Here is a 144179-nt window from a genome sequence, read left to right as displayed (position 1 = left end):
AACAATAAAAGATACTTTCAGACTGTGAAAACATGCCTTCCTTTCTCCCTAAGCAAACTCACAGCGATTAGCAGGCAAGGGATAAATTCAATACTTATTTCAAAAAAACAATATTAGCTCTTGGTTTCAGGGGGTAAATTATTTGCCCTTATTTATTCCATTAATTCACACAATGCAGCATCAGACTCATTGGAGAGCAACCTGTCTCTTATTCTATCATTATAGCAAAAATATATACACATCTCCATACATTTATATTTACATCAAACATGTCTTACACATAGTACATAAATGAACTCAAACATAACAAAAATCATGAAAATACTACAAGAAAAAATGTGCCCATCTTTAAAGCTTTAACATATAGTCACTATAACACAATTCGCAATGTGATCTAATAACAAATGGTAACCAAGGGTCTTACACCCAGCTGAACAATACCTAAATGTTTTTTTGGACAGGTATTGTGTAGTGCTAAAACACTTATGCTTATCAATTCATAATTGCTCCAAGCCCTTGATTCCACTGGCAAAATGTCGACGCGTTTCAGCCTTAACACTCAGGGCCTCGTCAGGACTGTCAGGGGGCACTGGCACCACTACAAAAATTAACAAACATATTACAATCATCCTCATTCAATAAATACTTCTACCATCCAACACCAAATGTGTCCAGTATCAGTGCCGAACTAACACCACTCAATCCCAGTGTATCTTAGTTAAAACCATTGTCATGCTCTTAAAAGAAGTCACGAACTACCATTAATAGCTCTATACCTGTAATTTATGTCACTTCCTAATTAGAACACCGTCACCAAAACTTTGCCAAGTGTCAAAAGTAGTCACCCATGCAACCTAAGTCGTGGAGCCTATGTGCTCATTTCCGCTATAAGGCATACCTTTCTTTCCTTTATGATGTCTATCCAACCTTCCGAGTTAATATCCTCTTCCTTTATTAGTTCTACTCCTCAGTAAAGAAGGAAAAGGAAGGATCCAATTGAAAAGACCATAACTACTAAGCATAATAGAACACCGCAGGTGCCATCAAGTGTACTGTTATATCTAAGAATCATATTCTTACCTATTTGGCCAAGCTACTCGGTCTAAGTATATCCATCTATATGCTGGGGTCTGCAAACAACATAAACAATTCTGTTTGAAGCCCTTCAGGTCTTTAAAGTAGTTCAGTCCCCCTGTTAGTGGCACCGCTTAGTACCCCTGGCCCGGTGTTCGTTTACTTACTTATCTTGTTCCACTCTGTATGCGTTCGCAAGCCTCGCGTAGCGCGTCGGCTGCAAAACGCTGTCTTCTATTTTTCAATGAGCCGCGTTAACGGAGGACCGCATGCGCGGGCGTTTTATGTTGTTTTAAGGCCAAACCTAGCCTGCGCTTGTTTTTTATTATTTATGGGAGGCCACGGGCGCCATCTTGGAGGTACCGCGGCACTCTTTTCAATTATGCAGCTCAACTAACCTCCAGATGAGGGACTGCCTTTTATTTGTCAACGGCTGGTACTCACACTCGAAGCAAACTTAACATAAACCATTACCCTATTAAGGAAATCTCAGTCTCAAAGTACAAATCTAGTCCCATTTGCGGCGACCATCTTAACATAGCTCAAATCGTGTTAGTCAAATAGAAACCTTTCTTTCAAACCTTGTTATCCAGAACCTCCGTTCAGCTACTGAATACCTAATCAAGGTGGTGAATAACACAGACATATATATGTAACACTTCCCTATAGTCTTCATATTACATTCAATTATACAATGATCATGAAATTACTTTCAAAGTCCTTCTTCCATTTCACTTTACAAATGCTGCTCCCACATAAATTATCGATGTTATATGTGCTAGTGCAAGTCTTATACATGTTGTTTTCATCTTGTGTTATCATCGACATTGTCAACAAACTCTTAACAAGCTAGAAGGAGGGAAAATACATCACCTAATTAGAGCCCAAGTTTCATCACAGTCATTAAGTCCCGTTTTGGCGGTTTGAAATTTCTCAATCAATCTTGCTTCTAGTTTCAAAAGCCTTGTCAGCGTTGTGGGGCCATCTGTCTTAGGCTGTACTACAGCCAACACTGTCCATTGAATCTCGTCTGCTTTATGTTCAAATTCAAAGAAATGTTCAACCAACGGTTGACACTTCCAATATATATGATTGTGTATATTTATCGGAGCCTGCAGTTCACAAACAACAAGCGATTTGTATAGGGTTGATTGAAAGTCCCCAAGGCTGTCCCTGTCCCCCCCAGAAATGTATTATCTCCTACGCCCCTGCTTATGACCACTGTCACCTTACTGTAATTAGTGTGGCAAGGGTGCCATGGGCTCTCACGTTATAAGTTGGAAAATGTTCCACCCAGATCCCCCACCGATTTTGAGTAGCGAAAACAGCTACATTCCAAGTGCACTCGATCCCTCAAACCAGTGCTTAATTTGTGCTTGTTGTTTCTGGTGCTGAGCAGCGGCACTTATTTTTGAGGGCTGGCGCTTAGTCTTCTGCCTCAAGCAATTGCTGGGAGCCAAAGGCACATTTGGGAAAGACGGAGCAAAAAAAAACGAAAAAGCGTCACAATGAGACAAAGCAGAAAGCTGCAGGAGTGAGCTGAAGGGGCAGGGAGTGGCTTTATGTGGATTGAAGAGGCCCGAGATGGCTTCAGGATTAGCCGCCTCAGTATTCAGTGCTCCTGCACCTTTCTATTTACAAATTAAGCACTGCCTCAAACTCCTGAGATTCCATAGCACTGCACCTACGTACTGATTTCCACCACACAGATAACAAAATACAAAGATCCCTGTTAGAAGACGATGGTATATATGGAATGACTGTAACACAATATATGATTTACAAAATGGGCCACAAAGCAGACTGAGTGCATGTGATTTGCTTCTTTGAGCTGTCGATTTAGAATGTCCTGGAGCTGGAGTTGTTAGCGTCGGCCTTCTCTAATGCAAAGGGTGCTGTACTCTTTATTGTCATTGTGAATTTGAGTAGAACATTTTGGTGACTCTTTTTCACAAATGGATTAAAAATTACATCCGCAAAATGCGTATTAAACTTTGACGAACATATTTTCAAAAGTGTATATTTTATATGCATTTAATCAAGTCGATTAAATTATTTTTAAAATCATTAGACTGAGCCCATGTTATTCAATAAGTGTGGTAAATCAAACTACTGCTTCTAAGTAGCAATTTAAATGTGCCTTCCAATGTGGATAACGGTTAATTATAATATTCATGCAGTGAGTCAATAACGCAGAATAAACGTAGAGTATTGTATTTGTTTACTTGATGGGTTAATATCCGACGGAATTCTTTCAGCAGTATGAAAAAATATGTTTTGAAATCCTAGAAAAAGAAAATATTTAAAAAGACTGCCCAACTGCCGTGACATTGCCACCCGCAATGCCGTGACTCGGATTCGAACCGAGGTTGCTGCGGCCACAACGCAGAGTACTAACCACTATACGATCACGGCGAGCTACTTGGGCTTGGTTGTGATTCGCCTGTGGTTGTTATATACTGGGATGTGTCACGCCCGCTCCTGTCCCCCAGAGGTTCTACACATTAGAACCTCTTCCTTGCGCTGGAGTCACATGAAAGATGTTCTCTTTTTATTCTGGGCGACGCGCAAATCCAGCAGATCCAGGAGTTCGTTCTCCCTCCTCTGTAAAGCCAGTCCAGCCAAACTGGTGCACCTGTCAAGCGTTCCCTGCCTGCAGCGATCACAACAGAACATTGGATGTCTCACCCTGTTTATAGAACGCAGGAGAGGGCGTGGGAAAGGACGCGGTGCAGACGCAGGGCCTAAACACAGTTGCAAAGCTTAAGACCAGAAATGCACATGTGGAAGTTTCCTGCTCTGAGAATTAGCATTTCTGTTACATACTCTGACCGCGTTATGTCACCAAGCGAAGGCAAATGTAGTGTGTATGCGTTCAATGTAAACAAAGAAGAGTGTACAACTAAAAAGCCTTCACGCTTGCCTAGTATGTGGACAACGTGGATACAAGTTTTAGATGACAATGTAGCGCCATGTTAGTGTTTCAGATGAGGGCGCCACGAAGAGAAGTAGGCGCTGAATGTGGCAGGCATGGAGCTCCACGCAGCAGGCACCAGGCGAGAGGGATGACGAAAGGGCTCACATACAGCCGAGAACCGCACTTGGAAGTTCGTGTGTGTCCACTCACGCCAGAACACGCATGTCCCACGCGTCTCAGATACCAGGTGGCTCATTGTAGTACACGTGCATCATTACGTATTTACACAGTCACTTCTTCACGTGGTGAGCATTTGATTGGAAGGTCTTATCTGCATATGACGTTACCCTCGTGGCTAATTGTGGAGCTTTAGCGACCCCCTTATATGTGAGTAGAGTGCACCCTGATCAGTATGTGGCCATCACGTGTCTGCAGGCGGCAGTGCACACATGCCTGTCTGTTTGGAATTATATCAATCATTGGCAGTCTTATCATACCTGTGTATGTCATAATCTTCCATGGCATACCATCCCTGCCATAAAGAGCCCCCCGTGTGGCATCCATTGCGTCACGGATGCCAGGCGCGAGATTGCTTCCGATGTTCCTCTAACCGTCCTGTCTGCAGAAGCGTAAAAGATTAATTTTATTCAACGGGCGCCTCAAACCCAACCTGCTGTGATGGCAGAGCTGAGAGACTGTCTTCTCGGCCTTTTAGGTTGATGGCAATTGCTATCATGTTTCTTCTGTTCCATGACGTGTCTTTAAATTATTGGTTTTCTCTGTAATGGATATTTTTTAACATACACACTGATCAGGGATATAATGATCACGTTTGCTATGTAAAATTATGTAAATAACAAATAACAGGTTTTGGTGAGGCAAAGGAAGTAAGCGTCGAGCACCGTTGTTAATCACACTCTCACCGGAGGACACTGCCTCATTCCTGGCCAGGCTAACATACCACAGGCAGCCCAAACGTGATATGGAACAAAGTTCCACTTCTGCATTAAATGAAAATAACCTTAGAGTTCTGTGGCATTACATAGACACTTGGACTATGACATGCTGACTACATATGTTCATAGAACTCACCAATGGCTTTCATCTTTATAACACAGCTGGTGGGGCCCATATGTATGGAGCAAGAAACCATGCAGGATTAGAGGTCAGCTGTGCTGGAATTAGAAAACAATGTCTCCTGGATCCCATACATTGGGGTCAAGTGGTGGTAGAGGAAAGGGGGTGGAGTCACGAGGGGCAGAGTTTGAAAATCATAGTCTGAAACTCAATTTATATATTCATTTTTAGAAAAATCTGCTGCAAAGAAACTGACAGTAAGTACAAATGTGACAGTAAATCTAGCTTTATTAATTCATCAGAAAGAGGCAGCATTTTAACATTATTCAATTAAGACACCTGTTGCAAAGATCTTTGTGTGCCCAGCAATTCTGAGGAGATTACAATTAGTGCTCCCAATTTTCCGTTTTTACTGACGTTTACTGTTAAATACAGACAGAAAATTATTTTTTTCCTGTCTATGTTTATTTTTAAATACTGAAAAATACGAAAATAGGCTTCTTTGGATGATTTTGATGAAAAAATAAATACCATAAAACCGGGAGCCCTAATTATAATATAATAGCGGCAAGAAAACTAGCTGTTAATGAAGTTCTTGGAGCGTTTTGTCTAATCACAGTTTTGTCTCATAAATAGGACTCCACGGTCTTATGATATTTCTTTTTTTTTTTTAGCATTTCTGTCTGTATTTATCCATATTTCGTTTTGGCCCTCTGATTGGTATTTATCCATATTTGTTTTGAGTTCTGAGATCAAATGAGTTGTAAAATGGTATATATCCATATTTATTTATCTGACAAACATGCGCTAATATTTTGATGCCTGTCGCGTTTCAACAAATTAAGCAGCCAAATATAGCAAACCACTACACTGTCAGGTAAATACCAGAATTATACTACAGTTTTTTGTCAACGTCACTGTATTTAGGGACATCTAAACCTTTTTTTTTACTTCCCATTCTGTCTGTCTGCTCAGCTGTTCTCTTAGAATTCACAAAGGACAGCTTGGAGAGACACTCGCAGGAAGCACATTTTTTAGTATTTTTCCAATTTTAAAAATAAATATGAACAGGAAACATTGTTTTCTGCCTGTATTTATCTGTAAAAATCAGTAAAAACTGAAAACTGTGAGCCTTACTCAAAATGTAGCAAAGAGGGATAATGTGCCTCCTGAAAAGCCCATCGTGTAACACGAAGATCACAGACTGGTATTTTATGTAGATAGGTAAGTGAACTACTGCTTTTTGACGCCAAGGTAATTTTCTTATTTCCAGGTCATAAGTTGCAATTGTTCTAACACAGCACAGGGATCTATTTACCAGAATCAGGGTGCTCCATGCAAACTTTAAGTAACAGTCAGATATGTATTGTGTTTTTTTTTCAGTACTATAAGATTTTAAAGAAGAGTTACTTTGGGAAGTAATGCAGTCTTTTTAATACAGACAACCACATATCACAGTAGTATATTGTATATCCTGACGTTTTGTTTCTCTCAACCATTCACCAGCGGCTGCTGGCACGTAGGAAGAGTGGATTGGGCGGGATAAATGTGGTGTTGGTGTGTGCATGCATGCAAGGTGAGTGGTGTGTGTAAATAAAAAGAAAAAAAATACTTACCTTGCTTGCTGCACTACGTCCAACATCCTCCTCGCTCCGGTCTCCTCAGGCTCCAGAAAATTTCCCTAAGCAATCCTGGTGCTGCTCTCATGCTGGTAAACAGCATGAGAAAAGTGCCAGGATTAGAGGGAGCAGCCTCTCGCAGCACTTTCAAGAGCTCTGGAGGCCTGGGTTTTCTCTAACCCAGCGATCTTAAGGCAGATAAGTTACAGAAGTTTAGAATGCGCGTTTGGCTGTCCGTCGCAAGACAACTGGCCAAAAAGACATGCACACTTTAAACTATGCACAGCTCACTGTTGCCACTAAGCAGCAGTTGCCCGCCCTGTCCTGACACTCGGTTCAGGACAGGAGGATGGAAAATAAAATGGTAATAAATTAATTTTGTTACCATTTTATTTTTCATCCTTCGGGGGCATTTTAGGAAGAGGGGCAACGCTCCTCCATCCTAATGGAAGAGCAGCTCCTGCCATTCACCCTTAACATTTTGGCCCGGTTATGAGTCTGATGGTACAAAAACCGCCAGACTCGCGCTGGAGGTCAGACCACCGCAGCTGTGGCGGTCTGCCCGTCATATTACAAGATTGGCGGTCAGTGCTGCCAAAAGACCTCCATCTTCACCAGGATCTCTGATCCCAACAGGATGACGGTGGTTGTGGTTGTAATCAGCCATGGTGGCACTGAAGTCAGCGCCACTGTGCTGATTAAAACCATGTTCTAATGGTGGTTCAAACGCCATGAAAAGGCTGGTGGAGGACTAGTGCCACAGGGGAGCCCACGCACTGCCCATGACATTGTCCATGTGGAGCCGAGTCGAGTCCAATGCTACTGCACATTTTCCACTGGGCTGACGGGCATACCAAGGTTTCTGTTGGTCAGCCAAGTGGAAAACTCGTAATGGGGATGGTGGGGAGACCACCAGTTCTGCAACGGTCTCCTCACCACAGTTCTGGTGGTCGGGCTTTCCCACCGCCAAACTCATAATCAGGCCCATAATATCTACAAATAGGAGCAACATCTGATTGCTACACCTTATAACCCTCATTGTCTTATATTACTTTTCCTGGACCTTTATTTACACACCTATGATTTGTTGTGCCTCTGTGTGTGACTTGAAGCATTCTGACACCCTACATAGGGATGAGTAGTGCTAAAAAATAATTCAAGTACACTAGGTGCAGTTGAAATTATTATTTGTGTAATTACTCATATGTACATCATGTGTCATCTGAGAGCACACGTACATCTCTTACATTGGGAGCTGAACAAAGTCAAAAGCCTACCTCCAGGTCATAATTTCTCTAAACATACTTGTGAAGTGATAAGTTTATGCCTTTGTTTCCTTGGCATCTATTTGCTAGGCTCCAGTTGGCTCCCAACCAAGATGATAGTTGAACAAAAGAACATCATATGACCTTTTAAATCATGATTTTGTTTCAGGCCAAGTTGGAAGTAAGAATAAGAAAGCCCACTCACTGACTGCAGGTTGCGGCTCAACAGAATGCAGACATGGGGCATAAATAGCTGAATTATGCCCTTGTGTCTGAAAATGACTCCACGACAAATTCAGCATGTTGGAACCCAGTTCTGGTAGGTTCCCCTACATTCCAGTCAGAAACATACCTATGCAAAGTTTGTCAATGAAGAGAAGTTAAAACAATAAAAGATGTCTTCACTTTCACCATTATTCATCAGGAAGATATTTCAATAATGAAGACATGGAGCTCAGTGGTTGGTTAGGCCAGATGGTTCGACTGTGGGGCTTGAGAAGCAAGGCTTGCTGGGTCATAGCGGGGCAGGCATGGCATGGTGGTGGGTTGTGGAAGGTGTGTTTCTGTCACCTCCCCTAATCAACTGCAAATGCACATATTGTGAGTTCTGCAGATTTTTAGGTCGATCCTGCAGGCAACGTGCATGCGTGCAGTCGCTTGTGGTGCTATTCTTTCTTTAAAAAAAAATCTTAAAAGGGGCTTTCATCCCACTGACTACTTACCATTGGTTCATCCCATCGTCACTCTCAGTACCTTGCTTCATTGGCCAGCATGTCGTTTCAGTTTCGTCTTCTTCATCTTATTCGTGCCTTGTCACTTCGATGGAGCTAAATACTAATCGTTTTTATTGGTGTCACTCTGCTGTTCGACCACAGATTGAGGTACTTTTTTTTCCAAAGCAAGCTCTGGTCTTGGAGCACCATGTTCATGAAACTCCTACTAAACAAAACAGTTCCTACGGCACTTGTGCTGCAACAGCAAAGATTGCAACATGTCAGATAAATTCACCAGGAGATAGCGATGACTGAAAGCGCCCTTGTATTGGAAACCACCAGTTATTTTAAACATGATTGGTGTACATTAGCAGTCAGGTCTGTCTCAATATGATCTGATTGGGCTGAGTGTAGATTACCTCACTTATAACTGTTGCATTCTGGGCTTGAGAGATGCACATTGGTTTCTGCTTCAGGATGGCAGCCCCTCTGGCATTGGTAGATCAACTGCTTATGATGCGGGTGGAAATGAAGAGGAGAGAAATGGTATCTGTGCTGCCTCCATGTTGCAGACATGCAGGTAGGCCGCGTGTAGAAAGAGCTACAAATAATGTGACAATGAGGATAGAAGTGAAATAGCCTGTGTGCCTTGAGTGACCGCTCTATTATTATTTATCCCCTCACGCCACACCCGGCCTTCGGAGTGTAATCCGCTAGATTGTATCATAGAGGCCAGGTGGCATTCTACATCCCATCCAATTTTTATTAAATGAATACCAAACTTTATATACCCCATGCATGTATAGTCTCGGAGCAGCTGGCTCGGTGCTGGATTAGGGCAAAGACCATACCTCTGGCTCCAGCCTCCATCCTCTCTTGCACCAGTCAATGAACCGACCAGTGTGGCTGGCCTTGGGTGTGGTGCCTGGGTGCTGATGATCACTGATGGGAACAGGTCTGCCATCCAATAACGTGTCCCAGTGGTTGCAAGGACGGGCTAGGGCACCACCAATATGTGGGCTATATGTCACAGTTTCTTCATCAAACATCTCATCCTGCTCCGCCTGGTTGTCCCTCAGCATCTCAAGCAAGGACAACACTTGTTCAAACCAGGACACATTCCTGGCTACCATGGTGTGTCTTCACTGGCCAGTGATCATAGTTCCTTGGATGTCTATGATCCTTCAGATTTCCTTTTCTAAACTGACTCGGAATATGGTCTTAGGGAGGCTTCCTTGATGATTACTGGGGCAGGCTGTGTGTTAGACCTAACAGCCTTAGGGTAGTCACCCCTAACTTTTTGCCTGCCCCCCCCCTCCACTTTTTAGATATTGTTTTTGCTGGTTTTAAGACTCTGCGCACTTTACCACTGCTAACCCTTTAAAAATGGTAACATTGGATCATACCCAATTGGACTATTTAATTTACTTATACGTGGAGTGCACTATGGGGGTCATTACGACCTCGGCAGTCTTCCTTGAAGACCGCCGAGGCCGCGGGAGACAGAATACCGCCACTGCCGGCGTTATTCCTGCCTCCCTATTATGACATTTCCGCTGGGCCAGCGGAAATGTCACATCAACATTGCTGCCGGCTCGTAATAGAGCCGGTGGCAATGCTGATGTGCAGCGGGTGCAGTAGCACCCGTCGCGCATTTCACTGCCCGAAATTCGGGCAGTGAAATGCGCAACAGGGCTATGCCTGGGGGCCCCTGCACTGCCCATGCCAAGTGCAGGGGCCCCCAGGGGCACCCCAAGTCCCCTTACCGTCAGCCTTTCCATGGCAGTGTTTACCGCCACAGACAGGCTGGTGGTCGGGGACTCATAATCCCCAGGGCAGCGGTGCTTGCACCGCTGCCCTGGGGATTATGACCGCCAGGCGGAGACCTGGTGGTAAAGTGGAGGGGCCGGCAGTATGGCCGTGGCTTTTGCGCCACGGTCATAATAGCTGGCGGGACACCTTACCGCCGGCCGCCAGGGTCAAAATGACCCCGTATATGTGCCCAGGGCCTGTAAATTAAATGCTACAAGTGGGCCTGCAGCACTGATTGTGCCACCCACTTAAGTAGCCCCTTATCCTTGTCTGTCTCAGGCCTGCCATTGCAAGGCCTGTGTGTGAAGTTATACTGCCAATTCGACTTGGCATTTAAAAGTACTTGCCAAGCCTAAAACTCCCCTTTTCCTACATATAAGGCACCCCTAAGGTATGACCTAGGTAACCCATACGTCAGGGTGCTGTGTAGGCAAAAGGCAGGACATATACCTATGTAGTTTACATGTCCTGGTAGTGTAAAACTCCTAAATTTGTTTTAACACTGCTGTGAGGCCTGCTCCCTTCATAGGCTAACATTGGCACTGCCCTCATACATTGTTCGAGTGGTAGCTGCTGGTCTGAAAGGAGTAGGAAGGTCATATTATGTATGGCCAGAATGGTGATGTAAAATCCTGCTGACTCATAAAGTTGGTTTTAATATTACTATTTTAGAAATGCCAATTTTAGAAAGCGAGCATTTGTCTGCACTTAAATCTTTCTGTGCCTTACAATCCATTTCTGGCTGGGTTTAGTTGACAGCTCCTTGTGCATTCACTCAGACACACCCCAAACAGGATACTCAGCCTCACTTGCATACATCTGCATTTTGAATGGGTCTTCCTGGGCTGGGAGGGTGGAGGGCCTGCCTTCACACAAAGGACTGCCACACCCCCTACTGGGACCCTGGCAGACAGTGATTGAACTGAAAGGGGACATGGTGCACTTCTAAGTCTCCCCGACTTCAAAGGCGCATTTGGATATATAAACAAGGCCTCTGCCCCTACCAACTCAGACACTTCGTGGTGAAGAAACTTGAACCAAAACCTACATCCTGCGAAGAAGAACTGCCTGGCTGGCCAAAGGACTCACCTGTCTGCTTTCTGTGAAGGACTGCTGCCTTGCTGCTCTCTGGCTGTGGTGAAGAAGTGCTCTCCATGTGCTTGGATAGAGCTTGCCTCCTGTTCCCTGAAGTCTCAGGACCAAAAAGACTTAGGCCCTCATTACAACCCTGACGGTCGGTGTTAAAGCAGCGGTAATACTGCCAACAGGCCGGCGGAAATAAAAATGGAATCACGACCATGGCAGAAACCGCCAACATAGACAGCCACTTTAACACTCCGACCGCCAAGGCGGTAGAAAGAAACACCGCTGCAGTAGACAGGCGGGAGACAAGGTTCCGTCCACTGTATTACAACAGGCCTATCCGACACCTTTTCCGGGGCGGTACCAACGCTATCAAAAGCACGGCGGAAACAGGACTTGGAAGGGAAACCACTCACCTCTTGACACCCAACGAGGAACCAGGACGCCATGGAGCCCATGCTGCTCTTCCTCCTCTTGTATCAGGAGCAGGAACGACGCAGTCGACGACCACGGTGAGTACTGCACCTACAACACAGGGTAGGGGGGATGGAAAAGAGAGTGACACACACATGCGACACACAACACCCCTACCCCCACCCACAACACCATACACACAAATACATGCAGCAACATTACATATACACCCTCTCACCCCCTGGAAGAATGCAAGGACAAAATTAAAAGATCGTAATGAGTGTAATCAATAACAATCAGATAGGGCAATTTAAAAAATCAGTATGTACAAATATGTACACCAACTCCACAAGCCCGGATATTAATCAAATCATTGTCCCTGTATCAGTGTCCCAAAATGCATGGACGAAGCCCACACAAGATACCTGACTCGAAACAGAGAGAACACTGCAGGGTCACCAGATGGAAAATAAACAGGCACCTCAGGGGGAGGGGGGGCACCTCAGCTGGATGAACGGAAGACGCCACTACTTCACGAGGGGGCTCCCTGCCCACTGCTGTATCCTAGGGAGTGCAAAGCCACAGTCTCTCAAGTTCCTCCAGTGGGCGGTTTACCCACTACTGTATCCTGGGGAGTGCAAAGCCGCAGTCTCTCAAGTCTCTCCAGTGGGTGGTTTGCCCACTGCTGTATCCTAGGGAGTGCAAAGCCACAGTCTCTAAAGTGGATAACAGTCTCCACTGGTTCTGGAGGGGGCTTGGTGCCCAGAGTGCTTCATCCTGCCAAGGACTGGGGTAGTGGATGTGAATCTCCACTGGTTCTGGAGGGGGCTTTGTGCCCAGACTGCTTCATCCTGCCAAGGACTGAGGTAGTGGATGTGAATCTCCACTGGTTCTGGAGGGGGCTTTGTGCCCAGAGTGCTTCATCCTGCCAAGGACTGAGGTAATGGATGTGAATCTGCACTGGTTCTGGAGGGGGCTTGGTGCCCAGAGTGCTTCATCCTGCCAAGGACTGAGGTAGTGGATGTCATTCTCCACTGGTTCTGAAGGGGGCTTGGTGCCCGGAGTGCTTCACATGCAGTGTGGCAGGTCCCATTCCCTCACCTGGGTGTGTGTGCCACGAGATTGCCTGGGAACAGGTAACATGATACGCCATGGAGTCAGAGACACACTTCACCCTGCTGCGACTTCGCCTGCCACCTGCAGGTACAAACAGTGCTGGGAGTCATGCCTCATGGATGCTGGGCAGGGTCCAGGCCATCTCCTGCAGCCTCGGACGGCTGCCCACTGGGGATGATTGCCATGTCAGCTGTGGTGGCACTGTCTGAGCATGTGGCGGGGCTGGTGGCGGTGGTTGCGGCGGTGTCTGTGGTGGAGGTGCTGGCAGTGGTGCATGCATCCGCACCTGTTGAGGGACACAGTAGGACGTCTCCTACAGCCTCGGGTGGCTGCCCACTGGGGATGATCCTGGGGACTGTTGCTAAGGCAGCAGACGTGCAGGTGGAGATGTCTACAGCCATACAGGTTGGTGTTGTGGTTGACAGAAGGGGTGACTCTGGTCTCTCAGCCAGAGCCTCCGTGCCCTGTCCTGCTCTTCTGCTTGTGTCCCTTCCCCACCTTTGATGTCGCTGGTGTCTTGCCATTGTCCCCTTTTGGAGGAGCCCTTGCTTGCTGGTAGGTGCGGCTTCTCCCTCCGGCATGTGGACACGTTCTTCACCTTGGCAGGTGGTGTAATGGCCTGCTCCTTGGCCTCGCTAGGTGGCACACTGGCAGCCCTGATGGGTGGTGCCGGCGATGAGACCGGAGTTGCTGGGACCACTGTGCTTGCGGATTTGGTGGCTGAGGTACTGGGCTGGGACCTGGAGAGCCTGGCCCAAGGGGAAGGACGGGGGGAGGTGTAGGGAAGAGGTCAATGTTAGACAGGAAAAGTTTCTTAGACACACTGGGACGGGAAGATGGAGGTGGTTTGGGAGTGGAGGAAGAGGTAGTGGTTGTAGGAGGTGTACGTTTGCTGAATTTGGGTGAAGGTGCATGGGCCGGAGGCTGTTGTGAGGTGGATGTCTGTTGGTTGGGTGTGTGCCTGCATTTGTGTACTTTGGGAGGAGGGCTCACAGACACACTGGGAGAGAACACAGGGGATGTGTGAATGGTAGTGGGTGTGGTGAGTGCACATGAGCGGTGTGTGGTGATGGGCGTGCTGGTGATGGAGGTAGTGGCTGAGGATGTAGTGCATGCAGGTGTGAGTGGAGACGAGATAGGGAGGGAGGAGGAGGACGTGGAGGAGGGGGACACAGTGGAGGCAGTGGATGTTGCTGTGTCTCCATGGGGATGGTACTTGTGTGAGTGCCTGTGGGATGTGTGGTGTTTGTGTTTGCCATGTCCACTCTTGTGTGTTGATGAGTGTGCACGCTGGTCTGATGGTGTGCTTGGGATAGACTGAGGTACAGGGGATTGGGTCTGGGTGGAGGAAGTTGGAGGGAGGAGTCTGGACACAGGAACAATGGCTGCCATCAGTGCTGAGGCCAGAGCCTGAAATGCTCTCTGTTGGGCCGCCTGGCCAGAAAGAATGCTCTCCAGGTATGCATTTGTTTGCTCCAAATGCCTCTCGACACCTTGGATGGCATTCAAAATGATAGATTGCCCAACAGTGAGGGATCTCAGGAGGTCAATAGCCTCCTCACTGAGGGCAGCAGGGCTGACTAGGGCAGGGCTGAGGTGCCTGGGGCGAAGGAGATGCCCACCCTCCTGGGTGAGCGGGCACGGGAAACTCAATGAGGGGCTGCTGGGAGGGCGGTGCTGGTAGGGGGGTTGGCGGCTGTACTTGTTGATGCGGTGGACACAGAGGTGCCCACCACCGCGAGGGAGCTCCCATTAGAGGAGGAGTCGCTGTCGCTGGTGAATGCTCCTGTCCCCGTCGTGGAGCTCCCCTCGCCCTCTGCCCCACTGGTGCCTTCAGACTCCGATACTTCACCCACCAGGGCCATGTGGGATGCAGTTCCCTCCTGCTCCGGTGCCACTGCTCCTCCGCCAGATGATGCTAATGCATGCAAGGACAGGGTGACAAAACAAAAAGGGGGGGGAGACAGAAGTGACACATGGTCAGTGCATGCAACACCACTACCGTTGGCAGACACAACACACAGGGAGCATTCCTATACACTAAGCCATGCACTAACAGTGCAGGGGAAAAGCACATGCCGAAGGGGGACTCTGTCTAGAACCATTTCATGCACAGCTGGAACCCATGGGAGCCTGATTAGGTATAGAGGGCAAATACCACCTTTGGGGTTGGAGTGGGAATGAGGCTGCAAATCAATGGATCTACCTTTGCGCGTCTGCCCTGGCCTAGGGGAACCCACAGCCCACCACCCCTACCCAGACACCTCATCAAGCGTGCAGTCAGCTGAATGAGAGTGTACTCACCCCCTTGTGGCTGCTGTGCTGCCCTCAAGCACCCATCCAACTCCAGATTTGCCACTGCCAGGATCGGTACATCAGGTGGTCATGGTGCGACGGGCACCCCTTAAACTTTTGGATGCCATCACCAGCTGGGCCTCCGCCATCTTCTTGCTCCAGTAGCGCAGGTCCTCCTATCTTTTACGGCAGTGGGTGCTCCGTCTATGGTAGACCGCCAGGGTCCGCACTCCCTTGGCGATGGCACGCCAAACACCCTTCTTCTGGTGGGTGCTGTCCTACAGGAAAAGTGAAGTTATTATGGATGTTACTCTCCCGTACAGTTCTTCTCACACATTGCCAAAAAACTTCCCACCCTGACCCAGACATACATACACACACAATATCCTCACATGCTGGCCTGTCACTATCCCCCCTCCCTCTTCCATCCTCGACACTCCATACAATCATGTGCCATCCATAATGCTCACAGTGTACTCACCTGTTTGTCTGGAGGACCGCACAGTTGCGTGTACTGGGGGAGGACCCCATCCATTAGTTTCTCCAACTCCTCCGAAGTAAAGGTAGGGGCCCTTTCCCCAGACACATGAGTCATTGTCGCTTCCAGACACAGGTCACAGCAGCCCTTGCAGTGTAGGTCCTCTCCTGTTGAAGGTCAGGTATCAAGTGAGGGAACAGATAGAAAATGGCGGTCATGTCCGCGGCGGTGAGTACAGGTCAGGCAGCGGCCATTTGAGGGGGCCACATGGCAGGCCAAATAACTGCATCACACCTATTTAGGCCAGGAATACGAACAGACAAAGGCACATAGAGAAAATGTAACGTTTTTGCAAAAGAGCCTTGTAATGCCTGAGTGTTGCTGCTCACCGTTCTCCTCCATAGGGCACGTCTGCTGGGGCAGGTGATGAGATGGCGCCATCCTCCAGTCTACAGACCCCTGTGGACCTGTCGACAATGGAAGACAGACACATCATTATCACTTATAGACTTGATCGTGCAACAATCTAGGAACTATGTGCCCAGTTGGAGCCTGACCTGATGTCAGCTATCCGCCATCCCACAGGAATCCCCCCTCTAGTGCAGGTCCTGTCTGTACTCTATTTTCTGGCCAGTGAGTCTTTTCAAACAACAGTAGCCATGGCATCAGGGATGTCTCAGCCAGTGTTCTCTAACATGTTGTCCAGAGTGTTCTCTGCCCTGCTAAAACACACGTGCAGCTACATCGTTTTCCCTCAAGTGGAGGATTTGCCCACAGTGAAAGGTGACTTCTATGCCCTGGGACATATCCCTAACATCATTGTTGCCATTGATGGTACACATGTGGCATTTGTTCCCCCCCGGCAGGAATGAACAGGTGCATAGAAACCGGAAGAGCTACCATTCTATGAATGTGCAGATGGTGTATTTGGCAGACCAGTAGATCTCCCATGTGAATGCCAAGTATCCTGGCTCAGTGCATGATGCTTACATTTTGAGGAATAGCAGCATTCCCTATGTGATGAGGCAACTACAGAGGCACCATGTGTGGCTAATAGGTGAGCCTAAAGTCCCCACACAGTTTCATTTGCTGTCTGGGTATGGGAGATTCCCTAATGTTTGGAGGATGTCTTACAATTGTCCCTTGATATTTGCAGGTGACTCTGGTTACCCCAACCTGTCATGGCTACTGACCCCAGTGAGGAATCCCAGGACAAGGGCAGAGGAACGCTACAATGAGGCACATGGGTGATCTAGGAGGAAAATCAAGCGCATCTTCGGCCTCCTGAAGGCCAGATTCCGGTGCCTCCATCTGACTGGTGGCTCCCTATACTACTCACCGAAGAAGGTGTGCCAGATCATCGTGGCCTGCTGTATGTTGCACAACCTAGCTTTGCAACAACAGGTGCCTTTTCTGCAGGAGGATGGGCCTGATGCTGATCTTGTGGCAGCTGTGGAGCCTGTGGACAGTGAAGGTGAGGAGGCAGAAGAAGATATAGACAACCGAAACAACATCATCATGCAATACTTCCAGTGAGACACAGGTAGGAGGATGGAACTGCTTCCCACATCTCATACTTTTGTAGGACCTAGCATAAGTCTGCCTTTTTCACTCTGTGTATGGACACTGACTTGTCACTTTGGCTTTTCATTCCACAGATCTGGGTCCCAATTTGTGCCCTCTGCTATGTTTACTCCTGTCCTACAGCTGTGTAACATTGGCATGTGAACAAGTACATTGACATTGCTATATTCCAGAGATTTTGCAATCACATATTTGTGAAAGCACAGATTGACTCCAGATTGTTTGGTGATTCAAGGGTGTTTATTTCTGTGCAAAATGGGCTGGGTGATGGTAGAGGAATGTCCATGGCAGAGTCCAGTCTCTTGGTCTCACAGGTGTATTGTCCAATGGGGCATAGGACAGGGGGCAATGGCAGTTTAAGGTGGACAGGGTGACAAAGTGGGACAGAAGGGTGACATTCAGGAGGGTCTTATTTCCTGGCGGGGGTCTTGACAATGTTCTCTGTCTTGTTCCTGGATCTCAGGGACCGTTTGTGGCGTGGTTCTCCTTCTGCAGGGGGTGGGGTGCTGGTGGCCTGTTGGTCCTGTGGCGGTACCTCCTGTCCACTAGCGCCAGCAGAGGTGGAGGGCTGTTCATTGTCCAGGCTAGTGTCAGGGGCCTGTTGGTGTGCCACTGTGTCCCTCCTGGTGTTGACAAGGTGTGCCAGCACCCCTGCAATGGTGACCAGGGTGTTGTTAATGGACTTCAAGTCCTCCCTGATCCCCGAGTAGGGTTCCTACTGCAGCCGCTGGGTCTCCTGAAACTTGGCCAGTACCGTGCTCATGGTCTCCTGGGAATGGTGGTAAGGTCCCATGATGTTGGAGAGTGCCTTGTGGAATGTCGGTTCCCTGGGCCTGTCCTCCCCCTGTCGCATAGCAGTCCTCCCAGATTCCCTGTTATCCTGTGCCTCTGTCCCCTGAACCGTTTGCCCACTGCCACTGACTCCAGGTCCTTTGATTTTCTTTGGTTGGTGGGTTTGCCTGCTGATTGACGTGTCCTGGGGACAGAGGGATGGGCCCGCTGAGTGGGTGCTGTGGTGGTGTTTCCTGAGGGGGGAGGTTCATTGGTGGTTTGGGACTGTGTCAGGGGAACCGACTGTCCCGAGGTCCCTGATGGGCCGGGCTGGTCATCTTGATCCAGGCGTGCAGAGCTGCTGTCATCACTGTGGGCCTCTTCTGTGGGGGGACTGGATATGTCTGGCACCTCCTGTCCGGTGACGTTGGGTGTGGGTCCTGTTGGGGTGTAAATACATAGTTTTAGTATCTGTGTGTGCCATCTTGTTCATTGGGTGAGGTACCCGCTACTCCTGTGCTTGCATCATTGTGTTAGCCCTTTTGTGATAGTTGGTTTGGGGTCTGTGTGGGTATCTGTACTGGACATGCTTTGGTGACGGTGGTCCATGCATAGGTGTTGCATGCAGGGCCTTGGTATTGAGATGTGTGGGTTGTGATAGTGGGACATATGTGAGATGATGGAGTGATGGGAGTGAGGGCAAGGGTGGGGGTATGTGATGGCATGCAGGTGGGGTGTGGGGGATATGGTAATAAAGATATGACTTACCAGAGTCCAGTCCTCCTGCTACTCCTGCGAGGCCCTCAGGATGCAGTATTACCAAGACTTGCTTCTCCCAGGTTGTTAGTTATTAGGGAGGAGGTGAGGGTCCACCGCCGCTCCTCTGTACAGCAATCTGGTATATGGATAAAACTGAACGCACTTTCACCCATAGGTCGTTCCACCTCTTCCTGATGTCATCCCATGTTCTTGGATGCTGTCCCACTGCGTTGACCCTGTCAACGCTTCTCCGCCATAGCTCCATCTTCCTCGCAATGGAGGTGTGTTGCACCTGTGATCCGAAAAGCTGTGGCTCTACCCGGATGATTTCCTCCACCATGACCCTGAGCTCCTCCTCAGAAAACCTGGGGTGTCTTTGAGTTGCCATGATGTGGTGTGGGTGATGTGTGAGGTGCTGTTTGTTGTGATGTGTGGGGGGATGTGTTGGTGTGTGTTGTTTGAGGTGCATGGATGTTGTATAAGTGATGGTGTTGTGTGTCTTTGTGTGTCTGTGGATGCTGGTGTTGTGTTTGCTAATCTCTCTCTCTGGCCGTCTTCAAAATTTCACGTTGTAAGGGTCTGTGGGTAATGTGGGTGGGTGTTTTATAGTGTTGTGGGTGTGTCTGTGTGGTGTGTGTATGTGAATCAGGTGTGTGTATTTGGAATTGTCCAATGTGGTTGTGTTTTGTAAGTGTGTGTGTATTTTGAGCATGGCGATGTACACCGCCAATGGATTACCGCGGTTAAAAGACCGCCGCGTTGATTCGCGGGTCGTGATAGTGTGGGCGTATTCTTGTTGGCGTGACGGTGTGCGTTTTGGTATCGCCAGTTTATCACTGACCTTTGGTGTGGCGGACCTGTGTGGGTGTCTGTATTGTGGCGGATTCCGAGATGTGGGTCGTAATGTCTGTAGCGGAATTCTGCCGTCGCAACGGTATGTTGGCGGGCTTCAGCACGGTGGAAAGCGGGATTTACCGCCAGGGTTGTAATGAGGGCCTTAATCTCTACAAGAAGGACTCCTTGTGCGGTGAAAATTGACACACAGCCTGACATAAATGCCGCACAGCCCGCACTGCGGTGACAATTTCACTGCGCGCCGAACCAGAACGACGCAGCCCGACTTCGTAACAAGAAGATTGGCGCAGCAACAGCGTAGCGACTGGAAATTGTACACACGGCCCACTGGATCGACGCACAGCTGAGCCGGAACAACGCGGCCCGACTTCCATAGAGGAATTGACCAGCGCCTGCCATGCAGTAGAAAATTAGAAGCAACGCCCACCGGATCAACACAGCTCCTGTAACTTCATCCTGCCAGAGCAGGAAATCCACGCATCATCCTCGGGGCATCTGAAAAACCCGCAACCCGAAGAGGATCCATGACCGAGAACCAGAAATCGATGCACAGTCATCCCTGCATGAAAACTAAACGACTCATCGCCGTGTGTGGCCTGAGAAATTGACGCACACCCCTTTGTTTCAACGCTTCTCCTGCTCTGTGGTTCTTCGCAGAGATTTTTCACGCGAACCAGGTACTTTGTGCTTGAAAGAGACTTTGGGGGTTATTATAACTTTGGAGGAGGTGTTAATCCGTCCCAAAAGTGACGGTAAAGTGGCGGATATACCACCAGCCGTATTACGAGTCCATTATATCCTATGGAACTTGTAATACGGCTGGTGGTATATCCGTCACATTTGGGACAGATTAACACCTCCTCCAAAGTTGTAATAACCCCCTTTGTTTGATTTTAAAAGACTTAAGACACTTTATATCACTTTTGAGTGATATCTCAACATTTAATTACTGCATTTTTAATCATTTGACCTGCATTTATCCAGATAAATATTATATATTTTTCTAAACACTTCGTGGTGTATTCTCGTGGTGCTATATGGTGTTATTGTATGATTTATTGCACAAATACTTTACACATTGCCTTCTAAGTTAAGCCTGTCTGCTCAGTGCCAAGCTACCCGAGGGTGGGCACAGGATAATTTGGATTCTGTGTGACTTACTCTGACTAGAATGAGGGCCCTTGCTTGGACAGGGGATAACCTGACTGCCAACGAAAGACCCCATTTCTAAAACTGTGGTTCCCCCTGGTGATCGTGCAGAAGTGGCAACCCCATACCTTTTCGTCTGCCATGGTGTCTATTCCTGGGAACCATACTTCTTCTCACAGTCTTTCCATGGTCTTCACCACCCTTTGGCGGCTTTGGTGAGCCAGGTCAATGACGCTAAGGTATTATGATGTGTCTCCCTTGAAACAGCAGTCCATCCCTACTTTTTCTCAGTTCATCCCTGACCCACCAGAGCTGGATCATTGTCATGTGTGTGATGGGAGTTAGTGACCCAGCAGCATTTAGGAAGTTTGCCACTCCTTCCTCGTTGGCCTTGGACAGGCTTGTGTTGCTCATGGTCGCCTCCTTGAGTTCTTTGATTGATTGAGCTCGAGGCATACTTTATGCACAACCATATGTACAAACTCTTCAGCCCCTTTGTCCTCCTCACTCCTGCTGTTGCCAGGCTGCTCTTGAGGGTGGCGAGACAGGTAGTCAGCCAGGTTGTTCACTCCAGAGCGGTACACTATTTCAAACAAATAGGGCTGCAGTTGCACTGCCCACCACTCAATGCAGGAAGGGGCATGCTGAGATGATCCTTCGAAGAGTGGGACAAGTCGCTTATGATCAATGATGTCCTTGAATTGCTGTCCCCAAAAGTAAAGATGGAAATGGCAGCATGCCCACCAGATCCCAGTGCTTCTCTCTCTATCTGAGCATATCGAGTCTCAGTGCCTGACAACGATCTGCTGGCATATGTGATTGGAACCCATGACTCACTCTTTTCCTTCCCTCATCTCCTTCCTACAAGGCTAGCGTCCGCAAGTTCCATCTTGCATCTCAGTCGATGTAGGCCATGGTGGCTTCTACCACCAGTGCATCCTGTACCTTTCGAAGGGCCATGTCAGTGCGTTCCATCCACTCCCATGTAGCATCCAACCTCGTCAGGGCTCTCAGGTGTTCAGACAAGGTGGCCAGGTTCTGAATAAACCAGTCAGAGTAGGTTGACATCCCAAGGAAGCTCCTTACCTGTGTGGCATTCTGGGGAACCAATGCATTCCTTATTGCTTCCACCTTCCTGGGGTCCACCTGCAGCCCCTCTCTTGAGAAAAGGTGCTCAAAGAATTTGACTGAATTTTCGCAGAACGAACGCTTCTTCTTGTGGAGCGCCAGGCCACAGTTTTCCAACCACTCCTGCGCTGCTCTAAGCTGTACGTGATGTTCCTCCAAGGTGTCTGAGAAGATCAGGATGTCATCACGGATATTTGGAACACCTACAAGGCCAGACAGAGGGGGTCATTCTGACCCCGGCGGTCATGGACCGCCGGGGCCAGGGTTGGCGGGAGCACCGCCAACAGGCTGGCGGTGCCCCGCAGGGCATTCTGACCGCGGCGGTTTGGCCGCGGTCAGATGTGGAAAACCAGCGGTCTCCCGCCGGTTTTCCGCTGCCCAAATGAATCCTCCATGGCGGCGCAGCTCGCTGCGCCGCCATGGAGGATTCTGACACCCCATACCGCCATCCTGTTCCTGGTGGTTCGCCCGCCAGGAACAGGATGGCGGTATGGGGTGTCGTGGGGCCCCTGGGGGCCCCTGCAGTGCCCATGCCAATGGCATGGGCACTGCAGGGGCCCCCGTAAGAGGGCCCCACTTTGTATTTCAGTGTCTGCTTTGCAGACACTGAAATACGCGACGGGTGCCACTGCACCCGTCGCACCTTCCCACTCCGCCGGCTCCATTCAGAGCCGGCGTCCTCGTGGGAAGGTTGTTTTCCACTGGGCTGGCGGGCGGCCTTTTGGCGGTCGCCCGCCAGCCCAGTGGAAAACCCAGAATCACTGCAGCGGTCTGACGACCGCGGTGCGGTGTTCTGGCGGGGGTACTTTGGCGGTAAGAATCACCCCCATAGTGTGCCGTTTAGGTCAGCCACAGTGTCATCCATAGTAGGTGTCATATGCCTTTCACAGTGAATGGCCTTATTGGGAGGTGCATGTCCACACAGCCAAATGGCCCCGGGTTGCTTCGGTTTGGGTGCAAATATTAGGCTAAGGCCCAGGGTGTGGGCCTGGTGACTTTTTCAATCACCCTTTGTTGTTCCAGATTCTGCAGTTCCTCCTCCACCAACAGCCTGAGGTGGAAGGGTACCCTTCAGTGACAGAGCGCATTGGTCCCCCTGGGGTCATCAAAGTGCAGCCACACCTTGCTGTACTTAAGCCATCCCAGTCCTACAAATTGCTGGGGAAACTCCTGCACGATTGCTGCAGCATACGACTCATGCATATGCCTCACAAAAGATATGAGCCCCAGGTCTGTAGCCACATGGCAGCCCACGAGGATGCCGGTGTCACCTTCTGTGACACAGAAGCAGGGCCTTGCTGACCTCCTGTCACTCACCACTACTTCCACTACTCCTACCAGTGGCAGCTGTTCCGTGTCTCAATAGTTGTATGTCCTCATTCTGGTGGGAGCCAGCTCAGGGCGTGAGGATATCCAGTTGAACTGGGTGGTGTCTATAATGTTGACAGCGGCACCTGTGTTGATGAAAGCCTTCATAAATGTGTCTCCGATCTCCCTGGTGCACCTGGATGGTGGGCATTTTCAGCTGCCCTCTTTGCCCACAAAGGAGATTGTGAATACCTCGCTATCATCATCATTGTTGAGTACGGGATGGACTCTGGTTTTGCCACTTAATGGCTGGCTCTCAGACTCCACCTCATCGATTGTCAGCTGACGCAGGCCACTCCCTGCTTGCCTAAGTTCACCATTCTCGCCCCCATCCCCTCAGTCTGGCACATTTTCACAAAGTGGTAGAGTCACCCACAGCAAGAGCATGAATTCCCTCGAGCTGGGCAGACATTCGACGTTCGGTGCTCCAGACCGCAGTTGCCACATTTGACTTCCGGGTTGATGCAGAGTACTGGAAGCACACAGTGAGTGGGAAATCTCTAGATGAAGTCGACTTTCTCTTCCTTTACCTTCACAACGTAAGGCAGACCAAGCGGGGGCACCCTTCTTGGCAGAGCCACCTCCATGTTGGCGGCTCAGCGGTTCGCCAGCTTGTGTGGCCATGGCAAAACCAGAAGGGCACCCAGAGTGATTCCCTGCTGGCATAGAATGAGCCTCTGTCGGACTGCTGACCTCCATCCCTGCCTCAGTCGTGCCTTGATCTCCTCTGGTTGGTCAGTGTTGACGCACGTGCTCATGAGTTTCCTGAGGCGTGCGTAGAAGACACTGACTGACCTATCCTCCATTTGTTTAGCCTGTTACCACCCAAACCACTCATAGTCTGGGTTAATACCAGCAACAGCGGCATCAAAGTCCATTTCAGTACCCGTGTTGGGCATGTTTTTGAATAGTTCATACAGTTTCACCCTTCCAGAGTGAAGCAACAGCAATCTCTTGAACGCCCAATCCGTTTAGCATATGGCATGAAAGTAACGTTGCAGTCTCCCAACCCATGAGCACCATTGTGGAACAGCTGCCGCTGGGTCCACTAGTTCGCTGAATGGTGGTGACATCGTGACTGACGAGTGGGCATGTGGGGCAGGGGAGGAGCCTTTTGCTACTCAGACATTGTACGAACTTCACCTCATGGACAGAAGGCCTCCAGCTTCCTTTTGGAACTGGGCCAATGTTCAATGAGTCACTATGCAGGGGTCGACACCAGTGTCTTATGTGACGGCTCCCTCCTACTGAGTGTCTCCTTGATGGTGACTGATGTGTGCACCACTGTTCGCTGTCCTTCCCGCATGTGGGACATATAGGACGCTGCTCCCCAGACCTCTGAGCAGCCACACTTGGGGTGATGGCCAAAATACTCAAGTGGTGCTCAAAACGTGCCAGCAGACAGCCCTGTTATTTCTCGTCCAGCTGTGCGTGGCCTACAGGAGCTCAGACCCCACTCGATTTCACACCGAGTCAGCAGAGGGGGCCCTCGCAGCAAGCCCAGCAGGAGCGGCAGATCGAGCTAAGGCAGAGGCTCAACCACCAGCCTGAAAACACCGCCTTGGGCATCGTGCTTCTACCAGCACAAGCTACTCTCCTCTTGCTGGAGCTGTTTCCATAGCACCTGTGGGGTTTTGGAGGGGCCCGCGGACAGACAGACTCGCTCTAGTCTCTCCCCCGCCTCATTCGGGAAGGACAGGAAGTGGCGCAAAGGAGCCGGATTGGTAGCAGGTAAGTGGGGGTGGGTTTTAGTTTAAGGTTTATAAGGGGGGTGGGAGGGAGGTAGGTTCAACCGTTTTAGGCAGGAGCGGAGTTTGAGGTGGCCCCTTTTATTGGATAAGCAGGCGAGTGTGTGGGTTTAAATAGTTTAATTTAGGCCCTGAGGCTTCGCGGCCCCGGCGCCAGGTAGAGCAGGCGCTTTGTATTTTTTGTAGCACGAGGCTTTGCAGCCTTTTGCGCTAGTGCGGCGGAGGGAGCTCGGGAGAGTGACTGTGCACGAGGCCCTGCGGGCCCCGCAGCTTTATTGGTACACGCGGCTTTGCCGCTCCAACTGTTCAGCACCATGGCAACCAGCCATGACGCTGAAGCAGTAAAGGCTGCGCTTCGCCTTTTGGACGAAGCCGGCTGTTCCGACTTGCTCAGGCCTTGGGTTCTGGACCAGGCCTAGGTCGGAATGACACGGCTGACCTGGGCTGCGTCGAGCCGGGCAGTGGCTGCCATTGCCGCTTGTCAGTCTTCAGATTCAGATGGGGACAGGGAGGGGGGCCCAACAGCAGCAAGAAAACGTGGGGGAAGGTGAAGCGCCCCTAGCCCCCAAAACTCAATGGAGGCAGTTGATGGCAAAGAAGTGGTAGCAGAGGGGGCCATGGGGGATATTTGCCCAGGCCCAGCACGGGAGGGGCCCCCAGGCATAAAAGGGGACACAGTGAGGGGCGAGACCACGGAAATGGGGCGGAGAGGGGGTGCAGAACATGCCCGGGCCCAGTGGAGGGTGGGCCCCTTTAGATTTGTCCTGCCCCAAAGGGGGGCCTGCTTCCACGGGGGACCCCGGGGCCCCAGCAAAGAAACAAAGGAAATATACAGGTAATCCCCGGGGGGGGGGCTAAAGCCAAGACAACACCAAGACAGGCCAGGCAAATTAAGTCCAGGGCAGGTGGGAAGGCGGGGGACCCGGGGTCCCCAGGCCCCTGTATGCAGGGAGGCTGGGACCTAGCAGAGGCATGGGACCTGAAGGCAAGGATCCGGGAGCAACGCAGGGTCGTTGCGGAGACTGAGGCCAGATGGGCACAGCTGTGTAGGGAGCCTGGGGTGAAGTGAGCAAGAGGGCCATAGAGGTCCCGATGCCAGGGGGCCACAGCCATCTAGTTCGGGGGCAGGGAGTTGGGTCTGGGTGCCACAGGCCGAGGGGGGGGACTGGAGGCTAGTGCGGCCGAAGGGCAGGTCGGTGCTGCAAGCCCTGGTGGCGCACACGGCCACGTGGGGAGGAGCAGGGCAATGCCAACAGCTGAGGTTGGCAGAAGAAGGGTGACGCCACCGGGGCGCAACACGGCCCTAGCACGTTGGTCTGAAGCGCTAGAGGGGCATGATGGTTTGCGCCATGTGGGACAAGAAACAACAGCTGCGACGCCAGCGAAGCCACGGGTGTATGTGGTGAACAGGTGTGAGTGGGAAGGTGATGAGGAGGTGGAACTGGATTATGAGGAAAGGGGGATGATTGGGAAGACGGAGAGATTCGGGAGGCGGAGGTGAGCGGTGTCAAAAGGGGGGGGCGAGGGCACAAGTGCGGCGCAACCTCTTCCTCTGCTTTTGTTTTACAGGACACCGGTTTGGCAGAAGGGCCATCAGGAGTGCGGCAAATGATGTCAAGGGGTCAGTTATTAAGGAAAACGCCACGGAATCTGGGGGCAATGGACAGAGGTAAGGGGAGATGGTGGTCAGTTTGGGGTGAAGGGGGGGCACCAAAGGCTCATGCACACACAAGTCCATTTGTGTTGGGGACGGGTCAGTTTTGGAGACAACCGGGGTTGGTTCAGGACAGGAGGGAGACGCAAACAAGAACAAGGAGGCCCTTTCCGCATCAGTTGCAGAACCAGGCATTCAGAAGACAGGGGAGGACACAGGTACAGAGGACAAGGAAGGGGTAAGCCATAAGAAGCGGCTCCCGTATATATGGGGCTGGCCATGCCCCTGGGGTCACATGTGGCTGACAAAATGAAAGCGAGAATTTGGAGGCATGAATATGTAGACGTTTTTAAGCTTTTACATAGGGATATTCAGGCCAAGGAGGGATCCAAGGAGGAGGAATGGGAATTAGCATGCAGGCCCAGGGTTCCTATCACAATGGATAATTGGACATCTGCCAGTAGTTTACAAACCTTTTCAGGCCCGTACCGCCCAGGGACCCCAGTGCCCACCACGGGGGCTTGTTGGAATTTCAATAAAGGGTTCTGCTCACAACAACAATGTAGGTTCAAACATGACTCCTCCATGTGCGGGGGCCGTCATCCAGTCACTCAATGTTTTTCCCTCTCCAGTCCAGCGGAGCAATGGAGGGCGTCCAGAGGACGGGGCACGCAGGGCGTCACTGCGCCAAAGGGGGTCCTATGTCAGTTAGGCTGGAGACTCTGTTGCCTTGGTTACACATCTATCCAGATTCTGATAAGGCCTGTCAGTTGGAGTGGGGGTTTCGTGGAGGTTTTCAGGTGGGGTACCAGGGTCCCCGAAATAGGAGGTGGGCAGACAATTTGCGGTCTGCAAAAGAACAGCCTCAGGTGGTACGCAACAAATTGGCAAAGGAGGTGGCATTGCGGAAAATAGCAGGGCCATTCTTGACTGGCCAAGTGATCATTTGATGATATCCCCCTTGTGAGTCGTGCCCAAAAAAAGCACCAGGTGAGTTTCGGTTGATTCACCATTTGTCATGGCCTGAGGGAACGTCTGTCAATGATTTTATCTCACACGAGGACTCCAAAGTGGTCTATGCCTCGGTGGATGATGCCGTGAGGTTAGTTTTGAGGTGTGGGCGCAAGGCAGAAATGGCAAATTGTGACATATAATCGGACTTTAGGTTATTACCCATTCATCCAGCAGATTTTGACCTCTTGGATAGAGCCATTTATGTGGAACGGGTGTTACCCATGGGCTGTGCTATCTCATGGCCACTTTTTGAAACCTTCAGTACCTTCTTGTAGTGGGTTTTTGTTCAAATGAGTGGACACCGGACGGTGACTCACTACCTGGATGATTTTCTATTTGTAGGAACGGCCACATCTGGGGCCTGTGCCCGGGTGCTGGCAGACTTTCAGAGACTAGCTCAGCAGACAGGAGTGCCTTTGGCCCCGGAAAAGACAGATGGGCCGTTATCAGTTTTAACCTTTTTGGGCATTGAATTGGACGCAAACGCGCTGGTAGCCAGATTGCCAGCGACAAAAGTGACAGAGATCCTTGAGTTTCTGGCCATGGTGCGTGTGCTTCGCAAGATGGATTTGCGAACAGCTCAAAAATTGTTGGGTTACCTTAACTTTGCTTGCATGGTGGTGAGGGGAGGAAGGACCTTTTGTAGGCGATTGGTGTTATCCATGTCAGGAGCAGTACTCCCACACCACAGGATACAGGTTTCTTTGGCCCTGAGAGAGGACATTAAGGTTTGGAAAACCTTTCTGAAAGATTTCAATGGGGTACCCATGTCTTTTGGGAACACTGACACGGTGTGGCAGGTTCAAATTTTTTCCGATGCAGCAGGAGCCTCGGGTTTCGGTCTGTACTGGGACGGGAGGTGGTGCGCTGAGACATGGCCACCGCAGTAGGTGCAGCAAGGGAGGAGTATTGCCTTCCTAAAGTTTTTCCCACTTTTAGTGGCACTGGCAGTCTGGGGGCAGGAATTGGCCAATAGGACAGTGGTTTTCCAGATGGACAACATGACGGTCGTGGAACTAGTCAACAGACAGCGGGCTAGGGACCTCAGAGTGCTACGCTTATTGCGCCAGTTTATGCTTCGATGTTTATCTCTAAATGTTATTTTTAAAGCTGCACACATACCTGGGGTTTACAACGCAATTGCAGATTCCCTGTCTCGTTCACAGTGGAAGCGTTTCCGCGAGTTGGCACCAGAACCGGAATGGAGCAAGACTGCGATCCCGGCAGACATTTGGGAGTGGGGGGCATGATGATCCCGGGGCTGGTGGAGATGTCTTTAGCGGTGTCTACTCAGCGGAGTTACAGGCTTGCATGGTTAGAGTTTAAATCTTTTGAGTTGTTTGTGGGAAATTTTTGGGCACAAGGACCGCAGGATCTTGAGGCACGCGCACTGCGTTTTGTGCTTTTTCTGATTGAGGAGGGTTTATCTCCTGCAGCAACAATTGGATGGAAACTGGCTGGGGTTTCTTTTTATGGGAAACATTTCTTTGGTTCTGATCCAGCGCATAATGATTTGTTAGGTAGGATGTTGAAAAGTTGGGGTAGGGTTTGGGCCAGTGCAGGAAAACCAGCCAGAGAACCCATCACTTTTGAAATACTTCTTGAGTTATTGCATGTGTTGCCAGTATGCTGCACGGATGAGTACGAAGTGAGTTTATTTCGTCTGTGTATGGTTTGGATGTTTTTTGGTGCATTCTGAGTGTCTGAATTGTTGGGGGTGGGGAAAGAGATTGGGGTGAAGGTGAAGGAGGTGTGCATGCATGGGGACTGGTTGGGTATTTGGCTCAGGCGCTCGAAGACGGACCAGTTGGGGAAGGGAAAATGGGTATGGTTGGACGGGGGGAAGAGTTGGCGTGCCCTGTGAGGGAATGGATGGCGTTTAAGCAAAGGCTACACTGGACGGGAGAGAACGGGATGTTTGCACATGGGACAGGGGTGAATCTTACTAGCTATCAGCTGTTGCAGGTTTTGAGAATGGCTCTTGGGTGATTAGGCCGGCGCTCAATGGATTTTGGCACGCATTCATTTCAGATTGGTGCAGCTACAGCGGCAGCTCATTTAGGTTGTGACTGGGCTAGAATGAAGGCAATAGGTAGATGGAAATTGAGATGCTGTGAGCGTTATGTGAGGCCGTGATACAGTCCTGGTTCATGAGAGTGGTCTGATTAACTGAGACATATGGGGCAGGGGTTTAGGTTTTCATGACGGCCTTTGCAGTGTTTTTTCTTTGCAGGATGTGTCCACAGAAAGACAAGATGGTGACATGGCTGGTCGGCCATTCCTTCGTTCACTGGGCAGCGAAGTTTGCAGAGAAGCAAATTTACGGCAGGGCGATGGGACTCCCTAGCAGACACCACAAAGTTTTTTGGTGGATGAAGAGTGGCATGAGGTGGGGAAGTTTGCTTCCATTTATCACTGCTAGTGTGCCAGAATGGGGATGTCCTGATCTACTGCTGATTCACCTGGGGGAAAATGACCTTGTGAAGCTATCAGGGCTCACGCTAATACAGCATATGCAGAGAGACTTGGAACTTTTGAAACAGAGGTTACACGGCACATGCTTGGTGTGGACAGAATTTGTGCCCAGACGAGTGTGGAGAGGGGCAGTTAAACATGGAGCCATCGGGCGGGCTCGCAAGAAACTGAATAGGGCCATGAGGGTATTTTGTTGGGCTCAGGGGATCAAGGTCCTTAAGCACGAGGACATCAAGGAGCAAGACGAGACATTGTTCAGGGCTGACGGGGTGCACTTGTCACAATTGGGAAACGCATACTATTTGACAGAGTTGAGGCTCCTGTTAGGGAAGTTATGGGGCGAGAAGCTGTGGTTCAGGGAACAAGCTTAAGAGTTAAGGTAAAAAATTAAAAAAAGAGAACTGAAGAAGGTTTGTTTTTCCTGGGGCAGGGCAGCAAAACGTCAAGTGGGTTTTGCTGGATGGCAGAAGATGGGGGAGGGTGGAGAACCAGATGCTGGCTTGTCCATCCTTCCAAGGGGAAAAACAAGGAGGTGAAGGATCAGAGGGAGGGGGGAATGCTCTAAGCAAGTAGGGCATGAGAGGAATAGGGGAGTGTCTAGGGGAGGAGAAGCGAAGAAAGGATTTGGAAGAGAGAAAGATGATCAAGGAAATCTTGAAGAGTTGGGGTTTCGTTAATGTTGGGGTATACAGTCAAAGTTAATGATGTTTTATGTTTAAATCCTGTTACACTAATGATGGGTGTCACTGTATGTACGTCCCGATGGAGGGACCCGCGGAGAGAGAGACTCGCTCTAATCTCTGTGCGGCCACGTTCGGGAAGGACAGGAAGTGGCACAAAGGAGCCGGATTGGTTGCAGGTAAGTGGAGGTGGGTTTTAGTTTAAGGTTTATAAGGGGGGTTGGAAGGGAGGGATGGTCGGCCTCTTTTCGCGGCGACCGTTTTAAGAAGGAGCGGCGTTTGACCACCCACCCAGCAGCTTAGGAAAGTTAGGAGTGGGGTGGCGACATTAGGGGGCTATAGAAGAAGGGGATGACAGAAGGGGGTTGCGAGTCAGTTAGGGCAGGTGGCACCAGCCAGTGTGACTAAATCTTTCTCCCAGTACATTATGAGCCTATATGTTAGCCTTGGGTGAACTGAACATATTGTATCCTCCTTACTGAGCTACAGCCTTCCAAATGAAAAGAACACTTTGACATCCCTTGCCTGAGTGTGTGCCAAAAGAATTTCTTCAAAACCTTCTAAAGAGGATCAAAATATCAGTTACTTCTGTAGCACACTCACCTGTGATAAGTCTATATAGAGCCATGGAAATGGCTTTATTAAAAAAATAGTCCAACGTTTTGATATGTTGGTTGGTGAATTATGACCATGGTGGTTACCGCCATGGTCATCCGCCGGTTCTCCGTCCCGCCCGCCGGGCTGGAGATCTGGGTCTCCAGCCCGGCGGCCATCAGTATACCGCCGGCGGTATTTGGACCCGGCTTACTGCCGTGGATTTCATGCGGTTTCAACCGCCATGAAATCCATGGCAGTGAGCACTATCAGTACCAGGGAATTCCTTCCCTGGCACTGATAGGGGTCTCAGCCCACCCCCCACCCCCACCCCGACTCCCTCCCCTACTCACCCCTGACACCCCCCAAAGGTGGCAGGGCCCCCCTCCCCACCCGACCCCCATCATAACATTACTGACACACACCTGACACGCATGCAGGCACCACCAACACACACACGCACACACCCCAACATACATGCCTACATCCACACACACAGTCAGACACGCACACCCACATTCAAACATACACGCACACATCCATACAGCCATACCCACAGCCATACACGCACACATACACACAACACCCCCGCAAGCATACACGCACCCACAAACCCCCTCTACATACACACACGCACACCCCCATGCACGCACACAACACACAACACCGCTCCACCCCCCTCCCCTAATGGACGATCGACTTTCCTGGTCTGTCGTTCCTCCGGGAGGGGACGGGAGCCATAGGGGCAGCTCCGCCGACACCACACCGCCAACAGAACACCGCCACGGAGAATCACAGGATGTGATTCGCTGGACGGTGTTATGTCAGCGTGGAGGTGGAGCAACCTCCACTTCCCCGCCGCCCGCAAGTATGGCTGTTGGTGGCTCTCCGTTGGAATAACGATGGAGAGCAGCCAACAGTCATAATATGCTCAGCGGCAAACCGCCTGCACAGGCGGTCTTCCGCACTGCGGTCCCTCGGCGGTCTTGCAAAAAGACCGCCGAGGTCGTAATGACCCCCCATGTGCTGTAATTTTGAAATCTTTTGTCAGGAGTTGCTATTTAAGCACCCCATAAACTCTAAACTAAGATCACTAAACCGCTGTCTAAAACTGTGTTCTTGGTAGCCTTTTGTGAAACTAATGGAAGGTACTGTTGTAGGAGGGTGGCCTGGTTTGTAGTGGGTACCCTAGGTACTTACACCTTACACCTTATACCTTATATATTTACCCATGGTTCTAACAATGTAGTGTATGTAAATATATGTGTATTCATGTGTGTGTGTGTTTGTGTGTGTGTGTATGTATATATATGTCTGTATGTATGTGTATATGTTTTTTCTGTGCTTGGCATGTTCATGGGTCATTGCATGGCTCCTGGGTGGGTTGTTATACCAGATATCTATGAATCTCTGCTCTCATCTTATCACACTTATCTACCCATCATCATATGTCATGTCTCTATCAAACTATCCTCCATTCCCACTCTGACTCACCCCAAATCCTTTCTACTACTTTCATCTCCTAAAAAACTCTGCCTAAGCTCTTCCCTCCGCTTCCACATCTAACTCACCAAACCTCACTCTACTACCATGACCTCCCACACAACCCTACTAAATTCTCCCTCATTTATCTCACCCTGCTACTATGCTCTCCCTAACCCTTCCACACTCTTCCCTCCTCCATCCCCCTTTACTCCTCCCAAGCCTTTGGGTTGAGTAAATGAGGGATATACTCCCAATTAACACTTCTGGATTTCTTTCCTCCTCCACCCCTCCATTACTCCAGTCAATCTAACTAACAAACTCTCATATCTGCGGCTCAAATTAACTCATAATAATACTCATATTTCCCTATACTAATCCATCACTAATTCTTGTTGGGTTCCAGAGCAGCAGGCTACTCACCGAAAAGTGCTTTGACGCCTCGTAAGCGCTATATAAATACTATTACAATACAATACAATTATAGGGCATGGCAGAAGATGGGGGAGGGTGGAGAGCCAGATGCGGGCTTGTCCACCCTTTCAAGAGGAAAAACAAGGAGGTGAAGGATCAGAGTGGGGGGGCGTAGGCTCGAAACAAGTAGGGCATGAGAGGAATAGGGGAGTGTCTAGGGGAGGAGAAGTGAAGAGAGGTTTTGGAAGAGAGAAAGATTATCAAGGAAATCTTGAAGAGTTGGGGTTTCGTTAATGTTGGGGTATACAGTCAAAGTTAATGATGTTTTATGTTTAAATCTTGTCCTAAATAAATGACCTTTTACACTAATGATGGGTGTCACTGTCTGTGTGTCCCGATACCTGCCTCTTTGCCAATCTGGTGCCCCCGTGGCACGGGCATGCAAGTAGACCGTAGGTTGGGAGAGTTACAAATAATGGGACACTGGGGCTGGATAGTGAAATAGCCGTTGTGACTCAAGCAGCCGCTCTGGCATTTATTTTTCCCCTCGGTCATGCCAGCCCTCGGAGTGCGATCCGCTGTAATGTATCACAGAGGCTGAGTGGTACTCTGGGGTAACGGCCTGCCCCACTCCAGACGCATGTCTCTGCGGCACCTTCCTTCAAGGTGTCCCAGGGCCACCCCTTCTGAACCCCCTGCAGCAGTGCTTAATTTGTTTGTTGTTTCCGGTGCTGAGCACCGGCGCTTATTTTTGAGGGCCGGGGCTTGCTCTTCTGCCTCAAGCATTTGCTGCGAGCAAAACACACATAAGGGAAAGACGGAGGAAGAGAAAAACAAAAAAGCGTCACAAAAGGAGAAAGTCGAAAGCTGCAAGACTGAGCTGAAGGGGCAGGGATTGGCTTTATATGGATTAAAGAGGCCCGAGATAGCTTCAGGATTACACTGCCTCAGTATTCTGTGCTCGCACATGTAATTGCAGCAGCCGCGTGTTTGAGAAGAGGGCTTTGGGCACCGGCACCTTTTTATTTACAAATTAAGCACTGCCCCGCAGGAACTTTCCTTCTCGTGATCCTGCAGTGGGTGGAAGTGACTTGCCTTGACCGGTGCCCCCTCATTCGCGAACAACTAATCTGTCATTTGATTACCCCAAATACAATTACAGCCAGCCCCTATTGCAGCTTCCTGAGTTTTTCATGGAGCTCTACTTGTCAGTGAGCCCCACCTAGTGCTCTCCTTCAGCTTCCCATCAGAATATCACATTATTTGTTTATTTGTTCAGTCATGTGGTTTTGTATATTGTGGACTTTGTGTTATTTTTCTCTACACTTTATTCGCATGGTACCTTGGTGATCTTGACAGATGATTACTGTTAAAGCCCAAAGTGGCTTTACTGCTGTAGGATACAGCTTCAGATTTTACTCCTGAAAAAAAAGATCTTACTCCATCCAGTGCGATAGAAACACAGTTTCTAACCCTTGCTTATATGAGAGCAAGCCTAGATGCCACAGAAATCGAGAAACATATATAAAACATATTATTTCGTTTTCCCGTCATCCTTTTTTCACTTCTTTGCTGTACAGCCCTAAGGAAATCACAAAATATTTAGAGCATAATCATATATTATCCTTGTAGTGAGATTATATATACCATTCATGACAAAAATACAGTCAAACATCATTATCCTATGCCTAGTTTAAGTAACTACGAGTTAAACATTTGAAAAGCATGGTCCAAGTACAGATTTATTTATTTTAATCAGTGTCCATCTGCTGTTTGTGCTGTGATTGAAGTAATATTTTTTTTTGGGGGGGGGGGGGGGGGGCGGGGATTTTAATATAACTCGACCTGAAAGTTTTGGAGTGCTTTATTAGTGTCTATAACTGAAAAAGTAACTCTCCCATCGGTGATTTACAGCGTGTACACATCTTCTTTTGGTACTATTTATCACTAAGGTTTGTATTTTGAAGCGCTCTCATACCAGTCTCCTCCTGTGATATATACAGTCTATAGTACCGCTGAATATTTGTATATGTACAGTTGTGGTGGTATATGCAGCATGGCTACAAAACATTGCCAAAGTTGGCAATGCCGATGCTGTACAACAGGAAAAAAAGGCATGGTCAGAGCCAATAGTTTCAAAGGCGAGACCTATTGGCTTTCCCAACACACATTTTGGCAAAACATTGTCCACGGACGTAAACAAGCATTGCCAAAGCCAAGAGCTCTTGCCTTTTTAGGGTCGAGCCTGCATCGAATGCGCATGTGTTTCGCTTGCGAAACGCTTTAGAAATTAGAAAAGGGCTTGGAGCCCCATCCATGTCACATCAGTGTCTTTCATTGGTTCATGGGCTTGCCTTTTAACATCTGCTTGCTTGCATTAGTGGAAGGCACGCATACGTCATGCCTTTTCCAGTTGTTAGCCCTCCTCGAGCGCAGCGACCAGGTACTGAAAACATGCGAGGCTCACTGTTTTCTGTCCGGTTTGTGGACCACTTTTTATCTTTTGTTCGTGGCGCTGTCTCGCTTGCCAGAAGTCGAGCGTTTTGCATGACATCGACCCTGTTACATAGATAATTGCACTTATGCCGATAGGTTTCACTACAAGTGAACTGTAGCAGCGCTATCACGCTGTTTTTTTACATTCAATGTGGCAAGAAAAATCTGGTTGGGAGTTTACAACTGCTAATAGCTGTAACTCGTAGAAATGCGAGACCCTATTGCATTGCAAATATTTGTTCTTAATTATTCTGTAGGTATGTATATAGTTAAGATTTAGTTAAAACAGTTTCTTTATAACTTCCCTATACATTAATATTCAAGTTTTGTATAAATGATTGTCCATTTTTTCTTTTTATATTTTTATTGCATTTAAATATTTATTTGCACATTTGTGTTAACATAATGTTGATTATGCTCTTACACATTGTATTGACAACACATTTCTTTAAAAAAAAAATCTTTATTGCACGCAACTGGAAAATAAATTAGTGTAGAATTTAGTGTACAAAATACTGATTTATTGTAAAGAAAAAGCATGGGTAAATATTAGCACCAAGAGAAATAAAAACACGGGTTGACTGAAAAGCGCATGCAAGATAAATAACATTTAAAAAGTGCATTCTTGTTTAAGTAAATTGTACTATAATTCCGGTTTCCCAAAATATACTCTGGCTTCCAAATCATTAGTAAGGTTGGAAACAAACCCATGTGTTTGGTAGTAAATCTAAAACAAGCCATCACCCTGCTCTTATAATAAGAAAAATGCACAACGCTTGCACTCTAGTAGTAATAAGAAACAAGTGAAGGAATTAGCCACAAAACTTGTATCGAACACCGACCCCGGGTTCCATACACTCTTTTTTCACACTCTCAATGCGCTGCAAAAGCCGCAGATATAACCTCAAGTATACTTTAAGATGTTCTATGATTGCAAAGCGCAATTACAGTGTGTGCGGGAGTCAGAGCAAAAAAAGTAGTGCCAGGCCCAAGAAACTGTTGAAAGCTCACGCTCTTCACCATGCCTCACCTTAATGAAAAAGAAAGGTCCACACCTCACTTGACTGGAAAACGGACGCGCAATCCATGTGCCTTGCGAATGAGACGGTGACTGGCAATATCAAAAAGTTGATAAAGAAGCTGAAATCACAGAGAAACGCTTCAAGGTGCAGTTTTTTTTTATCTTGCCTAAGTCATTGTAATGATGCTCTACGTGCATAAAGCACAGCAGTATTTTTTCTTACCACATGAATTGAAAATGAAAAGTAAAACAGTTGACATAAGGAAGCTGATTCAAAGCGTCAACGCTGCCATGAGCTTGGAGAGACACAAAATGAAAACAAGGCTCAACAGTTAAAAAAAACACAGATCATTGAACACGAAGCATGGGACCAAGCCGGGAGGAGAAACGATCGCAGCTCGGATTAAAGGGAAACCTGAAATCAGAATTGAGGAGCGAGGTGGTGCCATCACATGCTGGAGGAAGCGTGACATAGTGTGATGGCCAACAAAAATGTTCCCTTAGTGAATGCTCCCTGGGTGGGAGCTTAGCACACAGAGGAGGGACATTTAGCACAATGCACCAATAAAAGTGGAGAATTTAAGACAAGCACAACAAAGAAAGAAAGGCAAGGCTGGGCAAGCCTTAAGGCCTTATACTGAACACAGCATGTCTCGCAAGAGACAGCGCATGAGCACTGCCTAGGCTCGACCTAAAAACAAATAGGATAGCCACACAAAAAGGAAAAGAAAAAAGTATGTGGATTAAAAAGCAACAATTTTCTTTAAGTAAATTAAAAGCATGATACTGCACATGTGAGCTACTTAAAAGCTTAAAACTGTGGCACAAAATCCCAAAATGCTTGAAATTGTTTTTCATTGGCTCATTTTATGAGTCTCCAAATGATTTTGCCATAGCAGAAATGCGTGATAATCAGGTTACCAACATTTCAACCTTTTCTGTGGATCTAGAGAAATTTGTTTATAACACCTATGGTTGTTTTAGTACACTGGGACTTCTGATTCGGACGGAATTATGGATACTCTGGGAATCAGTATTTTTTTTTTGTTTTTTTGCAGTTTTATATAGCACAAACTCGACCCAGAGAATTGGAATGCTTTACATGAGCACCGGTTACATTACACCAGGACACATTCATTTTTGTTAGGCACAGGGAGATCAAGTGATTTGCCTAGGATGAGGCGCCGACGCCGAGACTCGAACTTGGTTCCCCAGCTCCAGAGGATGAGGAGTCCTCTCCTATTGAGCAAGTGAATTGAAATGTCCACTCCGGTTTCCACATATTCACAGGTTTCGGGTCATTTTCCATTTGTCCCTGGAAACACTCGCTCTAATTCCACATGCACAATGACCGCATAGGGTTGAATTCACGATTCCGTAGGTAATAAAAATAGCAAACTAAGCTGCAAACTCAAAACTAGGACTTGTTGACTGCTGAGTAGCTGGAAGTGGCTTTATTTCTCCCCTTGCAGATTAGCAAGTGCATTTAGGATGGTGAAAGGGTTTTCTCGCCACATGACATTTTGGTGGTGGGTCTCTTACTTCCCAATAAGAAGCTCATTTTCTCAGCTTTTCTTGTGATTTGTCTCACATAATGCTGCACTCTAGTGCAGCAGCAGAGTGGCAGTCTTGTCTCGCCTGTGGAAGTGCCAGCCTGTGTTACATGCATACAGGCACACGTGACTACAGGAGCCGATGGATGCTGTCACTGTCACTGATAGGGGTCAGCAGTGTAATGCACAATCAAGGAAGCCCCCTGTTAAATATGGCGAGTGGCTCCAGATTTCCCCTGCGCTCTCTCACAAAGAAGTGCCCCTTTAGAAACAAGCATTTTCAATGCATCAGGTCTTGCATTAGCTCGAGCTAGAGCTATTAGCGTTGTAAAGAAAAACAAACGCAGCACGATCGCACTACGTAAAATGAGGTGCGATCGCACTGCACGGAAAATAAACAGATAAAGTTGTCCGGACACCATGCTGAAAACATCGAGCCTCGTATGTTTTTTGTAGTTTCCCGGTGCTGTGTAGGTGGGCTAAACACCAGAAAAGGCATGACGTATTCACAAATGAAAGCAAGCGGATTTTGAAAGGCAAGCCCACGAACCAATGTAAGTGACTGACGCGACATGGGCGTGGATTGAAGCCCAAAGAGAGATGACAGAATGGGACAGAGCGCTTTGCGCTCGCCCATAAATACACAAGCATCGATAAAGCAAAAAGGTCTCGCCTGTGTTCGAAGTACTGGATTTGATAATGTCTTTTAGCCGTGTTGTAGAGCAGCTGCGCAGCATCATCAAAAGTTACCTTTTTGTGTCTCGTGCTGTTTTTCATAAATACGTTTTAGCCATGCTGCGCAGCAGCCACGCTGCATGGCTAAAAGATATTAGCAAAGCCAATAGCTCTGACGTAGGCGTTCCCCGTTGGCTAATGTCTGTCACTTCCAAGGTGTAACTAATGAGAACAGAGAAGTGAGAGAGGCCCGGAGAGACGTGCAAAAACAATGCATAGTGCAAGCGCGAGACAGAGAGAGGGGAAAAGGCGAGACGGTGCGAGAGGTGGCAGGGAAGAAAACAGGAGGGAAATTAACAGAAAACTGGTTAAAAGGGGGTCTTTTGCATAGTCAGGTGAACTTTGAACGATGAGAACGTGAGAGGAGAAATACGAGAGGTAGATGAATGCGTGGGAGAGGACACAGAAGGAGGAGAAAGAGAGAAAAAAAAGAGTGAAGGAAAGTAAAAGAGATGCTCGGAGAGATGGCCAGGGAGGGGCACACAAGTGCCAACAGACCCGATTCACACGGGAGGCTCGCGCACATATTTGCCTGTGTTTCGATGCACGTCAATGGGAAAACACATTCCTTCGTATCCAAAATCGCCCATTTTCCAGATATAAAATGTTGGCATAAATGGACAACTTAAATGGTGTAGTTTTATAAAGCCCCTCTCTCTGCTCGTGAACTTTGCCATATTTCTAATTTCTATGCGGCTCTTGCTAAACTCCTATGCACATTGCCGCCTGGGTGGAATAAAGAGGCCAGAGGACAAAGACAAGGTGTTATTTACCTCAGAGGAGGGGCGTGTGCGAGAGGGGCTTCAAGAGAAGTCCTGACCCAAATAGACGTGCTATGGGAAGGAAAACTGCATAAGCAGCTGTCCGGGTCAAAAAGAAAACGAGGTGGTTATAGTAAAAAATCTAAGTGACCCGTAGTCGGCAGGATTCTAACCTGCGCGGGGAGACCCCAATGGATTTCTAGTCCATCGCCTTAACCACTCGGCCACGACTACCGCCTGAAAGCATGACGTCAAACTCTATTGTTGAGTAGCTGTTCATGGACTGGCGCATGAAACCTGTGTTATTTTCCTTTTTCTAATATCTGCAAGGTAATGCCGCTTACTACCTTTCAGAGAATTTTAATATTTTCTCTGGTGAATATACACTAAAGAAGTACCACCTACACACGCACAGCAATAATGCACAGTAGTGCCTTTGGGCCTAGTTTTTCATGCCCGGTTTTGCACTGCTCTGAGGAGCAAGGCTCTACTGCCTTTACACTTTTTCCAGCTTATGTCAATCGATTAACACAAACATTCTGCCAGTCTAGCATGAGTGGGGCGCTTAATAGCATATTTGTAATTACTAATCGCATTCCGATACTTCATAATTCCTATTTCCAAAGAGAATTTTCAGTGTAACACGATATACAATTCTACTTCCTTTAGCATGAAACTCTTTCCAACTGTACTGCACAACTCTACCCCTGACCTCACCTGTAGTAGTTTAGCAAAGGTGCCCTCGGCCTCAAGGCAAGCAAAGAGCATGGGTGCCCCTTCTCCAACATTAGAGTAATTAGAGACAGCCACGGGAAGGGGGTCCCTCGGATGTCTCGCCCCAGCACCAATGCACCTGCTGCACTAACAACAGCTAGAACTCACCTCCTGTGCAGTTAGTGCTAAACCACCAAGGCTATATGTCATGGGACACGCACTGATATTTCAATCAGGCCGCAAGGCTGCAGCGTTCAGTAAAATGCACTCGCGTCTTCAGTTGTGGTCCCTGGGGTTAGGAGACAGCAGGGGCGGGCACTTCCGGACACTGGACAGGTGTATCCTGGAGGATTTGGTTATCAGTCAGCCTGTGACATAACGGAACTTGAGTTCCGTACAGGCTCTTCTCAGAAGCAACCAGGTACTCTAGAGAGTGAGTATCTGCATTTCCATGTTTCCATTTAAAGCACTGGTGGTGAGACGGCACACAACATTACAGCACACACCGAGCTCACTTAAGGCAGGTACTCACTTGTGGTACAGTGATGAGCAAACACAGAGCTCACATCACAGGTACTGACCCACCTCCAGTACCGAGATGAGCAAACACAGAGCTCACTTACACAGGTACTGACCACCTCTGGTACAGTGATGACCGGACACAGCGCTTCCATATGCAGTTACTGACCCAACTCCAGTACAGAGATGAGTAGACACAGAACTCACATCAGGTACTGACCCACCTCCAGTACAGTGATGAGCAAACACAGAGCTCACTCACACAGGTACTGACCCACCTCCAGTACAGTGATGAGCAAACACAGAGCTCACATACACAGGTACAGACCCACCTCCAGTACAGTGATGAGCAGACACAGAGCTTATATACACAGGTACTGACCAACCTCTTGTACAATGATGACCAGATGGAGCGCTTCCTTATACATGTACTGACCCACCTCCAGTACCGAGATGAGCAGACACAGAGCTCACATACACAGGTACTGACCCACCTCCAGTACAGTGATGAGCAGACACAGAGCTTATATACACAGGTACTGACCCACCTCCTGTACAATGATGACCAGATGGAGCGCTTTCTTATACATGTACTGACCCACCTCCAGTACCGAGATGAGCAGACACAGAGCTCACATACGCAGGTACTGACCCACCTCCAGTACAGAGATGAGCAAAGAGATCACATAAAGCAGCTACTGACCTACCTCTGGTTCAGTGATGAGTAGACACAGAGCTCGCATACACAGGTACTGACTCACCTCCAGTACAGTGATGAGCAGACACAGAGCTCACATACACAAGTACTGACCCATCTCTGGTAGAGTGATGACCAGACACATCGCTTCCATATACAGGTGCTGACCCACCTCCAGTACAGAGATGAGCAGACACAGAGCTCCCATCAGGTACTGATTCACCTCTGTTACAGAGATGAGCAGACACAAAGATCACCTGCACTGGTACTGACCCACTACTGGTATAGATATGAGCAGACAAACAGCTCACATAAGGCAGGTACTGACCTACCTCCGGTACAGTGATGAGCAAACACAGAGCTTGCATATGCAGGTACTGACCTACCACTGGTATAGATATGAGCAGACACAAAGCTCACATTCACAGGTACTGACCTACCTCTGGTACAGTGATGAGCAGAAACAGAGCTCACATACACAGGTACTGACTCACCTCCAGTACAGTGATGAGCAGACACAGAGCTTATATACACAGGTACTGACCCACCTCTTGTACAATGATGACCAGATACAGCGCTTCCATACACATGTACTGACCCACCTCCAGTACCGAGATGAGCAGACACAAAGATCACCTACACAGGTACTGACTCACCTCCAGTACAGTGATGAGTAGACACACCAAGCTCGCATACACAGGTACTGACTCACCTCCAGTAGTGATGAGCAGACACAGAGCTCACATAAGGCAGGTACTGACCACCTGTGGTACAGTGATGAGCAGACACAGAGCTCGCAGAAGGCTGGTACTGACCCACCTATGGTATAGTGAAGAGCAGACACAAAGCTAACATACACAGGTACTGACCACCTCTGGTACAGTGATGAGCAGACAGAGGGCTCTCCTAAGGCAGGTACTACAGCATCCATCCATTTGAGGACATCCTCATTCCTCAATCCTCATCCCTACTTCTCATCTCTGCTTTTCATCCTCGCTTCTCATCCATCATCCCTATTTCTCATCCATCATCCCTGCTTCTCTTCCATCATCCCTACTTCTCACCCATCATCCCTAATTCTCATCCATCATCCCTGCTTCTCTTCCATCATCCCTGCTTCTCATCCATCAACCATCACCCCTACTTCTCATCCATCATGCCTACTTCTCATCCATCATACATCATCCTTACTTCTCATCCATCATCCCTACTTTTCATCCATTATCGCTGCTTCTCATACATCATCCTTACTTCTCACCCATCATCCCTACTTCTCATCCAGCGTCCCTGCTTCTCTTTCATCATCCCTACTTCTCATCCATCATACATCACCCCTACTTCTCATCCATCATCCCCACTTCTCATCCACCATACATCATCCTTACTTCTCATCCATCATCACTGCTTCTCTTCCTTCATCCCTACTTCTCATCCATCATCCCTGCTTCTCTTTCATCATCTCTACTTCTCATCCATCATCCTAACTTCTCATCCATCATCCCTGCTTCTCTTCCATCATCCCTACTTCTCATCCATCATCCCTGCTTCTCTTCCATCATCCCTACTTCTCATCCATCATACATCACCCCTACTTCTCATCCATCATACATCATCCTTACTTCTCATCCATCATCCCTGCTTCTCTTCCATCATCCCTACTTCTCATCCATCATCCCTACTTCTCACCCACCATCCCTGCTTCTCTTCCATCATCCCTACTTCTCATCCATCATCCATCACCCCTACTTCTCATCCATCATCCCTACTTTTAATCCGTCATACATCATCCTTACTTCTCATCATCATCGCTGCTTCTCTTCCATCATCCCTACTTCTCATCCATCTTCCATCATCCCTACTTCTCTTCCATCATCCCTACTTCTCATCCATCATCCCTACTTCTCATCCACCATCCATGCTTCTCTTCCATCATCCCCACTTCTCATCCATCATCCATCACCCCTACTTCTCATCCATCATCCCTAAATCTCATCCATCATACATCATCCTTACTTCTCATCCATCATCCCTGCTTCTCTTCCATCATACATCACCCCTACTTCTCATCCATCACCCCTACTTCTCATCCATTATACATCATCCTTACTTTCATCTATGATCACTGCTTCTCTTCCATCATCCCTACTTCTCATCCATCATGCATCATCCCTACTTCTCATCCATCATCCCTACTTCTCATCCATCATACATCATCCTTACTTCTCATCCATCATCCCTGCTTCTCTTCCATCATCCATACTTCCCATCCATCATCCCTACTTCTCATCCATCATCCATGATTCTCTTCCATCATCCCTACTTCTAATCCATCATCCCTACTTCTCATCCATCATACATCATCCTTATGTCTCATCCATCATCCCTGCTTCTCATCCATCATCCCTACTTCTCATCCATCATACATCATCCCTACTTCTCATCCATCACCCTTACTTCTCATCCATCATCCCTACTTCCCATCCATCATACATCATCCTTACTTCTTATCCATCATCCCTGCTTCTCTTCCATCATCCCTGCTTCTCATCCCAACTCCTCTTCCATCATCCCTGCTGCTCATCGCTACTTCTCTTTCATCATCCCAATTTCTCTTCCATCATTCTTACTTCTCATTCCTTATCCCTGCTTCTCATCCCTCTTACATCATTCCTACTTCTCATACCTCATCCATCATCCCTACTCCTCATTCCTCATCCCTGAGTCATACAAACACATTTTCAGTTTTGTTAAACACACCTTCACACTGATTGGTTGGCAACAGCCAATCAGATATATGAGAGAGGCCTGCATGGTATTTCACAGAAAAATAGCCTTCTCATTGCATGGGCTGGGTGAAGACGGAGAAGAGGAAATGCAACTATGTGTTTGTTTCCAGTGAATTCATCAAGGCTGTACATTTCATTTCATTTCATTTAACTAAGTGTTTTTCTGTTTACACAGGCCTCTGCAGAAAGCTCTGCTGGTTTGGGGAATCAGTTTTACAGTTGGGGATCACTTCCGTGGGGCTTAGCCTCAGATGCTTTCTGCTGGACTGGTCAGCAGAACGGTCTTTCACCTTTTCTCTGTTTGCTATTATGCCCAGGTGCATAGCTCAGATTCACAGAAAAAACAGCAAGCATCGTTATTTTCACCTCTTTATGGAGGACTCAACCTCTATTCTGCTCAGTCCTGGAATTGTTCATAACCATTCCAAGACTTCTTCCTTATCCCAATCATCTTTTGGTACCTCCTCTCTGTTAGTCACAAGCTGATCTTGTTAGGCAGTGTCTGCCAGGCTTTCACCAAGGGGGAAACCTGGGAAGAGGCAAGAACCTCAAAGATTGTTTTTGGTCAAGGCCAGCACAGCATTGGTTGAAGGTTTCCATAAAAGTGGTCAGTACTTGCAAGATGGCACCTGGCACCGTCTCGTGTCTTGTCTGACTCCCACTCGTGCTACGCTAATCACTGGCTTGCGTACTACTGTTTTGTTCCTTCCCTAGGTTTGTATTGTAGTTTGTTACCCTTTGTGCTACTACATGTTCCACTTTTACTCCTGCATTTTCCGAATGCCTAAAAGGACAACCACCATCCAGTCCATTGGTCTGACTGCATCCTTAGCACCAGTTGCCTTATGGTTCCAGGGCATTTCCAGGTAATTAGGGGCCTAGTTATTGCTCATTCATTGCGAAGATTCTTTGAGTCATTCCTCATCTTTCTGTATAACTTTATACTTCAATGGTTCTGCATTCCTTTTCTAATACTGATCTGCTATTGGTTATAATACAACTCCACCCAGACCTTGATGTTACATTTCTCGACCAATGTTCATGGTAGTAGAGAGGAGATGCCCTGTGGTAACAGATGGCAGATGTGTTTTGTTCTTTCTCTCTTTGCTCACCCGGAACCCACCTTTTCTCAATCAAGGCGTCTTTCTTGCAGTAGTTACTCTGTCTCTTAAGGTGTACGTATAGGGAGATCAGCGGAATAGCTTCTGAATCCAGAGCTGCATATTCATTGGTAAGGCAAGTGTACTCCTGACACACAGCAGGTAATGGTTTGGAACCTTTCCAGGCAGGATGGACTCTCCTAGGGCTTTTGGCTTCAGCTGCTAACCTCATTTAATCATCATGGTCCAAAGGAACTTCAAGAGCTTACAAGTCAGGTTTGGGAGGTTGGTCTAGTTGCTGGATGAACCGATATCTTGATTCTGTTTGACTGGTAGTCACCATAGTTCTTAATTTTCCAGCTTTCCAAAATAAATGATTTCACACCATTAAGAGTTACAGGTCCACAATTTTGACGGGGCAGGAAGGGATTGGTAATAAACTTGTTAAGCACATCTTTTAGTGTGCAGCGTTTTGATTGATATCCTCCTAAACCACGTTATCCTTTACTATCAATTGTCAATAGTGTGAATTGACTATCGTTTCTAACCCAGCTGTTCAGACATGGCCAGATAAGATCCATTTCTCTTAAGATGATGTCAGCAAAATGAACTGCAGTTCTTTGGCTGAGTATCACGTTAGGACACTGGTTACTTCTACGAGACAATATTCACTCTCTGGTGTTAGTTATAGTCCATCACAACATGTGTGAGAAATTTCTCCAGTATGGTTGAATACCCTATTTTTAATCCCATACCAAGCTCTGTACTATATAATGTGTTAAAGAATGCAAAGTTAAGACATTTTTTAATATCCTTATAGAAGTCATATTCTCTGGGTCCCTCCTCCGCTTTAGCCAGATTAGATTAAGTGTGTGATGACCTTTACAGGGATAGCCACATATGTTTGGATGACCATTCCATCAGGGCAGAAAATGTGTCTAAAGCCTTATGGGCTGAGGTGAGGTTGGAGGACATTCTTGGATCTGTTGACTGGTCCAGAATGTCAACCTGCAGGATGTTTTATTGCAAACGCATGGCTCATACCTCAGTGGATATAGCCAGTCTAGTCCCAGTTTTCATGACACTGGGTTCTTCCCAAGAACTCTGCAAGTGACAAAGTGATGTACTTGCAGGTGGATGGTTTATTGATAGTGATGTACTTACAGGTGCATGGCTTACTGATGGTGATGTACTTACAGGTGCATGGTTTACTGATGGTGATGTACTTACAGGTGCATGGTTTACTGATGGTGATTTACTTACAGGTGCAAGGTTTACTGATGGTGATGTACTTAAAGGTGCATGGTTTACTGTTGTACACTGGAGAGTCAGTAAGGACCAATGAACAGGAAGTTGATCTGTTCCTGTTGGGTTTTCAGTTAAAGGTTATATCGATTATGGGTAGACATGATTGGATAACTCAGTATGTGCAGTCTCACAGGAGTTATGTAGAATGTAGTCCCATTTCTTTGAGTAGGTGGCTGCTAGTAATAAAGTGCAAGAATGGGGACTAGATACTATTTGTGTTTTGTGCTTTTAATAAAATCAAGGTTTCCTTTAGTACCATAGCTAGGAAATTGTTTTTATTGATAATAAAAACATATGTTGACACCTGAAGCCTAAACTTGAGACCTTGTGTGTGTTAAGTGAAGATGACAACCACTTAACTACAGAAACTCGAGGACTGTGCATTACAGACTGTTAATAAGCTGTTGTTGCGCAGTGAAAGCAGTGTATAAGCATTCAGCACATTCAGTGTTACCATCCTGTTCTAAGTCCTGCCTGTTGGGGAGAAGCAGTATTATAAATGTACAATCTGCCATCTATGTTCTCCAACATACCAAGCAGACACTTTTTATCGCGTGTCTACCTGTCGTCTCTGTGCCTCTAGCTGCAAACAGAAAGCAGACAACATGCAGGCGCTGCTGAATTGTGTCCCGGTGCTGACAACTTACACCAGGACCCATTCAGCATATCTCACTGGGGCCAGACAGGTCCCCTGTCCAGCTGAAGAATAGCGGGAATCTGGGGGGTCCCCACTTCACTCCAGCACTGGCCTGCCTAGTACATCATCTCTGTACTCTGGGAAATGTAGTCCTGTAGAGTCCATTAGAAAACCAGGACTACAAATCCCAGAATGCCAAGAATAAAGCCGAACTGCACGAGCTACTCACACAAGGACCCGGAAACCTGAGAACTCGTGAGACGTCACACTCTGCCTTCTTATCTCACAGGATATCCGGTGATTTAAATAAGTAAGCGGATTCCGTCTACTGATTTGACTGCTTCTTCCTCCTTATCACATATTAGGTGTGTTATCTCAGACGCATTTTGTATTTTTTTAACCAGGAATATCTATTCAAAAGTGCCCAGTCTTCCTCTGCGCACCGCCCTCCTCTCCTTTGTTGACCGCCGATACGCGTTGGCAGCACCTTCAGTCAGTCTTTGACTGGTAAGCAATAAAATGTATTTATTGGGGTACAAGTGACCTCAAAAAGAGTATTTTTTGATTGAACACATTGTTTCAAATTGAAGCAGGAGTGGAAAGCCGAGTCTGATGGTAAAACCTGGAGTGGATTTCCTTTGGGTCTGGAACGGATCTCTGCTTCCGCCTGAGAGCCACAGAACAGTGACAGGGGACAGAACCGACAAATGTTATTCAGCGCTTGAGAAGCCCACACGTACAGACTGACTAGAGTGAGGTGATCAAGACCGCCAGCCGACCTGAGAGCTACTTTAAAGTGCGATAACCAGACACAACACCACACAGTGTGCAACCCTTGTTTCTCCAGCCATTACTCTGAGGACACATGGTCGCACACGGAGCCACAGGCATCAAAAGTATTCTCGTTAGCTAAGAAATAAAAGCAGATTATAAACATTAAAATAAACATTACAGCATGTCCTTGAATTAGGTAAGAATGAAGAAGGAATTAAAATAAGAAAAAGTAAAACCTTAGCAGAGGATGGTTTCGATCCATCGACCTCTGGGTTATGGGCCCAGCACGCTTCCGCTGCGCCACTCTGCTCCTGGACACTAGTCCTCTCTGTGCTGTATCTCACCTATGTTGACATCAGTGGGGAGCTATATCTTTTGGAGAGGAGTTCGGAGCTCACTGCATGGAAAGACTCTCAGACCCCAGACCTGGGCTTTGCTCACCACTGTTCTATTCTGATACTTTTGAATGCCTTAGCCCAGGGAGTGAGGCGTTAAGGCGCTAGAAGGCAGCTTCACCTACCCCTCCCTCTTTTCCCGGTTCTCTGGAGTGGATGTATGTGGTGTGCAGTGGAATAATGTGAGTTGAATTGGAATTAATAGTTGTAGAAATGTGTGGGGTGGAATTGTGTGGGATGGAGTGTATGTGTGTAGTGGAATTATGTGGCATGGTGAATAGATGGGGCAGAGAGCTGAACAGAATAGATAGAAAGGAAGATACAGAGTGACAGGTGCTTTGTGCACAAAGTGGTGAATTAACTCTAGACAGAGGAATAGAAAGAGTGGGAGAGAAAGATAGAAAGGAGGGGAGGGTACACCACAGACGCAGAAAGAGAGTGCACCTGTGTACGCAGAACACACCCGAAAAAGAGGAGGAGAGTGTGGGTTTGAGGAATGGAAATTTTGAAAAGGCACGGGAAAGAAACTGTGCTCAGAGACCTGAAGGGAACCAATATCAGAGAGACAAGACGCGTACACGAGAGAGCGGTGTGAGAGAGAGAGAGAGAGAAAAGGACGAGTGGGAGGGGCACCCAGGGGAGAGGCAAGAGGTGGACCAGTGCACAGCAAGGGGAGGTGCAGGAAGGTAGCATATATGAGCTGGCAGTGTACAGTGGAGACATGAAGCGTGATGGAGAGATGAGAGGGGGCAGTGGAATTGCGAGATGAGAGGGGCTAGTGGCAGTGTGAGGGAGAAATGAGAGGGGCAGGGTGTGTGGGGAAGAGATTATAGGGTTGGTGGAAGTGCGATGTAGAGATGGATTGTCTTGGAATTTTTTGATGTGGAATTGGTTAGGTTACATTGTGTAGTGGAAATATGTGGCATGGTGTGCTGTGGAATTATGTGGATAGTAACTAAATGCTATTAACTGTAGGGGAATTGTGAAGAGTGAGATTGTGTGTTATGAAGTTAATTATGTGGAATGGTATTTGGAGTTGAATCTCTTCAGCGCCTCACATAGGGGCATTAAGCACCATACAAATGCTAATATACAATACAAGTAGTGGAAGCACCTGCTTGTGAGCTTAGCATGAGCCCCAAAATGTCAGTACTTTATACGAAGAGCATGAGTTTCAAAACTGTGTCAATAGCTCAGGAATAGTATAAAATACAGAGGAAATGCAAATGAGCAAGATTATATGCAGGTTGAGCATTTAAATATCAAGCCTGTGTATGTGTAGAGTATTGGCGTGCCAACACACTCTGGAAACAACGTGTAAACTTTGTGCGCAGGGGTTCCTTAGCTAGCAATAGAGAAGGTATAACATGAAAGGCAGGAATGTGTTATCAAGATGGTGGACCCAACTCTAATTGGAGAACATGCTCTTGCATGTACATACACTTGAGACTACCAGAGATGTATGTAAACAATATGTAGCTCGTCCCAGAGATGTAAGTAAACAACATCTGTGCAGTATGACTTGCAGAATGAAAACACGGCTATCAGGAAAGCAAAAGAGAGAAGAAGATGGAGAAAGAATGTGTATGTTACAGTATTTCCAATATAAATGAAGATGCGCATAAAGACGTCACTGGTCACATGTCTTTCCACACGTGCATGATAGGAGAGTGGAGAGCAGGGGCAGTGGAGAGCAAAGAGAGTGGAGTAGGGAGAGGGATTAGCACATGCACTGTGCCTCATAATTCAAGAAACACCTTTTGTAGTTACCATAGGGACATGTACCTTGTAACCTGCAGAAAGGGTTCTAATCCCTGTTTAACATGTTAGCATAAATGTAGTGTTTGTGGGCAAATCGGGAACATCCCGGTGCCTGAAACTGTAGGTGCAATGCAAAAAATGTAAAATATGTAAATTATGTTGCCTATTAGTCATGGCCACTGGAATTAAGTGCTTGTGTAGTACCAATTCGACCTGAAGGAACTGGAATGCTTTACATGAGCACCGGTTACATTACACCAGGACACATTCATTTTTGTTAGGCACAGGGAGATCAAGTGATTTGCCTAGGATGTGGCGCCGACGCCGAGACTCGAACTTGGTTCCCCAGCTCCAGAGGATGAGGAGTCCTCTCCTATTGAGCAAGTGAATTGAGATGTCCCCTCTGGTTTCCACATATTCACAGGTTTTCGGTCATTTTCCATTTGTCCCTGGAAACACTCGCTCTAATTCCACATGCACAATGACCGCATCGGATTGAATTCACGATTCTGTAGGTAATGGAGATAACAAACTAAGCTGCAAACTCAAAACTAGGACTTGTTGACTGCTGAGTAGCTGGAAGTGGCTTTATTTCTCCCCTTGCAGATTAGCAAGTGCATTTAGGATGGTGAAAGGGTTTTCTCGCCACATGACATTTTGGTGGTGGGTCTCTTACTTCCTAATAAGAAGCTCATTTTCTCAGCTTTTCTTGTGATTTGTCTCACATAATGCTGCACTCTAGTGCAGCAGCAGAGTGGCAGTCTTGTCTCGCCTGTGGAAGTGCCAGCCTGTGTTACATGCATACAGGCACACGTGACTACAGGAGCCGATGGATGCTGTCACTGTCACTGATAGGGGTCAGCAGTGTAATGCACAATCAAGGAAGCCCCCTGTTAAATATGGCGAGTGGCTCCAGATTTCCCCTGCGCTCTCTCACAAAGAAGTGCCCCTTTAGAAACAAGCATTTTCAATGCATCAGGTCTTGCATTAGCTCGAGCTAGAGCTATTAGCGTTGTAAAGAAAAACAAACGCAGCACGATCGCACTACGTAAAATGAGGTGCGATCGCACTGCACGGAAAATAAACAGATAAAGTTGTCCGGACACCATGCTGAAAACATCGAGCCTCGTATGTTTTTTGTAGTTTCCCGGTGCTGTGTAGGTGGGCTAAACACCAGAAAAGGCATGACGTATTCACAAATGAAAGCAAGCGGATTTTGAAAGGCAAGCCCACGAACCAATGTAAGTGACTGACGCGACATGGGCGTGGATTGAAGCCCAAAGAGAGATTACAGAATGGGACAGAGCGCTTTGCGCTCGCTCATAAATACACAAGCATCGATAAAGCAAAAAGGTCTCGCCTGTGTTCGAGGTACTGGATTTGATAATGTCTTTTAGCCGTGTTGTAGAGCAGCTGCGCAGCATCATCAAAAGTTACCTTTTTGTGTCTCGTGCTGTTTTTCATAAATACGTTTTAGCCATGCTGCGCAGCAGCCACGCTGCATGGCTAAAAGATATTAGCAAAGCCAATAGCTCTGACGTAGGCGTTCCCCGTTGGCTAATGTCTGTCACTTCCAAGGTGTAACTAATGAGAACAGAGAAGTGAGAGAGGCCCGGAGAGACGTGCAAAAACAATGCATAGTGCAAGCGCGAGACAGAGAGAGGGGAAAAGGCGAGACGGTGCGAGAGGTGGCAGGGAAGAAAACAGGAGGGAAATTAACAGAAAACTGGTTAAAAGGGGGTCTTTTGCATAGTCAGGTGAACTTTGAACGATGAGAACGTGAGAGGAGAAATACGAGAGGTAGATGAATGCGTGGGAGAGGACACAGAAGGAGGAGAAAGAGAAGAAAAAAGAGTGAAGGAAAGAAAAAGAGATGCTCGGAGAGATGGCCAGGGAGGGGCACACAAGTGCCAACAGACCCGATTCACACGGGAGGCTCGCGCACATATTTGCCTGTGTTTCGATGCACGTCAATGGGAAAACGCATTCCTTCGTATCCAAAATCGCCCATTTTCCAGATATAAAATGTTGGCATAAATGGACAACTTAAATGGTGTAGTTTTATAAAGCCCTTCTCTCTGACCTGTGAACTTTGCCATATTTCTAATTTCTATGCGGCTCTTGCTAAACTCCTATGCACATTGCCGCCTGGGTGGAATAAAGAGGCCAGAGGACAAAGACAAGGTGTTATTTACCTCAGAGGAGGGGCGTGTGCGAGAGGGGCTTCAAGAGAAGTCCTGACCCAAATAGACGTGCTATGGGAAGGAAAACTGCATAAGCAGCTGTCCGGGTCAAAAAGAAAACGAGGTGGTTATAGTAAAAAGGCTAAGTGACCCGTAGTCGGCAGGATTCGAACCTGCGCGGGGAGACCCCAATGGATTTCTAGTCCATCGCCTTAACCACTCGGCCACGACTACCGCCTGAAAGCATGACGTCAAACTCTATTGTTGAGTAGCTGTTCATGGACTGGCGCGTGAAACCTGTGTTATTTTCCTTTTTCTAATATCTGCAAGGTAATGCCGCTTACTACCTTTCAGAGAAGTTTAATATTTTCTCTGGTGAATATACACTAAAGAAGTACCACCTACACACGCACAGCAATAATGCACAGTAGTGCCTTTGGGCCTAGTTTTTCATGCCCGGTTTTGCACTGCTCTGAGGAGCAAGGCTCTACTGCCTTTACACTTTTTCCAGCTTATGTCAATCGATTAACACAAACATTCTGCCAGTCTAGCATGAGTGGGGCGCTTAATAGCATATTTGTAATTACTAATCGCATTCCGATACTTCATAATTCCTATTTCCAAAGAGAATTTTCAGTGTAACACGATATACAATTCTACTTCCTTTAGCATGAAACTCTTTCCAACTGTACTGCACAACTCTACCCCTGACCTCACCTGTAGTAGTTTAGCAAAGGTGCCCTCGGCCTCAAGGCAAGCAAAGAGCATGGGTGCCCCTTCTCCAGCATTAGAGTAATGAGAGACAGCCACGGGAAGGGGGTCCCTCGGATGTCTCGCCCCAGCACCAATGCACCTGCTGCACTAACAACAGCTAGAACTCACCTCCTGTGCAGTTAGTGCTAAACCACCAAGGCTATATGTCATGGGACACGCACTGATATTTCAATCAGGCCGCAAGGCTGCAGCGTTCAGTAAAATGCACTCGCGTCTTCAGTTGTGGTCCCTGGGGTTAGGAGACAGCAGGGGCGGGCACTTCCGGACACTGGACAGGTGTATCCTGGAGCATTTGGTTATCAGTCAGCCTGTGACATAACGGAACTTGAGTTCCGTACAGGCTCTTCTCAGAAGCAACCAGGTACTCTAGAGAGTGAGTATCTGCATTTCCATGTTTCCATTTAAAGCACTGGTGGTGAGACGGCACACAACATTACAGCACACACCGAGCTCACTTAAGGCAGGTACTCACTTGTGGTACAGTGATGAGCAAACACAGAGCTCACATCACAGGTACTGACCCACCTCCAGTACCGAGATGAGCAAACACAGAGCTCACTTACACAGGTACTGACCACCTCTGGTACAGTGATGACCGGACACAGCGCTTCCATATGCAGTTACTGACCCAACTCCAGTACAGAGATGAGAAGACACAGAACTCACATCAGGTACTGACCCACCTCCAGTACAGTGATGAGCAAACACAGAGCTCACTTACACAGGTACTGACCCACCTCCAGTACAGTGATGAGCAAACACAGAGCTCACATACACAGGTACAGACCCACCTCCAGTACAGTGATGAGCAGACACAGAGCTTATATACACAGGAACTGACCAACCTCTTGTACAATGATGACCAGATGGAGCGCTTCCTTATACATGTACTGACCCACCTCCAGTACCGAGATGAGCAGACACAGAGCTCACATACACAGGTACTGACCCACCTCCAGTACAGTGATGAGCAGACACAGAGTTTATATACACAGGTACTGACCCACCTCCTGTACAATGATGACCAGATGGAGCGCTTCCTTATACATGTACTGACCCACCTCCAGAACCGAGATGAGCAGACACAGAGCTCACATACGCAGGTACTGACCCACCTCCAGTACAGAGATGAGCAAAGAGATCACATAAAGCAGCTACTGACCTACCTCTGGTTCAGTGATGAGTAGACACAGAGCTCGCATACACAGGTACTGACTCACCTCCAGTACAGTGATGAGCAGACACAGAGCTCACATACACAAGTACTGACCCATCTCTGGTAGAGTGATGACCAGACACAGCGCTTCCATATACAGGTGCTGACCCACCTCCAGTACAGAGATGAGCAGACACAGAGCTCCCATCAGGTACTGATTCACCTCTGTTACAGAGATGAGCAGACACAAAGATCACCTGCACTGGTACTGACCCACTACTGGTATAGATATGAGCAGACAAACAGCTCACATAAGGCAGGTACTGACCTACCTCCGGTACAGTGATGAGCAGACACAGAGCTTGCATATGCAGGTACTGACCTACCACTGGTATAGATATGAGCAGACACAAAGCTCACATTCACAGGTACTGACCTACCTCTGGTACAGTGATGAGCAGAAACAGAGCTCACATACACAGGTACTGACTCACCTCCAGTACAGTGATGAGCAGACACAGAGCTTATATACACAGGTACTGACCCACCTCTTGTACAATGATGACCAGATACAGCGCTTCCATACACATGTACTGACCCACCTCCAGTACCGAGATGAGCAGACACAAAGATCACCTACACAGGTACTGACTCACCTCCAGTACAGTGATGAGTAGACACACCAAGCTTGCATACACAGGTACTGACTCACCTCCAGTAGTGATGAGCAGACACAGAGCTCACATAAGGCAGGTACTGACCACCTGTGGTACAGTGATGAGCAGACACAGAGCTCGCAGAAGGCTGGTACTGACCCACCTATGGTATAGTGAAGAGCAGACACAAAGCTAACATACACAGGTACTGACCACCTCTGGTACAGTGATGAGCAGACAGAGGGCTCTCCTAAGGCAGGTACTACAGCATCCATCCATTTGAGGACATCCTCATTCCTCAATCCTCATCCCTACTTCTCATCTCTGCTTTTCATCCTCGCTTCTCATCCATCATCCCTATTTCTCATCCATCATCCCTGCTTCTCTTCCATCATCCCTACTTCTCACCCATCATCCCTAATTCTCATCCATCATCCCTGCTTCTCTTCCATCATCCCTGCTTCTCATCCATCAACCATCACCCCTACTTCTCATCCATCATGCCTACTTCTCATCCATCATACATCATCCTTACTTCTCATCCATCATCCCTACTTTTCATCCATTATCGCTGCTTCTCATCCATCATCCTTACTTCTCACCCATCATCCCTACTTCTCATCCAGCGTCCCTGCTTCTCTTTCATCATCCCTACTTCTCATCCATCATACATCACCCCTACTTCTCATCCATCATCCCCACTTCTCATCCACCATACATCATCCTTACTTCTCATCCATCATCACTGCTTCTCTTCCTTCATCCCTACTTCTCATCCATCATCCCTGCTTCTCTTTCATCATCTCTACTTCTCATCCATCATCCTAACTTCTCATCCATCATCCCTGCTTCTCTTCCATCATCCCTACTTCTCATCCATCATCCCTGCTTCTCTTCCATCATCCCTACTTCTCATCCATCATACATCACCCCTACTTCTCATCCATCATACATCATCCTTACTTCTCATCCATCATCCCTGCTTCTCTTCCATCATCCCTACTTCTCATCCATCATCCCTACTTCTCACCCACCATCCCTGCTTCTCTTCCATCATCCCTACTTCTCATCCATCATCCTTCTCATCCATCATCCCTGCTTCTCTTCCATCACCCTACTTCTCATCCATCATACATCACCCCTACTTCTCATCCATCATACATCACCCCTACTTCTCATCCATCACCCCTACTTATCATCCAGCATACATCATCCTTACTTCTCATCCATCATCCCTGCTTCTCTTCCATCATCCCTACTTCTCATCCATCATCCCTACTTCTGATCCATCATCCCTACTTCTCATCCATCATACGTCATCCTTACTTCTCATCCATCATCCCTGGTTCTCTTCCATCATCCCTACTTCTCATCCATCATCCATCAACCATCATCCCTACTTCTCATCCACCATCCCTACTTCTCATCCATCACCCCTACTTCTCATCCATCATCCCTACTTCTCATCCATCATACATCATCCTACTTCTCATCCATCATCCCTACTTCTCATCCATCATTCATCATCCTTACTTCTCACCCATCATCCCTACTTCCCATCCATCATCCCTGCTTCTCTTCCATCATCCCTACTTCTCATCCATCATCCATCACCCCTACTTCTCATCCATCATCCCTACTTTTAATCCGTCATACATCATCCTTACTTCTCATCATCATCGCTGCTTCTCTTCCATCATCCCTACTTCTCATCCATCTTCCATCATCCCTACTTCTCTTCCATCATCCCTACTTCTCATCCATCATCCCTACTTCTCATCCACCATCCATGCTTCTCTTCCATCATCCCCACTTCTCATCCATCATCCATCACCCCTACTTCTCATCCATCATCCCTAAATCTCATCCATCATACATCATCCTTACTTCTCATCCATCATCCCTGCTTCTCTTCCATCATACATCACCCCTACTTCTCATCCATCACCCCTACTTCTCATCCATTATACATCATCCTTACTTTCATCTATGATCACTGCTTCTCTTCCATCATCCCTACTTCTCATCCATCATGCATCATCCCTACTTCTCATCCATCATCCCTACTTCTCATCCATCATACATCATCCTTACTTCTCATCCATCATCCCTGCTTCTCTTCCATCATCCATACTTCCCATCCATCATCCCTACTTCTCATCCATCATCCATGATTCTCTTCCATCATCCCTACTTCTAATCCATCATCCCTACTTCTCATCCATCATACATCATCCTTATGTCTCATCCATCATCCCTGCTTCTCATCCATCATCCCTACTTCTCATCCATCATACATCATCCCTACTTCTCATCCATCACCCTTACTTCTCATCCATCATCCCTACTTCCCATCCATCATACATCATCCTTACTTCTTATCCATCATCCCTGCTTCTCTTCCATCATCCCTGCTTCTCATCCCAACTCCTCTTCCATCATCCCTGCTGCTCATCGCTACTTCTCTTTCATCATCCCAATTTCTCTTCCATCATTCTTACTTCTCATTCCTTATCCCTGCTTCTCATCCCTCTTACATCATTCCTACTTCTCATACCTCATCCATCATCCCTACTCCTCATTCCTCATCCCTGAGTCATACAAACACATTTTCAGTTTTGTTAAACACACCTTCACACTGATTGGTTGGCAACAGCCAATCAGATATATGAGAGAGGCCTGCATGGTATTTCACAGAAAAATAGCCTTCTCATTGCATGGGCTGGGTGAAGACGGAGAAGAGGAAATGCAACTATGTGTTTGTTTCCAGTGAATTCATCAAGGCTGTACATTTCATTTCATTTCATTTAACTAAGTGTTTTTCTGTTTACACAGGCCTCTGCAGAAAGCTCTGCTGGTTTGGGGAATCAGTTTTACAGTTGGGGATCACTTCCGTGGGGCTTAGCCTCAGATGCTTTCTGCTGGACTGGTCAGCAGAACGGTCTTTCACCTTTTCTCTGTTTGCTATTATGCCCAGGTGCATAGCTCAGATTCACAGAAAAAACAGCAAGCATCGTTATTTTCACCTCTTTATGGAGGACTCAACCTCTATTCTGCTCAGTCCTGGAATTGTTCATAACCATTCCAAGACTTCTTCCTTATCCCAATCATCTTTTGGTACCTCCTCTCTGTTAGTCACAAGCTGATCTTGTTAGGCAGTGTCTGCCAGGCTTTCACCAAGGGGGAAACCTGGGAAGAGGCAAGAACCTCAAAGATTGTTTTTGGTCAAGGCCAGCACAGCATTGGTTGAAGGTTTCCATAAAAGTGTTCAGTACTAGCAAGATGGCACCTGGCACCGTCACGTGTGTTGTATGACTCCCACTCTTGCTACGCTAATCACTGGCTTGCGTACCACAGTTTTGTTCCTTCCCTAGGTTTGTATTGTAGTTTGTTACCCTTTGTGCTACTACATGTTCCACTTTTACTCCTGCATTTTCCGAATGCCTAAAAGGACAACCACCATCCAGTCCATTGGTCTGACTGCATCCTTAGCACCAGTTGCCTTATGGTTCCAGGGCATTTCCAGGTAATTAGGGGCCTAGTTATTGCTCATTCATTGCGAAGATTCTTTGAGTCATTCCTCATCTTTCTGTATAACTTTATTCTTCAATGGTTCTGCATTCCTTTTCTAATACTGATCTGCTATTGGTTATAATACAACTCCACCCAGACCTTGATGTTACATTTCTCGACCAATGTTCATGGTAGTAGAGAGGAGATGCCCTGTGGTAACAGATGGCAGATGTGTTTTGTTCTTTCTCTCTTTGCTCACCCGGAACCCACCTTTTCTCAATCAAGGCGTCTTTCTTGCAGTAGTTACTCTGTCTCTTAAGGTGTCCGTATAGGGAGATCAGCGGAATAGCTTCTGAATCCAGAGCTGCATATTCATTGGTAAGGCAAGTGTACTCCTGACACACAGCAGGTAATGGTTTGGAACCTTTCCAGGCAGGATGGACTCTCCTAGGGCTTTTGGCTTCAGCTGCTAACCTCATTTAATCATCATGGTCCAAAGGAACATCAAGAGCTTACAAGTCAGGTTTGGGAGGTTGGTCTAGTTGCTGGATGAACCGATATCTTGATTCTGTTTGACTGGTAGTCACCATAGTTCTTAATTTTCCAGCTTTCCAAAATAAATGATTTCACACCATTAAGAGTTACAGGTCCACAATTTTGACGGGGCAGGAAGGGATTGGTAATAAACTTGTTAAGCACATCTTTTAGTGTGCAGCGTTTTGATTGATATCCTCCTAAAGCACGTTATCCTTTACTATCAATTGTCAATAGTGTGAATTGACTATCGTTTCTAACCCAGCTGTTCAGACATGGCCAGATAAGATCCATTTCTCTTAAGATGATGTCAGCAAAATGAACTGCAGTTCTTTGGCCAGTATCACGTTAGGACACTGGTTACTTCTACGAGACAATATTCACTCTCTGGTGTTAGTTATAGTCCATCACAACATGTGTGAGAAATTTCTCCAGTATGGTTGAATACCCTATTTTTAATCCCATACCAAGCTCTGTACTATATAATGTGTTAAAGAATGCAAAGTTAAGACATTTTTTAATATCCTTATAGAAGTCATATTCTCTGGGTCCCTCCTCCGCTTTAGCCAGATTAGATTAAGTGTGTGATGACCTTTACAGGGATAGCCACATATGTTTGGATGACCATTCCATCAGGGCAGAAAATGTGTCTAAAGCCTTAAGGGGTGAGGTGAGGTTGGAGGACATTCTTGGATCTGTTGACTGGTCCAGAATGTCAACCTGCAGGATGTTTTATTGCAAACGCATGGCTCATACCTCAGTGGATATAGCCAGTCTAGTCCCAGTTTTCATGACACTGGGTTCTTCCCAAGAACTCTGCAAGTGACAAAGTGATGTACTTGCAGGTGGATGGTTTATTGATAGTGATGTACTTACAGGTGCATGGCTTACTGATGGTGATGTACTTACAGGTGCATGGTTTACTGATGGTGATGTACTTACAGGTGCATGGTTTACTGATGGTGATGTACTTACAGGTGCATGGTTTACTGATGGTGATGTACTTACAGGTGCATGGCTTACTGATAGTGATGTACTTACAGGTGCATGGTTTACTGATGGTGATGTACTTAAAGGTGCATGGTTTACTGATGGTGATGTACTTACAGGTGCATGGTTTACTGATGGTGATTTACTTACAGGTGCAAGGTTTACTGATGGTGATGTACTTAAAGGTGCATGTTTTACTGTTGTACACTGGAGAGTCAGTAAGGACCAATGAACAGGAAGTTGATCTGTTCCTGTTGGGTTTTCAGTTAAAGGTTATATCGATTATGGGTAGACATGATTGGATAACTCAGTATGTGCAGTCTCACAGGAGTTATGTAGAATGTAGTCCCATTTCTTTGAGTAGGTGGCTGCTAGTAATAAAGTGCAAGAATGGGGACTAGATACTATTTGTGTTTTGTGCTTTTAATAAAATCAAGGTTTCCTTTAGTACCATAGCTAGGAAATTGTTTTTATTGATAATAAAAACATATGTTGACACCTGAAGCCTAAACTTGAGACCTTGTGTGTGTTAAGTGAAGATGACAACCACTTAACTACAGAAACTCGAGGACTGTGCATTACAGACTGTTAATAAGCTGTTGTTGCGCAGTGAAAGCAGTGTATAAGCATTCAGCACATTCAGTGTTACCATCCTGTTCTAAGTCCTGCCTGTTGGGGAGAAGCAGTATTATAAATGTACAATCTGCCATCTATGTTCTCCAACATACCAAGCAGACACTTTTTATCGCGTGTCTACCTGTCGTCTCTGTGCCTCTAGCTGCAAACAGAAAGCAGACAACATGCAGGCGCTGCTGAATTGTGTCCCGGTGCTGACAACTTACACCAGGACCCATTCAGCATATCTCACTGGGGCCAGACAGGTCCCCTGTCCAGCTGAAGAATAGCGGGAATCTGGGGGGTCCCCACTTCACTCCAGCACTGGCCTGCCTAGTACATCATCTCTGTACTCTGGGAAATGTAGTCCTGTAGAGTCCATTAGAAAACCAGGACTACAAATCCCAGAATGCCAAGAATAAAGCCGAACTGCACGAGCTACTCACACAAGGACCCGGAAACCTGAGAACTCGTGAGACGTCACACTCTGCCTTCTTATCTCACAGGATATCCGGTGATTTAAATAAGTAAGCGGATTCCGTCTACTGATTTGACTGCTTCTTCCTCCTTATCACATATTAGGTGTGTTATCTCAGACCCATTTTGTATTTTTTTAACCAGGAATATCTATTCAAAAGTGCCCAGTCTTCCTCTGCGCACCGCCCTCCTCTCCTTTGTTGACCGCCGATACGCGTTGGCAGCACCTTCAGTCAGTCTTTGACTGGTAAGCAATAAAATGTATTTATTGGAGTACAAGTGACCTCAAAAAGAGTATTTTTTGATTGAACACATTGTTTCAAATTGAAGCAGGAGTGGAAAGCCGAGTCTGATGGTAAAACCTGGAGTGGATTTCCTTTGGGTCTGGAACGGATCTCTGCTTCCGCCTGAGAGCCACAGAACAGTGACAGGGGACAGAACCGACAAATGTTATTCAGCGCTTGAGAAGCCCACACGTACAGACTGACTAGAGTGAGGTGATCAAGACCGCCAGCCGACCTGAGAGCTACTTTAAAGTGCGATAACCAGACACAACACCACACAGTGTGCAACCCTTGTTTCTCCAGCCATTACTCTGAGGACACATGGTCGCACACGGAGCCACAGGCATTAAAAGTATTCTCGTTAGCTAAGAAATAAAAGCAGATTATAAACATTAAAATAAACATTACAGCATGTCCTTGAATTAGGTAAGAATGAAGAAGGAATTAAAATAAGAAAAAGTAAAACCTTAGCAGAGGATGGTTTCGATCCATCGACCTCTGGGTTATGGGCCCAGCACGCTTCCGCTGCGCCACTCTGCTCCTGGACACTAGTCCTCTCTGTGCTGTATCTCACCTATGTTGACATCAGTGGGGAGCCATATCTTTTGGAGAGGAGTTCGGAGCTCACTGCATGGAAAGACTCTCAGACCCCAGACCTGGGCTTTGCTCACCACTGTTCTATTCTGATACTTTTGAATGCCTTAGCCCAGGGAGTGAGGCGTTAAGGCGCTAGAAGGCAGCTTCACCTACCCCTCCCTCTTTTCCCGGTTCTCTGGAGTGGATGTATGTGGTGTGCAGTGGAATAATGTGAGTTGAATTGGAATTAATAGTTGTAGAAATGTGTGGGGTGGAATTGTGTGGGATGGAGTGTATGTGTGTAGTGGAATTATGTGGCATGGTGAATAGATGGGGCAGAGAGCTGAACAGAATAGATAGAAAGGAAGATACAGAGTGACAGGTGCTTTGTGCACAAAGTGGTGAATTAACTCTAGACAGAGGAATAGAAAGAGTGGGAGAGAAAGATAGAAAGGAGGGGAGGGTACACCACAGACGCAGAAAGAGAGTGCACCTGTGTACGCAGAACACACCCGAAAAAGAGGAGGAGAGTGTGGGTTTGAGGAATGGAAATTTTGAAAAGGCACGGGAAAGAAACTGTGCTCAGAGACCTGAAGGGAACCAATATCAGAGAGACAAGACGCGTACACGAGAGAGCGGTGTGAGAGAGAGAGAGAGAGAAAAGGACGAGTGGGAGGGGCACCCAGGGGAGAGGCAAGAGGTGGACCAGTGCACAGCAAGGGGAGGTGCAGGAAGGTAGCATATATGAGCTGGCAGTGTACAGTGGAGACATGAAGCGTGATGGAGAGATGAGAGGGGGCAGTGGAATTGCGAGATGAGAGGGGCTAGTGGCAGTGTGAGGGAGAAATGAGAGGGGCAGGGTGTGTGGGGAAGAGATTATAGGGTTGGTGGAAGTGCGATGTAGAGATGGATTGTCTTGGAATTTTTTGATGTGGAATTGGTTAGGTTACATTGTGTAGTGGAAATATGTGGCATGGTGTGCTGTGGAATTATGTGGATAGTAACTAAATGCTATTAACTGTAGGGGAATTGTGAAGAGTGAGATTGTGTGTTATGAAGTTAATTATGTGGAATGGTATTTGGAGTTGAATCTCTTCAGCGCCTCACATAGGGGCATTAAGCACCATACAAATGCTAATATACAATACAAGTAGTGGAAGCACCTGCTTGTGAGCTTAGCATGAGCCCCAAAATGTCAGTACTTTATACGAAGAGCATGAGTTTCAAAACTGTGTCAATAGCTCAGGAATAGTATAAAATACAGAGGAAATGCAAATGAGCAAGATTATATGCAGGTTGAGCATTTAAATATCAAGCCTGTGTATGTGTAGAGTATTGGCGTGCCAACACACTCTGGAAACAACGTGTAAACTTTGTGCGCAGGGGTTCCTTAGCTAGCAATAGAGAAGGTATAACATGAAAGGCAGGAATGTGTTATCAAGATGGTGGACCCAACTCTAATTGGAGAACATGCTCTTGCATGTACATACACTTGAGACTACCAGAGATGTATGTAAACAATATGTAGCTCGTCCCAGAGATGTAAGTAAACAACATCTGTGCAGTATGACTTGCAGAATGAAAACACGGCTATCAGGAAAGCAAAAGAGAGAAGAAGATGGAGAAAGAATGTGTATGTTACAGTATTTCCAATATAAATGAAGATGCGCATAAAGACGTCACTGGTCACATGTCTTTCCACACGTGCATGATAGGAGAGTGGAGAGCAGGGGCAGTGGAGAGCAAAGAGAGTGGAGTAGGGAGAGGGATTAGCACATGCACTGTGCCTCATAATTCAAGAAACACCTTTTGTAGTTACCATAGGGACATGTACCTTGTAACCTGCAGAAAGGGTTCTAATCCCTGTTTAACATGTTAGCATAAATGTAGTGTTTGTGGGCAAATCGGGAACATCCCGGTGCCTGAAACTGTAGGTGCAATGCAAAAAATGTAAAATATGTAAATTATGTTGCCTATTAGTCATGGCCACTGGAATTAAGTGCTTGTGTAGTACCAATTCGACCTGAAGGAACTGGAATGCTTTACATGAGCACCGGTTACATTACACCAGGACACATTCATTTTTGTTAGGCACAGGGAGATCAAGTGATTTGCCTAGGATGTGGCGCCGACGCCGAGACTCGAACTTGGTTCCCCAGCTCCAGAGGATGAGGAGTCCTCTCCTATTGAGCAAGTGAATTGAGATGTCCCCTCTGGTTTCCACATATTCACAGGTTTTCGGTCATTTTCCATTTGTCCCTGGAAACACTCGCTCTAATTCCACATGCACAATGACCGCATCGGATTGAATTCACGATTCTGTAGGTAATGGAGATAACAAACTAAGCTGCAAACTCAAAACTAGGACTTGTTGACTGCTGAGTAGCTGGAAGTGGCTTTATTTCTCCCCTTGCAGATTAGCAAGTGCATTTAGGATGGTGAAAGGGTTTTCTCGCCACATGACATTTTGGTGGTGGGTCTCTTACTTCCTAATAAGAAGCTCATTTTCTCAGCTTTTCTTGTGATTTGTCTCACATAATGCTGCACTCTAGTGCAGCAGCAGAGTGGCAGTCTTGTCTCGCCTGTGGAAGTGCCAGCCTGTGTTACATGCATACAGGCACACGTGACTACAGGAGCCGATGGATGCTGTCACTGTCACTGATAGGGGTCAGCAGTGTAATGCACAATCAAGGAAGCCCCCTGTTAAATATGGCGAGTGGCTCCAGATTTCCCCTGCGCTCTCTCACAAAGAAGTGCCCCTTTAGAAACAAGCATTTTCAATGCATCAGGTCTTGCATTAGCTCGAGCTAGAGCTATTAGCGTTGTAAAGAAAAACAAACGCAGCACGATCGCACTACGTAAAATGAGGTGCGATCGCACTGCACGGAAAATAAACAGATAAAGTTGTCCGGACACCATGCTGAAAACATCGAGCCTCGTATGTTTTTTGTAGTTTCCCGGTGCTGTGTAGGTGGGCTAAACACCAGAAAAGGCATGACGTATTCACAAATGAAAGCAAGCGGATTTTGAAAGGCAAGCCCACGAACCAATGTAAGTGACTGACGCGACATGGGCGTGGATTGAAGCCCAAAGAGAGATTACAGAATGGGACAGAGCGCTTTGCGCTCGCCCATAAATACACAAGCATCGATAAAGCAAAAAGGTCTCGCCTGTGTTCGAAGTACTGGATTTGATAATGTCTTTTAGCCGTGTTGTAGAGCAGCTGCGCAGCATCATCAAAAGTTACCTTTTTGTGTCTCGTGCTGTTTTTCATAAATACGTTTTAGCCATGCTGCGCAGCAGCCACGCTGCATGGCTAAAAGATATTAGCAAAGCCAATAGCTCTGACGTAGGCGTTCCCCGTTGGCTAATGTCTGTCACTTCCAAGGTGTAACTAATGAGAACAGAGAAGTGAGAGAGGCCCGGAGAGACGTGCAAAAACAATGCATAGTGCAAGCGCGAGACAGAGAGAGGGGAAAAGGCGAGACGGTGCGAGAGGTGGCAGGGAAGAAAACAGGAGGGAAATTAACAGAAAACTGGTTAAAAGGGGGTCTTTTGCATAGTCAGGTGAACTTTGAACGATGAGAACGTGAGAGGAGAAATACGAGAGGTAGATGAATGCGTGGGAGAGGACACAGAAGGAGGAGAAAGAGAAGAAAAAAGAGTGAAGGAAAGAAAAAGAGATGCTCGGAGAGATGGCCAGGGAGGGGCACACAAGTGCCAACAGACCCGATTCACACGGGAGGCTCGCGCACATATTTGCCTGTGTTTCGATGCACGTCAATGGGAAAACGCATTCCTTCGTATCCAAAATCGCCCATTTTCCAGATATAAAATGTTGGCATAAATGGACAACTTAAATGGTGTAGTTTTATAAAGCCCTTCTCTCTGACCTGTGAACTTTGCCATATTTCTAATTTCTATGCGGCTCTTGCTAAACTCCTATGCACATTGCCGCCTGGGTGGAATAAAGAGGCCAGAGGACAAAGACAAGGTGTTATTTACCTCAGAGGAGGGGCGTGTGCGAGAGGGGCTTCAAGAGAAGTCCTGACCCAAATAGACGTGCTATGGGAAGGAAAACTGCATAAGCAGCTGTCCGGGTCAAAAAGAAAACGAGGTGGTTATAGTAAAAAGGCTAAGTGACCCGTAGTCGGCAGGATTCGAACCTGCGCGGGGAGACCCCAATGGATTTCTAGTCCATCGCCTTAACCACTCGGCCACGACTACCGCCTGAAAGCATGACGTCAAACTCTATTGTTGAGTAGCTGTTCATGGACTGGCGCGTGAAACCTGTGTTATTTTCCTTTTTCTAATATCTGCAAGGTAATGCCGCTTACTACCTTTCAGAGAAGTTTAATATTTTCTCTGGTGAATATACACTAAAGAAGTACCACCTACACACGCACAGCAATAATGCACAGTAGTGCCTTTGGGCCTAGTTTTTCATGCCCGGTTTTGCACTGCTCTGAGGAGCAAGGCTCTACTGACTTTACACTTTTTCCAGCTTATGTCAATCGATTAACACAAACATTCTGCCAGTCTAGCATGAGTGGGGCGCTTAATAGCATATTTGTAATTACTAATCGCATTCCGATACTTCATAATTCCTATTTCCAAAGAGAATTTTCAGTGTAACACGATATACAATTCTACTTCCTTTAGCATGAAACTCTTTCCAACTGTACTGCACAACTCTACCCCTGACCTCACCTGTAGTAGTTTAGCAAAGGTGCCCTCGGCCTCAAGGCAAGCAAAGAGCATGGGTGCCCCTTCTCCAGCATTAGAGTAATGAGAGACAGCCACGGGAAGGGGGTCCCTCGGATGTCTCGCCCCAGCACCAATGCACCTGCTGCACTAACAACAGCTAGAACTCACCTCCTGTGCAGTTAGTGCTAAACCACCAAGGCTATATGTCATGGGACACGCACTGATATTTCAATCAGGCCGCAAGGCTGCAGCGTTCAGTAAAATGCACTCGCGTCTTCAGTTGTGGTCCCTGGGGTTAGGAGACAGCAGGGGCGGGCACTTCCGGACACTGGACAGGTGTATCCTGGAGCATTTGGTTATCAGTCAGCCTGTGACATAACGGAACTTGAGTTCCGTACAGGCTCTTCTCAGAAGCAACCAGGTACTCTAGAGAGTGAGTATCTGCATTTCCATGTTTCCATTTAAAGCACTGGTGGTGAGACGGCACACAACATTACAGCACACACCGAGCTCACTTAAGGCAGGTACTCACTTGTGGTACAGTGATGAGCAAACACAGAGCTCACATCACAGGTACTGACCCACCTCCAGTACCGAGATGAGCAAACACAGAGCTCACTTACACAGGTACTGACCACCTCTGGTACAGTGATGACCGGACACAGCGCTTCCATATGCAGTTACTGACCCAACTCCAGTACAGAGATGAGTAGACACAGAACTCACATCAGGTACTGACCCACCTCCAGTACAGTGATGAGCAAACACAGAGCTCACTTACACAGGTACTGACCCACCTCCAGTACAGTGATGAGCAAACACAGAGCTCACATACACAGGTACAGACCCACCTCCAGTACAGTGATGAGCAGACACAGAGCTTATATACACAGGAACTGACCAACCTCTTGTACAATGATGACCAGATGGAGCGCTTCCTTATACATGTACTGACCCACCTCCTGTACCGAGATGAGCAGACACAGAGCTCACATACACAGGTACTGACCCACCTCCAGTACAGTGATGAGCAGACACAGAGCTTATATACACAGGTACTGACCCACCTCCTGTACAATGATGACCAGATGGAGCGCTTCCTTATACATGTACTGACCCACCTCCAGAACCGAGATGAGCAGACACAGAGCTCACATACGCAGGTACTGACCCACCTCCAGTACAGAGATGAGCAAAGAGATCACATAAAGCAGCTACTGACCTACCTCTGGTTCAGTGATGAGTAGACACAGAGCTCGCATACACAGGTACTGACTCACCTCCAGTACAGTGATGAGCAGACACAGAGCTCACATACACAAGTACTGACCCATCTCTGGTAGAGTGATGACCAGACACAGCGCTTCCATATACAGGTGCTGACCCACCTCCAGTACAGAGATGAGCAGACACAGAGCTCCCATCAGGTACTGATTCACCTCTGTTACAGAGATGAGCAGACACAAAGATCACCTGCACTGGTACTGACCCACTACTGGTATAGATATGAGCAGACAAACAGCTCACATAAGGCAGGTACTGACCTACCTCCGGTACAGTGATGAGCAGACACAGAGCTTGCATATGCAGGTACTGACCTACCACTGGTATAGATATGAGCAGACACAAAGCTCACATTCACAGGTACTGACCTACCTCTGGTACAGTGATGAGCAGAAACAGAGCTCACATACACAGGTACTGATTCACCTCCAGTACAGTGATGAGCAGACACAGAGCTTATATACACAGGTACTGACCCACCTCTTGTACAATGATGACCAGATACAGCGCTTCCATACACATGTACTGACCCACCTCCAGTACCGAGATGAGCAGACACAAAGATCACCTACACAGGTACGGACTCACCTCCAGTACAGTGATGAGTAGACACACCAAGCTTGCATACACAGGTACTGACTCACCTCCAGTAGTGATGAGCAGACACAGAGCTCACATAAGGCAGGTACTGACCACCTGTGGTACAGTGATGAGCAGACACAGAGCTCGCAGAAGGCTGGTACTGACCCACCTATGGTATAGTGAAGAGCAGACACAAAGCTAACATACACAGGTACTGACCACCTCTGGTACAGTGATGAGCAGACAGAGGGCTCTCCTAAGGCAGGTACTACAGCATCCATCCATTTGAGGACATCCTCATTCCTCAATCCTCATCCCTACTTCTCATCTCTGCTTTTCATCCTCGCTTCTCATCCATCATCCCTATTTCTCATCCATCATCCCTGCTTCTCTTCCATCATCCCTACTTCTCACCCATCATCCCTAATTCTCATCCATCATCCCTGCTTCTCTTCCATCATCCCTGCTTCTCATCCATCAACCATCACCCCTACTTCTCATCCATCATGCCTACTTCTCATCCATCATACATCATCCTTACTTCTCATCCATCATCCCTACTTTTCATCCATTATCGCTGCTTCTCATCCATCATCCTTACTTCTCACCCATCATCCCTACTTCTCATCCAGCGTCCCTGCTTCTCTTTCATCATCCCTACTTCTCATCCATCATACATCACCCCTACTTCTCATCCATCATCCCCACTTCTCATCCACCATACATCATCCTTACTTCTCATCCATCATCACTGCTTCTCTTCCTTCATCCCTACTTCTCATCCATCATCCCTGCTTCTCTTTCATCATCTCTACTTCTCATCCATCATCCTAACTTCTCATCCATCATCCCTGCTTCTCTTCCATCATCCCTACTTCTCATCCATCATCCCTGCTTCTCTTCCATCATCCCTACTTCTCATCCATCATACATCACCCCTACTTCTCATCCATCATACATCATCCCTACTTCTCATCCATCATCCCTACTTCTCACCCACCATCCCTGCTTCTCTTCCATCATCCCTACTTCTCATCCATCATCCTTCTCATCCATCATCCCTGCTTCTCTTCCATCACCCTACTTCTCATCCATCATACATCACCCCTACTTCTCATCCATCACCCCTACTTATCATCCAGCATACATCATCCTTACTTCTCATCCATCATCCCTGCTTCTCTTCCATCATCCCTACTTCTCATCCATCATCCCTACTTCTGATCCATCATCCCTACTTCTCATCCATCATACGTCATCCTTACTTCTCATCCATCATCCCTGGTTCTCTTCCATCATCCCTACTTCTCATCCATCATCCATCAACCATCATCCCTACTTCTCATCCACCATCCCTACTTCTCATCCATCACCCCTACTTCTCATCCATCATCCCTACTTCTCATCCATCATACATCATCCTACTTCTCATCCATCATCCCTACTTCTCATCCATCATTCATCATCCTTACTTCTCACCCATCATCCCTACTTCCCATCCATCATCCCTGCTTCTCTTCCATCATCCCTACTTCTCATCCATCATCCATCACCCCTACTTCTCATCCATCATCCCTACTTTTAATCCGTCATACATCATCCTTACTTCTCATCATCATCGCTGCTTCTCTTCCATCATCCCTACTTCTCATCCATCTTCCATCATCCCTACTTCTCTTCCATCATCCCTACTTCTCATCCATCATCCCTACTTCTCATCCACCATCCATGCTTCTCTTCCATCATCCCCACTTCTCATCCATCATCCATCACCCCTACTTCTCATCCATCATCCCTAAATCTCATCCATCATACATCATCCTTACTTCTCATCCATCATCCCTGCTTCTCTTCCATCATACATCACCCCTACTTCTCATCCATCACCCCTACTTCTCATCCATTATACATCATCCTTACTTTCATCTATGATCACTGCTTCTCTTCCATCATCCCTACTTCTCATCCATCATGCATCATCCCTACTTCTCATCCATCATCCCTACTTCTCATCCATCATACATCATCCTTACTTCTCATCCATCATCCCTGCTTCTCTTCCATCATCCATACTTCCCATCCATCATCCCTACTTCTCATCCATCATCCATGATTCTCTTCCATCATCCCTACTTCTAATCCATCATCCCTACTTCTCATCCATCATACATCATCCTTATGTCTCATCCATCATCCCTGCTTCTCATCCATCATCCCTACTTCTCATCCATCATACATCATCCCTACTTCTCATCCATCACCCTTACTTCTCATCCATCATCCCTACTTCCCATCCATCATACATCATCCTTACTTCTTATCCATCATCCCTGCTTCTCTTCCATCATCCCTGCTTCTCATCCCAACTCCTCTTCCATCATCCCTGCTGCTCATCGCTACTTCTCTTTCATCATCCCAATTTCTCTTCCATCATTCTTACTTCTCATTCCTTATCCCTGCTTCTCATCCCTCTTACATCATTCCTACTTCTCATACCTCATCCATCATCCCTACTCCTCATTCCTCATCCCTGAGTCATACAAACACATTTTCAGTTTTGTTAAACACACCTTCACACTGATTGGTTGGCAACAGCCAATCAGATATATGAGAGAGGCCTGCATGGTATTTCACAGAAAAATAGCCTTCTCATTGCATGGGCTGGGTGAAGACGGAGAAGAGGAAATGCAACTATGTGTTTGTTTCCAGTGAATTCATCAAGGCTGTACATTTCATTTCATTTCATTTAACTAAGTGTTTTTCTGTTTACACAGGCCTCTGCAGAAAGCTCTGCTGGTTTGGGGAATCAGTTTTACAGTTGGGGATCACTTCCGTGGGGCTTAGCCTCAGATGCTTTCTGCTGGACTGGTCAGCAGAACGGTCTTTCACCTTTTCTCTGTTTGCTATTATGCCCAGGTGCATAGCTCAGATTCACAGAAAAAACAGCAAGCATCGTTATTTTCACCTCTTTATGGAGGACTCAACCTCTATTCTGCTCAGTCCTGGAATTGTTCATAACCATTCCAAGACTTCTTCCTTATCCCAATCATCTTTTGGTACCTCCTCTCTGTTAGTCACAAGCTGATCTTGTTAGGCAGTGTCTGCCAGGCTTTCACCAAGGGGGAAACCTGGGAAGAGGCAAGAACCTCAAAGATTGTTTTTGGTCAAGGCCAGCACAGCATTGGTTGAAGGTTTCCATAAAAGTGGTCAGTACTTGCAAGATGGCACCTGGCACCGTCTCGTGTCTTGTCTGACTCCCACTCGTGCTACGCTAATCACTGGCTTGCGTACTACTGTTTTGTTCCTTCCCTAGGTTTGTATTGTAGTTTGTTACCCTTTGTGCTACTACATGTTCCACTTTTACTCCTGCATTTTCCGAATGCCTAAAAGGACAACCACCATCCAGTCCATTGGTCTGACTGCATCCTTAGCACCAGTTGCCTTATGGTTCCAGGGCATTTCCAGGTAATTAGGGGCCTAGTTATTGCTCATTCATTGCGAAGATTCTTTGAGTCATTCCTCATCTTTCTGTATAACTTTATTCTTCAATGGTTCTGCATTCCTTTTCTAATACTGATCTGCTATTGGTTATAATACAACTCCACCCAGACCTTGATGTTACATTTCTCGACCAATGTTCATGGTAGTAGAGAGGAGATGCCCTGTGGTAACAGATGGCAGATGTGTTTTGTTCTTTCTCTCTTTGCTCACCCGGAACCCACCTTTTCTCAATCAAGGCGTCTTTCTTGCAGTAGTTACTCTGTCTCTTAAGGTGTCCGTATAGGGAGATCAGCGGAATAGCTTCTGAATCCAGAGCTGCATATTCATTGGTAAGGCAAGTGTACTCCTGACACACAGCAGGTAATGGTTTGGAACCTTTCCAGGCAGGATGGACTCTCCTAGGGCTTTTGGCTTCAGCTGCTAACCTCATTTAATCATCATGGTCCAAAGGAACATCAAGAGCTTACAAGTCAGGTTTGGGAGGTTGGTCTAGTTGCTGGATGAACCGATATCTTGATTCTGTTTGACTGGTAGTCACCATAGTTCTTAATTTTCCAGCTTTCCAAAATAAATGATTTCACACCATTAAGAGTTACAGGTCCACAATTTTGACGGGGCAGGAAGGGATTGGTAATAAACTTGTTAAGCACATCTTTTAGTGTGCAGCGTTTTGATTGATATCCTCCTAAAGCACGTTATCCTTTACTATCAATTGTCAATAGTGTGAATTGACTATCGTTTCTAACCCAGCTGTTCAGACATGGCCAGATAAGATCCATTTCTCTTAAGATGATGTCAGCAAAATGAACTGCAGTTCTTTGGCCAGTATCACGTTAGGACACTGGTTACTTCTACGAGACAATATTCACTCTCTGGTGTTAGTTATAGTCCATCACAACATGTGTGAGAAATTTCTCCAGTATGGTTGAATACCCTATTTTTAATCCCATACCAAGCTCTGTACTATATAATGTGTTAAAGAATGCAAAGTTAAGACATTTTTTAATATCCTTATAGAAGTCATATTCTCTGGGTCCCTCCTCCGCTTTAGCCAGATTAGATTAAGTGTGTGATGACCTTTACAGGGATAGCCACATATGTTTGGATGACCATTCCATCAGGGCAGAACATGTGTCTAAAGCCTTAAGGGGTGAGGTGAGGTTGGAGGACATTCTTGGATCTGTTGACTGGTCCAGAATGTCAACCTGCAGGATGTTTTATTGCAAACGCATGGCTCATACCTCAGTGGATATAGCCAGTCTAGTCCCAGTTTTCATGACACTGGGTTCTTCCCAAGAACTCTGCAAGTGACAAAGTGATGTACTTGCAGGTGGATGGTTTATTGATAGTGATGTACTTACAGGTGCATGGCTTACTGATGGTGATGTACTTACAGGTGCATGGTTTACTGATGGTGATGTACTTACAGGTGCATGGTTTACTGATGGTGATGTACTTACAGGTGCATGGTTTACTGATGGTGATGTACTTACAGGTGCATGGCTTACTGATAGTGATGTACTTACAGGTGCATGGTTTACTGATGGTGATGTACTTAAAGGTGCATGGTTTACTGATGGTGATGTACTTACAGGTGCATGGTTTACTGATGGTGATTTACTTACAGGTGCAAGGTTTACTGATGGTGATGTACTTAAAGGTGCATGTTTTACTGTTGTACACTGGAGAGTCAGTAAGGACCAATGAACAGGAAGTTGATCTGTTCCTGTTGGGTTTTCAGTTAAAGGTTATATCGATTATGGGTAGACATGATTGGATAACTCAGTATGTGCAGTCTCACAGGAGTTATGTAGAATGTAGTCCCATTTCTTTGAGTAGGTGGCTGCTAGTAATAAAGTGCAAGAATGGGGACTAGATACTATTTGTGTTTTGTGCTTTTAATAAAATCAAGGTTTCCTTTAGTACCATAGCTAGGAAATTGTTTTTATTGATAATAAAAACATATGTTGACACCTGAAGCCTAAACTTGAGACCTTGTGTGTGTTAAGTGAAGATGACAACCACTTAACTACAGAAACTCGAGGACTGTGCATTACAGACTGTTAATAAGCTGTTGTTGCGCAGTGAAAGCAGTGTATAAGCATTCAGCACATTCAGTGTTACCATCCTGTTCTAAGTCCTGCCTGTTGGGGAGAAGCAGTATTATAAATGTACAATCTGCCATCTATGTTCTCCAACATACCAAGCAGACACTTTTTATCGCGTGTCTACCTGTCGTCTCTGTGCCTCTAGCTGCAAACAGAAAGCAGACAACATGCAGGCGCTGCTGAATTGTGTCCCGGTGCTGACAACTTACACCAGGACCCATTCAGCATATCTCACTGGGGCCAGACAGGTCCCCTGTCCAGCTGAAGAATAGCGGGAATCTGGGGGGTCCCCACTTCACTCCAGCACTGGCCTGCCTAGTACATCATCTCTGTACTCTGGGAAATGTAGTCCTGTAGAGTCCATTAGAAAACCAGGACTACAAATCCCAGAATGCCAAGAATAAAGCCGAACTGCACGAGCTACTCACACAAGGACCCGGAAACCTGAGAACTCGTGAGACGTCACACTCTGCCTTCTTATCTCACAGGATATCCGGTGATTTAAATAAGTAAGCGGATTCCGTCTACTGATTTGACTGCTTCTTCCTCCTTATCACATATTAGGTGTGTTATCTCAGACCCATTTTGTATTTTTTTAACCAGGAATATCTATTCAAAAGTGCCCAGTCTTCCTCTGCGCACCGCCCTCCTCTCCTTTGTTGACCGCCGATACGCGTTGGCAGCACCTTCAGTCAGTCTTTGACTGGTAAGCAATAAAATGTATTTATTGGAGTACAAGTGACCTCAAAAAGAGTATTTTTTGATTGAACACATTGTTTCAAATTGAAGCAGGAGTGGAAAGCCGAGTCTGATGGTAAAACCTGGAGTGGATTTCCTTTGGGTCTGGAACGGATCTCTGCTTCCGCCTGAGAGCCACAGAACAGTGACAGGGGACAGAACCGACAAATGTTATTCAGCGCTTGAGAAGCCCACACGTACAGACTGACTAGAGTGAGGTGATCAAGACCGCCAGCCGACCTGAGAGCTACTTTAAAGTGCGATAACCAGACACAACACCACACAGTGTGCAACCCTTGTTTCTCCAGCCATTACTCTGAGGACACATGGTCGCACACGGAGCCACAGGCATCAAAAGTATTCTCGTTAGCTAAGAAATAAAAGCAGATTATAAACATTAAAATAAACATTACAGCATGTCCTTGAATTAGGTAAGAATGAAGAAGGAATTAAAATAAGAAAAAGTAAAACCTTAGCAGAGGATGGTTTCGATCCATCGACCTCTGGGTTATGGGCCCAGCACGCTTCCGCTGCGCCACTCTGCTCCTGGACACTAGTCCTCTCTGTGCTGTATCTCACCTATGTTGACATCAGTGGGGAGCCATATCTTTTGGAGAGGAGTTCGGAGCTCACTGCATGGAAAGACTCTCAGACCCCAGACCTGGGCTTTGCTCACCACTGTTCTATTCTGATACTTTTGAATGCCTTAGCCCAGGGAGTGAGGCGTTAAGGCGCTAGAAGGCAGCTTCACCTACCCCTCCCTCTTTTCCCGGTTCTCTGGAGTGGATGTATGTGGTGTGCAGTGGAATAATGTGAGTTGAATTGGAATTAATAGTTGTAGAAATGTGTGGGGTGGAATTGTGTGGGATGGAGTGTATGTGTGTAGTGGAATTATGTGGCATGGTGAATAGATGGGGCAGAGAGCTGAACAGAATAGATAGAAAGGAAGATACAGAGTGACAGGTGCTTTGTGCACAAAGTGGTGAATTAACTCTAGACAGAGGAATAGAAAGAGTGGGAGAGAAAGATAGAAAGGAGGGGAGGGTACACCACAGACGCAGAAAGAGAGTGCACCTGTGTACGCAGAACACACCCGAAAAAGAGGAGGAGAGTGTGGGTTTGAGGAATGGAAATTTTGAAAAGGCACGGGAAAGAAACTGTGCTCAGAGACCTGAAGGGAACCAATATCAGAGAGACAAGACGCGTACACGAGAGAGCGGTGTGAGAGAGAGAGAGAGAGAAAAGGACGAGTGGGAGGGGCACCCAGGGGAGAGGCAAGAGGTGGACCAGTGCACAGCAAGGGGAGGTGCAGGAAGGTAGCATATATGAGCTGGCAGTGTACAGTGGAGACATGAAGCGTGATGGAGAGATGAGAGGGGGCAGTGGAATTGCGAGATGAGAGGGGCTAGTGGCAGTGTGAGGGAGAAATGAGAGGGGCAGGGTGTGTGGGGAAGAGATTATAGGGTTGGTGGAAGTGCGATGTAGAGATGGATTGTCTTGGAATTTTTTGATGTGGAATTGGTTAGGTTACATTGTGTAGTGGAAATATGTGGCATGGTGTGCTGTGGAATTATGTGGATAGTAACTAAATGCTATTAACTGTAGGGGAATTGTGAAGAGTGAGATTGTGTGTTATGAAGTTAATTATGTGGAATGGTATTTGGAGTTGAATCTCTTCAGCGCCTCACATAGGGGCATTAAGCACCATACAAATGCTAATATACAATACAAGTAGTGGAAGCACCTGCTTGTGAGCTTAGCATGAGCCCCAAAATGTCAGTACTTTATACGAAGAGCATGAGTTTCAAAACTGTGTCAATAGCTCAGGAATAGTATAAAATACAGAGGAAATGCAAATGAGCAAGATTATATGCAGGTTGAGCATTTAAATATCAAGCCTGTGTATGTGTAGAGTATTGGCGTGCCAACACACTCTGGAAACAACGTGTAAACTTTGTGCGCAGGGGTTCCTTAGCTAGCAATAGAGAAGGTATAACATGAAAGGCAGGAATGTGTTATCAAGATGGTGGACCCAACTCTAATTGGAGAACATGCTCTTGCATGTACATACACTTGAGACTACCAGAGATGTATGTAAACAATATGTAGCTCGTCCCAGAGATGTAAGTAAACAACATCTGTGCAGTATGACTTGCAGAATGAAAACACGGCTATCAGGAAAGCAAAAGAGAGAAGAAGATGGAGAAAGAATGTGTATGTTACAGTATTTCCAATATAAATGAAGATGCGCATAAAGACGTCACTGGTCACATGTCTTTCCACACGTGCATGATAGGAGAGTGGAGAGCAGGGGCAGTGGAGAGCAAAGAGAGTGGAGTAGGGAGAGGGATTAGCACATGCACTGTGCCTCATAATTCAAGAAACACCTTTTGTAGTTACCATAGGGACATGTACCTTGTAACCTGCAGAAAGGGTTCTAATCCCTGTTTAACATGTTAGCATAAATGTAGTGTTTGTGGGCAAATCGGGAACATCCCGGTGCCTGAAACTGTAGGTGCAATGCAAAAAATGTAAAATATGTAAATTATGTTGCCTATTAGTCATGGCCACTGGAATTAAGTGCTTGTGTAGTACCAATTCGACCTGAAGGAACTGGAATGCTTTACATGAGCACCGGTTACATTACACCAGGACACATTCATTTTTGTTAGGCACAGGGAGATCAAGTGATTTGCCTAGGATGTGGCGCCGACGCCGAGACTCGAACTTGGTTCCCCAGCTCCAGAGGATGAGGAGTCCTCTCCTATTGAGCAAGTGAATTGAGATGTCCCCTCTGGTTTCCACATATTCACAGGTTTTCGGTCATTTTCCATTTGTCCCTGGAAACACTCGCTCTAATTCCACATGCACAATGACCGCATCGGATTGAATTCACGATTCTGTAGGTAATGGAGATAACAAACTAAGCTGCAAACTCAAAACTAGGACTTGTTGACTGCTGAGTAGCTGGAAGTGGCTTTATTTCTCCCCTTGCAGATTAGCAAGTGCATTTAGGATGGTGAAAGGGTTTTCTCGCCACATGACATTTTGGTGGTGGGTCTCTTACTTCCTAATAAGAAGCTCATTTTCTCAGCTTTTCTTGTGATTTGTCTCACATAATGCTGCACTCTAGTGCAGCAGCAGAGTGGCAGTCTTGTCTCGCCTGTGGAAGTGCCAGCCTGTGTTACATGCATACAGGCACACGTGACTACAGGAGCAGATGGATGCTGTCACTGTCACTGATAGGGGTCAGCAGTGTAATGCACAATCAAGGAAGCCCCCTGTTAAATATGGCGAGTGGCTCCAGATTTCCCCTGCGCTCTCTCACAAAGAAGTGCCCCTTTAGAAACAAGCATTTTCAATGCATCAGGTCTTGCATTAGCTCGAGCTAGAGCTATTAGCGTTGTAAAGAAAAACAAACGCAGCACGATCGCACTACGTAAAATGAGGTGCGATCGCACTGCACGGAAAATAAACAGATAAAGTTGTCCGGACACCATGCTGAAAACATCGAGCCTCGTATGTTTTTTGTAGTTTCCCGGTGCTGTGTAGGTGGGCTAAACACCAGAAAAGGCATGACGTATTCACAAATGAAAGCAAGCGGATTTTGAAAGGCAAGCCCACGAACCAATGTAAGTGACTGACGCGACATGGGCGTGGATTGAAGCCCAAAGAGAGATTACAGAATGGGACAGAGCGCTTTGCGCTCGCTCATAAATACACAAGCATCGATAAAGCAAAAAGGTCTCGCCTGTGTTCGAGGTACTGGATTTGATAATGTCTTTTAGCCGTGTTGTAGAGCAGCTGCGCAGCATCATCAAAAGTTACCTTTTTGTGTCTCGTGCTGTTTTTCATAAATACGTTTTAGCCATGCTGCGCAGCAGCCACGCTGCATGGCTAAAAGATATTAGCAAAGCCAATAGCTCTGACGTAGGCGTTCCCCGTTGGCTAATGTCTGTCACTTCCAAGGTGTAACTAATGAGAACAGAGAAGTGAGAGAGGCCCGGAGAGACGTGCAAAAACAATGCATAGTGCAAGCGCGAGACAGAGAGAGGGGAAAAGGCGAGACGGTGCGAGAGGTGGCAGGGAAGAAAACAGGAGGGAAATTAACAGAAAACTGGTTAAAAGGGGGTCTTTTGCATAGTCAGGTGAACTTTGAACGATGAGAACGTGAGAGGAGAAATACGAGAGGTAGATGAATGCGTGGGAGAGGACACAGAAGGAGGAGAAAGAGAAGAAAAAAGAGTGAAGGAAAGAAAAAGAGATGCTCGGAGAGATGGCCAGGGAGGGGCACACAAGTGCCAACAGACCCGATTCACACGGGAGGCTCGCGCACATATTTGCCTGTGTTTCGATGCACGTCAATGGGAAAACGCATTCCTTCGTATCCAAAATCGCCCATTTTCCAGATATAAAATGTTGGCATAAATGGACAACTTAAATGGTGTAGTTTTATAAAGCCCTTCTCTCTGACCTGTGAACTTTGCCATATTTCTAATTTCTATGCGGCTCTTGCTAAACTCCTATGCACATTGCCGCCTGGGTGGAATAAAGAGGCCAGAGGACAAAGACAAGGTGTTATTTACCTCAGAGGAGGGGCGTGTGCGAGAGGGGCTTCAAGAGAAGTCCTGACCCAAATAGACGTGCTATGGGAAGGAAAACTGCATAAGCAGCTGTCCGGGTCAAAAAGAAAACGAGGTGGTTATAGTAAAAAGGCTAAGTGACCCGTAGTCGGCAGGATTCGAACCTGCGCGGGGAGACCCCAATGGATTTCTAGTCCATCGCCTTAACCACTCGGCCACGACTACCGCCTGAAAGCATGACGTCAAACTCTATTGTTGAGTAGCTGTTCATGGACTGGCGCGTGAAACCTGTGTTATTTTCCTTTTTCTAATATCTGCAAGGTAATGCCGCTTACTACCTTTCAGAGAAGTTTAATATTTTCTCTGGTGAATATACACTAAAGAAGTACCACCTACACACGCACAGCAATAATGCACAGTAGTGCCTTTGGGCCTAGTTTTTCATGCCCGGTTTTGCACTGCTCTGAGGAGCAAGGCTCTACTGCCTTTACACTTTTTCCAGCTTATGTCAATCGATTAACACAAACATTCTGCCAGTCTAGCATGAGTGGGGCGCTTAATAGCATATTTGTAATTACTAATCGCATTCCGATACTTCATAATTCCTATTTCCAAAGAGAATTTTCAGTGTAACACGATATACAATTCTACTTCCTTTAGCATGAAACTCTTTCCAACTGTACTGCACAACTCTACCCCTGACCTCACCTGTAGTAGTTTAGCAAAGGTGCCCTCGGCCTCAAGGCAAGCAAAGAGCATGGGTGCCCCTTCTCCAACATTAGAGTAATGAGAGACAGCCACGGGAAGGGGGTCCCTCGGATGTCTCGCCCCAGCACCAATGCACCTGCTGCACTAACAACAGCTAGAACTCACCTCCTGTGCAGTTAGTGCTAAACCACCAAGGCTATATGTCATGGGACACGCACTGATATTTCAATCAGGCCGCAAGGCTGCAGCGTTCAGTAAGATGCACTCGCGTCTTCAGTTGTGGTCCCTGGGGTTAGGAGACAGCAGGGGCGGGCACTTCCGGACACTGGACAGGTGTATCCTGGAGCATTTGGTTATCAGTCAGCCTGTGACATAACGGAACTTGAGTTCCGTACAGGCTCTTCTCAGAAGCAACCAGGTACTCTAGAGAGTGAGTATCTGCATTTCCATGTTTCCATTTAAAGCACTGGTGGTGAGACGGCACACAACATTACAGCACACACCGAGCTCACTTAAGGCAGGTACTCACTTGTGGTACAGTGATGAGCAAACACAGAGCTCACATCACAGGTACTGACCCACCTCCAGTACCGAGATGAGCAAACACAGAGCTCACTTACACAGGTACTGACCACCTCTGGTACAGTGATGACCGGACACAGCGCTTCCATATGCAGTTACTGACCCAACTCCAGTACAGAGATGAGTAGACACAGAACTCACATCAGGTACTGACCCACCTCCAGTACAGTGATGAGCAAACACAGAGCTCACTTACACAGGTACTGACCCACCTCCAGTACAGTGATGAGCAAACACAGAGCTCACATACACAGGTACAGACCCACCTCCAGTACAGTGATGAGCAGACACAGAGCTTATATACACAGGTACTGACCAACCTCTTGTACAATGATGACCAGATGGAGCGCTTCCTTATACATGTACTGACCCACCTCCAGTACCGAGATGAGCAGACACAGAGCTCACATACACAGGTACTGACCCACCTCCAGTACAGTGATGAGCAGACACAGAGCTTATATACACAGGTACTGACCCACCTCCTGTACAATGATGACCAGATGGAGCGCTTCCTTATACATGTACTGACCCACCTCCAGAACCGAGATGAGCAGACACAGAGCTCACATACGCAGGTACTGACCCACCTCCAGTACAGAGATGAGCAAAGAGATCACATAAAGCAGCTACTGACCTACCTCTGGTTCAGTGATGAGTAGACACAGAGCTCGCATACACAGGTACTGACTCACCTCCAGTACAGTGATGAGCAGACACAGAGCTCACATACACAAGTACTGACCCATCTCTGGTAGAGTGATGACCAGACACAGCGCTTCCATATACAGGTGCTGACCCACCTCCAGTACAGAGATGAGCAGACACAGAGGTCCCATCAGGTACTGATTCACCTCTGTTACAGAGATGAGCAGACACAAAGATCACCTGCACTGGTACTGACCCACTACTGGTATAGATATGAGCAGACAAACAGCTCACATAAGGCAGGTACTGACCTACCTCCGGTACAGTGATGAGCAGACACAGAGCTTGCATATGCAGGTACTGACCTACCACTGGTATAGATATGAGCAGACACAAAGCTCACATTCACAGGTACTGACCTACCTCTGGTACAGTGATGAGCAGAAACAGAGCTCACATACACAGGTACTGACTCACCTCCAGTACAGTGATGAGCAGACACAGAGCTTATATACACAGGTACTGACCCACCTCTTGTACAATGATGACCAGATACAGCGCTTCCATACACATGTACTGACCCACCTCCAGTACCGAGATGAGCAGACACAAAGATCACCTACACAGGTACGGACTCACCTCCAGTACAGTGATGAGTAGACACACCAAGCTCGCATACACAGGTACTGACTCACCTCCAGTAGTGATGAGCAGACACAGAGCTCACATAAGGCAGGTACTGACCACCTGTGGTACAGTGATGAGCAGACACAGAGCTCGCAGAAGGCTGGTACTGACCCACCTATGGTATAGTGAAGAGCAGACACAAAGCTAACATACACAGGTACTGACCACCTCTGGTACAGTGATGAGCAGACAGAGGGCTCTCCTAAGGCAGGTACTACAGCATCCATCCATTTGAGGACATCCTCATTCCTCAATCCTCATCCCTACTTCTCATCTCTGCTTTTCATCCTCGCTTCTCATCCATCATCCCTATTTCTCATCCATCATCCCTGCTTCTCTTCCATCATCCCTACTTCTCACCCATCATCCCTAATTCTCATCCATCATCCCTGCTTCTCTTCCATCATCCCTGCTTCTCATCCATCAACCATCACCCCTACTTCTCATCCATCATGCCTACTTCTCATCCATCATACATCATCCTTACTTCTCATCCATCATCCCTACTTTTCATCCATTATCGCTGCTTCTCATCCATCATCCTTACTTCTCACCCATCATCCCTACTTCTCATCCAGCGTCCCTGCTTCTCTTTCATCATCCCTACTTCTCATCCATCATACATCACCCCTACTTCTCATCCATCATCCCCACTTCTCATCCACCATACATCATCCTTACTTCTCATCCATCATCACTGCTTCTCTTCCTTCATCCCTACTTCTCATCCATCATCCCTGCTTCTCTTTCATCATCTCTACTTCTCATCCATCATGCTAACTTCTCATCCATCATCCCTGCTTCTCTTCCATCATCCCTACTTCTCATCCATCATCCCTGCTTCTCTTCCATCATCCCTACTTCTCATCCATCATACATCACCCCTACTTCTCATCCATCATACATCATCCTTACTTCTCATCCATCATCCCTGCTTCTCTTCCATCATCCCTACTTCTCATCCATCATCCCTACTTCTCACCCACCATCCCTGCTTCTCTTCCATCATCCCTACTTATCATCCATCATCCTTCTCATCCATCATCCCTGCTTCTCTTCCATCACCCTACTTCTCATCCATCATACATCACCCCTACTTCTCATCCATCACCCCTACTTATCATCCAGCATACATCATCCTTACTTCTCATCCATCATCCCTGCTTCTCTTCCATCATCCCTACTTCTCATCCATCATCCCTACTTCTGATCCATCATCCCTACTTCTCATCCATCATACGTCATCCTTACTTCTCATCCATCATCCCTGGTTCTCTTCCATCATCCCTACTTCTCATCCATCATCCATCAACCATCATCCCTACTTCTCATCCACCATCCCTACTTCTCATCCATCACCCCTACTTCTCATCCATCATCACTACTTCTCATCCATCATACATCATCCTACTTCTCATCCATCATCCCTACTTCTCATCCATCATTCATCATCCTTACTTTTCACCCATCATCCCTACTTCCCATCCATCATCCCTGCTTCTCTTCCATCATCCCTACTTCTCATCCATCACCCCTACTTCTCATCCATCATCTCTACTTTTCATCCGTCATACATCATCCTTACTTCTCATCATCATCGCTGCTTCTCTTCCATCATCCCTACTTCTCATCCATCTTCCATCATCCCTACTTCTCTTCCATCATCCCTACTTCTCATCCATCATCCCTACTTCTCATCCACCATCCCTGCTTCTCTTCCATCATCCCCACTTCTCATCCATCATCCATCACCCCTACTTCTCATCCATCATCCCTAAATCTCATCCATCATACATCATCCTTACTTCTCATCCATCATCCCTGCTTCTCTTCCATCATACATCACCCCTACTTCTCATCCATCACCCCTACTTCTCATCCATTATACATCATCCTTACTTTCATCTATGATCACTGCTTTTCTTCCACCATCCATACTTCTCATCCATCATGCATCATCCCTACTTCTCATCCATCATCCCTACTTCTCATCCATCATACATCATCCTTACTTCTCATCCATCATCCCTGCTTCTCTTCCATCATCCATACTTCCCATCCATCATCCCTACTTCTCATCCATCATCCATGATTCTCTTCCATCATCCCTACTTCTAATCCATCATCCCTACTTCTCATCCATCATACATTATCCTTATGTCTCATCCATCATCCCTGCTTCTCATCCATCATCCCTACTTCTCATCCATCATACATCATCCCTACTTCTCATCCATCACCCTTACTTCTCATCCATCATCCCTACTTCTCATCCATCATCCATCATCCTTACTTCTTATCCATCATCCCTGCTTCTCTTCCATCATCCCTGCTTCTCATCCCAACTTCTCTTCCATCATCCCTGCTTCTCATCGCTACTTCTCTTTCATCATCCCAATTTCTCTTCCATCATTCTTACTTCTCATTCCTTATCCCTGCTTCTCATCCCTCTTCCATCATTCCTACTTCTCATACCTCATCCATCATCCCTACTCCTCATTCCTCATCCCTGAGTCATACAAACACATTTTCAGTTTTGTTAAACACACCTTCACACTGATTGGTTGGCAACAGCCAATCAGATATATGAGAGAGGCCTGCATGGTATTTCACAGAAAAATAGCCTTCTCATTGCATGGGCTGGGTGAAGACGGAGAAGAGGAAATGCAACTATGTGTTTGTTTCCAGTGAATTCATCAAGGCTGTACATTTCATTTCATTTCATTTAACTAAGTGTTTTTCTGTTTACACAGGCCTCTGCAGAAAGCTCTGCTGGTTTGGGGAATCAGTTTTACAGTTGGGGATCACTTCCGTGGGGCTTAGCCTCAGATGCTTTCTGCTGGACTGGTCAGCAGAACGGTCTTTCACCTTTTCTCTGTTTGCTATTATGCCCCGGTGCATAGCTCAGATTCACAGAAAAAACAGCAAGCATCGTTATTTTCACCTCTTTATGGAGGACTCAACCTCTATTCTGCTCAGTCCTGGAATTGTTCATAACCATTCCAAGACTTCTTCCTTATCGCAATCATCTTTTGGTACCTCCTCTCTGTTAGTCACAAGCTGATCTTGTTAGGCAGTGTCTGCCAGGCTTTCACCAAGGGGGAAACCTGGGAAGAGGCAAGAACCTCAAAGATTGTTTTTGGTCAAGGCCAGCACAGCATTGGTTGAAGGTTTCCATAAAAGTGGTCAGTACTTGCAAGATGGCACCTGGCACCGTCTCGTGTCTTGTCTGACTCCCACTCGTGCTACGCTAATCACTGGCTTGCGTACTACTGTTTTGTTCCTTCCCTAGGTTTGTATTGTAGTTTGTTACCCTTTGTGCTACTACATGTTCCACTTACTCCTGCATTTTCCGAATGCCCAAAGGACAACCACTATCCAGTCCATTGGTCTGACTGCATCCTTAGCACCAGTTGCCTTATGGTTCCAGGGCATTTCCAGGTAATTAGGGGCCTAGTTATTGCTCATTCATTGCGAAGATTCTTTGAGTCATTCCTCATCTTTCTGTATAACTTTATACTTCAATGGTTCTGCATTCCTTTACTAATACTGATCTGCTATTGGTTATAATACAACTCCACCCAGACCTTGATGTTACATTTCTCGACCAATGTTCATGGTAGTAGAGAGGAGATGCCCTGTGGTAACAGATGGCAGATGTGTTTTGTTCTTTCTCTCTTTGCTCACCCGGAACCCACCTTTTCTCAATCAAGGCGTCTTTCTTGCAGTAGTTACTCTGTCTCTTAAGGTGTCCGTATAGGGAGATCAGCGGAATAGCTTCTGAATCCAGAGCTGCATATTCATTGGTAAGGCAAGTGTACTCCTGACACACAGCAGGTAATGGTTTAGAACCTTTCCAGGCAGGATGGACTCTCCTAGGGCTTTTGGCTTCAGCTGCTAACCTCATTTAATCATCATGGTCCAAAGGAACTTCAAGAGCTTACAAGTCAGGTTTGGGAGGTTGGTCTAGTTGCTGGATGAACCGATATCTTGATTCTGTTTGACTGGTAGTCACCATAGTTCTTAATTTTCCAGCTTTCCAAAATAAATGATTTCACACCATTAAGAGTTACAGGTCCACAATTTTGACGGGGCAGGAAGGGATTGGTAATAAACTTGTTAAGCACATCTTTTAGTGTGCAGCGTTTTGATTGATATCCTCCTAAACCACGTTATCCTTTACTATCAATTGTCAATAGTGTGAATTGACTATCGTTTCTAACCCAGCTGTTCAGACATGGCCAGATAAGATCCATTTCTCTTAAGATAATGTCAGCAAAATGAACTGCAGTTCTTTGGCTGAGTATCACGTTAGGACACTGGTTACTTCTACGAGACAATATTCACTCTCTGGTGTTAGTTATAGTCCATCACAACATGTGTGAGAAATTTCTCCAGTATGGTTGAATACCCTATTTTTAATCCCATACCAAGCTCTGTACTATATAATGTGTTAAAGAATGCAAAGTTAAGACATTTTTTAATATCCTTATAGAAGTCATATTCTCTGGGTCCCTCCTCCGCTTTAGCCAGATTAGATTAAGTGTGTGATGACCTTTACAGGGATAGCCACATATGTTTGGATGACCATTCCATCAGGGCAGAAAATGTGTCTAAAGCCTTATGGGCTGAGGTGAGGTTGGAGGACATTCTTGGATCTGTTGACTGGTCCAGAATGTCAACCTGCAGGATGTTTTATTGCAAACGCATGGCTCATACCTCAGTGGATATAGCCAGTCTAGTCCCAGTTTTCATGACACTGGGTACTTCCCAAGAACTCTGCAAGTGACAAAGTGATGTACTTGCAGGTGGATGGTTTATTGATAGTGATGTACTTACAGGTGCATGGCTTACTGATGGTGATGTACTTACAGGTGCATGGTTTACTGATGGTGATGTACTTACAGGTGCATGGTTTACTGATGGTGATGTACTTACAGGTGCATGGTTTACTGATGGTGATGTACTTAAAGGTGCATGGTTTACTGTTGTACACTGGAGAGTCAGTAAGGACCAATGAACAGGAAGTTGATCTGTTCCTGTTGGGTTTTCAGTTAAAGGTTATATCGATTATGAGTAGACATGATTGGATAACTCAGTATGTGCAGTCTCACAGGAGATATGTAGAATGTAGTCCCATTTCTTTGAGTAGGTGGCTGCTAGTAATAAAGTGCAAGAATGGGGACTAGATACTATTTGTGTTTTGTGCTTTTAATAAAATCAAGGTTTCCTTTAGTACCATAGCTAGGAAATTGTTTTTATTGATAATAAAAACATATGTTGACACCTGAAGCCTAAACTTGAGACCTTGTGTGTGTTAAGTGAAGATGACAACCACTTAACTACAGAAACTCGAGGACTGTGCATTACAGACTGTTAATAAGCTGTTGTTGCGCAGTGAAAGCAGTGTATAAGCATTCAGCACATTCAGTGTTACCATCCTGTTCTAAGTCCTGCCTGTTGGGGAGAAGCAGTATTATAAATGTACAATCTGCCATCTATGTTCTCCAACATACCAAGCAGACACTTTTTATCACGTGTCTACCTGTCGTCTCTGTGCCTCTAGCTGCAAACAGAAAGCAGACAACATGCAGGCGCTGCTGAATTGTGTCCCGGTGCTGACAACTTACACCAGGACCCATTCAGCATATCTCACTGGGGCCAGACAGGTCCCCTGTCCAGCTGAAGAATAGCGGGAATCTGGGGGGTCCCCACTTCACTCCAGCACTGGCCTGCCTAGTACATCATCTCTGTACTCTGGGAAATGTAGTCCTGTAGAGTCCATTAGAAAACCAGGACTACAAATCCCAGAATGCCAAGAATAAAGCCGAACTGCACGAGCTACTCACACAAGGACCCGGAAACCTGAGAACTCGTGAGACGTCACACTCTGCCTTCTTATCTCACAGGATATCCGGTGATTTAAATAAGTAAGCGGATTCCGTCTACTGATTTGACTGCTTCTTCCTCCTTATCACATATTAGGTGTGTTATCTCAGACGCATTTTGTATTTTTTTAACCAGGAATATCTATTCAAAAGTGCCCAGTCTTCCTCTGCGCACCGCCCTCCTCTCCTTTGTTGACCGCCGATACGCGTTGGCAGCACCTTCAGTCAGTCTTTGACTGGTAAGCAATAAAATGTATTTATTGGGGTACAAGTGACCTCAAAAAGAGTATTTTTTGATTGAACACATTGTTTCAAATTGAAGCAGGAGTGGAAAGCCGAGTCTGATGGTAAAACCTGGAGTGGATTTCCTTTGGGTCTGGAACGGATCTCTGCTTCCGCCTGAGAGCCACAGAACAGTGACAGGGGACAGAACCGACAAATGTTATTCAGCGCTTGAGAAGCCCACACGTACAGACTGACTAGAGTGAGGTGATCAAGACCGCCAGCCGACCTGAGAGCTACTTTAAAGTGCGATAACCAGACACAACACCACACAGTGTGCAACCCTTGTTTCTCCAGCCATTACTCTGAGGACACACGGAGCCACAGGCATCAAAAGTATTCTCGTTAGCTAAGAAATAAAAGCAGATTATAAACATTAAAATAAACATTACAGCATGTCCTTAAATTAGGTAAGAATGAAGAAGGAATTAAAATAAGAAAAAGCAAAACCTTAGCAGAGGATGGTTTCGATCCATCGACCTCTGGGTTATGGGCCCAGCACGCTTCCGCTGCGCCACTCTGCTCCTGGACACTAGTCCTCTCTGTGCTATATCTCACCTATGGTGACATCAGTGTGGAGCTATATCTTTTGGAGAGGAGTTCGGAGCTCACTGCATGGAAAGACTCTCAGACCCCAGACCTGGGCTTTGCTCACCACTGTTCTATTCTGATACTTTTGAATGCCTTAGCCCAGGGAGTGAGGCGTTAAGGCGCTAGAAGGCAGCTTCACCTACCCCTCCCTCTTTTCCCGGTTCTCTGGAGTGGATGTATGTGGTGTGCAGTGGAATAATGTGAGTTGAATTGGAATTAATAGTTGTAGAAATGTGTGGGGTGGAATTGTGTGGGATGGAGTGTATGTGTGTAGTGGAATTATGTGGCATGGTGAATAGATGGGGCAGAGAGCTGAACAGAATAGATAGAAAGGAAGATACAGAGTGACAGGTGCTTTGTGCACGAAGTGGTGAATTAACTCTAGACAGAGGAATAGAAAGAGTGCGAGAGAAAGATAGAAAGGAGGGGAGGGTACACCACAGACGCAGAAAGAGAGTGCACCTGTGTACGCAGAACACACCCGAAAAAGAGGAGGAGAGTGTGGGTTTGAGGAATGGAAATTTTGAAAAGGCACGGGAAAGAAATTGTGCTCAGAGACCTGAAGGGAACCAATATCAGAGAGACAAGACGCGTACACGAGAGAGCGGTGTGAGAGAGAGAGAGAGAGAGAGAAAAGTACGAGTGGGAGGGGCACCCAGGGGAGAGGCAAGAGGTGGACCAGTGCACAGCAAGGGGAGGTGCAGGAAGGTAGCATACATGAGCTGGCAGTGTACAGTGGAGACATGAAGCGTGATGGAGAGATGAGAGGGGGCAGTGGAATTGCGAGATGAGAGGGGCTAGTGGCAGTGTGAGGGAGAAATGAGAGGGGCTGGGTGTGTGGGGAAGAGATTATAGGGTTGGTGGAAGTGCGATGTAGAGATGGATTGTTTTGGAATTTTTTGATGTGGAATTGGTTAGGTTACATTGTGTAGTGTGGAGTTGTGTAGTGGAAATATGTGGCATGGTGTGCTGTGGAATTATGTGGATAGTAACTAAATGCTATTAACTGTAGGGGAATTGTGAAGAGTGAGATTGTGTGTTATGAAGTTAATTATGTGGAATGGTATTTGGAGTTGAATCTCTTCAGCGCCTCACATAGGGGCATTAAGCACCATACAAATGCTAATATACAATACAAGTAGTGGAAGCACCTGCTTGTGAGCTTAGCATGAGCCCCAAAATGTCAGTACTTTATACGAAGAGCATGAGTTTCAAAACTGTGTCAATAGCTCAGGAATAGTATAAAATACAGAGGAAATGCAAATGAGCAAGATTATATGCAGGTTGAGCATTTAAATATCAAGCCTGTGTATGTGTAGAGTATTGGCGTGCCAACACACTCTGGAAACAACGTGTAAACTTTGTGCGCAGGGGTTCCTTAGCTAGCAATAGAGAAGGTATAACATGAAAGGCAGGAATGTGTTATCAAGATGGTGGACCCAACTCTAATTGGAGAACATGCTCTTGCATGTACATACACTTGAGACTACCAGAGATGTATGTAAACAATATGTAGCTCGTCCCAGAGATGTAAGTAAACAACATCTGTGCAGTATGGCTTGCAGAATGAAAACACGGCTATCAGGAAAGCAAAAGAGAGAAGAAGATGGAGAAAGAATGTGTATGTTACAGTATTTCCAATATAAATGAAGATGCGCATAAAGACGTCACTGGTCACATGTCTTTCCACACGTGCATGATAGGAGAGTGGAGAGCAGGGGCAGTGGAGAGCAAAGAGAGTGGAGTAGGGAGAGGGATTAGCACATGCACTGTGCCTCATAATTCAAGAAACACCTTTTGTAGTTACCATAGGGACATGTACCTTGTAACCTGCAGAAAGGGTTCTAATCCCTGTTTAACATGTTAGCATAAATGTAGTGTTTGTGGGCAAATCGGGAACATCCCGGTGCCTGAAACTGTAGGTGCAATGCAAAAAATGTAAAATATGTAAATTATGTTGCCTATTAGTCATGGCCACTGGAATTAAGTGCTTGTGTAGTACCAATTCGACCTGAAGGAACTGGAATGCTTTACATGAGCACCGGTTACATTACACCAGGACACATTCATTTTTGTTAGGCACAGGGAGATCAAGTGATTTGCCTAGGATGTGGCGCCGACGCCGAGACTCGAACTTGGTTCCCCAGCTCCAGAGGATGAGGAGTCCTCTCCTATTGAGCAAGTGAATTGAGATGTCCCCTCTGGTTTCCACATATTCACAGGTTTTCGGTCATTTTCCATTTGTCCCTGGAAACACTCGCTCTGATTCCACATGCACAATGACCGCATCGGATTGAATTCACGATTCTGTAGGTAATGGAGATAACAAACTAAGCTGCAAACTCAAAACTAGGACTTGTTGACTGCTGAGTAGCTGGAAGTGGCTTTATTTCTCCCCTTGCAGATTAGCAAGTGCATTTAGGATGGTGAAAGGGTTTTCTCGCCACATGACATTTTGGTGGTGGGTCTCTTACTTCCTAATAAGAAGCTCATTTTCTCAGCTTTTCTTGTGATTTGTCTCACATAATGCTGCACTCTAGTGCAGCAGCAGAGTGGCAGTCTTGTCTCGCCTGTGGAAGTGCCAGCCTGTGTTACATGCATGCAGGCACACGTGACTACAGGAGCCGATGGATGCTGTCACTGTCACTGATAGGGGTCAGCAGTGTAATGCACAATCAAGGAAGCCCCCTGTTAAATATGGCGAGTGGCTCCAGATTTCCCCTGCTCTCTCTCACAAAGAAGTGCCCCTTTAGAAACAAGCATTTTCAATGCATCAGGTCTTGCATTAGCTCGAGCTAGAGCTATTAGCGTTGTAAAGAAAAACAAACGCAGCACGATCGCACTACGTAAAATGAGGTGCGATCGCACTGCACGGAAAATAAACAGATAAAGTTGTCCGGACACCATGCTGAAAACATCGAGCCTCGTATGTTTTTTGTAGTTTCCCGGTGCTGTGTAGGTGGGCTAAACACCAGAAAAGGCATGACGTATTCACAAATGAAAGCAAGCGGATTTTGAAAGGCAAGCCCACGAACCAATGTAAGTGACTGACGCGACATGGGCGTGGATTGAAGCCCAAAGAGAGATTACAGAATGGGACAGAGCGCTTTGCGCTCGCTCATAAATACACAAGCATCGATAAAGCAAAAAGGTCTCGCCTGTGTTCGAGGTACTGGATTTGATAATGTCTTTTAGCCGTGTTGTAGAGCAGCTGCGCAGCATCATCAAAAGTTACCTTTTTGTGTCTCGTGCTGTTTTTCATAAATACGTTTTAGCCATGCTGCGCAGCAGCCACGCTGCATGGCTAAAAGATATTAGCAAAGCCAATAGCTCTGACGTAGGCGTTCCCCGTTGGCTAATGTCTGTCACTTCCAAGGTGTAACTAATGAGAACAGAGAAGTGAGAGAGGCCCGGAGAGACGTGCAAAAACAATGCATAGTGCAAGCGCGAGACAGAGAGAGGGGAAAAGGCGAGACGGTGCGAGAGGTGGCAGGGAAGAAAACAGGAGGGAAATTAACAGAAAACTGGTTAAAAGGGGGTCTTTTGCATAGTCAGGTGAACTTTGAACGATGAGAACGTGAGAGGAGAAATACGAGAGGTAGATGAATGCGTGGGAGAGGACACAGAAGGAGGAGAAAGAGAAGAAAAAAGAGTGAAGGAAAGAAAAAGAGATGCTCGGAGAGATGGCCAGGGAGGGGCACACAAGTGCCAACAGACCCGATTCACACGGGAGGCTCGCGCACATATTTGCCTGTGTTTCGATGCACGTCAATGGGAAAACGCATTCCTTCGTATCCAAAATCGCCCATTTTCCAGATATAAAATGTTGGCATAAATGGACAACTTAAATGGTGTAGTTTTATAAAGCCCTTCTCTCTGACCTGTGAACTTTGCCATATTTCTAATTTCTATGCGGCTCTTGCTAAACTCCTATGCACATTGCCGCCTGGGTGGAATAAAGAGGCCAGAGGACAAAGACAAGGTGTTATTTACCTCAGAGGAGGGGCGTGTGCGAGAGGGGCTTCAAGAGAAGTCCTGACCCAAATAGACGTGCTATGGGAAGGAAAACTGCATAAGCAGCTGTCCGGGTCAAAAAGAAAACGAGGTGGTTATAGTAAAAAGGCTAAGTGACCCGTAGTCGGCAGGATTCGAACCTGCGCGGGGAGACCCCAATGGATTTCTAGTCCATCGCCTTAACCACTCGGCCACGACTACCGCCTGAAAGCATGACGTCAAACTCTATTGTTGAGTAGCTGTTCATGGACTGGCGCGTGAAACCTGTGTTATTTTCCTTTTTCTAATATCTGCAAGGTAATGCCGCTTACTACCTTTCAGAGAAGTTTAATATTTTCTCTGGTGAATATACACTAAAGAAGTACCACCTACACACGCACAGCAATAATGCACAGTAGTGCCTTTGGGCCTAGTTTTTCATGCCCGGTTTTGCACTGCTCTGAGGAGCAAGGCTCTACTGCCTTTACACTTTTTCCAGCTTATGTCAATCGATTAACACAAACATTCTGCCAGTCTAGCATGAGTGGGGCGCTTAATAGCATATTTGTAATTACTAATCGCATTCCGATACTTCATAATTCCTATTTCCAAAGAGAATTTTCAGTGTAACACGATATACAATTCTACTTCCTTTAGCATGAAACTCTTTCCAACTGTACTGCACAACTCTACCCCTGACCTCACCTGTAGTAGTTTAGCAAAGGTGCCCTCGGCCTCAAGGCAAGCAAAGAGCATGGGTGCCCCTTCTCCAACATTAGAGTAATGAGAGACAGCCACGGGAAGGGGGTCCCTCGGATGTCTCGCCCCAGCACCAATGCACCTGCTGCACTAACAACAGCTAGAACTCACCTCCTGTGCAGTTAGTGCTAAACCACCAAGGCTATATGTCATGGGACACGCACTGATATTTCAATCAGGCCGCAAGGCTGCAGCGTTCAGTAAGATGCACTCGCGTCTTCAGTTGTGGTCCCTGGGGTTAGGAGACAGCAGGGGCGGGCACTTCCGGACACTGGACAGGCGTATCCTGGAGCATTTTGGTTATCAGTCAGCCTGTGACATAACGGAACTTGAGTTCCGTACAGGCTCTTCTCAGAAGCAACCAGGTACTCTAGAGAGTGAGTATCTGCATTTCCATGTTTCCATTTAAAGCACTGGTGGTGAGACGGCACACAACATTACAGCACACACCGAGCTCACTTAAGGCAGGTACTCACTTGTGGTACAGTGATGAGCAAACACAGAGCTTACATCCCAGGTACTGACCCACCTCCAGTACCGAGATGAGCAAACACAGAGCTCACTTACACAGGTACTGACCACCTCTGGTACAGAGATGACCGGACACAGCGCTTCCATATGCAGTTACTGACCCAACTCCAGTACAGAGAAGAGCAAACACAGAGCTCAACTACACAGGTACTGACCCATCTCTGGTAGAGTGATGAGCAAACACAGAGCTCACATACACAGGTACTGACCCACCTCCGGTACAGTGACGAGCAAACACAGAGCTCACATACACAGGCACTGACCCACCTCCGGTACAGTGATGAGCAAACACAGAGCTCACATACACAGGTACTGACCCATCTCTGGTAGAGTGATGAGCAAACACTGAGCTCGCATAAGGCAGGTACTGACCACCTCTGGTACAGTGATGACCGGACACAGCGCTTCCATATGCAGGTACTGACCCACCTCCAGTACAGAGATGAGCAGACACAGAGCTCACATACACAGGTACTGACCCACCTCTGGTAAAGTGATGACCAGACAGAGAGCTCTCCTAAGGCAGGTAATACAGCATCCATCCATTTGAGGACATCCTCATTCCTCACTCCTCATCCCTACTTCTCATCCCTGCTTTTCATCCCTGCTTTTTATCCATCATCCCTACTTCTCATCCATCATCCATCATCCCTACTTCTCATCCATCATCCCTGCTTATCTTCCATCATCCCTACTTCTCATCCATCATTCATCACCCCTACTTCTCATCCAACATTCCTACTTCTCATCCATCATACATCATCCTTACTTCTCATCAATCATCCCTACTTATCATCCATCATTCTTACATCCCTGCTTCTCATCACTCTTCGATCATTCCTACCCCTCATTCCTCATCCCTCAGTAATACCAACACATTTTCAGTTTTGTGAAACACACCTTCACACTGATACGTTGGCAACAGCCATTCAGAGTTATGCAAGATGCCTGCATTCTATTTCACTGAAAAATAGCCTTCTCATTGCATGGGCTGGGTGAAGACGGAGGGATGGAAATGCAACTATGTGTTTGTTTCCAGTGAATTCAAGGCTGTACAACATTTCATTTAATTTAACTAAGTGTTTTTCTGTTTACACTGGCCTCTGCAGAAAGCTCTGCTGGTTTGGGGAATCAGTTTTACAGTTGGGGATCACTTCCATGGGGCTTAGCCTCAGATGCTTTCTGCTGGACTGGTCAGCAGAACGTTCTTTCACCTTTTCTCTGTTTGCTATTTTGCCCAGGTGCATAGCTCAGATTCACAGAAAAACAGCAAGCATCGTTGTTTTCACATCTTTATGGAGGACACAACCTCTATTCTGCTCAGTCCTGGAATTGTTCATAACCATTCCAAGACTTCTTCTTTATCCCAATTATCTTTTGGTACCTCCTCTCTGTTAGTCACAAGCTGATCTTGTTAGGCAGTGTCTGCCAGGCTTTCACCAAGGAGGAAGCCTGGGAAGAGGCAAGAACCTCAAAAATTGTTCTTGGTCAAGGCCAGCACACCACTGGTTGAAGGTTTCCATAAAAGTGTTCAGTACTAGCAAGATGGCACCTGGCACCGTCACGTGTGTTGTATGACTCCCACTCTTGCTACGCTAATCACTGGCTTGCGTACCACAGTTTTGTTCCTTCCCTAGGTTTGTATTCTAGTTTGTTACCCTTTGTGCTACTACATGTTCCACTTTTACTCCTGCATTTTACGAATGCCCAACGGACAAACACCATCCAGTCCATTGGTCTGACTGCATCCTTAGCACCAGTTGCTTTATGGTTCCAGGGCATTTCCAGGTACTTAGGGGCCTAGTTATTGCTCATTCATTGCGAAGATTCTTTGAGTCATTCCTCATCTTTCTGTATAACTTTATACTTCAATGGTTCTGCATTCCTTTTCTAATACTGATCTGCTATTGGTTATAATACAACTCCACCCAGACCTTGATGTTACATTTCTCGACCAATGTTCATGGCAGTAGAGAGGAGATGCCCTGTGGTAACAGATGGCAGATGTGTTTTGTTCTTTCTCTCTTTGCTCATCCCGAACCCACCTTTTCTCAATCAAGGCGTCTTTCTTGCAGTAGTTACTCTGTCTCCTAAGGTGTCCGTGTAGGGAGATCAGCGGAATAGCTTCTGAATCCAGAGCTCCATATTCATTGGTAAGGCAAGTGTACTCCTGACACACAGCAGGTAATGGTTTGGAACCTTTCCAGGCAGGATGGACTCTCCTAGGGCTTTTGGCTTCAGCTGCTAACCTCATTCAATCATCATGGTCCAAAGGAACTTCAAGAGCTTACAAGTCAGGTTTGGGACGTTGGTCTAGTTGCTGGATGAACCGATATCTTGATTCTGTTTTACTGGTAGTCACCATAGTTCTTAATTTTCCAGCTTTCCAAAATTAATTATTTCGCACCATTAAGAGTTACAGGTCCACAATTTTGACGGGGCAGGAAGGGATTGGTAATAAACTTGTTAGGCACATCTTTCAGTGTGCAGCTTTTTGATTGGTATCCTCATAAACCATGCTATCCTTTACTTTCAATTGTCAATAGTGTGAATTGACTGTTGTTTCTAACCCAGCTGTTCAGACATGGCCAGATAATAAGATCCATTTCTCTTAAGATGATGTCAGCAAACTGAATAAAGTTCTTTGGCTGAGTATCACGTTAGGACATTGGTTACTTCTACGAGACAATATTCACTCTCTGGTGTTAGTTATAGTCCATCACAACATGTGTGAGAAATGTCTCCAGTATGGTTGAATAACATATTTTTAATCCCATACCAAGCTCTGTCCTGTATAATGTGATAAAGAATGCAAAATTAAGACATTTTTTAGTATCCTTAAAGAAGACAAATTCTCTGGGTCCCTCCTCCACTCTAGCCAGATTAGATTAGGTGTGTGATGACCTTTACAGGGATAGCCACATATGTTTGGATGCCCATTCCATCAGGGCAGAAAATGTGTCTAAAGCCTTATGGGCTGAGGTGAGGTTGGAGGACATTCTTGGATCTGTTGACTGGTCCAGAATGTCAACCTGCAGGATGTTTTATTGCAAACGCATGGCTCATACCTCAGTGGATATAACCAGTCTAGTCCCAGTTTTCATGACACTGGGTACTTCCCAAGAACTCTGCAAGTGACAAAGTGATGTACTTGCAGGTGGATGGTTTATTGATAGTGATGTACTTACAGGTGCATGGTTTACTGATGGTGATTTACTTACAGGTGCAAGGTTTACTGATGGTGATGTACTTACAGGTGCATGGCTTACTGATGGTGATGTACTTACAGGTGCATGGTTTACTGATGGTGATGTACTTAAAGGTGCATGGTTTACTGTTGTACACTGGAGAGTCAGTAAGGACCAATGAACAGGAAGTTGATCTGCTCCTGTTGGGTTTTCAGTTAAAGGTTACATCGATTATGGGTAGACATGATTGGATAACTCAGTATGTGCAGTCTCACAGGAGGTATGTAGAATGTAGTCCTTTTCTTTGTTTAGGTGGCTGCTAGCAATAAAGTAGCAAGAATGGGGACTCGATAATATTTGCGTTTTGTACTTATAATAAAATCAAGGTTTCCTTTAGTACCATAGCTAAGAAATTGTTTTTTGTTGATAATAAAAACATATGTTGACACCTGAGCCTAAACTTAAGACCTTGTGTGTGTTAAGTGAAGATGACAACCACTTAACTACAGAAACTCGAGGACTGTGCATTACAGACTGTTAATAAGCTGTTGTTATGCAGTGAAAGCAGTGTATAGGCATTCAGCACATTCAGTGTTATCATCCTGTTCTAAGTCCTGCCTGTTAGGGAGAAGCAGTATTATAAATGTACAATCTGCCATCTATGTTCTCCAACATACCTAGCAGACACTTTTTATCGCATGTCTACCTGTCGTCTCTGTGCCTCTAGCTGCAAACAGAAAGCAGAGAACATGCAGGCGCTGCTGAATTGTGTCCCGGGCTGACAACTTACACCAGGACCCATTCAGCATATCTCACTGGGGCCAGACAGGTCCCCTGTCCAGTGATGAAGCAGAAATGAAGGTTTTACATTTATTAGCGCTTAAACGTAGTGTTGAAATAATCATGTGTGACTTTAACCGAACTAATAAAGATTGTACGGGGACAAAATGTGCCCTCAGAGTAGTTTGTCAACATTTATAAGCGTGCTTTATATAACGTGATGTATTAGAATTGCACTAATCCGACATAATCGTAAACGTGTGCTACGATTTGCTTGCTTGAAATGTTTTAGCTTAGCATTACTTTAGTGCAGGCTTTGGCCTAGTTGCCTGGTCTCACGGTTTAGATGCTCGTATTTTTCCAATGTGCTATTAAACGTGTATTTTTGCTTGAAGCTGTACTTTTCCACTGAGATCGTTCACATGCTTATCTTAAAGTTTCGTGCCAGCTTGGCATATTTTCTCTTTACTCCAAGGTCGATCTGCAGGTGCGGACAATGGAGGCTCTGAAAGTGAGCTAATTGGTATAAAATGTTGCAACTTGCGTACCCATCTCCAAGGATAATGTATGCTTAAGTAAAAGCTTGAGAACTGTCGTTTTTGATTGGACAATTTGAAGCTAACCTATGAACCCTCCAATGGAAGACCCTACTGGATTTGAACTGTTGTCTATAAAAACCAGGTGCACGAGAAGAAATTGGGCCATTACCAGCTCGATACCCGCCATTTTGTAGACTTCGTAGCTATTATGGCCCACCTTGCTGCGACGCCATTTTGAAAGATACTTTGATGCTTTCTCTAATCGAGAGAAAGAGACTTTAAATGATTCTTGCTCTAGAGACTTTAACTTTGATCCCTTTGCATGAAATAGTAGTTTTATTTTGCCGCCGTGAGGCAATTGCCCCGTCCACCCCTGCCCCTTGCCCCGTCCCATGCTGATCGAGAAACGGTACCTGTGAGACGAAGACTTCCTTGTATGCTGATCGTAATTGGTAAATATGAAAGGAAAATTGTAAAATTGCATTGTGTTTCTTTTAGGTAACCAACTGCTGATTTTGATAAGATCCCTAGTTACGAGTTTTTCTAAATTAATGTTGCTAAATTGTTTTCGCATGAAGTCCCACATGCCGATGCTAATTTGTGGTTAGATGAGGATTCCTTCTGTTGCACGTTGCAATTTGAGACCTTGTTATGCTGACTAAATGTATGCAATTAGCTCTTTACAGATTATCGTATTAGTGATTTGCATTGCCATTATCGAATGTCTTGTGATTCAAATGCTGCATAGATTGCACTTGTTTCGCCGCTATGGACAGCTATTAATGTTCATTTATGTTTATCATTTGGTGTTGAGACACATTTATATTGTGCTAGCTTTGTTAATATAGGGAAATAAATTCACTAACTTTGCAATAAACTGGTGTGGTTATTCCTGGCTGAAAGGTCAGGGTTCGCCGAAATGTATTCTGGATTAATTGTTAAGTGTTATGTTGATCAGGGTGTTGCTTATGTTCGTTATTGATTATTGATTTAATGAAATTGATCGATATAAGAGTACGGAGAGTTCCACTTAGCCAAAAGATTCATCGGCCTAAAGAGCGTCCGAATACAGGTAAATTATTAGTACGGACCGCTCTATCAGTAGATGGTAGCAGAGGATGGTTTCGTCTTTTGGGACCCTGTACTCTTAAAGTACATGGTGTTGAATTAACGGTTTCGACTTTTGAAACCCCACTCGAGAAGTTGAATTAGATTTTTCTTGGATAAAACTGATTGACAGAATGATGATGGGCTAGGTCCACCGCGACTTTCCCGGGATCTCGGAGCTTGCGAATGAAGAGAATGGAGGTGTGGAATCAGCGTTGGCGGTACTAGTGATGGTATGAGTGAAGTTAGGGTTTTGCGCTTGCACAGCTTATTGCCGCAGGTTGGGTGAAAAGGTTGCGAGGAATTTTTCTTTTAGAGGATAGCGGAGGTGCGACTCCGAGTGTAGAAGTAGAGAAGTCGTCGAACTTCATAGAAATAGCGGAGGTGCGACTCCGAGTGTGAGAGTAGGGAAGTCGTCGAACTTCATGTGCGTGTGGTGCTTTGTGCATAAAAAGGTCCACGTGGTTGTTGTTGTTGAGACGGGCCCTGCGAGGTCAAGAGACTCCGGAGTATGTTGATCTATGTTGTGGTCTGGGCGGTTTAGTAGGTTGATCGGGCGTGGTCAACGAGTCGGTACGTGTGTTAAGGGAATGAAAGAAACTTCGACTTCGGGCTTTGACAAGATTCTAAGTGCACTAGAATAGATCATTGACAAGTTGAGAGTAGGTCTGCGGGTCAGATTTGCTTGCGAACGTGGGGACCGAGAAAGATGGAATAACTGCCGAGGCTAGTGAAAAATCCCTAAGGTCCTGAAGCGATTGTGTTACCCTTCCTGTAGTAAACCGACAGATCTGTTTTATTTTTGGTAGCTCGCGATACATGCAAGAAGTTGTTACGAGAGGAGCTGAGTGAAGGAGGACGAGCCGCGAGGCTTTGTCAGCCGCAGTGTGTGTGAGTGTGACGTCACTAGGAGCCGCGCTGGGATAGGTTGGTTGGAGAGAAGGGTCGCGCACGGATTGGACGCAGTCCGTGGGGCTCGATTGGAAGGAGAAAGGCAAGCGAAGAGTATTCCGGGAATTAAAGTCACCTATTGATTACAAACTTTGTGAAGTAAAAGACGAGAAAATGAAATTTTTTAAAGCATTAAGGAGTGCGATGAAGGGGGAGTCTTACATTAAAGCGAGCGTAGGAGAGGAGACGTCGCCCGAGGGTACACCAGCTTATATTGTAATGGAGGAAAAAGGGGTAGCACCGTGCCTTTGGCTAAAGCAATGGCACAAGCTGACAGAGAAACATGGGAGTGTAGCGTTCCCGATCCATGGGACATTCAATATAAGGATACTAGAGAATTTGAGATTCACGATGTACGACATGAAGGTACCTCCAAGGCCAGCACAGTTTGAGGCTCTAGCAATTTGGGAACTGATGGCTAGACAGCAACAGCAAAATAAGTTCGAGAACAGGATAAGGAAGGTAGAAAAGACACTAGCGGACGCTAGGTGGGATAATGCACAGAAGGTGTGGAGGTCAGAGGTACTGCAGGGGATAAAATTGTTTCCCGCAATTACTAAGGAAGAAGAGGAGACAGGTAAGAAAGCTACCTGTAAGACGAACAGGAGGTGTTCCAAGGATAGAGAGGACGAGGAAAAGTTGAGAAGAGAAGAGGAGCTAGAGGATGAGGAGTTAATCATGCAATTGCTGAACGACCGTCCACCACCTTATGCAGAGAGTGGACAAGGTCCAAGTACCAGTTCTGCCCCTCCGGCATCGGTACAGAACAGTGAAAGTCAGAATTCAGGGGCTTCATCGGGATCTAAGGACCCGAGTTTACTGTTCACCCCGCAGATACCGCAGGTTAGGAGAATATATCCAGATGTGCCCATGTTGAAACCAGCAGAAAATTATCAGCCGCAGATTCCAGGGTACTACAGCAGCGACAACGGTGCAGGAATGATTCTAGATCCAATCGTAAGGGGAGTACAGAATGGTCACAACCCGACATTGGCACAAGTTGAATCAACTCAGTTCTTAATGCCTCAGAAGCAGATACAAGGGGGAAATGCACATCCTCAGATGACGGGGAGTCAGATGCGCATGCCGGCAATGATGACCCATAGTGTGGGAATGAACGTGCCTCAGAACGTGGGAAATGGACAAAACCCAGATGCGATATCGCTACCCATTACTGTAGGTCCACCGGTACCTTTGTACAGTCAGCCTAATTTAGGTATGAGCGGTCAGGGGTCAATGCTGCAGAATGGGACCGAAAGGAGGTGCATAGAAAACACTCCAGGGATAATTCCGATAGCGGCTCAGCCAAATGGATCTGGGACCTTGATGGAGTTTAGTCCCATATGTGCTCAGTCGACACTGGTGAGGTCGAGTCCCCCACTGATAATACCTCTGTCATCGAATACTGAAAAGTTGCCGCAACCATCAATGGCAGTCGATGTGAATGCTACACTGATGGGGTTGAATGCGCAACAGCTGACACAGTGGTTCAACAGTCTGAATTCCACACAAAGTTCAGCCAGTGGGAAGGGAGAAGACTATCTGAATAGGGTCAGGTTGAACATGGAAGCACAAGAATTGGTGGAAGGGACTATGGGTGTGAATAGGTTAGAGTCCTACTCGGAAGAAGAGCTGAGGTATCTGTGTCCCAGGATAACAAAAGAAGTGAACAAGGTACACAAAAGCTTGCAAGAAGTAGCGGACAAAAACGGGGTTGATATAGACAAGACGAAACACTTGAGCAGGAGCTATAGGTTGGATTTCGGGACCACAGATTTTGAACACATGAGGTCAGCAGGTATGAAGGCGCACCTTAGAGAATTGCTGCAGAGTGCACAAGTGTGGAGGTGCTTAGACAAGTGGGAAAGCAGATGGGTAAAGAGAAAGGAAAAGAGGAGGGACAGTGCTACGGAACCCAACGAGAAAAGACCACAGAGTAGCGAGGCAGTAACCATGTTACCAATGAGGGAGACAGCAGGGGGAAAATTAATACATGTACCATGGCACAGAAGCGACATTCAGTCTTTTACGGATGATTTTCCCAAACTGAGGGAGAAACCGATTGAATGGTATCAACAGACTGATAGGTTTGTGAAGCTTGCAAAATGTCTTTGGGAAGACCTGAACACCCTCTTTGAGATTGTGGTTCCAGCAGATTTCTGGGAGGATTGCAAAAGAGCTGTAGGTTGGCCGACAAGTGAACCAGAGAGAGACAGGGAGACGGGTGCACCATCACCTATGGTGATGAGCTTGTACTACAAGGTGATTGAGCATTTGAAGACGAAGGTTGCCGCGAAAAATGTGGATTGGCAGAAGATCGATCGAACTGCCCAAGAGGCTAAAGAGTCGATTCACAGTTACTATGAGAGGTTGTTGAAGGCGTTTAAGAACTACAGTGGCACAGAGACAATAGAGGCGAAGGACATGCTTCATTTTGTGTTCAGATTTGTGGAAGGGCTGAGACCAGAGATAAGCCAGATGATAAAGTCGCATTTGATTTGTTGGCAGTCGAAACCGATCGATGAGGTGTTGAATTATGCGAAATACTGTAGCGACGAAATTGAAGTGAAACAGAAAAGGTTGAAAGAGAAGGTGATGATGATGCAACTTAAAGCAGCTCAGACAGGTCTGCAAGGTTTGCAAGGGATGCAAGGGTTCCAACAGCAGGTACCGCAACCGCAGCCGCAGTTGCAGGGAAATATGATGTTTCAGCCACAGGCCAGAGGCAGAGGCAGAGGAGGTTTTGTGAATAATGGTCCGGATTTGAATACTGTTGTGACTGGTGTGCAGGCAATGAAGAAGGTGATGCCGTGTCACGTGTGCGGAATTGTCGGTCATTGGAAACGCGAGTGCCCGATGGTGGTGCAGGAAGGTGCAGGTGCAGGTGTTGGTCAGCAAAACAATGATGTCAATGCATTTCAGACAATGAGAGGACCGAAAATGAGGGGTCCAAACCCAAATTTTCAGACCGTAAATCAGTTACAGGGATTACAACCTATGCAGCCGCAGCAGATGCAGATGCCCCGTATGCAGATGACGCAAATGCAGCCAATGCAACAGCAGTTACCCATGGTACCTAATCAGCAAATGCAAATACCTTTGGCACCAATGAGTCAGCAGCAAGTGATGGTTCCTCCACAGGTCTCGGGTCAGGTAATGAGTACAAATGGCACAGTACAACAGTTCCCACTACACAGTGAGAGTGGAATAAACAATGTATGGGAGAGTGAAAGTTCTGAAGAAGAAGGAGATTGTGTGCTTGCGGCATCCTTGGAAGTTGATCAAAAGGGTCCGTACGTAGAGGGAAGAGTAATGGGTCATCGTGTTTCATTCTTGGTTGACACAGGAGCCACACGTTCAACTGTTAAGAGCAGTGAAGTACCAAATTTGCCACTCTCAGGTAGGACAGTTCAAGTGGTGGGAGTAGCAAACAGGCACCTGACGAACCCAGTAACAGATCCGGTACCAGTCAGCATCGGTAACTATCAAGGGGTACATCAGTTTGTGGTATGTGACTCAAGCCCGATAGCACTGTTAGGGAGAGACCTATTGTGCAAATTGGGTTGTTCGATTATGTGTTCGAACGAAGGAATAACAATCCAGACGAGCAGTGATGGGGAAGAAGAGGACAGTGTAGAGGGGGATGAGATGGAAACTGTCGATGAAGAATATCCTCTGATTTGTCTTTTCCCGATGATAACTGAAGAAGATATTCCAGCCGAATTACGGGAAACAGTTGGAAAGGAAGTGTGGGATATGACAGGGAAAGAGGTGGGATTGATGAAAGGAGTGGAACCAGTGAAAGCGACTGTAAAGCCCAATGCAATCTTTCCCCAGACCCCACAATACCACATGGCACAAGATACCCTCATGAAAGTTGCTCAACTTATTGACGAATTTGTAAAACAGGGAGTACTGAAAGAAGTGTTAAGCAGTCCATGTAATTCACCAATAATGGGACTAATAAAGCCAAGTGGAAAGGTCCGACTTGTGCAGGACTTGAGGAAAATAAATGACATCATAGTCAAGTGTTGCCCTGTCGTCCCAAATCCAGCTGTGATAATGTTTCAAGTCCCTTGCGATGCCGAATGGTTCTCAGTCATCGACTTGTCACAAGCATTCTTTTCTGTGCCTCTTCATGAGGACAGCCAATTCCTCTTTTGTTTCAAATTCTTAGACAGAGTGTACAGTTGGTGTCGAATTCCTCAAGGGTTCTCTGAGTCACCGTCAATATTCAATCAGATTCTAAAGAAAGATTTGGAAGCATTAGAATTGCCATTCGAGTCAACCCTAGTACAGTACATCGATGACTTACTGGTTGCATCAAAGACAGAAAGTGGCTGCACAGCCGATACCATTGCTCTGTTGAACCATTTGGGGAGGAATGGACACAAGGTGTCTCCTTCCAAATTGCAGTTCTGTCAGAAGAAAGTGAAATACTTGGGTCACCAGATAGAGAAAGGGTCACGGAGAATAATGAAGGAAAGAATAACAAGCGTACTTCAAATGAGTCCACCCAAGACAAGGAGGGAGGTGAGGAAGTTTTGGGGAATGGTGGGCTACTGTCGCCAGTGGATTCCCAACTTCTCGACCCTAGCAAAGCCTTTATTGAAACTGACCCAGAAGGATGCCTTGGATCAAATTGAACTGAAAGGAGATGAGATGGATGCTTTTGTTGAATTGAAAGAATGCATGTGCAGGGCTCCAGCTTTAGGTATGCCTGATTACACAAAGCCTTTCACATTGTTTTGTCATGAACGTGATGCATGTTCTCTGTCTGTCTTGACTCAAGCCCATGGTGGCGTAAACAGACCAGTAGCGTATTTTTCAGCTACTTTGGACCCGGTCGCAGCAGCACTCCCAGGGTGTTTGCGCGCCGTAGCAGCAGTTGGTATCAGCCTCACTCAGAGTGAAGGAATAGTGATGGGACACCCAGTAACAGTCATGGTCCCTCACTCAGTTGAGATACTTTTGACCCGCTCCCGAACACAACACATGACCGGAGCAAGACTCACAAGGTATGAAACGGTAATTCTGGGCTCACCGAACGTGCAGCTGAAAAGGTGCACTACGTTGAATCCAGCAACCTTGCTTCCTGGTGAAAATGCTGAAATTGAGGACGCTGAAGACGTCGAGCATGACTGCCTTCAGGTGACTGAATTTTGCACAAAACCTCGACCTGACATTAAGGATACTAAGCTTGATGAAAATGACCAAATTGTTTTTGTTGATGGTTCATGTCTAAGAGATGGGATGGGAATTTTGAAAGCAGGATATGCTGTATGTACTGTAACAGGGGTCTTGGAAGCGGGCTGGCTTCAAGGAGTCTATTCTGCACAAGTAGCAGAACTTGTAGCCCTTACAAGAGCATGTCAACTGTCTGCATTGATGAAAGTCACCATTTACACTGATAGTCAGTACGGGTTCGGAATTGTGCATGACTTTGGACAACTATGGTCACAGAGAGGTTTCCTGACTTCTTCAGGATCCCCAGTGAAAAACGGGGAGAGAATAAGGGAATTGTTACACGCCATTCAAATGCCAGCCGAAGTTGCAGTGGTAAAGTGTAGTGCTCATACGAAAGGACAGGACTATGTTTCTCTGGGAAATGCATATGCGGATTAAGTCGCAAGATTTTGTGCCTTGAACTGTATATTACTGAGGGATGAATGGAATTCAATAAGTGAACCAGAACTCGAACCAGCTGAAGCTTTTGCCTTGAAGGTTGTAGATACAATAGATGAACTAAAAGCATTGCAGAATAACGTCAGGGAGGATGAGAGAGATTCCTGGATTAAATCACAATGTATAAAGAGACCAGATGAGTTATGGGTTTCAAATGAGGGAAAATTTGTTTTGCCAGACAGTCTCTTATCACAGCTTGCGCGGTTCTATCATGGGCAAGCTCACCTAGGGAGAGATGCCATGATAAGATTGTTCAAAACTGATTGGTTTAACCCCAGATTCCGTCAAGCTGCTGAAGCAGTTTGCCATCGATGTGTCATTTGCCAGCAGATGAACCCAGGGAAGGGAACGGTTGTGAACGCGAGCCACATTGGTAGGGCGAGCGGCCCGTTCAGTAGGATGCAGATGGACTTCATTGAGATGCCTGTGCATGGAGGTCTGAAGTATGTGTTGGTGATTGTGTGCATTTTTAGTCACTGGATTGAAGCATACCCCACACGTAGAAATGACAGCCTTACAGTTGCAAAACTATTGCTGAGGGAGTTAATACCACGTTTCGGATTCCCGATCTCTTTAGAATCAGATAGAGGAAGTCACTTCAATAACGAGGTGATAAAGTTACTTTGCGAAGCGCTGAACATTGAGCAAAAACTGCATTGTAGCTATCGCCCTGAAGCATCAGGACTGGTGGAGCAGATGAATGGTACACTGAAATCAAGAATGGCGAAAATATGTGCATCGACAAATTTGAAATGGCCTGACGCATTGCCCTTGGCGCTAATGTCAATGAGAAACACCCCTGATAGAAAGACTGGATTGTCTCCGCACGAAATCCTCATGGGCAGGGCTATGAGACTTCCTGCAGTTCCCGCAAACGCGCTTTTGAATATTACAGATGATATGGTGTTAGACTACTGCAAAGGTCTGGCTGACGTGGTCCGCTCTTTCTCTCACCAGGTGGAAGCGACCACCTTGCCACCGATCCAAGGTCCAGGACACGCCCTGAAAGCAGGTGACTGGGTCGTGGTAAAGAAGCACGTGAGGAACTCGTGTCTGGAACCCCGTTGAAAAGGCCCTTTCCAAGTGATCCTGACGACAACTACCGCTGTGAAGTGTGCAGGGGTTCCCAACTGGATTCACGCCAGTCACACAAAGAAAGTGTTGTGTCCCACAGATGAGGAAGTTGAAGCGCTGAAACTGCCAGTGCCTGATAAAACAGTGCTGAGTGCTGAGACAGAACAAAACCGAACTGGAAGCGAACAGGCAGAAGCAGGAGAGAGAGAGATATTATTGGAGGACGAAGAGACAAACTCACTTGGGGAAGACCAAGGAGAAACCTCAGACAGCGACGAAGAAGCTGAAGGTGACAAAGAACCTGAAGCAGCTGAGGGTAGCAAAGAGCCTGAAGCAGCTGAAGGTGACAAGGAACCTGAAGCAGCTGAAAGTGATACAGAGCCTGACGAAAGTAACGGTGACGAAGGGCTCGAAAAAGGTGAAAAAGCAGGAGAGCCTGATCAGAGGAGGGCTTTCCCAGAAGCAGACGATACAGAAAAAGAAAAGGAGAACGTGATCGATTCCCCAGAAAGAGGGGACAGGGCAGGACAGAACGAAAAGGTTCAAGCTTCCACAGAAAGGGTCGCAGGTCCGTCAAATGGACATGGTGCAAAGAGGAGACTAAGTATATCACCAGTAAAACAAAGGACTGGAGAAGGTTTGAACGACGGAGAAAGGCCAAAAGTGAAAGAGAAAAGAAAGGAAGTGTCTGTCGTGGTACCAACCTCAAGTGACGAAAAAGACTTGACAAAAGAGGAAAGTACCAGCGAGGCAGAATCGAAAAGAGAAGCAAAATTGAAAAGGAAAAGGATACCGAACAGAAGATATTCCGGTCCTGAATGGGCATATGCAGTCAATGACGATTGGACTGACGAGTTTGTATCTCTAAGCATCGAGAACGAAGAAGAAGAGATACCAATAGAAAAGAAAAGTTTTATGGACAGTGTTGATTGAAAGGGTGATAAATGACATTGCCTGCTACAATCTAAAGTGAAACAAACAACCAGCTGAGACATTGCTAAACCGGATGAGACATTTGCTAAACCGATAGAGACTGAGTTATTGCCGAATTGAGACAAATGCTGCTAACCGATAAGTGACTGGCCTCTTGAAGAAGACTGTGTGAACATTGCGCTCGTTCAGCTTTGTAACTGAATTGCTAAATAGTTTTTTTATAGGTGCTTCTAGCTCTCTGATTCTATACAGATCATGACGCAAAATAGTAGAAAGAAGTATTGTAAATATGTGTGTATAGGCTTAGTAATTGCATGTGTACTAATAATAATGGCAATTGTGCTTGGAATGCATGGAAAGGGTGAGAATGAGAAAATTGATGCTTCTACTTTTGCTCCTGTTACTGTCACTGAACTAACCGCATTGAAAAGACTAGAATTGGATGAGAGACTCTTGCATGATAAGAAAGAGCTTTCATATAATGTTTTCTATCGCTTGCTAACAGAATATGTTGAGACTATGGATGCGAAAGATTGTTATGTGTGTACACAGATACCGACATCAGTAAAGGAAGGGGTGACTTATCACCACATGCCTCTTACATACGGGATTACATGTAGTATAGTAATGTCTAGATTTTATGGTCAAACTAACATACAGTATTTTTACTCGAATTATGATGTTACCTTTGCATATGTTCCTATAATAGCGCAGCTAAGCCAGATTGCTAAGGATTGGGATGCTAAAATAATGAGGGAGTTTTTCGAGCCAATGCTACCTTTTGAAACGGCTCACGCTCATAGGGAAAACCTTACCTGCTCGCTCTCTGCAGTAGAAATAAGCTTTTTAGATCGTACAGACGATAGAAGGGCACAAATGAATGCGAAATTAGAAAAAGAGCTACATAAGAGGACTTCAGTAGATAATTATGATTTTGCTGCAATAAAGACACAAGGGAGAATTGCTTTAGATGCTTGGCAGGTAGGGAAATTTTGTATATATCGAGGTGAATCTTATTATGACAATATTTTTGTAGGAGCGAGTGAGTGTAAACATACGTTTATCTTTAAGGCCAAATGGACATTCATGATGAACGGACTTGACCCTGTCATTCCAGGTGTATATTACATTTGTGGGTATAATGCCTATTATCGTCTTCCAAAGGGATGGTGCGGGAGATGTTATTTGGGTATAGTGTTCCCAAAGGTTTATCAACTGGATGACCTATCGATGATTCAAAAGACATCTGGATCCCATCGTATCCAGAAAAGAGAGACCGCAGCTGCTGTGGTAGGAGATATATTTGGAGCCATGATTCCTTCATTGGGAGTTGTGCTGAATTCCATCAAAATAAGAAAGTTGTCTACTATAGTGGATAACATGTTGACAAAGTTTTCAGGTGCTATAATCCTGATAGATGCTGAACTTGCAGCGGAAAGAGCTATGACTCTTCAAAATAGGCTTGCTTTAGACATTCTTTTAGCAAAGGATGGCGGCGTTTGCAAAATGCTTGGTGCACGACACTGTTGTACATATATTCCGGACAATAGTGTGAAGATTAAAACTATGCTTGCTAATCTAACAAAAGAAAGTGCAGATTTGAAGGAATTGAAAGAACCAGGAGTGTGGGAGAAGGTTGGAAAAGGACTTGCTTCAGTGGGAAATTGGATTGGGGGAATTTGGAATGGAATATTGGTAAAAATAATAGAGGGAATTTTAATAGTTATAATATGCATATTTGGAATTTGGGGAATAAAAAGGGGAATAATAATGATTATGGAAAGAATTAAAAGAAGAAAGGAAGAGAAAATAATGAAAAGAATGGCGGAAGAATACAAAGCGAAAACTAGGGGAATTAAAAGGAAAAGAGAACTGACAGAATTTTAATGGAATAAAATTTGTGGGCATGGTTTGGTGTGATGACAAGTAGTCATCAGAGGAGGGATGATGAAGCAGAAATGAAGGTTTTACATTTATTAGCGCTTAAACGTAGTGTTGAAATAATCATGTGTGACTTTAACCGAACTAATAAAGATTGTACGGGGACAAAATGTGCCCTCAGAGTAGTTTGTCAACATTTATAAGCGTGCTTTATATAACGTGATGTATTAGAATTGCACTAATCCGACATAATCGTAAACGTGTGCTACGATTTGCTTGCTTGAAATGTTTTAGCTTAGCATTACTTTAGTGCAGGCTTTGGCCTAGTTGCCTGGTCTCACGGTTTAGATGCTCGTATTTTTCCAATGTGCTATTAAACGTGTATTTTTGCTTGAAGCTGTACTTTTCCACTGAGATCGTTCACATGCTTATCTTAAAGTTTCGTGCCAGCTTGGCATATTTTCTCTTTACTCCAAGGTCGATCTGCAGGTGCGGACAATGGAGGCTCTGAAAGTGAGCTAATTGGTATAAAATGTTGCAACTTGCGTACCCATCTCCAAGGATAATGTATGCTTAAGTAAAAGCTTGAGAACTGTCGTTTTTGATTGGACAATTTGAAGCTAACCTATGAACCCTCCAATGGAAGACCCTATTGGATTTGAACTGTTGTCTATAAAAACCAGGTGCACGAGAAGAAATTGGGCCATTACCAGCTCGATACCCGCCATTTTGTAGACTTCGTAGCTATTATGGCCCACCTTGCTGCGACGCCATTTTGAAAGATACTTTGATGCTTTCTCTAATCGAGAGAAAGAGACTTTAAATGATTCTTGCTCTAGAGACTTTCACTTTGATCCCTTTGCATGAAATAGTAGTTTTATTTTGCCGCCGTGAGGCAATTGCCCCGTCCACCCCTGCCCCTTGCCCCGTCCCATGCTGATCGAGAAACGGTACCTGTGAGACGAAGACTTCCTTGTATGCTGATCGTAATTGGTAAATATGAAAGGAAAATTGTAAAATTGCATTGTGTTTCTTTTAGGTAACCAACTGCTGATTTTGATAAGATCCCTAGTTAGGAGTTTTTCTAAATTAATGTTGCTAAATTGTTTTCGCATGAAGTCCCACATGCCGATGCTAATTTGTGGTTAGATGAGGATTCCTTCTGTTGCACGATGCAATTTGAGACCTTGTTATGCTGACTAAATGTATGCAATTAGCTCTTTACAGATTATCGTATTAGTGATTTGCATTGCCATTATCGAATGTCTTGTGATTCAAATGCTGCATAGATTGCACTTGTTTCGCCGCTATGGACAGCTATTAATGTTCATTTATGTTTATCATTTGGTGTTGAGACACATTTATATTGTGCTAGCTTTGTTAATATAGGGAAATAAATTCACTAACTTTGCAATAAACTGGTGTGGTTATTCCTGGCTGAAAGGTCAGGGTTCGCCGAAATGTATTCTGGATTAATTGTTAAGTGTTATGTTGATCAGGGTATTGCTTATGTTCGTTATTGATTATTGATTTAATGAAATTGATCGATATAAGAGTACGGAGAGTTCCACTTAGCCAAAAGATTCATCGGCCTAAAGAGCATCCGAATACAGGTAAATTATTAGTACGGACCGCTCTATCACCAGCTGAAGAATAGCGGGAATCTGGGGGGTCCCCACTTCACTCCAGCACTGGCCTGCCTAGTACATCATCTCTGTACTCTGGGAAATGTAGTCCTGTTGAGGCTTTTAACCAGGAATATCTATTCAAAAGTGCTCAGTCTCCTAAGCGCACCGCCCTCCTCTCCTATGTTGACCGCCGATACGCGTTGGTAGCACCTTCAGTCAGTCTTTGACTGGTAATCAATAAAATGTATTTATTGGGGTACAAGTGACCTCAAAAAGAGTACTTTTTGATTGAACACATTGTTTCAAATTGAAGCAGGAGTGGAAAGCCGAGTCTGATGGTAAAACCTGGAGTGGATTTCCTGTGGGTTTTGAACGGATCTCTGCTTTCGCCTGAGAGCCACAGAACAGTGGACAGAACCGACAAATGTTATTCAGCGCTTGAGAAGCCCACACGTACAGACTGAATAGAGTGAGGCGACCAAGACCGCCAGCCGACCTGAGAGCTACTTTAAAGTGCGATAACCAGACACAACACCACACAGTGTGCAACCCTTGTTTCTCCAGCCATTACTCTGAGGACACATGGTCGCACACGGAGCCACAGGCATCAAAAGTATTCTCGTTAGCTAAGAAATAAAAGCAGATTATAAACCTTAAAATAAACATTACAGCATGTCCTTGAATTAGGTAAGAATGAAGAAGGAATTAAAATAATAAAAATAACATTAGCAGAGGATGGTTTCGATCCATCGACCTCTGGGTTATGGGCCCAGCACGCTTCCGCTGCGCCACTCTGCTCCTGGACACTAGTGCTCTATGTCATGTATGTTCACATCTATGTGGAGCTATTTCTTCTGGAGAGGAGTTAGGAGCTCACTGCATGGAAAGACTCTCAGACCCCAGACCTGGGCTTTGCTCACCACTGTACTATTCTGATACTTTTGTATGCCTTAGCCCAGGGAGCGAGGCGTTAAGGCGCTAGAAGGCAGCTTCACCTACCCCTCCCTCTTTTCCCGGTTCTCTGGAGTGGATGTATGTGGTGTGCAGTGGAATAATGTGAGTTGAATTGGAATTATTAGTTGTAGAAATGTGTGGGGTGGAATTGTGTGGGATGGAGTGTATGTGTGTAGTGGAATTATGTGGCATGGTGAATAGATGGGGCAGAGAGCTGCACAGAATAGATAGAAAGGAAGATAGAAAGTGACAGGTGGTTTGTGCACGAAGTGGTGAATTAACTCTAGACAGAGGAACAGAAAGAGTGGGAGAGAAAGAGAGAAAGAAGGGGAGGGTATGCCACAGGTGCATAAAGAGAGTGCCCCTGTGTACGCAGAACACACCCGAAGAAGAGGAGGAGAGTGTGGGTTTGAGGAATTGAAATTTTGAAAATGCACGGGAAAGAAACTGTGCTCAGAGACCTGAAGGGAACCAATATCAGAGAGACAAGACGCGTACACGAGAGAGCGGTGTGAGAGAGAGAGAGAGAGAAAAGTACGAGTGGGAGGGGCACCCAGGGGAGAGGCAAGAGGTGGACCAGTGCACAGCAAGGGGAGGTGCAGGAAGGTAGCATACATGAGCTGGCAGTGTACAGTGGAGACATGAAGCGTGATGGAGAGATGAGAGGGGGCAGTGGAATTGCGAGATGAGAGGGGCTAGTGGCAGTGTGAGGGAGAAATGAGAGGGGCAGGGTGTGTGGGGAAGAGATTATAGGGTTGGTGGAAGTGCGATGTAGAGATGGATTGTCTTGGAATTTTTTGATGTGGAATTGGTTAGGTTACATTGTGTAGTGTGGAGATGTGTAGTGGAAATATGTGGCATGGTGTGCTGTGGAATTATGTGGATAGTAACTAAATGCTATTAACTGTAGGGGAATTGTGAAGAGTGAGATTGTGTGTTATGAAGTTAATTATGTGGAATGGTATTTGGAGTTGAATCTCTTCAGCGCCTCACATAGGGGCATTAAGCACCATACAAATGCTAATATACAATACAAGTAGTGGAAGCACCTGCTTGTGAGCTTAGCATGAGCCCCAAAAAGTCAGTACTTTATACGAAGAGCACGAGTTTCACAACTGTGTCAATAGCTCAGGAATAGTATAAAATACAGAGGAAATGCAAATGAGCAAGATTATATGCAGGTTGGGCATTTACATATCAAGCCTGTGTATGTGTAGAGTATTGGCGTGCCAACACACTCTGGAAACAACGTGTAAACTTTGTGCGCAGGGGTTCCTTAGCTAGCAATAGAGAAGGTATAACATGAAAGGCAGGAATGTGTTATCAAGATGGTGGACCCAACTCTAATTGGAGAACATGCTCTTGCATGTACATACACTTGAGACTACCAGAGATGTATGTAAACAATATGTAGCTCGTCCCAGAGATGTAAGTAAACAACATCTATGCAGTATGGCTTGCAGAATGAAAACACGGCTATCAGGAAAGCAAAAGAGAGAAGAAGATGGAGAAAGAATGTGTATGTTACAGTATTTCCAATATAAATGAAGATGCGCATAAAGATGTCACTGGTCACATGTCTTTCCACACGTGCATGATAGGAGAGTGGAGAGCAGGGGCAGTGGAGAGCAAAGAGAGTGGAGTAGGGAGAGGGATTAGCACATGCACTGTGCCTCATAATTCAAGAAACACCTTTTGTAGTTACAATAGGGAAATGTACCTTGTAACCTGCAGAAAGGGTTCTAATCCCTGTTTAACATGTTAACATAAATATTGTGTTTGTGGGCAAATCGGGTATATCCCGGTGCCTGAAACTGTAGGTGCAATGCAAAAAATGTAAAATATATAAATGATGTAAATAGTATGTTGTCTATTAGTCACGGCCACTGGAATTAAGTGATTGTGTAGCACTGTGTTTTTTTTGTATAATTGTAGATTTGTCACCTTTGCCACATAATCCTTCATCTGATGGATAATCAGCAGATTTTATCAAAAAATTCAAAAGTTACTAAAGACGCAGAAAGACGTGTTGCTGTGCAGTGGAACGCCATTTGCAAACATTGACTGGTCATCTCTCTATTGCTTATTGCTATATTTGGGTGTTAAACTGGCACTAATGAGGTGCAACCAATTCCCAGATAGTCTTAACAAATGTAAAAATGTCAAAATAATGAAGTAATACAACCAAAAATGTGTCACATTATGCTGCATAATTTGGCACTATTTATTCAACCCTGCCACATAATTTGGCCCAATCCTGCCGTATAATTCTAGTGGCCCTGCTATTATTATTATAATTAAATGTTGAGGACACCCTCTCCCCTTTTCAATATATTCTGGTTTTCTTCCTGTGCTTTTAACCAGGCTTGATTGGCACAATACATTTCTGTATAATGTACCACTATTTTGAGATGGTACTGCTCACATGTCGTATGTTGTTATTCCAGACGCACGATTGAGCTCCAGAAACACAACATTTAACCAGATGTGGGCATCTGTGTTTAGTGTAGGGATAAAACTCAAAAGCATATGTAAACTATTGTCTGCTTTACACCTATCAATTTCTATGTTGGTAGAGTGTGTAAAAAAACAATGCCTTTGTACTAGCCAGCTCTGGGGTGACTTAGCTCCCCTGAACGTACTCACTCACTCCCCTCCTACCTATTTAACCTATGGGCTCCCGGAGTGATTCTGTTCCCATTTCTAGCGCAGGATTTGAGGGAGTGGAGGAGTCATTTAGCAGCTTCAGACTGGCATGCTGTCTCCTATGAGGAGAGTAAGCATCGATGGGGCCAGTCAATGCAGAGGAGAGAGGTGTAGTTTGTGGTGCAACACATCAGCTGAGATGCCATCGGTCAGGTGTTAGGGTCAAACCTTGCACTAGTAGGCCTTGCTGAGGCTTACTTCGACAAATTGGCACCTGAACAGGGACTCATCGGCGACTCGGACGCCCGACGGATTAGTTGCGACGAAGGATTGGGGTCTCGCTGCGGACGATCAGTGCCTGAGGAGACCCGAGTCTTGGCAACCACAGCGTTTTTCCCTTCTTTGTGATTTGACCATCCAGGTGGCACCTGTCCTTGACTGAGATTCTTTTTGTTCATTCGTCATGCAGTGACCATTTGGTCAATTTTAGAACTTGGCAGTTGGAACCTGGACGCCCTGTGATTGGTAAGAGCCATTTTACGGCACTTGCTGTGGGTTTTGATGCCTTTGTTTCACCACTTACTGTGGCTCTCGTGTTTTGGGTGACTAGTCAATTTGTGTCCTTTGAATTGATATATAAATTGCAATTCATATAGGCAGGTAATGAGGAGAATTTTCTCCAATTTAATTTTGATTTGAACGGCACCTTAAGTGCTACTTTGATTATAATATTGCATATTCTGCACTATTTTTGGCATGCCTGTTTTTAGTGCACTTCGTAGGATGTGTTGCTTTTGAAATGGTACCAATTTGAGACTGGAAGAATCGCAACCGGCACCCCCAGAGGGGACACCCAATAGAAATATGTATGTTAAACGTGGTCTTTCTTGTATAATGTACAGCACTTTATGGAATAAATACACTTGTGTGGATCCTGAGTTACGTTGCCCTATGCATGGGTCATTTGATTTGCGAAAGATTGAGTATGTGGAACAATGTATGTGTAAGCGAAGGTCTAGGCAAGATATGTTTGACTGTGTACGAATGTGGGAGAAAGAAGTGCGTGGACGAGTGAAGCGTGAGCAAGCCTTGCTTGAGAAAGAGCAGCGGAAGAATGTATATGTGAAAGCATTGGAAATGAGAAAGAAAGAAAGAAATGACTTAAAGGAGGTAGAAGAGAAAGAACGTAAATTACAGGTAACTGGCCAATACACTGTTAGGCAACCTCTCTATCCTATCCTTAATAAACCACACAATGATTTTTTGTTACTAGATCGCCCTCCACCTCCATATGTCGTTCCTTCTGCCCCTCATGAGTTAGCTGAGGTCTCTAGTTCGGAGCAACAGAAGATACGAGACAGTCGCTCTATGTTGCCTGCTGACCGTGCGTCTGAGCTTAGATCTATTGCTCGTAAAACAATTTGTAGCGTTTTCTCTGCTTCTGAACTTTTAGAAAACATGAAAGGGTGGACGGAAAAGGAGCAGCTATATTTTACTGAGGCATTTGGCACAGAAGTTATTGAACTATTTCAGAAATATTCTGATGAGTTAGAGCCCGATGATGTAGCAGCTGATCATAAGCAAATGCGTGATGGTCTTTTTGTTTTCTCCCAGGTGGCTGATGCAATCAGGCGTTTGGTGAAATTATGTGTTGTGGCAGTCCGTTTGCAAGAGGAGAAAAGGGCCGTGGACGTAGTTGCACGGACATCTTAGACCGGCGGGTTGCAAGCTTCCATCTTCGGAACAGATAAGACTATGATAGTTCACGCGAAACCAATGCGGGAGGCCGCGCCTTTGTATGTTCCTCCTAAAGGATTGTGTACAAGTGATGATAAAACTTCTGTTGATGCTAAGGGTTATTTTATTTATAATTGGGTGTATACTCCTTGGAATACGGCAGATGTAATGGCACTTAAAACAGCATTACCTGACCCGCGGTAAAATCCAGCCGCCTTTTATGAGGAAGTTGAGGGAGCAATTAGTTCTTGGCCTATGACTTTGGCTGACATTGATTTATTTTTCGGATTGATATTACCGCCAGATATGTGGAGAACTGTTCGAAAAGTTGATGATTGTGTAGTTTTTAGGGCATCATGGAAAGAATTAGAACAGATGGACAGGGATAGGGAACCTGCGAAAAAGCCGTATCAGTTGATGCTAGATCTTCCCGCAGCCATATTAGTTAAGTTAAAAACGATTATTCCCCCAAAATGATAGATTGGACTGTTTTAGCGTCTTGTAAGCAAAAGGCAGATGAATTGGTCTCTGATTTCTTTACACGCTTTGAAGAAGCATTTCATGATTTTAGTGGCCAGTTATTGTCAGATGATACGGGCAGACTTTTGTTTGTCGATAAATATGTCGCAAATCTGTTACCAGGAATAGCTAGTCGTCTAAAAGCTAGTGAAAGTTCATGAACTACCTCTACTCCGGTTTCTCTTTTGACTATGGCTCAGTATTATGAACGTCAGGAATAAGAAGCGAAAGGTAGTGAGGATAAAAAGATTAAAGAAATAAAGACGAAGGTTATGTTGGCTCAAGCTTATGGTCCGCCTTTTAGAGGTAGTGATAGAGGTGGACGTGGATCTTATGCTTCTTCTTACACTCGTTCGAATTTGTCTGTTGATCAGTGTGCGTATGTTAAGAAATTTGGGCATTGGGCTGCAGATTGTCCAGCACTACGTGTTCAGCAATGTTCATGTGGTCGGGGACAAATGAGAAATCGCTCATGTTATTCAGGGCCTAGAAGAAGCACGAATAATCATGCTAGGGTTGATGCTAATGTACGAGAGCAGGATGGGTTTAACACTTTTGATAGACGGAACCAATACCAGATGTCTAACTATGTGCAGCCTGATTTCCAAGATTCTGCTTATGCATAGGATTGCCTAGGATGGGATGAGGAATCAGTTGAAGTTCCAGTAGATCAGAGGGGTCCCTATGTTACAGCACATGTTTTGGTTTCTACTGATCAGTTTCTGGTTGATACCTGAGCTACTCGTAGTGCCTTGTCTAAACAATTGATTCCAAGGGCTCCCCTGTCTGGTTTAACCATTACATCGATAGGTTTCGATTGAACACCTTCCCCTAGCCCATTGTCACAACCACTTGCATTCCATGTTGATAAATTTACAGCTCCATCTCCATTTTTGCTTTCTCCAAATACACCAGACAATATTGTGGGTCTTGATATGCTCAAGTGTTTTTGGGCTACAATACGATGCTCTCCTGAAGGGGTGCGTGTTGTTTTGAATGATAATCATCATGTTATGGAAAGAGTTTGTCTTGTTAAAGAGGATATTGCATTAGCTTCACTCCCTAGTACTTTGTGGGCTACTGCAGATACTGATGTGGGACAAATGAGTATTCCACTGGTACATATTAGTGTCAAAGAGGGAGCTATATTGCCACGTTTGCCTCAATACAAAATTTCACAGGAGAGCAAGGAAGCACTCACACGAATTGTGCATGATATTATTGCAGTTGGAGTTGTTGAGGAAGTTCCGTATAATGTTTGTAACAGTCCGATTCTTCCTATTCTGGAAAAGGATTCTGATACTAGGACTTACTGATTTATTATTGATTTATGAGAAGTCAATAAGATTGTGGTACCGCAATATCCTGTGGTATCTGACATCATGACACTTCTTACTTTGGTTCGCCCGACAGAAACTACGTTCTCTGTGATAGACTTGAAGAATGCTTTATTTTCGACCCCTATTCATCCTGACAGCCTGATATTTGTTTGGTTTTACTTTGAATAAACGATCCTGTAGATTTTGCAGAGTTCCTCAAGGCTATACTGAGAGTCCTAGTATTTATAGTCAAGCGTTAAAACGACAACTTGATTCTTTTGTTTTGCCTGAAGGTGTGGCTCTCATACAATATGTTGATGATATTTTGTTGGCAGCTGATACCCCTGAGTAATGTGAAAAGTGCACTTTGTCCTTACATTCTTTTCTTGCTTCACACCATCATAAAGTGTCACGAAAGAAATTGCAATATTGTAGACCAAAGGTAACCTATTTAGGTCACCTTTTGTCTAAGGAGGGCCGTGCACTTACATCAGATCGTATTCAAGCAATTTTAGACACACCAGTACCCTCTACTCAGAAAGATATTTGTGCATTCCTTGGTCTTACTTCTTTTTGTAGGCAATGGGTATTAGGGTTTTCACACATTGTCAAACCTTTGCTAGCACTTTTGACTAAAGATACTCCAATGCCCCTCCCATGGACAGATGAATGTGAGACTGCTTTCCGGCAGCTACGACAAACTCTTTGTTCAGCACCAGTGTTAGGTACTCCAGATTACACGAAGCCTTTTGCACTTTAAGTACATGAGAAAGATGGATGTGCATTGTCAGTTTTAGTACAGACACATAGTGATAAGCAGCGTCCCTGTGCTTATTTTTCAGCAGTACTAGATCCTGTCGCTCGAGCGTTGCCTGGGTGTTTTCGTTCAGTTGCCGCAACAGCTGTGTCAATACGTCAGAGTGAAGGGATAGTTTTGTCACATAAGCTGTTGGTGTTAGTACCCCATGCGGTTAATGCTCTTTTAAATCAAACAAAGATGCAAAATTTAACTAGCGCTCGCCTGACAGGATATGAATTGACATTGCTGGCTCCTCACATTACACTGAAGAGATGTGCAACACTAAATCCAGCCACTTTGTTGCCATATCCGGTGACTCAGCCTCAGTCGCAAGAAACACATGATTGTATATTCCTTACCGAAGAACAGACAAATGGTCGTATTGATTTACAAGATACGCCCCTTCCAGATGTAGATGGGGAATTGTGGCTTGATGGGTCTTGTTTGAAGTTGCCAGACGGTACGACCTCAGCTGCATATGCAATCACCACAATACACACGGTAGTGGAGACAGCTCGTATACCACAGAAGTCAGCTCAAGCAGCTGAACTAATAGCTTTGACACGAGCATGTGAGCTTAGTACTGACTTAAGCGTGAACATTTATACAGACATCCGCTATGCTTTTGGAGTGGCTCATGATTTTGGTTTGCTTTGGAAGGAGAGAGGCTTTCTCTCATACCACGGGATGCAGATAATGCACGGAGAATTAGTGCATAACATCTTGACTGCATTGACATATCCTAAGAAACTAGCTATTGTGAAATGTAGTGCACACAAGAAAGTGACCTATAAGATAGGGCAAGGTAATGCCCTTGTGGACCGCATAGCAAATGAGACAGCGATGCAGCAAAGTACTACTTCTATGTATGTAGGGAAGTCACAAGTTGAACGTTGGCATAATGCTAGACAAGACGTATTAGATATACAGAAATCTGCTTCTGTGAAAGAACGTGAGCAATGGTCTGAAGAAGGAGAATTGGATGATGAGGGCTGTTGGCAGAATAAGCAGATTGATAAATGGAAATTGCCTATAGCTTTTGCACAACCTATGGTTCAGATGGCACATGGGCTGGCACATGTTGGAGCTTCAACAATAACGAAGTTGCTTACGCAAGTTTGGGAGCATTCAGAAATTTCCAGTACAGCTAAGAGAGTAGTACAGTCTTGTTTGATCTGTTTACAATACAATCCTGGAAAAGGGACACGAACTCCTGCGGGAGGGTTTGCTACACCAACTGCACCTTTCGAAGTTCTACAAATGGATTATATTCAGCTTGAACGCTGCAACAATTTAAGTATGTCTTGGTGGTGGTATGTGCCTTCAGTAAATGGATAGAGGTGTACCCCACAAAGGATAATACTGCCATTACCACAGCGAAGGTGCTTTTGAAATAATTTTTCCCTAGGTTTGGTGTTTGCAGACTTTTATGGAATGATAACGGACCTCATTTTGTTGGGGAAGTTATTAAGTATGTCCTGAAAGGATTAGGGATCAAACAGAAGTTCCATGGGGTTTTCCACCCACAATCAGCAGGGTTGGTGGAAAGGTATAATGCCTCTTTGAAGCTGAAGTTAGCGAAGATAGAGGCTTCCACATCTTTAACTTGGCCAGATGCATTACTGTTGGCATTATTGTCTATTAGGTCAGTGCCACACTCTCGAACAGGCCTTACCCCCTATGAAATAGTATGTGGAAGGCCAATGAACATTTGGGGAGTTCCTAAGCCAAATTCTGTATATGATGTACCTTGTGTCCTGATGAATGATTATTTGGCACAGTTAACCGACAATTTGGTTTCTATTCATCAACAGGTTTGAGAAGCACTTCCTGACATATCTACAGATGAAGGCCATGAACTCCAACCTGGTGACCAGGTGATGATTAAGTCCTTTGAAAGATCAAGCAACTTGGAACCAAGGTTGCGAGGCCCAGAGCTGGTGCTCCTTGCGACAAGGACAGCGGTTCGAGTGACGAACCGAAAGAATTGGGTCCATAGTACTCACTGCAAGAGAGTGCTACCTACCTTGGTGGAACCTGCTGTGCTGACCGATCATCGAGAGATTTTGACTACGGAGAAAGGCCGTGCTATATCACCTTACGAATCTGCAGAGTTCTTCCATGACCATACGATTTCTGGAGTGTCGCGATATAATTTGAGACCGAGGAAAGACCCCGTAGTGCTGGAGAAAACTGGTTGAGCAACCGCCCTGGGTTAGTGAAACGGAGAGCCAATGTGGCAAGGGGGGGATCAGCCATGCATTAGAGTAGTGACACCCGTCTTGGCCCGTGGTGAAGAAATCAGCAGCTGCCCAGGGATAAGAGCTCCAACGATAGTTTTTAATTAATTTCTGAAAGGGTCAATTATCACTGTTGCTAAAATGAATAACAAACTGATCATTAGTACTATGGGCTTTGTTGTTGTTTTGGTGGTAATAGCAATAATCACCTGGTTTGTTGAAAAGAAGGATCCTGCTCGTGAGTTTTTTGTTGCCACTACTCCAGTGCCATAGGATCACTATTACTTTATGTTTCCCTATCAAAAGCAGAAGCACAGTCAATCGTACTTCAATAATACTTTCATTCAGATGTTGCATCATACTCATAATGCTACAAATACTACTAACTGTTGGGTATGTGGAATGATACCTGCGCATCAAAAGAAAGGAGGAACACCTTTCATTCCTCTTCCTTTTTCACACAATGGTTCTTGTCAAGCTTGGTATACGCTTTTGTTTGCATCTGGAAAACGTACAGAGGGCGGACTTCTTTTTCGCCTTAATAAAGTATGCTACCAAGACAAATATGGGTATCCCCAAGCCAAAGGAACTAAATGGGAATGGGAAGAGTATCAACCGGACAATGTTTCAATACCATATGTCTTCACAAATATAAGAGACTCTGACAAGAAAGAACAATTTGTGATTTCTGTTACAAAAACTAAAGCAGATTTAAGTATACGTAGCATTGGGCGAATTCCAGTGGGGATAAGCGATTGTACCTTGATTTTAACTATTGAGGGTATAAATAATAGTAGTTTTACAGCTTCACATAATACATATTTTGTTTGTGGTAACTATGGATATTACCAACTACCTGTTGGGTGGTCAGGTGTGTGTTATGTATCTTTTCTATTACCCCCTGTGTTTTTGGCCCCTGCATCATATCACGGAGATTTTAAACTGTTCAATTACATAATTAAAAATAGATATAAAAGGACAATAAGTACAAATGAGGTAGACCAAACGGACACTGGCCTGCAACAATATGTTGATTTTAATTTAGGGTTGTTCTCCTTTGTGGGTGCTGCGTTAATCAGTAGGAAAGTGAGACAATTGACTAGGGTTGTGGAAGCTGTTACCAATCAGGCAGCTCTGGCACTTGGGAATATTACAGAGGAGCTCCAAATTGCAAGGATTGTAGCGCTCCAAAATCGTATAGTACTAGATGTGATATTAGCTGATCGAAGTGGTGCATGTCGCATCTTCGGTAGTAGTTGCTGCATTTTCATTCCAGATCACTCACCTTCAGTATATGATGCATTATCTAAATTGCATAAAATTGCTGCAGAAATCCACACAGAGACTGGTACTTGGACTTTTTCTGGATGGTTTTGGACTCTTGTTTCCGCTTGGGGCTGGAAATTACTGACTATCCTGTGTGTAATGATTGCAATATTTTTCATATGCTGTATCTGTATTCAGTGTCGTCCAATGTTCTGCTCCATGTGTATTACTGCTTGTATGCCTACCAAAATAAATATTACAGAAATTAAAGCACAACACATGTTAGATAAGGAAATAGCTGAAATGAGGAGCGTAAATATACAAGATGAATATTTAGATTATCCCAGAAAGACGAATGTCTTCAGCTAATGCTGAAAGGGTCTCGTCTGTTGTAAATCAGTAGCGATTAGATTAAGCATTAGCAGAAGACATCTTGTATTTAGCAACTATTGTGAACATTTCGTCGAATCCATTTTGTATTCATGGCAGCCATTTTCTCTGCCATGTGCTCGCCATGTGCTTTGTCCTTCCTTTCTGTTAACCACTCTTGAAAATCTGTCTAGTGTCAAGTTATATTTAGCATCTCCCATTTTCGCACATGCCTAGTAAGATCTGCAGCTGTCAGTAATCAGTAACAGACAGTAATGTGTCAACTAGTCCTTGAAAACTGTTAGCCCCTCCTACCTGTCGACTGTGCATTTCCATATGACCTTATATGTGTATAAGTCTTGCTTCTATAATTTGTACCATCTTCTTTTAGCCCCTGCGTGGGTATAAAAGGACCATGCTCTCTTAGTTCAGTGTGCTACTTCAAACCTTACCGAAGGGAACTTTTATTTCAGTTTCTGTGCCAACTTCTTCCTATATGGTCTGAGGACTTTGTGCAGAGAAGGGCGAACCCCTTGCACTAGTAAGCCTTGCTGAGGCTTACTTCGACATTTTTGGTTTCAAACATGTTGAAATCATGCAACTATACCCATTCCATTGTTAGTTGCATGATACAATGTACTCTTGGGGTTCCTTAGTAGATCCCCCAGATCTGCCGGTAGAGCCTTACAGGAGCTGCCTAACGGCCCGCCCTATTGCCGACCCCCAGACACTGTTCTGCCCTCCTGCTGCTGAGCTTACTTTGAGCAGGGGAAGGCAGGACAAAGGGTTTCCTATAGGAGGAAGGTGTGGCCTCCTCTCCTTTAGAACTAGGTGTCCCCGGGCTGGGGTGTTGTGGCCTCCCAGCACTACCAGACTGCGTTGAAGGGCATATTTGGTGCCCGCCTTGCATAAACTGGTTTTCAGCAGTCCAGGAACCCGCTCTGGCACTAAACCACACAAAGGACAAGGGAGTGACCACCTCCCTGTCCAGCTCCTCCGCCAGGGAGGTGCACAGAGCTCTTCCATGTGGCTGGTTGATTCTGTACTCTTGGAAATAAGATCTGCAGAGGCCCCTCATAGCATCAGACTGGTTAGGCCAGGTAAATGAAGTCCCTGACCCCCTCTGATAGGTGAGTCACTGCAGATAGTGACCAACCCCCTTTAGGGTTTCCTAAAGGCTCCCCGAGGGTGGGTCCTGAGATTTATCGAGCAAGACTCTACAAGGAACTCTCTGCAAGACATCTTCTGCTCCTGGCCTCTGGAACCACTGCTGGTCTGCTTTTGGAATTGAAGCAAGACTATATCCAGTTTGGAGAGCTCCCACTGCAACATTGTTTCTCCAACCCCTGCAAGATTTCTGCAACATCAATGGCTGTGCATCCTCAAGGGTCACAAGGACTCTGTCTGTACCAAGGAGCAAGAAGGATTCTCCCCTGGAATGAAGGAGTCACTCCCCTGCAACTGCAGGCACCTTAAGATGACAACGACCAGCTGGTGGATCCTGCTGTCCCACGGGCATCAAAAGGCAAGGCAGCACAGATGGTGGTTCTGTGGTCTTCTCCGGGTCCAGTTTGTCTTCTGACCAACTTGGGAGACAGTGGGCCCTTGCTGCAGCCACTAGAATGAAACCCCTGTGCACTGTGACTGTTGCTCTTTTCAAGGCTTGTTGGCTCTTCCTCCAAGAGATCGTTGAGCTCCCAGAAGCCCCACCCTCCAACACTCTGCAACTCCAAGTTTAGCTTCCTCTCTGCAGCTCTTGCGACACAGGACACCTGTTTTGTTGTGCTGCGACCCCCTGTGCCTGCTGCCAGTGGGTCACTCATGGAGGCTCTATTGATTTCTACTGGCTTTCCTTCCTGCTGAGGGCCAGCAGTCCTTCCAAGGGTTGAGTCTCCTGGACCTTGCTGGTCCCCAAAATCCTGCAAACTTCCTGCAACTTCTTCTTGCACTTTCCAATGCTTGTTGGTGGTCCTGCTGACCACGGACCCTCCTGCAATCCGGCGACTGACGTGAGACAGCTTGTGGGCAACTCCAAGGATCTTCCTGCATCCCCTGCTCTCCGCAGCTGGACTTCTTCCTTCACTGACCCGCAGGAACTTCACCTCTAGGAGGGTGGGCACTGCCTACCTGCACTGCCTGGACATCTCTGGGAGGTCTGAACACTGTCCCCTTTTTTTTCAGGTTCTTCACACCCAGAATCCACCTTTGGGTTCCACGGGTCACGACAGAAGCTGGAAAACCGATCGTCCTATTGACTCTAACAAGGGTTTCCAACATCACTTCACCCCTATGTACCTGGGCTCCCTGGTGTAGGTACTCCAATCTTCTGGGTATCCACAAGTGGGGGGTAATGTTCAACCTTCTTTGTGCCAGCTGGTTCCCTCGGGGTCCTCTGGAAAGTGTCCTGAATCCTGTAAATTCCAACGGCGATGGTCCTCTGTTAGCCTATGGGACACCCAGCTTGATAACTACTCTGCATCCGGGCGCCTGTGGGATTTCTGATACTTACCTCTGGTAATTTCTTACTCCCCCAGCCCTTGGGATTGTAACACACTTACCTTGGTTGGACACTTCCATTCTTATACCACTTTCTTAGTATAAGGTTTTCTCCCACCCATATGGTCCCATGTATTTTTGTGCTTTTCCTGTTGCGCCGGCGCATGCGTCTCGAGCCGAACATTCGGCTCGGGACTCGGAACGCGGCCACAAGATGTGCCGCTCCCCCAGAATACTCTGGTTTCTCCGAGGCACCAGAATTGGCATGGGGCCTCGTTTTCCTTTTCTGCACCACGCATGCAGGCAGGTCTGAACCACCCCACTCACCTGTTCTTTTCTTTTCTTCTCTGCTTTTCCCTGGCTATCTGGTTGTGCCTTCCTTTGTGTTTCTTCTCCTACCCATATCTCCCTTCTTTTCCCAACATTCCTTGTTCCCTGCTCTCTATGGTTCCTAGTTTATTCTATTCTATGTATCTTTTCCCTATCTAAGATGGTGTCTTTGTACTTCCTGTCGGTCGCTTCCTGTTTGTTGGTATTTAAGGACTGTGATTCTTTCTCTCCTTGTGCTGCAATACTTTCTGTTTAGATGGTGTCTTCGCTCCTGTTTCTTTGCCTTCCTGTACTGGTTCTCGTCAATTCAGTGTATTTCCTGTATTTTGCCTCTGTTGATTCCTGTTCTTTTGTTCCTGTTTCAGGAATCTATCTGTTTGGAGGTTTTTCCCCTTTTCAGGGCTTTTTTCCCTCTGGCGCTATTTCTGAAGGGCACGGTCTGTTCTTGCCGTTTCCATTGCCTACAGCACTGTGGCTACCAGAAGGAGTCGCCCCTATCTGGGCCAAAGCCGAACATTCAAGTCCCACGCCACTCGATCTGCGGATTCCAGGCATAAGCAGCACGTGAGTCGTGACAGATTGCAGGGCCAAATTCTCCCGACGTCATCTAACACCATGGATGATACAATGGCGGCTGCTGCAGATCCTGATCAATCTCTTCTTGCAATTATTCAGCAACAGGCTCAGGAACTGCTACAATTACGCAATGAGAATGCTGCGTTACGACAGGCTTTGGCTTTCCGCAGTGGCGATGTTCCGACTGTCTCCACCTCTACTCCTCGTTTCTCCGGTGAACCAACTAAACCGCATGAATTCCTTGATGCTTTAACTGTGTATTTCGCCTTTCGACCTACCCAATTCTCCCATGACAGGACAAAGGTGGAATATCTATTCAGTGCGTTATCCGGTCCTGGCTTGGCCTGGGCAACCCCGATGGTATCATCCAACGACCCGGTATTGTCAGACTATTCCGCCTTCGTGAATCGGTTTAAACAAATGTTTAGTCGTCCAGGATTGGAGGCCTCTGCGGAAGAAGCCTTATGTGACATCCAACAAGGCTCACAAGATGTCCTTCAATATATTATTCGCTTTCGACAGCTAGCGGCAGAGACCACCTGGGTGGAACGAACTCTGGTGACTTTATTTCGCAGAGGACCTAAAGGAGAAATAAAAGATGAGTTAGTACACTCCACCCGTGTTGAAGATCTTCGTGGTCTGATGGATCAAGCACTTTCCATCGAATACCGTCTCCAAGAACGACGATTGGAGAAGAGAAAGAATAGAGGATCTTCCCAGCCAAGCACTTCACCGGTTTATCTGCATCGTTCCGAGGAACCTCGCCCTCCTGCTAGAGACATGGAGGGAGAACCTATGCAAGTGGATACCACTCGAGGTCCACTTTCCATTAGTGAGCGAGAAGACAGACATAAGAAAGGATTGTGCCTGTACTGTGGTGCTACTGGCCACATGCTTCGTACCTGCCCCGTGCGTCCTCAAAGGCCATCGGGAAACGCCACTTCCTGTTCTCTGTAAGAAGGGAGGGGACGGGATCATCGGCTATACCTTCCATCAGTTCATTTAAGGACAATGCCAAGACCTTGTTCATGTTACCTGTCATGTTACAGCTACCTGACGGCCGTCAAGAAAGAACAATGGCTTTACTTGATTGTGGTGCTAGTGGTATATACATGGATAAGACTTGGGCCACTACTCAACAAATTCCAACACGACACAAAGAAATTCCAGAACAAGTGCACACAGTGGATGGATCCTTAATATCCTCTGGTCCAGTCGATACTACCACCCTGACATTAAGTTTACAATTTGGTAACCATCAAGAACATATCTCCTTTGATCTCATATCATCCCCCAACAATACCATCATTTTAGGAATTCCGTGGTTCATAAGACATAATCCGTATGTGAATTGGGAAACACGGACTATTTCCTTGTCTTCACAGTTTTGTCATGAGAACTGCTTTGCTTCAGACACATATTGGTCACCTAAGAGAATGATGCCTACTGAAATTACTACCGGATGTTCCATCAATACTGTTCAAGGAGTCCCTGAACACTATTTAGAATTTCAAGATGTGTTCCAAAAACCATCCAGACCTGTGTTACCCCCACATCGAGATTATGATTGTGCTATTCCCTTGGAACCTGGAACTGTTGTTCCCTTTGGGAGGATGTATTCACTCACGGAACCCGAAAGGGAAGTCCTCAAGGAGTATCTGGAAGAAAACTTACAGAGCGGTCTTATTGTACCATCGTCCTCTCCGGCAGGGGCTCCCCTCTTTTTTGTACCCAAGAAGATGAAGGATCTTCGTCCTTGCCTGGATTTTCGAGGCCTGAATAAGATAACTATAAAGGACAGTTATCCTTTGCCCTTCATCAAGGATATACTAGAGGCAGTCAGAGGGGCTCAACGATTTACCAAACTGGATCTACGGGGAGCCTACCACCTTTTACGTATTAAAGAAGGGGACGAGTGGAAAACAGCTTTCAGGACCCCAGTTGGTCGCTATGAGAACAGAGTTATGCCTTTTGGTCTAACTAATGCCCCCTCTATTTTCCAAAGCATTATGGACTCCGTGTTTTCTGATCTTTTGAACCAAACGGTTGTCATCTACTTAGACGATATTCTTATTTATTCTAGACGTCCTGAACTTCATTCCTCTCACGTGAAACAAGTCCTTCAAAGACTCCGGGAACATCAACTATCTTGTAAACCAGAGAAGTGTGAGTTTGACAAGACGAAAGTCAAATATCTGGGTTATCATTTAAGTCCCACTAGCATAGCTATGGACCAAGAAAAGGTACAAGCCATCCTAGATTGGCCTTCTCCTTCTTCTATTAAGGAAACACAATGTTTTCTAGGATTAGCTCATTTTTATCAGCAGTTTATCTTAGACTTTGCAAAACAAACCAGCCACATAACTCAAACTTTAAAGAAGGAAAATATAAAGAAAGGTTTTGTCCTGACTAAGGCGGTTAAAACAGCTTTTCAAGGTCTAAAGAAGGCTCTCACTCAAGCTCCTATATTGAGACACCCAGATACTAACAGACAATTTATTGTTGTTACCGATGCTTCCGAAAGAGCCATCAGAGCTTTCTTACTCCAACAACAACAAGATGACGGTCTTGAACATCCTGTTTTCTATTTGTCCCATGTACTCTCTACGTCGTAACAACATTACTCAGTACCAGAAAGGGAGTTATTAGCTCTGAAAACAGCCTGCCTAGAGTGGAGACAGTTTCTTATGGGTTCCAAGGAGCCTTTCGAGTTGAGAACAGACCATCGTAATCTTCAATGTTTACGTAATTGTTTATGCCAGAATAGTCGCCAGGCTCGTTGGGCCTTTTTCTTCAGTCAATATGATTTTTACATCCCCTATATTCCTGGATCCCAAAACATTCTGGCTGATGCTCTGTCTCGCCGTTATCCAGATTGTACTCCTACCCCATCACAGTATCTACTTGAGCCTAGTAAGATCATCGGAGTAGCTCAGTCTTTCCTGGATGAGGTACAACTGGAATATTCCAACCTGTCTGATTACGAATTAGAGAAATTAAACCCCCTTATATATAAAAGGCAAGGATATTATTATTATCAGAACCTGTTGTTCCTCCCTACTAATGGAGTAAGAGAAAAAGCACTACAAATGTGCCATGATTCGCCAGTTGCTGGTCATAGAGGCATCAAGGCCACGCAAGAACTTCTCTCGCGATCTTTCTGGTGGCCTACCTGGAAGTCGGATGTCGAAAGATACGTTCAGGCTTGTCCCATATGTGCTCAAGTAAAGATTCCCCGTACCAGACCTGCAGGATTACTACAACCATTACATGTTCCACCAGCTCCCTGGCACACCATTTCTACTGATTTCATGTGTTCGCTCCCTCCATCAGCAGGAAACCGGGTTATCATGGTCACAATCGATTCCTTTACTAAGATGGCTCACTTCACTGCCCTGAAAAAGTTACCTACGTCCCAAGAACATATCAGATATTTATCCATCATATTTTCCGTCTCCATGGACTTCCACATACCATTGTATCTGACAGAGGACCTCAGTACATCTCCCGGTTTTGGAAACATTTTTGTAGGACACTGAATATCAATATAGCACTATCATCAGGTTTCCATCCCTAAACCAATGGACAGACTGAGCGTCTTAACCAAGGATTAGAGCAATACCTTCGCTGTTTTTGTAACTCTACCCAGAGCAACTGGAACACTTACCTCCCTATTGCTGAATTCTCCTATAATAATACTGTCCATAGTGCCTCTTTTCCTACTTCTCCTCAGTCTACCTCTCCTCTGCCTGCTGTTACTTCCCTTTCCAGACGACTTCTACAGATCCATAGATTAATTCGATCTAACTTGTTGAACACCAAGAGATATATGAAGAAGATAGCAGACAAGAAACGTAGGGACATTCCAGACTATCACCTTCAGGATAAAGTCTGGCTTTCATCAAGATTCTTGCCTTTACGCCTTTCTCAGAATAAATTCACACCCCGCTACTACGGTCCTTTCCGTATCCTTCAACTGATTAATCCTGTCACTGTCCGTCTTCACTTGCCTTGTACATGGAAAATTCATCCGGTCTTTCATGTTTCCCAGCTCAAACCTTACGTACCTGATCCTTCCTCTCGTCAGTTTCCTTGTCCTCCTCCTGTGTTAGTGGATGATGTACCTGAATATGAGGTACAAGAAATTTGTGACTCTTGTATCTTTCACAAACGTCTTCAGTATTTGATTCATTGGAAGGGTTATCCTCTCAGTGAATGCTCTTGCTCTTCTGTTCACGCACCTCTTCTGATTCGCCATTTTCACCGCTTGTTTCCTCACAAACCTGGACCTTTGGGGGGGACCTACTGTCGCACTGCCGCGTGCGTCTTGAGCCGAACATGCGGCTCGGGACGCGGAACGCGGCCACAAGACGCGCTGCTCCCCCAGACTACTCTGCTTTCTCCGAGGCCCCAGAATTGGCATGGGGCCTCGTTTTCCTTTTCTGCACCACGTGTACAGGCAGGTCTGAACCCCCCCCACTCACCTGTTCTTTTCTTTTCTTCTCTGCTTTTCCCTGGCTATCTGGTTGTGCCTTCCTTTATGTTTTTTCTCCTTTCCCATATCTCCCTTCTTTTCCCAACATTCCTTGTTCCCTGCTCTCTATGGTTCCTAGTTCATTCTATTCTATGTATCTTTTCCCTATCTAAGATGGTGTCTTTGTACTTCCTGTTGGTCGCTTCCTGTTTGTTGGTATTTAAGGACTTTGATTCTTTCTCTCCTTGCGCTGCAACACTTTCTGTTTGGATGGTGTCTTCGCTCCTGTTTCTTTGCCTTCCTGTACTGGTTCTCATTGATTCAGTGTATTTCCTGTATTCTGCCTCTGTTGATTCCTGTTCTTTTGTTCCTGTTTCAGGAATCTATCTGTTTGGAGGTTTTTCCCCTTTTCAGGTTTTTTTTCCCTCTGGCGCTATTTCTGAAGAGCACGGTCTGTTCTTGGCGTTTCCATTGCCTACAGCACCGTGGCTACCAGAAGGAGTCGCCCCTATCTGGGCCTAAGCCGAACATTCAAGACCCACGCCACTCGATCTGCGGATTCCAGGCGTAAGCAGCACGTGAGTCGTGACATTTCCTGCTTGTTGCTAAGTGTATAGTTTGTGTGTAGATATCTCCAAGTAGAACTATACCTATGTTAGAGTAGTAATAGTGTTGTAATAAAAAAATACTTTATTTTTGCAACACCTGGTGTGGTTCTTTCGTGTGTGACAATCACTATTACACTCCTCCTGGATAAGCTGTAGCTGCTCACCACAACTACCCCTAGAGAGCTTTTGCTATCTAGACACCTAAACACTATCTCTAAGGGTTGCCTGGACTCAGTATAGGGTGCCACACCATAGGTGTACACCATAAACTGAGCCAGCCTCCTACAGCATAAACATATATGGCCACGTTTTTAGTAACTTTTGATCCATTTGGGCTAGAATTATTTTTGTTAAAATCATCAGGTTATGCAGCAAATGTGCAAATCCTTAATTTTCACATCTATTTTGGAAATTACCACAACAATTAATTGCATGACAAAATTAGATTAAATCTTGGCTTGTTGTTATATGAACTCTTGAGAGAGCTGATTCATTGCTCTCCACGTTTTTATGGTCTAGTTTGACATCCCAGCTGTCACCATACAATTATGTGACGATTATTAGATAGGTAGCTTCGCTCTGCCTATAAGCCTGGAGCCAGAAGCACATGTTTTGATTGGGCAGAATTTGTGTTCTTCAATAAAAAAGTGCTTGCCCTGAACACAGATGTAATCATTTTATTTATCTAGCTGCCAAAACTTGAACTTTCAGGTTCACGCACAATATTGGAACGCTATTTAAGTGTCTAAAATATTAAAATACATATCTATTCCCATGCTATATACCTGTAATGCTCACGTTACAATACACAATTCCTTAAAAGCCAGACCTATTGCAACTGCTAGTGCTTTTTGGACTTGTGTTTGAGAAAAACGCATAATGCTAGGAACAAATTGCCAGTACAGACGCAGAGGTGAGATCAAGAAACTTGATGAGTCGGCACAGTGTTTTCACGTATATTTATTTAAGTGTTTTTTATATAGTGTGGACATTACCCAAAGGTGCTAGAGCGCTTTACTTTAGAAGTAAAATATTACACAATAATCATACATTTCATTAGTTATAAATATTGAGTAACAAGGCAAAAAGTGGTACGAGACTAGAGAAAGTATGACACAATGTCAAAAGAAGCCACGAAGCAGGAGCTGAAATATCTATGAAATATAATCACTTTCAGTTCAGCTATAAAGATTGTAAGGAGTTAGTGGTGCATAAGCCTGAGTTTAAGGTGATCTCAGATGCTGTAGGATTCCCTGAAAAGTATTGAGTCATAAATAATTTCTTTTTTAAAGGTTGGGGGTTCTTTAAGCGCTGCATCAGCAGTCCATAATGGTCTACTCCGACCAAAATTTCATCAGATTGGCAGAAGTGTAGAAGCTCAGGAACTTAGCTTCAGAGAGGGTGTCTGGGGTGTAACACCCCCCCTCAAATAAATACATTCTTAGCCTGGTAGTTGGGGCTTGGAGTCCTGACTCAGGTATGCTATGTCTGTGTCAGTTTTTATTGTCATCCTGATTTTAGCAAAAGGTTTTCACTTGTTCATTTTTTGGATCAGGAACTTAAATATACATAGTAACTCATTGAATGAATGTAGATTTTCTACTATTGGAATTTACAAACATTTGCAGTAGTAGGCTTGGAAAGCTGCTCTAGTCTCAGGTTTCCAGGCATACTACTGACAATCAAAAACTCAAAAGGTATTGATCCACTAACTACTGGCAATCACTCAGGGTAGTATTCCAACCATTTGTTTTTCGCCCACTGAGCCACTCTAGACAGACAGTCCGATAGACAACCGTGGAGTTTAGGGATTTTTGGACAGAGTACAAGCAGACAGGGTGGCAGAGGACTTTACGTCAGTCACCATGCCATTACTCTGCCTCCAAATTTAGAGATGTCCACTGGCCTCGCAGACATCTCTATACATTGGTAGGAACCACCTTCATGGTGGTTTCTGTCAGTGTAGGAAAAGTTGGCTCCATCCAATATAATGGCTGGCTGTCAAATCCACACCCTTTAAGTCTTTTGCAATGGTGTAGTGATATTTATTTTCTTTTTTTATTTACTGGTTATCCATGATGGTTATGGACAGGTAAATAAAAAAGCTATCCGATCATTCACTCCAAATATGGTGGCTGGTCGGATGGCTTATCTCTGATGACCCCTGTCAGTTGGACCATTGGATGTAGTTTACCACTGACGGAGTACATTTTTACTCAGTCAATGTAAAATCTGTTGTAACGCTCAACTCAAAATTGGGCGGGTGAACAATAAGTTTGGTGGACAAGGTCTTCCGTTGTGACAGAGTACACTGTTTGCTAAACTCTAAATCAGCCCTGGATACCCACTTAATACAAATCAGTACTGCTCCTCAAGAGAACAGTCCATCCCAAACCTTGTTCACCTCAACCATCCACCTCATTGGGAAATTTGAGACTCACCTCCCCCAGTCTCATTGACTAAGCTACGTCCCTGGTGATGCAGACTGCTGGTGATACAGACCATTTTGAATATAGCTCAGGCTTCCATGGAAAGCCAATGGAGTGGTAATTGTACCTGAAAGATGTGATGCTATGCGTTTGGCCTCAGGAATGAAACATGCTGCTGCATGTACAACTGTTTTTAGTGGAAAGAGATGCATTTTGGGAAGACTGATCAGGAGAGAATTACAGTGGTTGATTCCTGACAGATCAGTGATTGTACCAGGGTTTTGAGAAATACTGTTTTAGATGCACTAAGATTTACATAATGGACAGTCATCTTGTCTTCAACAGCGTTTAGAGTGTTGGCTAGGGGGGAAATGTCATTTGGAGAGGAGACCTTTTAGATTCAGTTAAGCATCTTCAGCACATTAAGGTTAAAGGATTCGGAGTCAGATGGTGAGACTCCAAGCAATTAGATGTAAAAGGTAAAGAGGGTAGATGCTAGGATAAACCTTTAAGGGATCCCTTGTGTTAAAGCAACTGATTTTAAGAACAGGAATTCATTTTTAGCCTCTGCGATTTGTTCATTAGCTATGACTTTAACCATTTGAGGACCATTCTGTCAACAGCCACCCAATTCTTGCTACTGTTAAGAAGCATACAGTGATTTACTCTATAAAAACCCTCTGGTAGGTCAAGAAGGATAAGGAGACAAGAAATGCCTGAATCCAAAATGCACAATCTATCATCGACAACCTGGAACCTTACTGTTTCTGTGCTCAAGTCTTAATTAAACCCTGACTAGTATTTATTGAACCGGTAATTGTCTTAGATATGCTTGGTAGGTTGCACTGCTTCTCAACTTCCAATAGTGTTTGCAATAAGAGGGAGATTTGATACACAGCGAAAACTTTTGAAATTGCTTGAATCTGCTGAATTTGTTTTTGAGAAGTTTGGTGGCTTAGTCACTGTTTTGGCTATCGGGAATTGCTCCCTGGCTAAGGGAGAGAATCCCTAGTTTTGTTCAATAGTAAAACATGTGTAGAGCAAGGTGGAACTGGGAAGATTCTTTCAATTTCATAGTTGGCCACAAATCTAAGGACATTCAAGCGGTTGTTAGCAGATCTTACCAGTTTAAAAGGTTGTTTGGGACAGTTTTTGATGAGTTGATAAGAGATCTGAAATGTATTACTTTCTCATTGAAGATATCTCTATTGTAAAGTAATCTTCTTGGCCAGCGATAAGCAAGATTGGTGGTGGATGGTTACTGTCCCTCTTTCTTCTTCAGGAATTTCAGCATATATTCATCTAGATTTTAATTGAACCATGGAGCCAATGATTTTAGTTTGGAGATTCAAAATAGTGGGAGGTTGAGTGGATGGTATCGTTGAAAGGACTGCTCAGAAGGAGGACATTCTGTGCACTGATGTCAGACTTATTGAGGTTTACAGTTCTGGTTTTGTGAAACTAAGATATCATCTTTTTGCGCCTGATCATTTTCTCCAGAAATCTCTTCCCCTCTCCTTCCATGGTAGATAAAGAATCAGAGTATGACGTTAGTGTGATCTATGATTCCCAGTTTTTCAGAGGCTGCTTGAAGTTCTTTGTACATTGGAAAGGATATCCTGCTAGTGAGCATACTTGGGTTCCTGCTTTTTTCAGTTCATGCTTGTAAGTTTAATTTTTTCAGGCCTATTATGACACACCTGGGGCTTTGGGAGGTGTGTTTACTGTTCCGACTGCAGTGTCTTGGCTGCCTGGGCACCTGACAACTATAGTACCTTGCGTGGTTCCGTTGTTCCTGGTCTCAGGAAATTCCCATGAAGCCCAAAGCTGCAGACTGTGAATTTCACTCACCTGAGGCTGTCTTCACTCATGCTTCTGGCTCCTAGCTGCTGCTCCTTGCTCCTCCAGCTCCAAAATGGCAATCACCTTCCTGAGAGTTCTCAGCTGCCTGCAACAGCTAGTACAGTTCCAGGTTTTGATTCTTGTTTTTTTTACCCTTTTCCATCATGGCTGCTTCTTCCTTGATTTGTTTTTCCCAATCCTGTGATGTTTGATGTGATGTTTCAGTCAATCATTGTATTTGTAAAGCGTGGCTTATTACCCCAGAGGAGTACCCAGGTGATCAGGGCTGTTGGTGTGTGCCTCAACTAATACTCAAATAGCGATGTCTTGAGTTTTTTCCTGAAGTCGAGGAGGGTGTGCGAGGTGTAAAGGTGGGGAGGGGGAGGTCGTTCCAGTTCTTTGCAGCTAGGTAGGAGAAGGAGAGCCCTCCACAGCAGCTGCATGGGATTCTTGGGGCATGGGCAAGGGCAAGATTTGTCAAGCGGAGTTCCCTGGTTGTCTGGTGGAAGGAGAGTCTGTGGTTGATTAGCTTGGGCCCAATGTTGTTGAGGGCTTTGTAGGCCATGGTGAGAACTTTTTATTTGCATCTCTTGTGCACTGGCAGCCAGTGTAGACTTCTGAGGTGGGGGAGGGAGGTGATGTGGGTTCTTCTGGGAAGGTCTAGGACGAGTCTTGCTGCTGTGTTCTGGACGGCCTGGAGGTCGTGAAGGAGCTGGGCAGGGAGTCCGATGTAGAAGGTGTTTCCATAGTCTAGTCTGCTGGTGACGATGACTAGGGTGAAAGTTTTTCTGGTTTCAATAGGGATCCATCTGAAGATCTTTCGTAGCATGCGGAAGTTGTGGAAGCTGGAGGAGGCCACTCTCTAAGTAAGTTTGCTGTTGATGCCGAGGTTGTGGGCGTAGTCCGTTGGTGACGGGCATTGGCCAAGCATAGACTGCCACAAGGCGTCATCCCAAAGGGATGGGTTGCTTCCGAAGATGATCACTTCCATCTTGTCCTTGTTCAGTTTCAAGCAGTTGGATTTCATCCAATTGGCAATGTGTGTCATAGGGTTGCTGAAGTTGTCTCTGGGAGTGGCATGGTCTTCGGCAAGGGAGAGTATTAATTGGGAGTCATCGGCATAAGAGATAATTTTGAGTCCTTGAGAATGAACTATTTCGGCCAGCAGCATCATGTAAATGTTGAAGAGGGCGGGGCTGAGAGAGGATCCCTGGGGGATGCCACATAGTTTGCTCTTAGGTTCTGAGGTGAAGGGTGGGAGGCCGACCTTCTGAGTGCGGCCTGTGATGAAGGCACGGATCCATTTGAGGGCGCTGCATCGGATCCCGATGTGGTGGAGTCTGGCAGTGAGAGTGAAGTGGGAGATGGTGTCAAATGTGGCTGAGAGGTCTAGGAGCATCAGGGCCGCTTTCTGTCCGTGGTTGAGGAGGGACCTGATGTCATCCATTGCTGTGAAGAAGGTGGTCTTGGTGCTGTGGTTGGAGCAGAGATTGCACTGGGAGGAGTCAAGTAGGTTAGCACCGTTAATGATCCATTTGGAGAGATTGCCCAAATCTTGTTTGAGGTTGCCGGAGAGGATGGGTTTGCTAGCCTGGAGGGTGGTGCTCCATTGTGTCTCTGTGACTTTTCCCACTCTGCAGAAAGGGGGAGGTGGGGAATGTGTTGGACAGTTCTGGTCTGCTGGTTATAGCAAAGTGTACTAGGTGGTGGTCAGTTCATATGAGCCCTGTTGTGTAGCTGAACTTTATTTTTTCTCTGGTTGTGAAGATGGGGTCCAGGGTGCAGCCTGCGGGTATAAGGGGCTGGTGACTAGTTGTTTGGGTCCAATGTTGCTTAGGTTGTCCAGATGATTGGTGGTCTTGTGGTCGCTGGGGCCATCTAGATGGAAATTCAGGTCTCCTAAGAATAGGTAGTCTGTTGAGCAAGGGGGGCAATGAGGTCGGGATGGCCTTGCAGAACACGGGGCAGGGACCCGGGTGTCTGTACGTGAGAGTTCCCCTGATGGTTGATGTCATGTCCTTTTCCTGGTATTTTATTATATAAAGGCTTCAGTCTGGTTGGAGGGTGTTGCAACAAAGCCATGTTCCTTCGCTTTTTTCCTCGCTCCCTCTACTTGCTGATCCTGCCTCCCCACACCTGAAAATTTTCACAATGAGATTGCTGGTTTTCTTCAGTCCATTGAAATATTCACCCAGCAAGGAATTTGTTTTCTTACATCTTTGTCTGCTTCTTCATGATAAGGTGGCAGCTTCTCAAGAACACTTGCCCAGCACACCTTCTAGTGTATGATGACATTGTGGCTTCAGGAAACAGTCGCACAAACACTGGACAATGGAAAATCCGAACACAGATTACAGGTATGCGCCCTAGAAATGTATGTGACATTGTAGGGTGTAGCTAGTGGCTTAGGACACATTTAGTGTATTTAGAAAGTGTGGAGGTAATCGTGTAGGGGATGGTGGTGATAGTGGCTTAGCTGTGTAGGTATGTAGAAAAAAGTGTAGGTTGAAGGTAGTGGTATATGTGCTGTTTTATGTTATGTATCTCTGGTAAGAAGTATGCGGTGTACGTCTAGGGCACAGGTACTGGAATATAGTATAAGTGGTTGCTGATAACAGATGCTTTGGCAGTTAACGCCTGGCTGGAGGGTATGGATGATTGGGTGGCACCTATTAAGCCAGTGTCTAGAGGTTTGAGACGTCCCTCGGCCCCCTGGTTTGATGGAAGCTTCGGTTAATGCAGCAGCATTGTAAAAAAACTTCAAAGATTATGGCGTAAATTCTATTTGTCTGAGGACAAGGAGCGGTATAAAAGGGAGCTGGGTTCTTAACATCGAGAAATAAAAAAGGCTCAAACAAAGTATTTTGCTAATGAAAGTGCTCGGTCTAACAAGAAACCCAAGGAGGTTTTTGAAATCACAGAAAAGTTGATTAGTTCCTCTGCCCTTCCCAACCTGTGGCAGCCTCCCCAGAACTTTGTTCTCAACTATTTGACTTTTTTTAGAATACGATTTGTGGTGTTGTAGAGACATTAAAGGCAGCAGGAATGAGGAACTGTACTGACTCAGCTGGGACAGCAGATCACCTTGTTTGGACAGCTATTAATAGCAGTGAGGCCACAGGGTCGAAGGGCCAGCTTTCAATAATTTCCACTGCACACTCATGCTCCTTGTTAGAGTTCACCAGCATCTCTTTGAAAGACTGAGAAAGCTCTTAACGCCTGCTAAGCTGGTCCTCCTGACGATCCTTATCGCCTTCAGATTCTACCTGCTAATGCCGAGGTTATTAATCCCTCTTAGATCTCTCCATTAAATAGCTCTTTTCGCCAAGCCACTGTTCCCAGGTGTTGGAAGAATGCCAAGATGATTGCATTTCTAAGAAAACCTTCAGGTGACAACTCTGTCCTTGCTAATTACAGGCCTATTTCTCTCTTACCAGCTTTCTCTAAGATCCTCGAAAAATTGGTCAGTGTCCAACTCTGCAGCTACCTTGACACCAACCAGCTGCTACACTCGATGCAATCGGAATTTCGCCCGAGCTACAGCACTGAGTCCACGCTGGTAGGGTTTTCTGATAGCATTAAACTGGTTGTTGATGACAGTAAGAACGTTGCCCTTCTGTCACTGGATATATCTGCGGCATTTGACACTGTCTCCCATCCGATCCTGATGCAACACTTGTGAGACATAGGGGGTAGGTGGGACCGCATTGTCCTGACTGGACTCTTTTCTATCGAACAGACGTCAGTCTGTGAGGATGCCACCATTTGCATCTGACTCCAAAACCTTTACGTTTGGGGTTCCTCAGGATTTGGTCTTGAGACCAACATTGTTCAATGTTTATATGTCATCCTTTGCAACCCTGGTGGAATCCTATGGGGTGCAGGCTATCTCTTGCGCTGATGACACGCAGATCCTCCAAACCTGGGACATCTTTATTGCCCATAACAGATCCGAAACATGTCAGTCAGTGTTTCAGTGTATATGCCAGAGTGATCTCCAGTGCAACACGAGTAAGACTGAAGTCATGTTTTTTGGGACATCCCTTCCTTGTGGGCTGGTGAAATCTGGCCTAGCTCTGCTCCTTCTCCTTCTTCTCCGGCTAAAGTAGTTCAGAATCTTGGAGTGAAATTTGTTCCGTAAACCGCAGGTAGAAAGCATAGTTGGGACCTGTTTTGGCCTCCCACAGCTCCTAAGGAAGTTCTTGTTCCTGCGGCCGAGCACATGTCAGAAGATGGTGGTCCATGTTCTCGTTATTTCACGGCTGGATTATGGCAGTGCATTGTACTGGGGTCTCCCTTTGTATCAACACAAGAAATTCCAGTTGGTGCAGCATGCTGCATCATAGCTTTTGTGTAATAGTCCAAGGAACATCTCTGTCCGGGCCTATCTCAAGGAGTTGCATTGGTTGCCTATTTGGGAGAGTTAGGTTAAAGGGGATAGTGCTAGCCCATACAGCTTTCTATGTTCTTGAAACCACCTACCTAACTAATAGACTCTCCCATTACGTCTATCTAGGATCTTACGCTCGACTGGCGCACTGTTGGTAGTAGTGCCTAACACAAAGAGGAAGAGGTGGGGAGGCGGCTCTTTTTCTGCGTTGGCCGCAGCTGGTTAGAGCGCTTTTCCCTTACATATTTGTGCCACAAAGGATGCTGGTTCCTTTAAACGTCATTTAAAACATTGGCTATTTAATGGTGCCTTTTATTGTTGCTCCTCTTCCGTGAGGTATTCGGCCCATGAACCTGCAGCGCTGGCACACTCTATTGAGTAGCTGCATACTTTACAAGTGCCTTTTTGATTTGATTTGATTTGATTGATATTATGTGTATGTGAAGTAATCCTAGTGGTTACACATAGTGGTGCATTGTATAGATCTGTAAGTCATGACACACATTGTTTGATGCAGGGGTTGCAAGAAGTAGCATGCAGGTGGTGTATGTGATGAGTGCATTGGTGCATGTTGTAGGATGTGCATGATGAAGGTAGTGGAGTAGACCGTAGTACTGAATTGTGTAGATGCAGCTGGCCTGTGTGGAACTATGGTGTATGTGCTGGTGGATGCAAGGTGCAGGCAGTGTGGGTGTAAAGTGTAGGGTGTGTGGGACGCACTTAGCATCTGATGTAGGCGTTGCATAGTTCGTGGTCAGGAGCCGGCAAGGAGGGAAACAGTAAGTGGTGGTTAGCACCAGAAGGACAGATGGCAGAGAAGCACTACTGCTGCTTCTGATTCTACCAGTGAAATGGTTGGATTACTTACCTGGAATCTTTATCACTCCTGTTCTCTTTCCCACCCCATCACTTGCTTTAGTGCCAGTTCTAAGTTGTTACTGTCCTCCTCAAGCCAGACACCACTTGCAAACCTCCATAAAGTAAATGTTTTGCCCCAAATCCTCTTTATGCTATGTATCACATGCGCCTCCCTACATGGAGCACCGCCTACCTGAGCCATCTCAAGCATCAGTCATGAACCTCCTCCTATAGGCAGGTTACTAGAGCAATGAAGGGAAACCTGGAGTAATGAAGATTACCACTAAGTATTCCAGCCATTTCCACTCCAAAGTAAAGCAACTCGTGTTGTCAGTCCTGCCGTGCATCACTAAACTTCTGCAAAAGGACAAAGAATAAGACGTCTTAAAAGTGACATTAGTACCAAAGTCTCCGTTGCTCCTAGGACACAAGGAACCAGAATGGGAGTCAAATGGGGTGAAATACGCTCAGACCAATATCCAAGAAATAGAAGGTAACACCTCACACATTGCACAGGAAGGCACGAGGGCACCAGTGCCTGACTGGCCATTCTGGCACTCTAGTATTTTACCGATTAGCAGCAAGCTAGGGAGATGCTTTCAGAGCAGGACAGGATGCCATGAACCCACCTCATCCCAATGGCACCATTATAGCTTGACGTTCCTCAGGGCAGGCTGGTTTGAAGATATTTGCCAGGACATCTTTTGGTTTCTAATCCATACTGAATGATAAGTACCAGCCTCGCATTGTTCAGCCTGGATCCATAGTTAGCACACGAAGTGGGACTCACGATGGCACTGGCTCCAGACTGCACTTGGACCACTGGTAATTAGCTTATCTGGCAAAAGCTCATTACACACGAAAGAGATGTGGAACGAGCTGTGGTGCACAGTACGTCAAGATGAAACCTTCTTTTTACAAACAGCCCTGTTGAAGGTGAGTTGTTCATTTCTGTTCAGTTATATAAATAATAAACCTGTGTGAAATTCATGTAGTTTCTTTGATAGAAATTGCATAATTTGACCACAAATTACACAAAATTATGGACTGTGACGTTAAATGCTGATCCAGCGTTTTGTGGTATTTTTAGGGCAAAAAGCATACTCAATATCCAGAATAATATCACGCTTAAAAAAAGTGCAAAACTTTGTGAAGCAAACAACAGTCACCAGTGTTCAGTTTCTGTTGTTCCCGCAATATGCTTTTTTACCCAAACCAAATCTCAAATGCACAATGTGGGGTATAGTGTAAGTAGGAAGAGTGCACCCTAGTACAAGTAATGCACTACCCTAGGACAGCCACTGAGCACAGACGCAAAGTAGTTCCCTCATTAGCATGTAGCCACAACCCCATGCTAATGAGGGAACGTGCCCTGGAACTCCATATACACAGGCGCTACATGTATTATAGAAGAGAGTGCACAAGCATCTGTGTTTTCTTGTCTAATGCTTCAGCCCCCGGCGAGCAGATAACAGCCACACACTCCAATTGCGCTCTCCTGGGCACTGTTTGTAATACTGCCCAGATCCTATGGCTGCTTTAACCAATGCATTTCTTTAGAATTGTTCTCAGAGAACAAGTTAGGCCTTCACCACTCATTAATGAGCATTCCAAGTGACAACATCCTTAGGAAGGTAGTACGGCCGTCGGACATGAGCCAGAAACACTGGGCCCAGTGTTGCAGCACTCGAAAAGGTAATCCAATTCGACCCTGTCCAAAGCCTTCACGGCGTCTAGGGACCACCAGCTTCTCATCCCCATCCTGGCGGACTCTCCAGAGGATGTGCGAGAAGATGTAGATGGGATGTCGAGGTGGGGGCAAACCCAACCTCATCG

The 144179-nt window shown here is 45.9% G+C and overlaps 4 long non-coding RNA genes and 6 other non-coding genes across 10 annotated transcripts; 4 read left to right on the top strand and 6 right to left on the bottom strand.

Annotated features, from left to right (window-relative positions):
- Positions 1–3417: 3417 nt before the first annotated feature.
- Positions 3418–3489, bottom strand: TRNAH-GUG (transfer RNA histidin (anticodon GUG)). The gene has a single exon. It is a non-coding gene; the product is annotated as a tRNA-His (tRNA).
- A 36767-nt stretch (positions 3490–40256) lies between these two features.
- Positions 40257–40338, bottom strand: TRNAS-AGA (transfer RNA serine (anticodon AGA)). The gene has a single exon. It is a non-coding gene; the product is annotated as a tRNA-Ser (tRNA).
- Positions 40339–48150: 7812 nt separating this feature from the next.
- On the top strand, positions 48151–48806 carry LOC138267362 (uncharacterized). Its single transcript, XR_011199782.1, has 3 exons — positions 48151–48175; positions 48270–48372; positions 48459–48806. It is a non-coding gene; the product is annotated as an uncharacterized lncRNA (long non-coding RNA).
- Positions 48807–53130: 4324 nt separating this feature from the next.
- On the bottom strand, positions 53131–53212 carry TRNAS-AGA (transfer RNA serine (anticodon AGA)). Its single transcript has one exon. It is a non-coding gene; the product is annotated as a tRNA-Ser (tRNA).
- An 8506-nt stretch (positions 53213–61718) lies between these two features.
- Positions 61719–62339, top strand: LOC138267370 (uncharacterized). The gene is made up of 3 exons (XR_011199784.1): positions 61719–61743; positions 61838–61940; positions 62027–62339. It is a non-coding gene; the product is annotated as an uncharacterized lncRNA (long non-coding RNA).
- Positions 62340–66698: 4359 nt separating this feature from the next.
- Positions 66699–66780, bottom strand: TRNAS-AGA (transfer RNA serine (anticodon AGA)). The gene has a single exon. It is a non-coding gene; the product is annotated as a tRNA-Ser (tRNA).
- An 8439-nt stretch (positions 66781–75219) lies between these two features.
- LOC138267372 (uncharacterized) lies at positions 75220–75875 on the top strand. The gene is made up of 3 exons (XR_011199786.1): positions 75220–75244; positions 75339–75441; positions 75528–75875. It is a non-coding gene; the product is annotated as an uncharacterized lncRNA (long non-coding RNA).
- Positions 75876–80199: 4324 nt separating this feature from the next.
- On the bottom strand, positions 80200–80281 carry TRNAS-AGA (transfer RNA serine (anticodon AGA)). The gene has a single exon. It is a non-coding gene; the product is annotated as a tRNA-Ser (tRNA).
- Positions 80282–88586: 8305 nt separating this feature from the next.
- LOC138267371 (uncharacterized) lies at positions 88587–89212 on the top strand. The gene is made up of 3 exons (XR_011199785.1): positions 88587–88611; positions 88706–88808; positions 88895–89212. It is a non-coding gene; the product is annotated as an uncharacterized lncRNA (long non-coding RNA).
- A 4363-nt stretch (positions 89213–93575) lies between these two features.
- TRNAS-AGA (transfer RNA serine (anticodon AGA)) lies at positions 93576–93657 on the bottom strand. The gene has a single exon. It is a non-coding gene; the product is annotated as a tRNA-Ser (tRNA).
- Between the last annotated feature and the right edge of the window lie 50522 nt (positions 93658–144179).

Source organism: Pleurodeles waltl, chromosome 12 (assembly GCF_031143425.1).
Source record: "Pleurodeles waltl isolate 20211129_DDA chromosome 12, aPleWal1.hap1.20221129, whole genome shotgun sequence".
NCBI lineage: Eukaryota > Metazoa > Chordata > Amphibia > Caudata > Salamandridae > Pleurodeles > Pleurodeles waltl.
Note: the sequence above shows the minus strand (reverse complement) of the source record. Positions and strands in the feature narration are given on the sequence as shown.